Source organism: Erithacus rubecula (genome assembly GCF_903797595.1).
Source record: "Erithacus rubecula genome assembly, chromosome: 6".
Taxonomy (NCBI): Eukaryota; Metazoa; Chordata; class Aves; order Passeriformes; family Muscicapidae; genus Erithacus; species Erithacus rubecula.
The window spans coordinates 24,792,803-24,914,698 of NC_136688.1; the positions used below are offsets into that span (position 1 = coordinate 24,792,803).

At 44.0% G+C, this 121,896-nt stretch overlaps 2 protein-coding genes across 16 annotated transcripts; both read left to right on the top strand.

Moving 5' to 3' along the window:
* The first annotated feature begins 2,879 nt into the window (after nucleotides 1–2,879).
* TYRO3 (TYRO3 protein tyrosine kinase) lies at nucleotides 2,880–43,625 on the top strand. The gene is given in 20 exon segments (XM_079309165.1): nucleotides 2,880–3,443; nucleotides 3,446–3,499; nucleotides 6,727–6,910; nucleotides 8,937–9,037; nucleotides 13,011–13,181; nucleotides 15,829–15,915; nucleotides 19,788–19,903; nucleotides 22,685–22,862; nucleotides 23,072–23,214; nucleotides 24,481–24,625; nucleotides 28,634–28,763; nucleotides 29,585–29,685; nucleotides 30,639–30,734; nucleotides 32,405–32,485; nucleotides 34,127–34,219; nucleotides 34,847–34,968; nucleotides 35,280–35,389; nucleotides 36,772–36,931; nucleotides 38,273–38,409; nucleotides 41,191–43,625. Coding segments are annotated over 20 exon segments (2,616 nt in total). The 5' UTR covers nucleotides 2,880–3,412; the 3' UTR covers nucleotides 41,567–43,625.
* An 11,736-nt stretch (nucleotides 43,626–55,361) lies between these two features.
* MGA (MAX dimerization protein MGA) lies at nucleotides 55,362–113,122 on the top strand. Of its 15 annotated transcripts, none has more exons than XM_079309254.1 (26): nucleotides 55,362–55,723; nucleotides 56,701–56,816; nucleotides 66,237–67,387; nucleotides 72,546–73,476; nucleotides 73,811–73,898; nucleotides 74,047–74,142; nucleotides 77,600–77,728; nucleotides 79,074–79,172; nucleotides 80,480–81,111; nucleotides 81,759–82,116; nucleotides 83,009–83,232; nucleotides 84,045–84,185; nucleotides 84,618–84,693; nucleotides 86,032–86,552; nucleotides 87,997–88,294; nucleotides 89,561–90,190; nucleotides 90,748–91,047; nucleotides 92,413–94,109; nucleotides 100,403–100,527; nucleotides 101,853–101,904; nucleotides 103,558–103,740; nucleotides 104,420–104,531; nucleotides 106,019–106,252; nucleotides 106,895–107,068; nucleotides 107,489–107,641; nucleotides 108,631–113,122. In XM_079309254.1, the coding sequence occupies exons 3-26, from the start codon at nucleotides 66,324–66,326 to the stop codon at nucleotides 109,914–109,916; spliced, it is 9,603 nt and encodes a 3,200-aa protein (XP_079165380.1). In that variant the 5' UTR covers nucleotides 55,362–55,723; nucleotides 56,701–56,816; nucleotides 66,237–66,323; the 3' UTR covers nucleotides 109,917–113,122. The 15 variants fall into 15 exon arrangements, with proteins under 15 accessions (XP_079165380.1, XP_079165383.1, XP_079165379.1 ...); XM_079309257.1 differs by having other exon boundaries at nucleotides 56,701–56,812; XM_079309256.1 differs by lacking the exon at nucleotides 55,362–55,723 and adding an exon at nucleotides 56,307–56,434.
* The last annotated feature ends 8,774 nt before the right edge of the window (nucleotides 113,123–121,896 follow it).

The following is a 121,896-nucleotide window of genomic DNA, read 5'->3' on the forward strand; positions in this document are numbered from 1 at the left end:
AAACCAGCACATATGAAAGATATAAGAGTTGGAGGAGGCTGAAACAGAGAGACTGGAATATTTCAACACAGTTGCTTACTGAAGAAGGTGGTTGAGAGGAAGACAAGAAAGGAGAAGGGAAAAGATGGTAGAATAATATAAATTAAAAGAGAACAGAGTTCAGCTGTAGCTAAAAGAGTTCCCAAATGAGCAGCATAACTCATTATGGTAAGCTTAGCCCAGACACAGCCAGGGATGGGGTTTCAGCCTTCTTGTGAGCTGCTGTTGCTGCTGCAGCCACACGTGGCTTTAAATGCCATACCCAAGGTCTTGGGATGGCCAGTTTGGTCCCACTAGATGGCCAAGATGGAGAGTTATATTTGGGTCCTCAGAAGTGGCCACGTTAAACACTATTATTATCTGACATGAACAATCCATTATGATGGGTTGGGCAGAGAATGGAGACAGTTTATTCTCAGTTTAGTCCTTTTCAGTGACCTGAAAAGCCACAGTATTATCCAGTGGCTCTCAAGCTGTGTCCTGGGCTAGTTTTGGAAAGTCCTCAGGGTTTGTGCTTCCAAATGCAGGATGAAGGGTCTACCCTCTAGCACTGGAAGGGTTAATGCTGCTTTTCAAATCCCAGCTCGGAGGATGGAGCAGACAAGTTCTTGAATCCCAATGCAAAATGGGTAGCTCTACAGAAAACACCTTGTACAAAACACAGGGAACTTCTATCAGTTGCAGACTGACTACTCTGACAGTGAAGCAGTGGCATGTGCCAGCAGCTTTTGTTGAACTTTTAGGGCTGTGGCTTCTCATGTGGAAACTGGGGTTTGGGGTGCTTTCTCACTGGGATAACCTCTTCAGATGTCCTGTTGAGTCTCAGTAATTAGAAGAGGCTGAACAGTAGAGGAGAGTGAGGAAGTCCAGCAAATACTTCTCTTCCTTCTACCTTTTCTCTTTCCTCTCCCTCTCTTTTGTCCTTTCTTATCTTTTTCTGTCATCTTCAGAAGTCTCCAAGCACTGGGAGACTCACCTCTGGATTATTGTATAGCTCTTCAGGAATTTTCTGGAATACACCTACACTTCCCAGCACGCCTGGTGAGATGTGGCAACACACTATTGCAGCAGAAGTAAGGAAAAAATGTGATCCAGAAAGCCAACAGCTGTATCCTGTGTGTGTGAACAGTGAGCACTGCCACTGATGTTGCAGCCTGAAGAATAAAGCCATGGTGCTTGATTAAGTGCCACAAGAGGCCAATAGAGTTTATTTGTCTCCATTTCCCAAAAACATTTAAGATTCACCAGTTCCTTTGCTTTCTGCATGGTGATACTGCACTCCTCTGTAAGTTTTCCCAGTGCAGTTTGCACTTCAGCTGGCAGTGTGTGCAAAATTTCAGTCCAATTTTCATATGTCTCTTCCTGCCTATCACTGTTAACTCTTCTCAGAACAGCTGAAATCCGATCCCTTGATGGGGAAAATCCCTTAGTCTATGGCTTCCAGCAAAGCTTTGCTCTCTGACACCAACCCAGAATCTGGCCTGTACTATGCTACAACAACTGGAGCACTTCCTGAGCCCATGGGACCAGTGTAGTGTAAGCCTCTGTAATTGTAGGGCTAGGAAAAACCCTTAGATGGAAACACCCATAGAAACATGTCATTCTGATGGCCATTGATTTTTTTCTCACAAGACAGCTAAATCTGCAAAAGTAGCTACCTTCTGGAGGGTGCTATTGCTTTAAGTGTATAAACACACCATGTAGCTGGATGGATACATGGGGGACAAGCAGCAACAACAGCAAGTGTGCATGAAGCTTTTAGCAAGCACCAGCACAGAACCCTCAGCCCAAGAACTGTAGTGATCCTGCAAATTCCTGTCGCCAAGTGCAACTAGATTTCCCTAGGAAGCACTCAAATGGAATGGCTTTGTCAGTGTCCCCTCCCAGCTACCTCCTTGCAGCAGGAGGCACTGGGGAGCGAGTGACATTTCCATTCCAGTACGAATCTTCTTGACATTGCTCCGTCCTCTAGGAATTCCTGTCAGAAATGCAAATGACTTCGGGGGGGTGGGGGGGAAGTGAAGATTAGAGTTTGGAATGGAATTGTATGAGCTTGTTGTGCCTCAGTTTCTCCTTCCCCCTGCTGGGGATAGTGCAGTTTCCCTGCACCCCTCCGTTTAGCCGGTTCCATAGTGGTGCGATGCTGGTGGCAAGTGCTAGCACGCTGATGGCTGTGGCAGAGCTAAGAGCTGCAATCGTGTTGGAAGGGTATTGCTCCTATAGGCTTCTTTCAACTTAGATTCTCACGTAACTCCTACGAAAAGGCAGCGCGAGATTTTTCAAAAAACTGCTTGTGACTTTTCCCACGCCTTCTACTAACCCTGTGCCAGCAGAGAACTCCCTCCTAAGCTCTTCCCTACTTTCCCACTAGCGGAAAAATGGTCGAGGCCGACCGAGCCGATCTTCCTCGAAGGGCACGGGTGGATCTCCTCACCTTGCCGGCGCCTCCACAGAAGCCAGGGGAACGGTGCGGAGTGTGTGGAAGAAGCAGGGAGCTGGAGAGGGCCGGCCGAGGGATGGGGAGCTGTGTGCAGAGCCGGGGCTGCTCATCCCGGTAGTGCCTCGGCTTGGGGGGGCCGAGTCCCGGTGGTGGCCCAAGTCCTCTCCCGCGGGGGGTGGATGGTGCGGCGGGGCTCCAGAGGGGCACATGTAGGTAGGGGGGGATAAGCGGTGCGGGCAGCTCCCGCGGATGTGGGTCACCGCTGCCGGCGCTCTGGAAACCAGGCCGCCCGGCGGAGCAGCCCTCGAGGGGCGCCGCCTCCACACACCCCGACCTCTGCCGCTGCCGCCCGCCCCGCCCCCGCTCCGCCCCCGTCCCGGCTCGTCCCGTCCCGCCCTCCCTCCCGGGGGCTCGGAGCCCCGGTCCCGTCCCGCGGCGGTGGAGAGGGGGCGGCGGGCGCGGTGATTCGCCGCTTCGGGGGCGTGGGCGCCCGGCCATGCATATTCATGACGTGATGTCAGAGGGGGAGCACAGCGCGCGGTGACCGCCCGAGAGCGCCATTTCCTGAAGGAGGCGGCGGCGGCGGCTGGGCAGGGACGGACGGACGGACGTACGGACCGACCGACCGACCGACCGACCTGCAGAGTGGCGTCGCGGCTGCCAAGCCGGCAGGGGGAGATCGCCCGGCGGCGGCGAGCGGACCGGAGCGGACCCGACCCGACCCGACCCCACCGACCCGCAGCAGGTTCTCCCGAGGCTCGCCCCGGCCGGAGCCAGAAGTTGAGCGTCCCCGTAGCCTCCCGAGCGAGCCCTGGGGGCGGGCGAGGCGGAGCTGCCCCAGCCCCAGCCGCCGTCGCTGTCGCCGCCGCCCGCCCGGCGTGGGAGCCCCCCGCGGCGCCGGGAGCACAGCGGGAGGATGGTGATGCGGGAGCGATGGAGCTGAAGCGGAGCATGGCGATCCGCGGCTCCTCGTGCTGGGACTCTGGGCTGCGGCACTCCGGGACGTCGCTGCCGTGGCAGGTGAGTGGGGCTGACAGCCCGGTGGCGGCGGGGCACTGCCCCCCGAGACCCCGGGCGCGGCGGGAGGGGCTGCGGGGCACGGCACTGTCTCCCCCGGGCAGCTCCCGCCCCGCCACCTCCGCCAGTGCCCGCAGCCCGCCGAGGGTCGCCGGGCAGGAGCGGCCGGGCGCGGCGCGGGTCCTCCCGGTTCGGCGGCCGCGGGGCCTCGGGCAGGCCACAGGTGGGGTCGGGCCGGCGCATTTTGCCCCTTTCCCGGCCGCGTTTGTGGGGCCAGCGACGTGGCGCTCGGCAGCCGGCGGGGAGCCCGGCTGTGCGAGCCTCGCCCGCCGGGGTAAGCAACGAGTAATCCTCCCGGTGTTTGCGAAGGCATTGCACTGGTATGTGCCTAGCGCGGGCCGTCGCCGAGGAAAGCCGGGCGCTAACGCATTCCTGAGTGGCTTTTGCTGTTTTTTTTCCCTCGTGAACTAATTTTCCGGAGTTTCAGCCCCTAGTCGGCAGGGAAAGGCAGCGTGCTGGAGCGTCTCGGCGCCCCGGCCGCCCTCCTCCCGACTTCTGCGGGAGTTTGGGCTCCGCGCTGTGCCTGGAGCGAGGTGCGTGTAGTGACACGGAGCTGGGCAGGCTGTGACACAGGCTGGATCGCTAGATCAGTGTCCTGAGGAGCAAAAAGCCTTTACCCTGGCATGCATGAGCAGACGTCTTCCTCTCTCTCTGCTCCCATCTCAAAAAACATATTCTGTTCTAGGAATTAAAATATTCAGAGGAAACAAGTTTAAAAAACAAACAAACGGATGTGTCATGTATTTTGGCAACTAGTGTGTTCACTTGTCCATTCAGACAACTGCTTGATAAGAAATTTAACACAGTTCTATTTCCTATCTATACATTTCACAATCTGCAGCTCTTACAGGTAGGCTTGGCAGGACCTACTTGGATGAAATTACTTCTTGCACAGTCAAGAATGTTGTCAGATGAGAAATAGTGAGGTGGGAGAGTAAAATGAGCAATAGGTGGAAATTAAAATCCCTATTTGTCTCCTATGGAATTCTTCCTGATACCTGCAGGAAGAGATGTTGCAGCCAAAACTGCATTTTTGACTTATGAAGTTATTAAAAATACCTGATCTGTAATTCTTCATTTCGGTTGAAATTGATGAAGGGATTATACTTGGACAATATGTACAACTCTGAACACTTGTACTCTATGTTAATTTCCTGCATAATTGATTTCTCTGCTAACTGAAAACCATAAACGACCTCTAACAATATTTCCTGGTTTAATATGTGGCTAACTCTTTCAGCAGGGCAGTCTGAAGGATGTTGAATAGTTTGATTTTTCCATGAAGGCACCTGTAATGAAGATGTCTGTCAGTTTGTGTGCGTGTAGCAGCCTGACTGTATCAGTTTCCTGAAATACAGAGAGAGCTGCTATGAAGCTTTCATGTTGTATTCCAGTGCTGTGAGTGGTGAAAGGGAGGATGCTTTCTGGCATGCACTGGATATGTCGTTGGTGTTACATTTGAGTTAAATAATGCGAGCTTAGATCATCCTCACCCAAGGTGATCAAGTCCTTAGCCCAGCAAATAAGCTGTAGCAGCTAAACTCAAATGATCAACTTGCCCATTTTGCAGTGCTCTCTGTGAATTTGCTAAATGAGTAACAGCAGACAAAAAGGCAAAAGACTGAGTGTCGGGAAACCAGCTGGGGAATCTCGTTAAGGAAAGGAGTAAAGACCTTCTGCCTGTGTTCTAGGTTTTCTCCTAGAGCCCTGGTACTCATCTGGGTACAGGCTGCTGGTGGCAGAGTGCTGGCTGGTCCCACAGTGCTGGTTCCCCTTCTCCCAGCTGTTACAACCACGCTGTGAGATCCTCTGCTGCTCCTCTGCCCTGTGGTGCTGCCCCCATGGTTGTGGGAGGGCAGCACTTTAGCCAGAAGGGAAGTGGCACATCCAAAATCTGTGTTGGATCACTGGAAAGGCTGTAAGAGAGTTTGAGAGCAACAGGGCTGCTCACTAAGCAGCGCTTTCTGGCTGGCTCTGTGGGCTAGCAAGGCATCCTGTGAGAAGCTGACCAAGCAGTGAACTGGGTGAAGTTGTAATGTGTTGTCATACATGGCCAGGCAAGAGTGATGGAGTAATTTGTTTCTGAAGGATGTGGAGTCCACTGCCAGAGCATAATAATGGACTAGGCTAGATCTGTTCTGGTCTGTCAGTCCTGTGCCACTGCATAGGAAATAGCCACTCTCCCTAACAAAACTAACTTTACATTTATTTGCTACCTTCCTGCTTTCCCACGGTCTCCTTTGATCTTCTGGTTCCTCCTTTATATGCCCGTCTTTCTTAAATGCACTTAGATAGTTGGCTTCTGTGTCTTCTCATGGTAACAAATTCCATACATTCGCTCCTGCTTGAGGGAAACACTCCCCGTCCACCCACACACGTAACAGTGCTCCGGGCCAAATTCTGATCGCTTCTGTGTCAACATAAACCTGAGCAGCTTCACCAGCTCTGCCCTGCTGCTCTGGGGTGGCGATGGTGTGGCTCTGGGTACAGTGTGGTCCCTTGGCTGGGCTGAAGGGTGCTCCAGGCGGCTCGTTCAGCACACACCCACATCACGCGACAGAAATATCTGTTCTCTAAACAGCTCTGCTCCTCAGTGAGGTACGCTGTGGAATAGGCTTTGCTTTCATGGGTTTTGCAAATTGTAGAGAGGCTTTCTGTAACGCAGGAGAACAGTGTATGCTGAATAGCATGGCATAATTGATTCTTTCTCATATCCAAGCTCTTTACAAATGCATACAATGTAGCAAGCGTGATGATTTCTTAGCACGAGAACATTGTAGCTTAAATCCAGGCCTGGGGAAAAGAGGGAGGTGCGGTAGCGTGTGGAATGGATGCAGTTAGCGCTGCTGGATCACTGGCACGGCGAAGCTCCCGGCGTTTCTGTGTGTCTCTGCTTGGGCACTGCTCTGCAGAACATCACCCTGCTGTTACACGGGTTGAAAAAATCCCCATGTACACACCAAACCACCACTTTTCTCCAGCAATTGTGCTTTCAGTGCTTGCATTTGCCTATTGCTTAGCAGACATAGTAGGGCAGTGCTGAGACTAACACACTCCTCTGCAGTGTGTTCTGGTAGGATATGTAATCCCAGACCACCAACCTAGAGTAATTTGCTGTACTCCAACCCCCCTTCTTCTGGGGGTGGGGCGGAGTAGTATTTTTTTTTTAGGTATGAAATTTACAGGACCTCCAATCAAATTAAAGGTGTCCCAGGGTCAACCCGTGAAACTAAATTGCAGCCTGGAGGGAATGGAAGATCCTGAGATGTTGTGGATCAAGGACGGAGCAGTGGTGCAAAGCGTAGACCAGGTGTACATTCCAGTAGATGAAGAACACTGGATCGGCTTCCTCAGGTACAACAGATGCAGGGAAGGAAGAATATAATGGAAACTATTGCACAGTTTTCTGCTGTCAGCTATATCTCTGCAACTGCAGTGCCCTCAGTGGGGCAGAGTCCTTATGTCTGCATTTCCCTGTGTGGCAAGGACATAACTGAGAGCAGAACTGAAGCCACTGAGCGCAGAGATTTTATCCACTAGAACCGTATTGGCTTTCTGACTACTGTGGGGACAGGTGCTTTGCTAATGCTTGTGATGCTTGAGGCGTGACTTCAAGGTGAAAGGATGGTCTTGCTTTGTTTGTTCATCTTGTTCTGCCATGCAGCAGTATAAATAGGTTTTCTCTCTCGTACTCATCCTGTTCTCTTACTCTTTCTCTTGAGCTGTCAGTCTGCCTAAAGTGTGAGGATTGTTGATTGAAATGAGACTGCCAGGACTATATCCCCTTCCTTTCTTTGGGGGGAGTGTTTGTCCTCTGAACCATCCCTGATTCATTTTGCAATGAATCCTGATTTATTCCTAATACATTTACACTATGTGATATCAGTCCTGCTCCATTCAGATGCATAAAACTCTTGTACAAAGCAGATCTCTACACCTTTATTTCAGCAGAAGAGGGATGTCAGCTAGTTCTGGAAGTACTGAGATAAACAAGACCCAAGGTTCTGCTCTGTCTTTTTACACATTAAATGAGCTTGTACAGGCAAGCATACCAACAACATGAGAGCTCAAAATTGTTGACTGACTGAGAATCACTCTTCCCTGAGCTTTGGCTTCATCTCCTGTCACGTTTCTTGGATTGACATTGCACAGAGTCTCCAATTCCACTAACTAAAAGCCTTTGCGTTAAAGCTTTTCTGTAAGAAACATTTTGGTAGGAAAAAACATCTGTGCACAGTGAAACTATTGCATAACATTATGTTGTGGAAACAATTTATCTTGAAACTATACTGTTTACTTCCCCCCAGTTCAACTAGTTAACTCTGTCCTTCACAATCTCATTCTGATCTTTCTTGCCTCTTGCTTTACTCCACTGGGAACTCTCTACAGCACCAGAGATAAGTTAGGGTGCTAAATCCAGATGTATCTGAATCTTTCTCTCCTTTCTACTCTCTTCTCCTAAAGAGATCATTTCTACCACCCACATGTGACTCTCTGCTGTGATCACTGTGTTTCAGAACACGGGCAGGACAGCTGATGCCATTTGAAGGTCCAGCTCTGAAAATCGGGCTCTAGTGGGTCCATTGTGTGCATTTTGGCAAACACTCTCCCCTTTCTGTCTTCCTTCTCAAGACGTCCTTCCCTTCTCCAGGAGGATGTAGCGTTAGAAAGGTGGGCATCAGCTGCTCAGGATGCCAGCATGGCAGCAGACGCATGGCCGCGCGTCCCACGGGGAGCAGTCTGCCCTGGTGCACGGAGGGCTCTCAGCCACACTGCTGCCTTGGGTAGCTGACACCTGCTTCGAGACCAAACTCTGCCCTTGCCCACCATGCACCCTGAAATCTCAAACAGGGAGGCCCAAGGAGTTCTGCAGAGTGAGCCACTCTTGGGATCAGAGTAGCGCCGAGCACAGTGGAGGCGAGGGGGGCCCTGTTCTGACCCTCTGCGCCTGTGTGAGGCTTCAGTTCGGTCACCTGAGGCAAAGCAGTCGCTGGAGGTTTGCAGTGTGGAGTTTCCTGCTAGCTCAGATGTTGCAGGCCAAGCTGTCTCACTTGAAGGCTAGCTAGAGTCATGATTCAGGATGGAGATGACCCCTTCCTATCCTCAGAGGACACAGATGACTGTTTTTCTGCGAGCATGTTTTGGAGGAAGACTGTCTGCTCTGCAAGGACTCTCTCCACCCACTTTAGAGAGGAGCCTCCCATCTCTGCTGTTTTGCCATGTGCTTTGTGCTGGCTGGCTATTGATCTCCTCCCCAGAGCTGGCTGTGTCTCAGTGGGTGTTTTCCATGCATCTGGTTTGCCAAACACTAGAGGGTCCTTTGGGGCAAAAACATGCTTTATCCACATAAAATATCGATATGGCTTTTGACTTTTTTCAGCTTGAAATCCGTCGAGCGGACAGATTCTGGGAAGTACTGGTGCCAGGTTGAGAACGGGGGGAAGAAGGAAGAATCACAACAAGTGTGGCTCATAGTGGAAGGTAAGGAGGAGTAGTAGTGCTGGTTTCCTTTCAGAGCTGACCCACCAATATGCTCTAGGTCGAAGTGGTGAGAGCAGATTGCTCCAGTGACAGGCTTCTTGGCTCTGAACCATTGCTGCTGACTGCAAGGAAATCGCTACAGAGCAGGAGTGAGAACTAGGAGAACTGCTTCAAAGAGCAGAGCTGTCAGTTCATTGCCTTCTGGTTTTATTTTGGCATGTTAGGAAACAAGATCTTTTCATGCAAGCACATTTCTTCCCAGCTTTTAAATGCATTGTTGTGGTCATCTCTAAATAAATCGTAGAATGTTGAATAGTTCAGGTTGAGAGGGATCCATCTGGTTCAACCCACTTCTCTAAGCAGGGTCAGAGTCTATTTCTGTGTGTCAGCCAAACAGGTCTTTGTGGGCAAGGTGCAGTTTTAACCCAGTGGTGAGAGGTGCTGTACATCAGCACTTCATAGCTGTGACTGCTCCATGTGGCACTTTTCTGTCAGGAGTTATCTGATAAGAAAGGCTTCCCAGAAGTCACCCAAGGCAGTGCAGATCGGTGGCTTCTTACTTTCTCTAATTTCACTTCCCTTGAGCCATGATTCTGTTAGATCTTCAGAAGCTAGTAGTTAATATTTGGTGAAGAAGTTGATAGGAACAGTGCATTTGCAGCAAGAAGTAGTTTTTTGGATGTATTTGGTAATACTTCGGGCTGGAGCTGAATTAACAGCCCTAAACATTGGGGAGCAGGGAGGGTGTTGTAGGAAATGATGTGGTCTGGGTGTTTTATAGCAAAGGTCTTACTCAGAGCATGGAAATATTCATAGCAGCTCTCACAAGAAGAGTAACACATTCTGCCTTCCATAAATACCAGACTTTTGTCCACCTAAATTTCCAGATGTAGTTTCTGCTGGAAAATGTTGCTTACAGCTTAAAACACTCTTTCGTGCAGAGTTTCTATTTCTATCCAATTACCATGGCCTGCTCCAGAGGTGGCTGCATTTGCATGGTGGGTGCATTAGGAGTGATTGGGTAGCTCAGCATGCTAAGCTGCCTGAAAAAAAACATGCTGCCCTTCTAGACTGCACAGGCAAAAGAAATCAAAGTCACAAAAAACCAGCTGCAGTTATCTAAGGCGGAGTGTGTTGAGAACGAGGGCCAATACTCACAGCAGGAGTGAAAAAAATGCAACCAGTTGCCTTTATGAGAAAAACAAGTATGGCAGAAGGTAGTTGAACTGAGCATGTAGTCATGTGTAAAGGGAGTTTGTGGATAAAATTAAAAATTAACAAGTAGTAATAAGGGGTGGAGTTTAAAAAATGTGTCAGCTCCTTAGCATAAGGATCACCTGGGAATGCAAAAGCCTATCAGACCCACCTTTGCTTTATCTCTGTGTATTTCTTCCCTGGACATGCCAGCTTTGGGTAGCAGCAGTTGCTCTATCCATAACAGCTGTCCTGTGACTGAGAGAGGATCTTGACTCTGGTGATCTGCAGCCTTCAGTAGGTGTTGACATGCCTCAGTATGGCACACAAACCAATGTGGACTATTGGTGATCTAACTTGAAATGAGCTTGACTGGATTTCTATGCTGTACATCTGCTTAGGTTGTCTGTACCTGCCAGATTTTCTAGCAATGGTATTTGAACTGTCTTGGTAATAAAAATGTTTGATCTTATGAAACACTTAGAATTTACAAAACCAAAACTGTTTTGCACCTGCTTCCTGGTTTAGAAACTAGTCTCTGGTCTTACTGAGAGCATGATAGTGTTTGATGCCTGGAGAGGTGATCTCAGAGGCACACTGTGGAGTGTTAAAAAAGGGGATTGTGTTTCTTACAGAACTTTCCATCTGAAATTACACCTCTGACTGTGTGGCTGTTCCTGGGGCTGCTAGCCCCCATTGTGGCCACAGTCAGAGACCAACCCAAGCCTGCATGGGGACATTCCACTGAATCAACACTGTCTCAAAACTGAGCTCTGTACATAAAAGTCAGCCTTAAAGGTTGGATGCTGGCTTGGAAGGGGGAATAGGTGGGATAATTTCCTTGTTTTGCTGCTGAATTCCTGACTGCTGGCTGCTCAGTGCCTCCATGGGACATCTGTGACAGGGGTGTGCTGACACTCATCTCTTGTACCCAACCTGGGAGGCTGAATGTGTCACAGCGCAGCAGCGAGCTGTGCAGGTAACATACGGACGGGGGCAGTGCGAGTTCCTCAGCTGGATGAGTCAGCTGCACTCCCTCAACTATGAAAGTTTTTAATTGTGGTCTTGTCTGCTCTGTTTAGCTGCTCCCAAAGTGAGAAAACCTGCCGAGCTGGGCAGGATCTTCCTGAAAGTTTACCTTGGGTGTCATGACAAATGGACAGGAGGCAGGGATCCTGCTCACAGGTAGAGAAACGGTGATTATTTTCCCTTTTAATCTTCCTTGGAGAAGGAAGGCAAAGCAGGCAGAGGTGCCACAGCTGCTGTCTCAAAAGCTTAATCATTTTTACTGTTTATGCATGAATCCAATAAAAAAAATGAACTAAAATATGTCACCAAAAACAAGCAGTATGCCATGACTATGGATATACAGGTCCTGCACAAATAGGCGCTGTCATTCCTCAAGAGACTTGGGTTTAGTTTGTTCATTTACTTACTGCTCTAAGGGAAGGAGACAAGGAAGGCACAAAGGAACTGCTGCCTGAAAGACACAAGTGACTGGGCAGTCAGTAAAAGAGGAAAGCACTTTTGGCTGTAGCTTGGAGGAAATGTCAAGTGTTAGGCTTCTAAATCTCTATTTAGGCACCTGTATTAATTGCCTGCTGGTGGAGGTGGCCAGGTGTCCCTGGCCTGTCATCTTTGGCCAGGGACAGACAGTGTAATTTCAGCATGTGAATGCACAATGTTGTCAGTTCCTTTGTTTCTGTGAGGCAACAGATCAGCAGCTTCCAGAAAATGCTTTTTCCAGCTGAGAGTACCTGATTTTGGTTGGGGTAAGTGCTGTTGGTAGCAGGAGTGTTTGACACACAAAGATTTCTGCATAAAAGGGAGCTGAACATTTCTCTGGACCATCAGCTCTTCCACTAACCACCAGAAGTACATACTGGCTGTCCTGCATGGCCAGCACTGCTGCTGATGGCTGGTGAAATCCGTGCCAGTGGTTTGGAGAACTGAAACCACGAGAGTTTTGGCATTGCCCATGGGAGAAACCACATCTCTTGATGTGTCGAATTACACTCAGCTATTGCCACTTAGAGATGACCTAAGGTAGGTAGCATTGCAGCTGCATTTTGCTCCCCATGGGCCTAATCTGATACCTATTGTGCCAACCAGGAGTCTTTCCATGGTGGGGAGCAGATAATTACCGAGAGCTGTGTCCGTGGATGGCCTTCAGCTCTGAAACAAATTACCCCTGACTCCAAGGCAGCCTGGTTGTCGTGGTGTCAGAGTGTGCTGGAAGGCATCTCCATTCAATTAAGCTCCAGAGAGAGCATTGTAAATGCTCCCAGCCTCTCACCGCGGGGATTCTTTCCTCATTCATGGGTTTGTTAAAGCCGGTAGTTCAACACTTTCTCAAGCTTCAGTTTTTAATGCATGGCAAGAAGTATCTGCAGCTGGATTAGCTGCCTTTTAAAGTGGTGTCTGCCACCACTAAAGTTATTGACTATTGCCTCTTTGAACTCCAATCTCTGCAGCTGAAAATTTGAGAAAATACTACCACTAAAAGCTGTTTCATAGGGGAGTCTTGAATTGAAAGTGGTTTTTCAAAGGCACTGTGCAAAGCAAGCACTCTTTCTCTCTGACTTCCAGTAGTATTTAGGCATTCGTGCCCTGAGGAGATCCAGCATATCTGACCCTTGGTTTTTGTGAAGGGCTCAGAGGGCGTCGGATTCAGCCTAGCAGCAGGACAGATGGATGTCCAGTGTTGGGCACTGGTATTAGTGGAAATAAACAAGAGGCAGTTGCTCCAGTTATTGTCACTCCTCTGTTGCTTTTCCAGGTGTGCCCTATTTCACTGTGGAACCTGAGGATGTGTCTGTGTCCCCTAATGCCCCTTTTCATATGGCCTGTGCTGCTGTCGGTCCCCCTGAACCAGTGACAATTGTCTGGTGGATGGGAGACTCTAGAGTGGGGCTTCCAGACGTCTCCCCCTCCATCTTAAACGTGTCAGGTAAGGCTGCTGCCACTGCAGGGGATCACTTGGAGCATCAGAAGAGGACAAGAGCTCTTCTGATCATGCCCTGTACACTGGGTAGCCACATGGTGTGGGAATGATGTTTAACTCTGCATTAAGGGTTGGGTGGTCATGATCACATACAAAGATTATCTCGAGGGGTGATGTTTGCTCGGTGTGTTTTCTGCTGGCTTTGGGCACACAGGCTCTTACAGAGTTTGGCTGTGACTGGCACTCTTGTTAAAGGTGCTGTTGAACAGATGATGCATTGGGTGCCTCTTGTTCCACCTCATGGAGGGTGTTCATGGTTATATGAAGTGACTGTTGGTGCAGTTTCTCTTGGAACTCCCCAAGCATTCACATGCAGCGGGTGCCATCCCCTCCTTCTGTGCACAGCCCTGTCACACACTGCTTTCCCCTGTCTTACCCACCCCCATCTCTGTTCTTGCAGGCTTGCTGGATACTCTTATCATTAAAATATGATTGCCTCATGTAATTATTTAACACTTCAAGAGTGGTTGTATCAGAGCTCAAATGGACTGGTTGATACCCTTCAAGACCAAGATTTGCCTTAGAGCAGAGATTTCCCCAGCAGGGTCAGCAGAAAAACTCAGGAGCCAGTAGGTGTTAGGGCCTCTCCTCAGACCACTTTCAGAAAAGGGTGATGCATTTCCTCCTGGAACTAACTGCAGCTATTCTTGTAGTTACCTCTTAAAAGCAACTTTACTGTAGTTAGCTGTCCAACAGCCTTGTGTTATGTTTTCTCTCTGCTGCTGTTCTATTATTCCCAGCAACCTGACTAGTTGTTTAGAAAGAACAGGTTTTACAACTAAGAGTCATCTCCAGGTGCTCTTTATCAGTGTTAATACAGTTACACCCAGGGTGAGTTTTTGTATGTCTTTGGCCATCCTTTGAGCTATCCAATCCTATCCAGGCTTTCCTTAGAACCTTATTTATTCACAAGTCAAAACATGATTTGTGATTTGAAATTATTTTAATCATCTGCTCCCTCTCTTATGTAGCCACCAATGCTGTTCTAAGTTGGAAATGAAAACTGCTCCCTTATGATATAATCTGCCTGTTGAAATGGAAACTGAAATGATGGATAGTCAAGAGGGGAAAGACAATAAAATAATAAGTCACTCTTTCTCCACTAAGCTCATCCCACAGTGCCTCACAAAATATCTGTTGTTGGGGGACACTGGCTTGGAAGCCTGAAAAAACATCTACTCCTAGTGATTCTCCAAATGAATTTTTATTTTATATATTAAGTGACATCAGCACCTTTATTTCCTTCCAGTATGCTATGGGATGCCCCTTGGGAACACCCTCTTTTGCTGCACTTTGGGGTGTCCCTTGGGCAGATCATGACTTTGGAACTTAAAATATAAAATAACCTGCATGGTTGGATTACCAAAGCATGTAAAAAATGGCAGTTGATAAGAAAACAAGCATTGCTAGCTGAGGAAAGTATCATGCTCTGAAGAAAATAGTAACAAAGTACTTGGCTAGAAAGGGAGCATTTAGAAGGTTCAGCAATGTTGTATTTGGAAAGCAGCGCTGGCATGGTGCTAGGGAACACGCAGTTCCTGGTTTGTGCTGTTTTGTATTTTCCTCAGGGCAGGGCAGTGTTAGGCTCTGTCTTGGGACAGGCCTACCACAGCAGGTGCTGCTCTGCTGTGCTGCCTGGCCTTCAGCCTCTGGCAGCATCTTCTCTGGTTCACAGGGACGGGAGCAGCACTCCCTCCTCCCTTCCATTCCACTTTCTTTGCAGTGCTGTTAGACTTGGCAGATGAGTCAAAGATCAGAGACACTGTGCAAGCTGCTCTGTGCAGCTCTGAAATGTTTTTGCTTCTTAAATTGTATCCCCACAGTGAGCCAGTCTTTAACTTTTTCTCAGTTAGAGCCTTTTAAGGCAACTGAGGGCCAAGTTGCGTGACTATAGTAGCTGGACACAGTTCTCCAGGCAGCCTTGCACATCTATCTCAGTTCTGATTCATGTGCAGTATCTGTATGTGTCCTGGAACAGCCAGACGTCAGTATGGTGCCATGGGATGGATGGATGCTCACAGAATACATTCTTACTTGTGTCACCCCTGGAAAGTGTTTCACTGCTGGTGCAGTAGCATTTAACTTCCACTTCTTTTGTGTTTCTTCAAAAGTCTGATGCAAGGTGAGGGATTGACTAGAAATAGGCAGCACCTGATTAAAAGCTTGCCTGGGCTTACAGCCCAGTTAAGGATGAATGTTGCTGAGGTGTAGGCTGAGGCCCAAAGTGTTGGGCTTTGTGTGAGCTCACAGTTCAGCACAATCCTTGCTCCAAAGATGCTCACCAGAATGGGAGAAGCAGACTTCTACTACCTGAGCACTATGAGCTGCTGTCCTGACAGATTCTTCCTTCCTTTTCAGTGCTTTCTGACACTTCCATGAAAGCTCTTCTACATTGCCACACTTCCTCCATTAAAAGTGTGTTTAGCACATTAATTACATTGAAATCTGCATTCCTTTCATTGGCACCCAGCTCACCCCTTCAACTGCCTGTACAGCTTGTGCTGGATGTCACAAATAATTGAAACTCTGCTGAAAGTTGAAGCTGGATTATATATCTGGTTTTGTTTGTTTCCTTGTTTTGGCTGATCTCCAGGTATTAATCAAAGCACAGTTTTCTCCTGCGAAGCTCACAACATAAAGGGATTGTCTTCATCTCGGACTGCCACTGTTCAAATTAAAGGTGAGAGACTGGGTGCAAGAGGCTGGGCAAGGGCCTGGGATTTGCTCTCTGGGGAGGGAAAGTAGGGCTCAGTGCAAGGAGCTGCCTCAAAGCTGCCAGCACCAGTTGGAGCTCTCAGCAGTCGAAACAATGCTCTGTGTTCTAGCAGCAGTTCCCACTTCCTATGCAGGGCATATCCCAGGCTGTTGAAAATAATCCACATCAGATTCAGGAGTGGAAATGTGATGTCAAATGACAGCTTTTCCTTGAAAAGGAGAGAGCTGGGGTTATTAAGTTGTTTGTGAGAGATGAAGCTGATATAAATTTGTAGCAGGGAAATTTTTCCCTTTTGGGAATATATGGTTCTTGTTAAAGCTAAACAGGCCATTACTTCTGCTTGCTATTATTAGCATCAGATTAGGTGCTGAAAAAAGTAAAGGAAGGTGATCACCAGTGGCCAGTAAGGTCTGCTCATCCACACTGGGTTTATGGATTTTATTTTTTAATTATTTGCTCTTTAAAAGCTCATTGAAAACAAATAATTCCTAGCCTGTGCATGCACAGTTGCGATTTGGAAGTCTCTAGGCTGATGTGACATTTCATCTGTTCCTCCAGGTAACTGAAACAGGGATAATCAGGGCAATCAGCTCATCCCCTCTTGTTCATGTTGAGATGCTTCTGCATTTGAATTTTTAGTCATGCTTTAATGCACTTTTAATTACATGAGCACAGTTCCAGGAGAGGCACGGCACTAAAATAATTTGTTCCAAGTGGTATCTTATTGCTCAGCACAAATACAAGCAATCCTTTATCTCTGTATCAGTATCAGAACTCACAGTTGTAGTAACTAGTGTTCATTAAAGGACAGATCAAAATCCAGCTGTATTCTACTGCTCTTGGAGTGTGTTTTTGTTCAGGACATTGTGGTTACTGCTATGCCAAGAATGCAGGATATTAGACTACTAAGATTTATAACTTAATTTAAAACCATTGGGAGCTGTTGCCTTAAAAGCTTGTCTACCCAGAGGAGTTAGTTATTGTAGAACATATCTTCTATGGATATTTTATCCTGGGATAGAATTTAGTTCACAAAGCTATTACACTTTATAAAATCTTGCCAAACCATAATTTGCAAAAACATTTAGCATAAACAAGCTTTTAAAGTTTTTAATGTTAATATAGATTATTATTTTTTAACCATTAATAAGATGAAGAGGTAGGCACCTCTGAATTCTCTCATTTCCCAGCAACTATGTTTAGCTGATCATCAGCTAATGAATCCACACAGCTTATTTAGGAGGGGCATATTGCCATCACACACACATGTTCTAGAGCTGAGAAAGAGCAAGCTTCAGTCACTCAACTAACATTGCACCAGCTTGTGGTATGTCCAAGAGACAAAAATTGAGGTTTTGAACAGCATGTCCAGTGCTGTAGTCATAAAAGTTATGTCTGTAATACCTCAAAGGTATGTCTAAAAAAGTAGTTATAAATTTACCAAAGTGATGAGTCTTTTCTAAATAGAAAAGCTTTTGAAGATGTAGTATAGCCCTGCTAAAATTAAAGCAAAGCTCCTACACAGCAGAAATAGGGCAGGCCCAAGTAATGTTTATTTAGTTCTTGATCCTCTGAACATGCAGAATTCAATGAAGTTACTCCTGGGAGTAGTTGTCTGCACATGCATGTTCAGGGCCTTCCTCTCTTACACAAACCCAGCTGCTAATGAGGACTCTTAAATCTTTCTAAATGTATTAAACAATTAGTTTCTTCTGTGTTTCCAGAGGCAAATATTTTTGCTAGGACATTGACAAACTGTTAACATTTCTTCTTATTTGCTCCCGTTGTTGTTCATTATCTATTCTCTGTAGTGCCCACAATGTGCTGGGTGTAGTCCAAGCAGAAAATTACTGTTATTGCAGCCCACAGTCCCCAGCCATTACAAAGCCCCATTGTTCAGCCACTCTAAGCACAGAGGAAGTTAACTCTCATTGTGTTAAAACCCAAGGTCCTGTTTTCTGACAGGCTTTTCTCTCCTTTATGTGTGCAGCTCACACTTTTAGGGCTGTATCCCATTCCAGAGCACAACAGGAAACAGCCGCCCACGGCTTCTTCCCAAGAGACGATGGGAAAATGCATCTGGCCCTTGCCTGCAGAGTCAGGGGAAGGTGCTAGCAAGGCTGCCCTCCTCAGCCACATCTCCTTAACACACAGGGTGTGTTAGCAGTTGATTATTGCTTCTCACTGGTGGCACAGCACGTGCCTCCTTCGGGCCTGCCATCCTGTGTTGAAAAGTACACATTGCTTAAACCCTAAATTTACAAATGTGCCTGCAGAAACTTGAGTTATGGACAATGTTTTAGCTATACCCAAAAGCAGGATTTTTCCCGTTAAAGATCTTACAGACCTGAAAACAAAACATCAAAAGAGAATGGAACAAAGATGCAGGAATGTCTTGAATTAACTAACAAAGAACTCATTGCCCAGTTTCCATCTCAGACCTTGGTCTGCTGCCCCACCAATACTCCCTGTTCTTATCCAGGTAGCAGGCCCTGCCCTGGGTCCTGGTAACTGGTTAACTAGACAACAATGGCTTTATAGGGTTAATCTGTGTCACCATCTATTCCTCTCCTCCAGGCCCTCTGCAGAGACCTGGGTGTTTGAGCTCTGCATTTCTCTTGCAAGATGTGCTGAAGGCAGCAGTATTGAGGTTGTCCTTGGTGCAGTGAAATGCAAAGGTGCTCTGGCAGGGTAGAAGATGCAGCTGGATAAATCCTTGCTTGCAATTACTTTTCTATTGCTGCTTTCTGATGGATACAATTCAGGAGACATGGAAAATTCAATCTGCAGGCAGAGCCTTGTCCTTAGGACTGGTTTCTGAAAGAGGACTCCTGAGGGTACAATTTGTTGATGTGCTGCAGGAAAACTATTACAAGCATCAGTGTACAATTTGTTGAAATGAGGAAAAGGTCAGGAGAGAGCTTAGTACTCATGAAGCTGCTAATTTTGTCAGGAGTGAAGTGCCTGAATGAAAACTCAGAGGTAAAAAAGAGATGGTGACTGGAAGGATAGGAATTAACTATGTGGAATTATAGTGAGAGGAAAGGAGAAGTCAAAGGGAAGCATCAAGGATCCTAAAAGGAAGCCAAGCAGTTTGGTGCTGTGCTATGGTGGTAGGAAGCACGAGCATCTGATTGATTAACTGTCCAGTCTTAGAATCCTGATTTTGTTCCTGGCCCTGCCCTTAATTTATGGAGTGGTATCAGCCATGTGTGGCAGTGTGGCAGGCACTCCCTTTCCCTTTAATTTCTCCTCTGTAAAATGGAGTTTATTCATCCCAAACCCAAGGAGGCAGTTTTCAGTCCAGGCTCTGTCCCAGGCTGTTTCAGTGGGAGTTTGCAATGGACACCTGGAGGCAGCACAAAGTCTACTGCAAATCCAGCTCAAGAGTATTCAGGTCACTACAGCAAGCCACCCTCCACCTAGTGCTGGCAGAGCTGGTGTCAAAGGCTGTTTTAAAGTCCTGATTTAGTTCACAATGTGTGTCCACAGGCAACTGTGTGCAACGGCAGTCATGCACTGCAATGGAGGGGGCAGGGAAGAGAGCTGAGTAGCAAAGGTGCACACACCACACACAGGCATTGCTATCAAAGAGATCAACCTCTGCCTGTGTGCATCAATGGGCAACGTGAGAATGGCTGACAATAGCTTGTGAAATGTTAAAATAATAGTTTCATTCACAACAAGTCAGGGATGGTCCTCTAAAGATGTGGTGTTTTACCACATTTCTGTTAGTGATTTCATTGCATAATTTTTAGCCTCAAGCCTCTTCCATTTCCACGTGAATACCTGCTGAGTTCTGTGTGCACTGAAAGGTCTCTTTGTTTCCTTCCCAGCCATGCCTCTCCCGCCTCTCAATGTAACTGTAAGCCAAGTCACCAGCAGCAATGCCAGCGTGGTCTGGGTGCCAGGATTTGATGGCCGTGCACCTCTGCATTCTTGCACTCTTCAGGTATGGTCTCTCTGGGTTCTGCCCTGCCTTGCATGAGTAACAGGGCTCTTCTGAGCCACAACATTTCCTGGGTCATCACTTGCTGTTCCAACTTATTAGCTGTGCTTCAATTCTTACCTCACAGCCTAAAAACATAAAAACTTGAAGGAGGTGACTCATAGGTGCCAAAGAGCAAGTCATGAACTTCATGCTCAGAAGTTGTGTTAAAGGCTGGCCCCATTCTCCTGGCCAGCAGGTTATCACACCAGTTGCTTTTTGGCAGCTGCTCCATACAGGTTATTACACTGCAGCACACATGAAGCACACAGCACTCTGTGGGAAGTGCCTGGAGCAGCTGTGGCTGCAGGCTGCTCACCCTTCCCATGGTAGCTTGTTCCAGTGCAGGTGCCATTCCAAATCAGGCCTGTATGATGCCAGAAGAAGTGCAGGAATTTGGACATACCAATGAGTCCAAAGGATGAGGAGCTTGCAAAGTATAGGATGTGGTACATGAAAGGTAGGAATGATGAAGGCAGGAGGCAGATTGGGCTTTTGGTTACAAGATCAGACCTATTTGCATGTTTCAGAGCAATTTAAAGCCCTGTCTCTAAACCTTGATTGGTTTTCCATTGCCAAAGACCAGTTCTTCTTAGAAAATCAAGCTTGATACTGTTCCTTAGCTTTGCTCAGTGCAGAGTACTCAATATCTCTGAAAAACTGGTCTGCTTTTTGAAGTTCCTGAGAACAATGCTATGTGTCCAATCTCAGGCGGAGTCAGTTTCTATCACTGCATGCTTAGAATCAGATCAAAGAACAGGTAACCCAGTGAGAAAATAAATGGTGATACCCAAAGCAGGCTGTGTGCACACAGCTAGGCACATTCCCCATGGATTTATTTGCCAGGCCCCCATGCTTTCCCTACCTCATTACAGCAGCCTTATGAGCTGGAGTGGAATTTCTGTGCCGTGTTGCCAACTATGCAGAGGAGGGTTATAAACTTAAGGTATGCTGGAAGCAGTCTAGCTAATTTACTTGCAGTTCTCTTTTTATTTGGGGGGGGAAACCAAATATTTTGTGCTCTGATGTTTATTATATTTTAGAAGTAAAGGGAACCATCATCTAGTTTTAACTCACTGTCAGAAAAAACTCCAGGGCAGCTGGCCCTGGTCTGTGGGTTTAGTTGCTGCTTCTGTTCTTGTTCACAGTCAAAAATGGTTTTCTTCCTCTGTTTTACAATGCCAGTTATCTCAAGCTGGAACAGCCTATTCTCTCTGGCTTGCACGCTGCAATGCTAATCATTCTGGGGTTTAAGTTCTCCCTCTCACTTTTGGCAGGGGCAGGGGTGGGGGATGGGACACGTGGAAAAGAGGCTGAATCAGAGCAGCCCAGTTTCTGTCAACTCAGCAGTCTCTCACCCCTTTTCTAAGCCTTTTCTGTTCTATTTGGGGAGGACAGAGTTCCTGCATGTGAGTCCAGGAGCAGGATAACTTGGCAATGACCCTGCACTGTCACAAAACCATGCTTCCTCTGACTCCCACATTGAGGGGTTCTGTGTGAGGCATTGACCTACATTTCCATGTGAAAGTGCACATGTTCCTGGCTCCTCATGGCTGCACTTCTGCTGGGAGTCTCCCACAAAGAGGAGGGGGATTGGAAGTTTGCTGTGTTTTTGTGGCATTGCAGCGGGTGCCCAGGAGCACTTTGTCCAGACAAGCAGATTGCTTCTGGGGGCAGGGCAGGGAATGGCAGCTTTTCTGGCTGCTAACACAGGCCAGGGTGTGAAAGGGGCAGATGCATGAGCACCAGCCCTTGGGAGTGTTGAACAGAAACACATCATCCAGCACACGAGGTTTTACAAAAAAGTTGTCTTGTTTTTTCCGTGCTGCAGACTACTGTGATAATGACAACAATACACTTTTCTATTCAGGAAACTTGAGCTTCTACCTCTCTACCAGATAAATAAATTAGTGTGCCAAAAATGTATGTGAGAGTGAGCAGAAGGGCAGTGAGAAGGGAAGAAAGGCTGCCATATAAAATACATAAAATCAGTATGACTTTTTCACTTTTGTCAGTACATCTTGCTTTTACTCTCTGCTTTGCTATTTTTTATGCACTTGAGGAGAAAATCCTAGCCTGAGAGCTGTGCAGTGATTTCTGCTATTAGTACAAATGTAGGAACATTGACTCTGTCCATTAAAAGCACACAGTGATATCAGATGTAAATTAACATTCATACTGCTTTAAAGCTCAGATTTGGAAGCAGGAAAATAAAGGGATTTGGGAGTGGTAAGAAGTTTATTTTCTGTTTAATTTGAAGCAGGTTAGTTGAACCAAGTCACCTATGTCTACCATGTTTCTTATCCACTACAAAATTGAAAACAGAAAATCTTCTGGAAAAAGGAGTTTGGCAAAAGGTGACAGTAGGCAACAGGCAAGTTGCTCTACTGGTTTTCATTGCCCAGATTTAAACAAGCCTCAGAAGCTGGCTGCTACCAAAGTGACAAGCACATTTTGTTTTCTATAAAGGAATAATAATCCACTGTAGAAATTGTAACATAGGGAAGGAAATGTTTTAAAATATGGAACCAGATTTTCATCTGGTGGAAAATTTTTCTACTGCCCAAGTGATGTCACTTCATGATTCTTAGTTTGACAACTCCCTTTTCAGTATTTTAAGCACCACTGGTGCTATATCTATTCTTACACTTTCCTAAACTGACAATTAAATGAATTCTTATCCATGTGGACATGTTAGCCATGTTGTTTATGGTAAGAGTCATCTCTGTTTCACTCTTGGCACAGGTAGCTGAGTCACCAGATGGCCAGGAGGTGTCCACTGAGGTCACCCCAGTGCCACCCTTTTCCTACACTGTGCAAGGCCTGAAGCATTCCAGCAACTACAGCGTGCGTGTGCAGTGCAGCAATGAGATGGGCAGCTCCCCTTTCACCGACAGGGTTTACTTCCAGACCCTGGAGCTTGGTAAGAAACAGCAGACAAGCACAGGACAGCAGTTCTCAATATGAGAAAGAGACCATTATAACTGTCATTAACTCCTTGCTGATTCTGCAGTACAGGAAATGTTACACTGTTAGATTGCTCATCCACTCTGAGGGTGAAACTGCTGTTTTCAATGTGGATAGTTCCTTATTTTCCTGCATAAGTGATTGTGTTCTGTTCTCTGCTTTCAGCTCCAAACAGCACCCCTCAAAATATCCATGTCATTCAAAGAGATCCTGGTTTAATATTGGAGTGGGAAGGTGTGGCTCCAGATGTGCTGAAAGAAAATGTCCTGGGATACAGACTGGAATGGATTCAGGATAATGTAACTCAGGTAACAGATTGAGAAGGTTTTGAGCCATTAAACACAGAATTGCAGAAAGTTCATACTAAATTTTCTAGGCTTTAAGGTCCCTCATTCATACCAGGGGATTAGATTACTGACATTGCTTTTGTGTAAATGGATCTATTCTGGCTTTAGGGAATGCCTCAGTATTTGACTTCAAGATATAGGACCATTTCCTCCTTCCTGGCATGTTCAGAATTCCTTCCCTTGAACGTTCATCTGCAGTCAAGCCAGGTCTCTGCCATTCCTTGTACAAGAAAAGCAACATAGAGAGAATCCATTTAGTCTGTCTCTGCCTCTTTCTAGGGCTGAGACAGTGCAGGATGTGGGCTTTCTGTCCCCTATGACTGGGCCTGGACTTTCCAAATCCTAGCAGCAAAGGTGTATTTAACAAGTGAATGAGTTGTGCTGTAAATCACAGAAAGAAGGTTGTGGATTCTTTAGCTTAATTTAAAATACTTAGGGAGTTGAAAGGACCCTGACAGGGTGGAAGGCCTTTCATTTGTTTTTGGCATTGACCTTTCCCAGGTGTCTATCAGCCTTTGAAGTTCACAGCATTTCTTATGGTTTCTAGCTTTCTAATAGGTGTTTACCCAGTGCTTATTAATGAAGAGCAAGCCTGTAATAATAGACAGCTAGAGGGAAAAGAGACTTATTTCCTATTTTGTATGACCCATTTCACACTGGGTCAGCGTCATTGACTTTGAGTGATGGTATTTTGAGTTCTCATTGAATTTACTCTGTGTCAGTGGTGGCAGACAAATATTCATGGGTTTGCTGTGTGGAGAAGATCCATAAAACTACTGAAAATATGTTGGCCTTGCTAAGTGAAAACTGGTGCTGAAATTCAGAAACCATTTAGGATTTGGTCAACAAGTTAAAACAGACAGACTCCTCCCTTGGATTAAAACCACCAGATGCTTTACAGTGAGCCACAAGAAGGAGGTATATCTTTTAATAGCAGAAAAAAGCCTATTTCTATAGCAACGTGCATGGGAGGACCTCAAAGGAAGAAACTATTAAAACTCCTATCTCCCTTATGCCTTGAGAAACCACTAGCAATTTTTGGGAAGAGAAACCCAAGACAACAACCCAAATCTCAGGCAAAGCTGAGCAAGGACCCAGAAGTCACAATTCCCAGCCCTTGTTAGAGCTCCAGTGAAGTGCATGTTTGGTGCTGTTCTGGTTTGAAGGTGAGGTTTTGCATTAGATGCCTTGTAAGACAGCTCACAGCTCGTTGTCATTTGCACTCAGGGGGAGATGATCGTGCAGGACACAAAAGCCAATCTCACCATGTGGAATCCTCTCAAAGACCTGATTATCAGGGTGTGTGTGCTGAACTCTGCAGGGTGTGGGCCCTGGAGTGACCTCTTCCTGCTCGAAGCCCAGGAGGTCATGGGTGAGTGTCCACTGTTTTCTTCCTTCACTTTGGGAAAGAAAAGTCAGAAATACTGGGTCTGCTGTTTTTTCTGAGTCTTTTTTCTTTCAGTGCTTACTACTTACTGAGACATGTGGGCTTATACAACAGCACACTTCATCAAGGAGACTAGAATTCAATAATCTTTAAAGAGCTGGTATAAACAAAACAGCTTCTGGCCTCTGCTCTGTCTTCTTAGAACAGGGTTTTACTGTGCTTAGTGCAGAGCAGAAGGGCAGACACAATAGAAAATATGCAAATGAAGATTTACACAGATTTATATAAGTTAGTGTGACAGAAAACTCCTCTAATACAGGTTGTCTTCTTTGATTAATTTTATGCCATTCCTGACTAGTTTTAATGAAGCCTGATTTAAACCATGGCCACATGGGGGTTCATAATGGTTTTACTGAATGTATTTATATTAAACCAGTTTACTGTCTCCATGGAAAAGCCGAGCTACTGGTAGAAGAGGAAGATGGTGGTACAGATGCTGTACCATGCAATCTGGGCCATGTGGAAGGGTGTGTTGGGAGCAAAGAACATGCACATGTGGAGTGCAGTCCTGGTGCTGAGGGGCAGCTGGGCTCACCTGGGGTGATTTGCCTCCTGCTTGTATTTCACAGTGACAAAAGTGAAATGTGAGGCAGGCTATGAATCAGGGCAGGATGTTATATGGGGAGATGGGTAGAAAGGAGAGAAAGCTCTTGCTTGTGAAGGAAACTGTAACAGAACTAGGAGGAAGATGTTCCAGATAAAGATAAGGATTGCTGATAAGAAGTCAGTGAGGTGTCACCATGCAAAAATTCCACAGTCTCCTGAGGTTTTGTTTCCAAATGCCCGTGGCAGGACAAGGTATCAGTCTCCAACCTGCTGCTGCCATCTTCCCACCCCACATGTCTCTGAGGAATCACACAGATATTGCACCCTCCTGATCCCTCCACACTGAGGGATGGCAGGGGGACTCTAGAGGAGATTTCCCAAGCAAGCAGGAGATGGGGGATATGGGCAGAGCAACCAGTAGAGAGCTGTATCCTTACTTGCAGTAGGGCATTTAATGCTGGTTTTAGCATGCACATTACTCAGATCCTTTGGCAGCCCAGTTCCTGTGACAAAGTCAGCACTGAAGGTCAAGTGTGAGCACACAGTCACTGTGGGATCAAAGCCCTGAAATTATTTAAAAGAGATTGAAGGGGTGTGAAGTTTCAGAGCTGAACCTACTCTGGCTGGTCACTGGCTCCATCAATTTTTTCCTCCTACTTTTTGATCAGATACTTTCTGTGGCACCCAAATAAAGACAAAATTATCTGAAAGAGCTAGGAGTTCCCTTTGGAAAATAGCCATCACTGGCAATAAGCCCCAGGGAACGTTTAGGGTTTGCATTTTACATGGAGCTGGAATGGGATAATCCTAAAAGCACGATATGTTGTTGCTTGATTGTTTTTATTTACAAACCACCTCAGAAAAAGTAGCATCAGGAGTGGTGCTTGTTTTGGCCAAATGCTGTCTGGAAGCACATGTATTTCTTCACAAGCATAACAGGCTGGAAGTAAAAGTTCACTGTGGAAACACTGACAGGCCTTAAGCAGCAGAGCTGCAGAAAGACTGCAGTTTTGTTTCAGGCCTGGTAGAAAACATAAGTAGCTTCCTTTCCTAAAATAGCAAACTGGCACTGGTTTATGTGAGAAATGCCAGGGGTGGTTTCTGACCAGCTCCCAGTGCGGCAATGAGGATGACTAAGCTCCTATAAACTTTAAGTCGAATTTGTCATCACAGCAAAGCTAGTGGGAGCTCCACCCTACTTATGCAGAGATCTTGTGTGCTATTAAAAAAGATTGTTTTCATATTTTCAGAAACTTTCTCAGTAGAAACCTTTCTTTTTCATTGCAGAGCAAGGAGCAGGATGGTTTAATAGCCTTTGCCTATCTGTATTCTTCTCTGTTGTAGGCAGAAGAAAACTCTTGGATTATGCTCTTTGCACACCTTGGAGATACAAACTTTCTGTGAAATAAAAGGGCTCACCATCAAAGGGTTCCTAAATACTCTTTTAAACTGTTCTAATAATAGTCTTCTCTCTGCCTTGTGCAGTCTTAAGGCATATGCTGGTTGCAAAAGGGCTTGCAGGTGATGAGGGAGAGACAGAGTTGAGAGAGGAGAGGCAACTTGTGTGCTGCAGCCTCCTCTCAAGCTCAGTGACACGAGTGGGAAGCAACAATGTGTGGGGCAGAGGAGGAGAAGCAGTGAATTTTGATATTCATATTTATTTCTGACACATTTGCTATAAACTGTGGGATGGGCTCCTGATTCCCAGCAGTTTAGAAACAGGCAGAATAATTTAGTTTAGTTTTGTTCTCATCTGCACTCCTTTTGGAGAGGCTCCCCAGAAGTCCCTGCTCTCTCACCAGAGCATTCAACAGACAGAGACTGGAAAAATAAGCCAGGAGAAGTTTGTCTCACCACAGGGGGAAGGAAACCTAATTGTTAACAATCAGATAGGACCTTTTACATCAGTGTTGTTAGCTGTTTCTACCCTGATTGTTAGGCAGAAACAGCCCAAGTGGTTGGCTTGGGGATTGTGGAGATGGTTGGAGTTACATACAGCTTCTGTTTCTGATCTCTCCCTCCTCATAAACAGCCTTGAAGGCTGGGTTGAAAATTGCAGCAAGAGGGAGTATCATAAGGCCCAGAGCCTGTAAAAAGCCTTCTGGGTGGTAAAAGAATATGTGAGTCACTGAAGGAGATAAGATGCTGGAAAATAAGTACTAAGGATCTGATAATTTGCTTCAAGTGGAGAAGTGCTAGTCTGCTTCCTCCTTTGTCCACAATTCTGTGTCCTTAAGCTCTACCTGTTTATTAGACTAATATCACTTCTTTAAAATCCTGGATGATAAGGCTCCTCAATGTAGCTGTTAATCAAGCCTCAGAAGCCTCTTGCCAGCCAGGACTCTAAGGATTAATCCTTACAATCAGTAAGGATTGTCTGACTCTTTTTCACATGCATCTGTGCAGAGGCCCGTCCAAATTCCAGCCCATGAACCTAAAATCTCTTTTAAGAACAGGTTTATTTGTACTGTCATGACTTAAAACAGGATTACTTACATCATCAAAGATGATTCTTCCTCACCTTCTGGTAAAGGGCAGTCAGCTGCTGAGGGTGAGCAAGTGAGCACCAAGATGGAGTTGCTCAGGGACCTTTTTCATTCTCTCTTGAAAAATTTGGAGATATGAGGGCTATCCTAGATTTTAATAAACCCATTCAAATTCACATTTATTCTTTAGTAATGAGAAGAAATCTCTCAGGGAATTGGATTAATTTATCATTTTTTTGCCAGGCATAGATAATATTCTTTTTTATTCAGAACTGTACTGCTTATCTTCTTTGCCTGGCAACTTGCTCAGATTGGCAGCATCTCCATTTCTTCTGTAGACATTTTGTAGTCAAAAGTATATGTATTCGGGGAGCAAATATTATTTCAGCCTTGGAACCTGTAGGCTGACTAACTTATTTCTTGACTCACAGGGGACTTTTTAAAATTCACCTTTTCTTTGGGGAGAGACATTGAGGAGCTGCAACTAACCAAACAACATTGTAAAATTACAGCTAATACCAAGTCCCTCAGGGTGCTTCTCTTTGTGGGAAGGGTTAGAGGAAAAATGTAAATATTTCAAACCAGATTGCCATAAGGCAATTGTCTTTCTCTGTTTCTTTCAAAATGTTGCCTGGCTGACACTCAGGTAGTTCTGTATTACCTGGTCAAGGTTCTGATGTCTGCCTCAAAAAGGACAGGGTGAAACCTGCACATTTCTGGTAACTAGATGCTTCTTCTCTGCCTTTGCTGTGAGAAAGAGCTAGTTTTTCTCATGATTACAAAGATCCACCAGGTTCAGCAGCTTTCCCATGGCTTTCCCATTTAAAAGCAAAAGGAGAAATTGCTCTGTTTAACATTGGCAGTCTTCTATTTCCTGACTGGTGTTTTCTCCATCATCTAGGTGGCCAGAGACAACCTCCTTATGGGACATCCTGGGTTCCTGTGGCATTGGGCATTCTCACAGCTCTGGTCACTGCTGTTGCCCTGGCTCTTATTCTCCTTCGAAAAAGAAGAAAGGAAACTCGGTTTGGGTAAGGGAGTTTCTCCTTGTGCTGGTTAGAGGGATCTCTGCTTTCTCTTCTGATGTGGTTTCTGTCTCAATTATTTTTCAAAAAAAACCATTGTGGATGGAGTACTTTTGGCAGTTTCTTTGGGTAATTGTATTGGTTGGGTTTTTTGTTGGGATTTTTTTTTGAGGGGAGTTAGTTGCTCAGTTTTTTCCATAGTTTTGGGGTGCCTGCCTTTTCTTCAAAATAACACCAAAAATACAGTAGAAAAAAAAAAAGTTATGCTAATAGTTAGGCCTTATTAGACTGTAGAAATATAAACTTTATCAAGGTAGTTTTTTGCACTGCTGCTTAAGACATGCAAAGAGAAAACATCCAGAGATGAAATATCTGCATTCTAATGGACTGAGCCCTTTATCCCATGCTGGTTTTCAGTCTATCACCTGATAGAACCCTTTGGATCCCCAGCAAAGTTTCCTTTGCATCACCTCTGACACTTGGCTGGGGTTTGCTCCCTCCTGCAAACAAGGTTCCTGTTCTTTGCAGTCTCCCAGGCCTCCCTGCCACAGCAGCATCTCTGTTCCTAGGACCCTGCAACCTGCCCCAACCTGCAGCTTCTCCTGGGCACGTGGGAGGTGTGATTGCCCTGTTTTGGAAGGCTGCAGGTGCATCAGCAAAGCAGCATAAATTCATTGTTCCTCCTCTCCAGATATATCCTCTTTAACAAAGCAGTCTGCAGAACTTATATGGCAAGGGGTGAGAAATCATCCATACTGTTCAACACACCCTCTTAGAAGTGAATGGCCCATGTAATCATGGCCCTGTGTGTCTTTTCTGCCTTCTAGCCATGCCTTTGGCAGTGTGGTTGGCAGGGGGGATCCAGCAGTCCATTTCAGAGCTGCCAGGTCTTTCAACAGGGAGGGCCCAGAGCTGATTGAAGCAACATGTAAGTAAAATGACCTGAGTGATTCTGCCTGGGAGGCTGTGTTCATGTATTTACAATGCTCTCTCTGTTTTCACTGAAACTGGTGTTTCTTGATCAAAAACATGGGATTAGTTTACAATGAGGCTTAGACACTGGGAATTGCAGAGGTGAAAGGCCAAAATGGCTGTTGCCATCCCAATTACACAGCCCTTGCTAATTACAGCTACAGTAATTATGTATATTAATGCAAGACATAAATCCACCACTCCCTTGCCCCAGTTTCACTCTACAAGGATTCCTTTGACTGGAATATAATCCAGTGGTGAGATAAATATGGCTTAACAATACTAGCAGGACTTTTTTAAACTCAGTATTAAACTGAGTATTTAAACTGAGCTGTGCTACAAGCATGAACCAACTAATCATTCTTGGAAAGCCAGGAATTAGTAACTTATCAAAGAGGACATTGAGTCCCAGGAATGGGCAGATGATCCATTTCTGTTTCCTAGTTCAGGAAGGGCATGGCTCTCTGTGGCAGCACTGCATAGCTGGGTTAGGGTGATCCTCCAGACAGTCATTAAAATGGTGCAGCTCTATCAAATTAAGCTGTATGAACCAGTGTCTGTGAGTGGTCCTTCAGATTGGATTTTGTCTTCCCAGCATTCTTGATATTATTTCTGTTTTCCTGTTATTCTTGGAGTGTTTAAAGGTGGTATTATCATACCCTCTACCTTTAAGTACTATAAGTACATTTTCTGATGGTTGAAAGGTACTGGCTGCTTGTCTGTGGTGAGGCTCAAGGACATGGAAGGCAATTCTGCCTTTTTCAGGTTTTCCTACTTACAATGTGGGAATCAGATTAGAAATGGAGATTAGAACAGGTCTTGATGTTGTGACAGAATATTTAAATATCCTTTATTTGATGCTTTATCTGTTTTGTTGTCTCTGTTTTGTTTTGGTTTTTCTTTTTCCAGTGGAGAGTGTAGGGATCAGTGATGAGTTGAAGACAAAACTAAAAGATGTCTTAATCCAGGAACAGCAGTTCACCTTGGGAAGAATGTTGGGCAAGGGTAAGAACCAAAACTGAACAAGGCTTTACATTGAAAATCCCACTTGTGTTATTTTTAACTGTTGAGTAGGGAGAAGCAATTACAAGCAGCCTGTTTTTTCTCCAGCTTGTAGATGGAAATTTAAATGGAACTATCCATTCTGCTGGGATAAAACATTTCAGAGGTTTAGCATAACTAAGAGGATATTGGCTAAGCCATTCCTATAATATGGTGCTACACAGTCATGAACTGCAGTCTATGCTCAGCTTTCCAAAGTAGTATTAATTCACTGGTCTGTGAATTTCTTGCAGAGATTTAAGTGAAGGAATATTCAAATAAACTTTACCTTTTTCTTTATAAGACTAGTTTTATTGCAGGTTTTTTTTTACCCTTTCCCACAGGGAGCATTCTTCCACTCCATTCCTCCTAGAACAAATGTGTTTCTTTTGGAGCAGGAAGATGACCTCCCTGCAGAAGTGGTCTCAGAAGGCTTAACAATGCTAAGTCATTAAACAGCTGTGTCATCTGTTTGTGAGTGTTAGCTCTTGGCCAGTGTCTGGGATAGTACTTCAACCCTTTTGGGCTGTTCCCATGACAGGTGAACTGAAATTGGTTGCACAGGAGCCCTAGGGCACAGCCTTGGTGTGGGGATGCCAGCTGGCAGGACCTGTGGTCAGCCCCACTGCCATAACCCCAGGCTACATGATATAAAATGATATTACTGCATTATCTTGGGCTCTGATGACTCTACAGCTGAGCAACAGCTCCATAGTATGGAAGCAGCACAAAATGCCTTTGCTCTTTCCCATTTTCCTGGTTGGTTGTCAGATCCACTGCTCATGTTTTTTGTGCCATAGAGTAGTGAAGGACACTGGTGAAAAGCTAGTGGGATGATAATGCTTCTGGGGTAGGTGTCCTGAGTGCCATATTTTGCTTCCTTCTTTTCAGTGTTAGAGTTCCTCACATGCATTTTGGGTGGGATAACCAGTTACAAAATTAGGGAGATCAAATCTAGAGCCAGATCTAATGCAAAGAGGCTGTTAGGTTGTGGTATAAAGCCTCTTTAGGCTAAATATTTTGAAGAGGTTTTGGCCTGTTGCATTCCCTTAGAGCACACACCAGAGCAAAGCACTGCCTTCTGTGAATCACCATATCACACACACAGGTAGATATTCTGTGTTTCCTCTGGTCAGCTGTGATTCATAGGAGTCATTCTCTGAGTTTTGAGAGATAAGGCTGTGTCTCAAATGATTGACTCCTGGCACTCCTGCACTATCACTCAGCTCTGATGGCTGTCAATAGTAAGAGCTTCCTCAGCCAACCCATCCACTTGCTGTTCCAGCAAAGAGCCTCCTCTCTGAACAGAACCTCATGATCTGACTTCCCCAGAAATGTCTGCCCAGCTTAAACTCTGTCTCTGCATCATCTGTCTGGTCAGGGATTGCATTTTTCCTTTCTTGTTTTCCTTTGCCTTTTGGACTGTGAGCACAGTGAGTTTTGTGAGTTTTTGTAGTGATATCTCTTCTAGACACACGTGCTGAAAGCTGCTGTCTGGAGCTGCAGAATGAAAAATGAAGCATTTCTTATGGGTACTCAGCTTCTTTGCCAGTGACCCCTGAAGTGAACTGTTGTGAATCATACTTTCTTCACAAGAAGCTGTTCCCTCACTGCCTACTCTGGTAATTTTACAGGGGAGTTTGGGTCTGTTCGAGAGGCACTGCTGAAGCTAGATGATGGCTCTTTCCAGAAAGTGGCAGTGAAGATGCTGAAAGGTATGTGGGAACAGGGATACCTGAATTACTTAAGAAAAGAGAGCTTGGAAGGATTAAATGTTGTCTGTCCTACTCTCAGCAGATATTCCCTGGTGCTCTTTATTTCTCTCTGAGCTTCCCACTCAGCCACTCTACCCATGTTGTCTCCCATCCCTGTCATGTCAGTCTTTTTGTAGTTGAAGCCCTTCAGGAAAGGACCTGTGGCCCCCAGTTGCTTCTAGAGCAAGTAGCACGTGGTGAATGCAACCAAAACCACTGCATCATGTAGCACAGACAGCTCAGACAGGTCTGCCCTGCCCTAATAATTCAGAAGTGAAAGAAGAGTGTTCCTGCAAGCAGATAGCCTGGAATAAACAGGAGAGTGTTTGGGCTGAGTGCAGTGACAAGCTAACTCATCTCAGCACATTTGACTGAGCAGTCCAGCCCCTTTCTGATTTGTCATTTGGTGAATGTACATAACAGGGGCAACTAACAGGCAGAAGTATGCAACAAGAAAAGCAATTAACAGATAGGTAGAAATCAAAGGAAATGTGTGTATAGGTGTGTTTATACATGTAAACCTATGCTATTTGATCTCTTTTGCCTGTAAGGCAAAAATTAACTGTGATTGACTGAAAGCAGTCACACTCACTTATCTCTGGAACTCAGTTTGCTGTCACAGAGTAACAGCTTGTACTAGATACACTTAGTACCATTCCAGTGTAAGTTGTATCGTTTTTATCCAGTTTCAACGATAATTCTAATCAGTTTGAACGCTTTTGTGTAGTCAGAATGTCTCCCTTCAGGCATCTAACTTACTTAGGAACAATCTGTCAGCCTCCAGAGGCACCTTCCTTTCTTCATTGACTGTTAAAAGGGAGTCTCCTTTTGTCTTCTGAATCATATTGAAATTAATTGCCTAAAGCAGATAATGTGAATGCTCCCCTACAGGTCTGAGTCTGATCTTGCAGCAGGACTGGAGGACTCCTGCTAAATTCAGCAGCAGCAGTGATGAAAGTAGTCAACTGAGATACTTCTTGATTATACTGATGTGTTTCCATAAATCTGGAGTCATAGCAATGAGAAATAATTTACTCCAAAATTTTGCTGATATATGTCACTGCTGAATTTGGTCCAAGCTGTCCAGCAGAGTGGTTATTTAAGAAATCTTAGCTCTAGCACCTTATAAGACTTACTCATGCTAAGAGATATAAAAGCATTGATCTTTCATGGCTTCCTTGTGAGAGATGAACTGAGCTCTGCTGTGCCAGTCATGGGCTCTAGGCATCTCCTCAGTTTTAACATTTTCTTTCATTTGTATGGCATCTCCTCTCCCTGACATTTGTAGTTTATGTTCTTTTACCTAACTTATTCTTGCATCTTTACCCCCCCCCCCCACAGTTTGCACAGCTTCCAAGGAAAGTTCTTACTCAGAAAAGAGCTGCTAACCAGCGGTTCTTTACTGTGCCAAGAACTAACTTACCAGATGTCCCTGGTGTGTGCTTACTGCTGCCTCCCAGGAGAGAGCACAGCCAGGCTCTGCTTTGTTTAAAATGGCTTATCTAGCTATAGAGGATGTGCTGTGCCACAAAGAACAAGCTTTTGGCAGTCATTATTTGTAAAGTCCCTGCAAAGAAAGAAAACTTACGGTCATTTTTCCAGCGGACATCTTCACCTCGACTGACATTGAGGAGTTCCTGCGGGAGGCTGCCTGTATGAAGGAGTTTGACCACCCTCATGTCACCAAACTGATTGGTAAGACAGAGCTCTGCTCATGCCACAGAGCTCCTCTGTGCTCCTGCAGTCCTGCACAGTCCAGCACCACTCCTTCCCAGGCCCCGGGCAGCTGGAGTGTGTGTGATGCTCCCCACACATCAGGAACAACCAGCTCCCATTAAACTGTTTCTTTAGTTCTTGCAAATGCATCAGGGAGATTTTGGTTGTTTGAGACGTGTCTAAACTGTGTGTGAAATGTGAACAGGTGGGCAGGTAGACTATAAATAGGAGAAAACTGTGCCTTTCCAAAATACTGAGTAAGAAGCAAGACATTAGTGGGTAGACTTTGGAATGCAGGTATTTTCCAGAATATGAGGGTTGCTCTGCAGAGCCCGGGGTTGGGGCTGTCTGGTCTGGAGTGAACTAGGAACATTTATAGTTGGTCCTGCAAGAAGAGTGGAGAGGCTCTTAGTGCAGCCTCTTAAGTAAACAGGGTTAGAGGCATCTTAACACCCCTGGTATAAAGTCATAGAAGCTTGGAGCATGGAATCTACCCACCAAAACTGCCCATTTTCCTCCAGATGTGTAAGAGGAAGGCAAGCAGCCTGTAAGATCCCTGCTGGGAATGATGTGTTTGTAACACCCTTTGCTGTGTGTGCTCACCAGGGGTCAGCCTGCGAAGCCGCCCCAAGGGCCGTCTCCCAATTCCCATGGTGATCCTGCCCTTCATGAAGCACGGAGACCTCCACGCCTTTCTGCTGATGTCAAGGATTGGGGAAAACCCCTTTGTAAGGCTCTCTTACTGTAGGATTCCTTCTGGGAGGGTTGGGGTTTTCAGAGGATGTCTTTGGATCAGCTCAGGTTTTGTTTCCCCAAGGCACTGGCAGATTACTCGATTTTAATACCAAAGGAAATTGTGAGATGTCATTTTAAAGTATTTCATTGCATGCATGTTGAGGACCAGTTCTCCCATTCTTTCCCATCCCATCCCCTCCCTGTATTCCCCATCTCTACTTTGTAAATGGCAGCAAACCTTGCAGTTTTGTCATATGTGTTTGAAAGCCTCCAGGAACAGAGCCTAAATCATTATTTCTTACAGAACTTGCCTGTTCAGACACTCCTCAAGTTCATGATTGACATTGCCAGTGGGATGGAGTACTTGAGCTCAAAAAATTTCATACACAGGGACCTTGCAGCTCGGAACTGCATGTAAGTGCTTAATGAGTCTTTAGAGAAAAGAAAGACCAGAGTGTGAGAGAGAGGGATGGAAAACTTCTTGCATGACATGTGGGGAGTCCTGTCTAAGAGTGCTGATATTTGCATTTAAGTGACAATAGACATAAGGAGTCATGGTCATTGTGGTGGAGTGTGTGGTGGTGCTGCTGGGAACAGGGAACAACTCCTAAAGTCCCACTTATCTTTCAAACAGACCCTTTTTATAAGGAACTTTTCCATCATTGGTCTGCACATAGAGTTTCATAGAGTTGATTACAATATGTGTTTGTAATTGCCACTCCAGTGGCTGTGTGTCAGCACAGGCTATTTATTCCACCATATAAAGTAACCAACAGGAGGGAATGGGTTTGGCTGTGTTAGGAAAAGAACTTCCATTGTATCATGAAGTCTGTATTTCTGGTATTTTGAGGACTTGATCATCACAATATAAGAATTGTAGTTTCCTTGAAAGCTTGTGGAGAATGCCTCTAAAAATAATTGCATGGTGAACACCCTGTATGATCCCACTTCACTGTTCTTGACACCAAACTACCTTGACTGCTTTGAAGGAAAGAAAAGTAGTTTTTTTATCCTTTCCACTCTGCTTCTTCCCTGAGAATGGAGTAAGGAACAACTAATTGTGATAGCAGAACTCTGCCTCTGAACAAAACCACAACAACTAATAAAACCCACAATAAGACACAGATTTCCAAAGGGATTTCAATGTCAAGATGTACAGACAAAGAGCTTGATAGTTATGATGAAAAATGATGGCTTAGCCTGCTTTGGCATTTATGAGAAACCCATACTGATTTTCTATTTTTGCAGACATCCTTCAGAGGAAGCTGAATGCCTATTTCAGCCTATTTTCTGGGGAAAGCAGTGCATTCTTTAGGAGGCCCAGGAACATGAAGTGTTTGTGGCCTTTACTTGGACTCTCTGCCAACATGTATAGGTTTAAGAGGGTGACAGAGCAATTCAGACCATTAACCAGGTCTGAAGAGGAGGTGTTGCAGATCTAGCAGTTTTAACAGGTAGTCTAGGCAATCTGTGATTTTTTTGGTTGCCAATATGGGGTGCGGTGAGCATTGCAGATTCCTCTGATAATCTTGGAAACAGCAGAAAGTATCTGAGTTTTCTTTGTGTAAGAGACTAGACCATCTGAGCCTAGCCACTGCCTTACTTCCTTAGTCATAATTAGTTCCCTGTTAGTCTGAAGGAACTAGTTCAAGACCATTAAACTGTTTCACATTGGTTACCAAGTAGATGAAATCATTCTCCTTTTGTGTAATACTTGGTGAGCCATATATCCCAGTTCTCTGATTTTTTTTTTTTTCTTTTTTTGCCTTTCCTCATCTGTAAAAACTTTCCCATAGGTTGGATGAAAACATGAATGTGAGTGTTGCAGACTTTGGACTTTCTAAGAAAATCTACAGTGGGGACTACTATCGCCAGGGCTGTGCCTCCAAGCTGCCAGTGAAGTGGCTTGCCCTGGAAAGCCTGGCAGACAATCTGTACACAACACACAGTGATGTGGTGAGCCTTGCTCTGCTGCTCTGGGGACCACCTGTATTCCTGCTGCAGTGGAGGAATCCCATGAGGGTGGGAAATGCCCTGGTGGTAGGAGAAGGAGTTTACTTGTGTTTGAGGGAGGGTGCTACCTCTGCTTTGGGTGCTGTTGGAACTCAAGGCTAAAAATATATATGAGAGAGGTTAATGGCAAAAACATCAGCCCTTTTCTTCTTATTATCCTTTTGTCCTTTATTTGTTAGTGTTTATCCCTATCCTCTTTTTAATCTTTCCCCTCCTCCTCTTCCTTTTCTTCTCTTTATGCAGTTTCTCCTCTTACTCTTTTTCCTTTTTCTTCTGCCTGACAGTTTGGAGGTGACATTTGAAATGCATGTAACCCACACACTTATGTACAAGTGCAGCAAAGGTACTCTGCTGCAGAAGGCATTAGTGAAGCTCCATATCTCTGAATACATCAGTGCTTAGACACTTACCATAACTTTGCCCCTTGGGAGCAAGGCTAAACCCATTCATCTGTAATTGTTACTTATTTTCCTTTTGGGATTTTTTTTTTCTGATACTGCCTTCCCTCTTCCTTGCTGCCTTTTGATCTATTTTCACACTAAGTTTTATCCTTCAGTCCTGTGGACTTGCCTTTCCAGTTATCCCTGTCATGATGTCCTTGAAGAGACAACCAAGAGTGCCTTGGTAATGTGGCTGCTGTGTTGCCCAGCCATTGCAGCATCCACTGTAGACAGTGTTCAGTGATTGGTGGTCACTGGTTCAGCCAGTTTACAACAGACAGTGGACAGGGGGTTGCTTATGAAAATAATATTTTTTACACCTCACAAACCTTGCAGTTCAGTTGAAAAGTACAAGTACAGCTGTGCAGTGTACAGTAGAATGTGAGCCACAAGTGGTTTGTTCCTTGCCCTGGTTAATGGCTAAGCTCTACTTCCACTGGTGCCTGTACATTACTAAAAATGCAGAATCTGGTTAAATGAATTAAGAAATTGATTTGTGAGCCCCAAAACTTACTTCTGGCTGTGAACCAAAAAAAACTGACATAAAACCACATACCATAAACAGCATAAGTAGGAAGGATCTGCAGGTGGAAGACAGGAATGGCTCCCATATCTGCTCCTCCACTGCAGGATGGGGCTGGGCAGAGCCTCGAGTTGTCTCCTAAGATGATGTGTCACCATCAGCAGCATCTGGTGGGTCACTTCTGTTTTGTAGCTAGAGTTTGGATAGCCCTTGCATCACTGCTGCTGAGATGACATTACCCAGCACAGTCTGAGCCTGCTGAAAGCAAGCCCAGCAAGCAGGAACGGTCTGTTCACTCACTCTTGTGCTGTTCTCTTTCAGTGGGCGTTCGGGGTGACCATGTGGGAGATTGTGACCCGAGGGCAAACCCCTTATGCTGGCATTGAGAATGCAGAAATCTACAACTACCTCATCAGTGGGAACAGGCTGAAGCAGCCCCCGGAGTGCCTGGAAGATGTGTGAGTACTTCCTCACCCTGCTGACATGATTATTTGAGAAATTTGGCTCACTGGAAGGAAACAGAGGCAGCTGGCTGGGATGCTGATCTGAATCTCTCCACTTTCCAGTACACAGAGCCATTCACTAGAAAGCCCCTGGGTTAGCTACTAGATATTCTTTGCTGGCAGAGCTCCCAGGAACCTGTAGTAACTACACAAGCAGCTAACTTGGCTCAATGGTTTCAACAGTGTCAACATTAGCAATCCTTGGCTTTGTGGAAACTGTAATTGTGTTTCCAGAATCACTGAACCCTGCCTTCTCAGGCCAGCATCTGAGCATAAGGATGAGTTCCATGGCACACCCTGAAGGCTGAATAGAGAGGCAATCTAACAAGACTACGAGGAAATTGGATTGCTGAGGCAGTGGCCTGCATGTCTCTTTCAAAGCTTGGCCCAGTTTTCAAAATTTGATCTACTACTCTCAGAAATAGCAGGCTGAAAGAGAAGAGAGCAGATGGGACAAACTGAAGTTGTGTAGATCAGTGTTCCATGTTCCACCTTAAATTACATCTAGGAACAAATCCAGGACAATCTTTAAGATTCTGGTTGCAGAATTTTCAGACTTACAGGAAGGACCTAGGTATTCCACAGGGCAGCACATGCTGCAGCCTGTGCTCCTGCCTTATCCTGCTGCCAAGGGATCACTCTTGGCCAGCATTTCACAGCAGATGTTTGCTCAGGAATCCCTTTTCTATGGGTGGACATTGGAGATTCCTGGTCCCCTCACATGGGGCTGGGATCCCCCAGTGACTGTCACCATAACTTATCACAGGGAAAAAACTTACCTTGCCTGGACAAAGTGAAATCATTTCACTGAGAGCCCAAGCAAGGCTCTGTTTTCTGTGTGTTGTTCCCAAAGCAAGATAAAACTATGAGCACTGGTTTTAGTGGTGTAAGACCTCTTTCCTCCTGCTCTGGTGTTGAATTATTTCAATATTTTCCTTTTTTTCTATATAGGGAATAATCTGTACTCGTGTTACTAAAGCTGAACACTTTCATCTTCTCAGCAGTTTATTTTAACTTTTACTGAGTATAAATGAAAACCTTGCTATATCACTGCTTAAATTAAATACACGTCTGCATCTTGACTGCTCTGAGTAGCTTTGGTTCCAAGTTGTGGAGCTTATGGCTGTAGGATGTTAGGGATGCAGAAAAGTGGAGGAGAGACTCAAAAACTTTCTAGATTGGCACTGGAGAAAAATCCATCAAAAACTACTGAAAAGGTACAACCATTGTTTTGTGAGGTCCTTGAGCTATAGGTTATTGAGGCCTGAAAGAATATACTAGAAAGATCTCACTACATGCTCACCCTCAGCTTACATGCTTTCCCCAAGTGTTGCTACTGGACTCTGTCAGGCATAGGGTACTGGGGCAAATGGACTTTTGGGCTGCTTCAGTATAGCCAGTATTTCTCTACCTTTACTTCAAATGGATTATGCTGATTGAAAGCAGAGGTAAAAGAAAGTATTTAATTTGGTTGCACATAATTGAAGTTTCTGTTTTATCTGCATTTCTACTGTTTGTGTGGGATGTAAATCAGGATTAAGACAACTGAACCATAGAAGTTTTTTGTAAAAGTAATGTGAGATCAAAAACAGTCTTGTAATTCTGATCACAAGGAATACAAAAAGTAAAATAAAACCCATCATGAAATGCTTTATTTCCCAGTAAAGGCCATATCAGATTTTTTTCCATTTACAAGTTCAACTGAGGTTCATTTGTATGCAGTGTTTTTCAGTGCCAGCACTGTGCTTTGTTCCTGTTCCCTGCAAAACTGGCAACAATGAGACCATAGGAATGCAGCTGCCAGCCTTGTGGGTGATGCACAAAGAGGAGCAGGACAATGGCTCTGGCTGAGCTCCAGCGCTCCGGAGGGAGGGCAGCCAGCACAGACACTGAGCAGAGGAGCAGGAGAGCTCCCCTTCCTTGCCCAGGCACAGACCAGCAGAGCCAGTGGTGCTCTCCTCATGCTGGCCCTGGGGCAGCCAGAGCTGAGGTGTTTGGCCACAGGAGGAAGGCTGCAGGATGGGACCTGGACCTGGTGATGGCCCTGAACGTGTCTTCTGCACCAGGGTGTTACCTTTGTAGTTGAAAGGCCATTTCAGCACCCCTCTTCAGCACTGAAGCTGTTGTCCATTCTTTAGCAGCCCTCTAAACAAACCCAGTGTGCCTTTTTCCAGTCCTGTTGACAACTTGTCAGGCAGCAACAGCAGCACACTTCCATTACTCTGGGAATGCTGAGTTAACATGGCATGAAAGAAAAAATACTCTGGAAAGAACATGCACCTCCCACAGTTTGATCTTTGTTTTCTTCCTGTGATTTATCTGCTCTTGAACTAGAATTTGGAGGGATGGCTTCAGCTGTGGCAGAGGTTGTGAGGGTGTTTTTTATGAATAAATTCAAAGGCTACTACTAGGTAATGTCACTTTCACAGTTCTATTCTAGCTCCCTGGAGACAGCAGAGCAAGAGCTTTACCAAGAAATTCAGCAGGGCTTTTGGGGTTTTGATACTGTCTAAATAAATGTTTTGACTATAGGGAGAATGCTGTTGAAAACGGGAAGAAACAAGAAATTAGACCTATGATAGGCATCCATGGTGTATCTCCTGTGCAAGGCCAAAACTGACAGGTTTTGGGGGAAGTGTCTGTATTTTTTAAGCTTCACTGCCCAGAACTTCTGCTCAGAGATGTGGGGCATGGCTGCTCCCCTTCTCAGTGCTCTTGTGTCCCTCTGTCTTGCAGCTATGATCTCATGTGCAGATGTTGGCATCCTGAGCCCAAGCTACGCCCCAGCTTCGGAGTACTGCGGTCCCAGCTGGAAATGATTCGTGGGAGGATGTCCACGCTCTCTTCCAGCCAAGATCCTCTCTACGTCAACATTGGGAAGGACAAAGAGGTGTCTGCAAGTGACCCTGCCCTGCACTCCTCCTTTGGAAATATTGATGCTGAAGAAACTGTTGCTGGGGCAGCTGCTGCTGTCACAAGTGACTATCGCTACATCATGAGCCCCTTGTGCCTTGGAGATGATGCTGAGGGTGAAAGGCATCCAGATGGACAAGAAGGGGAGGACAAAAGCCTTCTGTATGAGCTAGAGACAGAAGGAGAGAAAAGTTGCTAGCCTGTACATAGCAGTGACACTCTGCTTCCCTGGGACTGGATGTGTGCAGCATGGTGCTGTGTCTCCTGGGGCTCTGATGCCACACCTGGAATGGCTTTGAACAGCACTGGCCAGGGCTCTTGGGCAGCTTTTGTAGCTTTCACCACCTGTGTGGGCTGCAGTGGCAAATAACTTGGAAGAACTGCAACCCCAACAACCCCTTGGATTTGGGGAGGGAGGCAGTAGAGTTGCAGGTTGACCACATCCTGCTGACAGGAGTTCAGAGCTAAGGTGGCAGTCAGAATCTGTGCTCTGCTTCTTCTCACTGAGTGCTGGAGCAGAGCTGAATCCACCTTCTGTTCAGTCAGTGCTTGCTCTTGTGTAGATGTTGTCTTCAATCCTGGCTGCGTGACTTTGGGACCGGTACCTCTGAAAACTCTAGTGGGTATTTATACTGTCATTCAGGAGAAGAGGGCAAAATGCCCCTCGTGTTCACTCAGCAGTACTGCCTAGACTTGTTGCCTACCTCAGTGGTTCTCAAACTGATCAGTGGATCTGCTCCTACCCAGCACTGAATTTGAACATCTGGCTCATTTCATGCAGTGGCATTTGCCGCTTCCTCAGTCCAGGGCTCTTTTAAGAGTTTCAGACATTTTGGTGAGCAAGGAAATTAGAAAAAAAAAAATGAAATCCAGCATTCCTCTTCTCCCCATGCCTTTTTTTATGTCTTTCTTTTTCTTCTGTTTGATGCCAGTTCAGGCCTGACTAGACTTGCAGCTGACATTAAAATGCAAAGGGAGGGAGAGCAGCTGGCTTGTGTGAGGGCAGAATCCAACTTCAAAGGAATGGAAAGGAAGCAGTGTAGAGAGGACTTAACAGCAGTATGGGGAAACAGTGCTAATTAATGCTAAGTGCTGCCCTCCAGGAGAGGAAGAAGACTGAGAGACACAATGACAGACTTGCTCGGTTTCAGCAGGAGCGGGATTCAGCATTTGCTTCAAAGTTGGATTCTTTCAGTCATTCCCTTTATTAGTCCTATGTCTTCTTCAAATAACTAAGAACTGTAGCTGCTATAGTGACATGTGAAATCAGTTTCAAGAAGAAGTATGTGTTGGGGGGAAGGGATCAACTGGAAGATCTCTTTCTGAAGAGAGAGGCCTTGTGATTAAAAAGCTTGAGAACCACTGGCCTTCTTATTTAGGAGGTTTTCTGGCATGCTGTAAAAGTCACATAAAACATGGAGTAGTATCACTGCAGCCTTCCAGACAGGGCAAAATTAATGGTTTTGCTCTTTGGGTTTTGTTTTGTTTTCCAATCAGCATGTCTGACTCACTATAACTGCAAGTGCTTTTGTGGTTTTTAATAATTTAATATTTTATTGTAAATCAGCATTTGTTTTGTACAGTGGTTCCCAGCAAGGAAGTGCAGTTACATCTTGCTCTACTTATCCTAAATATTTGCTAGATCTTAATTTCTTTTATTTTCACTGCGCTGAAAACTTGGCAGTATTACTTAGGATTCCACATTGCACTTCCTCAAATTAATACCACAAATGTCAGCATTTACTGAGTTGGCAAATATGGGACCAAAAAGTCGAATGAGATTGCAGACTTGGTATCAGAACACTCCACCCTTCATTATCTAGTATTTGCCTGTTGTAAGGTTGGGGTTTAAATATAAAATTCAGGTCAAGTTTCAGTCCTTAGTGAGAACTCTTCCTAAGGAAGAGGAATTTCAGCCTGGACTTGAGCATGGGTCCTTTCTGTCAAGTTTCCTACTCAGCAGAGATGTCCTACAGGTATCTCCAGAAATTCAGTATGGTTTCTCAGTCACAGACACAAATTCTACCATCTTACACCCCAGGCGGTACAGGGTTTTCTCTCAGCTGGAATGCTGTAAATGCAGGTGAGAAGATGACACCTAACAAAGGGTAACAAAAACCTGTGCAGTGCACTTTTGCAGAAGGCTATGCTCCCTGCAGCTGCCTAGGAAGCGCAGATGTACATATGGACTCTAACTCTGGGAAGCATGTCTTTAGTTTTTATGCATTTTTTAATAATAAAACCTGTACTGTGTTTGAGTCCCAGCCTCTTAACTGTGGCAGAACGTGTGATGATGCTCACTAACTGTGTGGGGTCATTGTCAGCCTCAGCTGAAAGTTGTCCTTCTTCCTTCAGCAAGCATGATTGAGCTGCTTCTTGGGGGCAGAGAATGTTTGACCTGCCCAGGTGCCAGTTACTCTGCATTGCTCCAGCCTTGAGATTGTGAAGGCCAAAATCTGATGGGCAGGGGCTAGTGGTTCCATAAAGAGAAGCTCTGTGACCATCACTTGCAGGAACCTGGGGAAAAGCCCTTCCTGGGACATGGTGTTTCCTACCCAGGAATGCAAGACCTTTCCATCAGTTCTGTGAAAATTGTGCATACCCCCATCCAACTACTGGCAATGCTCTCAGTGGAAAAGAGGTTTGGAGGAGGTGGGTAAAATTCAGCTCCTGACTCAAATGTTCCAAGCACAACATAAAAGAGCCCCTGGATTTCCAACTTGCAGAGAAGAAAAGGTGTACCTCACGCTTTTATTCTTCACAAGCAAACAGCACGCTGCACGCCCTCTGCCTGCAGCTCACACAGAGAGGAAGAGTGATGGGAAACGGCACAAGCACTCACCCCCCATCTGCAATGCAGGAAAAACGACTTCCAAAACATGAAGCAGCTGATTTGGTTGATAATTTAAGGTTTCAGTGCCCAGTGCTGTCCAGTGATCTGGCTCAAATGATGATTTAATCCTCTTGCATAAAAGCTTGGACAGACCAGGTACAAATGAAGCTATGTTGTGGGTGGGAGAGGCAACACCAGAAGAAGAACTAGTGAAAAAGAGGGAGGGAAGGAGAATTTTAAATCAGGACAGATGGGATGAGCTGTCAAGAGGGAGTCAGAAAGCACAAATGTGAAATTTTATATATGATATACCAGAACAGAGATGGCATTGCCTCAGCCAGGTGTCTGAGGTGGGGGCTGGCTGTGTGTTTTGGTAAAGGATGAGTCTCTCTGGTCCAGCCCAGGTGCTCTGCAGTGTTTTGCTCTCAAATCATGAAGAGGCTGTACAGAGCTGCTTGGCCCTGTGTGTGCTTGGAAACAGCACTGTGATCCTGACCCCAGGGAAGCTCCAGTCTAACAGCTCTGATTTAGGCACCAGCCTGACACACTAATTAAACGAAGTGTTTCTCCCACAACCACCTTTTTTTCCACCACCCCAGTACAACAGTGCAGCCCCTCCCATCTTCCCCAGCAGCAGCCCTTGCCCAGTCTGCTGGGGCAGTGGCATGTCCAACATCTGCACATTTATGCTGAAGCAAATTCTGTCCCATACAGGTAAGCCTGACCACACTCCTTCATCCACATCTCCCTGAGGATGAGACATGGTCTCCTTCTTTTTAACAGAGGCTCCAGCCCTGCAGGGCAGTTACCAGCTAGGTTGTGAGGCAGCATGACCCCAGAGCACCTAGCAAGAGCACAGCAGAAGCTCAGAGCACTGCCTGTGATGTATGGGAGTAGTTAGTGCAGGAGGAAACATGCCCCTGTCACCTCCAGTGCCAGGGCTGACTGATGAGCCTCAGACTGGGCTGTGCTGGCAGCTCAGCCTGCAGATTCCAGCCTGATCCAGTACCTGGTCAGTGTTGGGAATGATGTGCTCAGGGCTGACAGCTCAGACATGCTTGCAGTGAGTGCACAGATACACCTTGGAGATACTCCACAGCTACCCCAGAAACTGCCACCTTCCTTCTTCACCTGTGTTTGGAGGGAAGTGTTTAAGTCTTGACTCTTTAAAAACACTCCTGGAAGTGAAATGCAATTAATTTCACTTGCTGACCAGTGAAAAATATTTGCACTTAGATATTTTCCTGATTTACATTCCATACATTGATGGCAGTATTCATCCTCCCCTGATGCTCAACAATCACCAACTTTTGCAAATCCTCTTTCTTTTTTTCACCAGGAATTTCTGTGAGGAACCCTCATAGACAGTCCTAATTTTATACTGATTTGTTATTTCACACCTGCAGTGCTCTCTTGAAGTAGCAAGTTGTTCTACAAACACTGGATTCCTGTGGATTTGGATCCCATGGGTGATTGCAGCCTCTGGGTGAAGCTTACCCCTAGTTCAGGTTCTTACAAGAGCTTTTCCCTTGGTGGATTCTCTAGTATACTCATTGAGTTCCCATCTGCAGTGAAGGTACTGATGTGGAAGTAATACTATCTGCCACATGCAGACTTTTTTCAGAAAACTTGTGGGAACTTAATTATCCTTCAGACCTCAATCCTGCCATCTTATTTGGCTGAAATAAAGCAGTGGATTCAAAAGCTATTAGGGCCAACACGTGCAGCTGGTGATCAGAGAGCCTTGTTACCATGGGAAACAGAGCTAGAAATCAATTACTTAGTCCAAGAACAGAAAAGACCGATGGACATGGGTTTGATTGCATTTTCTGTCATATAAAGGGAATTCAGTGTCAGTATGAATCAGACCTCAGTCACTGCACTGAGGTCTAGCAACAACAAAGATGATTGACTCCTCACTTCCTAATTACTCCATGGATGCTCCAGCTTGAGGCATGCCAAACCAAGTCACTCCCAACTGCAGTTAGGTGAAATGGAACATCTTTTGGTTATATTTGACAGTAGGACTGACATTAAGGAACAGGTATTTCAGCAGCACAGGAAGTACCTAAACAGCTTGTGTTTCCTCCAGTTTCTTTTCACTGGCTTGAAATAGAACTGAAAGAAATGTGAGACCCCAGGAAATAGATGGCACTTGTTGATTTAAGCCTTGCTCAGTTCAGTATAGATTTTACAGGACTGTACTAGATTCCAGAAGAGTCTTTATAGGAGCTGGCTCTTTCCAGCATGTGGTAAGGAAGCACAAATTCATGACAAGGAAAGAGGGCTTGCATGCAAAATTGATCCAGCTGGAGTACAGGATAAACATACAGTGCCAGTAAAGGTGGCAGAAAGGGAGAGCTGACAGAAAGGGTCACTGCAGACAAGCAGACTGTACACTGCACCATGGCAGTGACTGCAGCAAATTCAGAATGTCTCTGCTTCCTTAGTTAGTATCTAAGACAATGATCCTGGCTGCTACCCTGTCATTACCTGAGCTGCGTGGGAGACTGCTGCTGCCTCTGTACTTCTGTTCTGCCAATGAATGCCTCTGCTGCAGCAACTTCTGCTTGTGTGACACGGTGCTAGCCAGAGCAGAGAGCCCTTTGGTCACTCGCTGCTGCCTCTCACTGCTCCTTCTTATTAAATTACCTTTAAAGAAGCTAAAAGCCCCCAAGGTTCACACTGCTAGATGATGTAAAGCAGCCTGCCTCCCCAATATCAGGCAAGGTTCAGAGATAATTAATACCTTTCCTGGTATTATTTATCTACAGAATCCCTCCCCTTACATGAAGATACACAAAGAGAAAGGGGAGCAGAAATACTGTGCAGGGCATGTGACAGGGCATATGAGGAGGGACTGAGCTTTAACAGCCTTTTGGTGGCCATGAACCTTGTACCTGAGCTGCAGGGTGTAAGGGCAAAGGAAGATGCAGACCCGGGGCTTATGCAAGGCACTCAAACTGCATTCCAGAAAGAGGCAGACACTTAGCTGTTTTCAGAACCCCTGCAAAGTAAAAAATACAGTGTCAAATCTGAACTTCAAGGCTTAGCATCTCATCAGACTGCTGGGGTAGTTTAAGACCCTCTCTCCAATATTTGTTTGCTCCCTCTCTGCTCTAACTGGGGACCCCATCAGCCAGTGCTGGTGCTGCTGAGGGTAGTGAAGATTAGCTGGTGATGCACAGAAAAGGATGAAGCACAGGCACATGCCTCTACCAGCATTGCTGAGGGGGTGGAAATCTCTGGCAGAGCAAACAGCCGGTGACTTCTCACACTCCCTCCCCCCTGTCTGATTCACTCCAGCCTGTCTGCCAACACTCCCAATTGCGCCAATGCACTTCCATTGAAGCTGATCTGCTGGGCTGTACCTGACCAGGCTCACTACATGAAATCTTTCCCTTATTTTCCACCTATTGATGAAGCCTCCCTGGGTCACCACTGAAATTGATCAGGGCTGCTGCCCTACCTGCCAGTGGGTTTTTCTGCTGCCATCACCAGGCAAGGATCCAAATGAAAGGGGCTGAATGTATTCATTTATGGCAGAAATTAACACAGCTCAGTATTTCTCTGGTTTTTTTTCTTAATATACTCCATTAAATATTGCCAGTCTGCTGAGCTCTGTCAAGCTGTAGGGTAGGGAGCTGCAGTGCTGGAACTAAAGATACAGTTGGCCCACAGGGACTTTTTTGGGGGATTCATGCTCACACACTCGACCACTGCAGTCTCAGTGGAACAGACCTCATTCCAGAGATGAGATGACCTGCACTGCAGGTCTGAGCCACCCATTGCTGATAGTGGTGTAAACCTGTGAGAAAGGCACTGAGGTCACAATTTCTGGCATGAAAATAGCACAACCGAGGGAAGGATGTGGTACGTAGCCTGGAAATGCACCCAGTCTGCTTCTATACCATGCCCTGACCTCTCCTGGGTGAAGATGATCTGCTGGGATGACGTTGATTTTCCTCCTTGAGCCCATTCAGCAGCTGAAGCATTATGTAGCACTGCTGAGCCCTGGTGCTGATCCCACAGCAGGGGCACTGCGCAGCAGCTCACGGAAGTCCAGGGGATGATGCCGTCACAAGGCTGGCAGGAATTCAACGTCGTGCTTTACAGCTTGCCTGTTTATCAGAAATCTGTGAATGTAGAAAATGTGCACTTTCCTTTGTTCCAGGAAGGCTCCAAAATTTAATGAGGAAAAATTAGTGGACTTATTTTCTCAGTAAACATCTCACAGAGCATCACTGACACTGAATTTGGCAAATAAAGAAAAAGCTGTTCTTAGCACAACATTAGTGCAGATGGGGATTAAATCTTAAAGGAGACAAGGCTTTCTGTGGTCTTGCCACACAGTACCAGGATGAGGTGTATCTGTGTCTCTCCCACAGCTCTTTTCCTGGTCCTGCTAGCACAGAAGGAAGCAAGGCACTGCCTTGTTTTCACCAGGTGTGGTTAAAGGGCACGACATGCTTTTCTCTCAGTGCAGATGAACACACAGACAGTGGCTTCTGTTACTGCAGTTTCTTCCCATTTGAGCTTCTGCTTGCAGGGAGGATTCTGGAAACAGGAGCAGGCCTTGGTGGTGGGATGCCTCATGCACAGAAAAGCCCAGGGCAGCCTGAAGTGGGCAATTCTGAGGAAATTTGGGGATCGGTTCAGTTTTGCATCCCCAGGGCCAGCTGGTGAGGACTGGCCAGTGAGCCAGTGTTGTCTGCTCCAGAGAGAGCTGGGACAGCTCAGGGAGGGCAGAGGTGGGATAACGTGCCAGTTTGGGCTATTTTGTAGTCTCTAGCATGACATTTGTGTCTCTGAAATGTCAGTCTCCTCTCCTGCAGAACAAATTGGAGCTGCTCTTGGGACTCATGTAACAGCAGATTTTGCCTGATTTTTAAATCCCTCATATGCATTGTTTACAATCCTAAGAAATATGCCCATAAAGGCCCTTCAGAAAGATGAAGTTATTTAATGATCTGCAGTTCTATAGGGGAAACCTTTCCCAGCAGGTTCTGTTTCCCCTGCAGCTCTCCCTGCTGCCTGCTCAGCCATGAAATCCTATTTTGCATCCCACAAATGCAATTTCAACACCTCCCTTTGGCCACACTCTCCTTTCTTTCCCTGCCCCAACTCAGATTGAGAAAGCCATCCTGCCTGGCTTGGGGCAGCCCCAGCACCAGCAGCAGCCCCTGATCCCTGCTAGCACTCACACCCACAGGGATGCTCTGCATGACCAGCCAGGTGCTTCCCCTTGCTGACTCAGGATCTTTGCCACCATGCCACTGAACCTTTCTAAGGGTCCTTGGCAGCAGGCACATTTCTTGAGATGGCCTCAGTGCTTTAGCCTGCTTAGTGACCTTGCTGGTGAATAGTGAAGAGTAAATCTGCTTGTGTTTCTGAATGTTTTTTATCATGATTCAGCTATCAAGAAGGAGTAGCAGATTGCTGAGGGAGAGAAAATTCCATGCTCTGGCTCAAGACAGTCTGAGAGTTGGGAGATTTTCCTGGCCAGACTTTGCCTCTGCTCAGTTATACTTATTGACACCTGCAAAACCACAGGAAGCAACTGAAATGAGAATTTGGCCCCTAACAAGTAATTTTTGCTTGCATTGACATTCAGTGTGCAAAATCTGATGAGGTTTCTGGATGCAGATTTGGTGAGGTGCCCTATGAAGTAGGTTTGGGAGGGATGTGGAAACATATTCAAGTGCCAACTCTCAGACCATACAGAGTTCGTTGCTTGTTTGTGCCCTAGGCTGCTTGTGCAGTTTTGTGATGTGGTTATGTTGTTTATCAGCAGCATCTATGAAGAAACTGCATATCTGATGATTGCCTTGTCTGTCCCATTTTAGTAGTTTCTCTGGAAGCATTTCAGCAAAATACTTAACATGAAAATGCTGGCTTGAAATGGACACCTTAGCATGCTTTAGATAAGGATGCTGTGTTTATAGTGAAGGTCCTGACAGTCCCTCCTCACACTGCAGGGTGAGTTTTTGCCTCAGTGGCCACGCTGGGAGATGGGCTGTGAGAATGCATCCACTGCTCACAGGCTGCCCAAGGGCTGCCAGTGCCCAGACCTGGTGAGGAGCTGGGCTGGGGAAACCATCCCTGCCCAAATGGATACAGCACAAGCAGCAGGCTGCTAATGCCAACTGATTTGTCTGTGAGCATGCTCGGGCTGCACTGCTCACTGATGCAGCTGTAGCTTTTTGAGCAAGTTTCCTTGCCTCAGGCCAGACTCTGAGAGCTGGTGCTCTGCTGCCAGGTGCCTGAGCTGGTCTCTGCATTGCATGCCTGCTTCAGGAACTTTATTTTTCCTTTGCATCAGCCTCAGAGGTGGGTTGTGAGCAGCAGACAAGTGCTCAGGGCAGCAGGTTACTTTGGATGGCAAAATTGCCCACCCTGCTCTTAGTCCTGCCAGGGCAGTGCTGCTGGGGTTGGAGACAGGGGAGGGGAGATGTTGTTCTCATGCTCAAGTGGGACAGCAGATACCTTGGGCTCCCCTCACCTGCTGTTGACCACTCAGACACCCTTGAGGAGGACAAAAATTTCCCCAATGTGAGGGAGCCTCTAGATGGTCCGCAACAGTTTGAGAATGGTTTCCAACCCACCCAGAAAACCTGCGACCCCACTGCGCCCCCTGAGCAGTACCCCAGCACCTAGTGCCTGCCTCCTCCCTTTCCTCTACTCCACTCTCTCCCTTTTCCTTCCTCCCTGTTACCCACCGGGTAGGCCTCCTGCCTTGGGGAAGGTCCAATGCCTTGGCTGGGCTGCAGGGGCAGAGCTGTGCCCCTTGCAGGAGGGACAAGCTGTGCCTGCTTCATGTCTCCTTTCACCGGGGAGGCTGCAGGGCACGGGTAGAGTCTGTCTTTTAGATCTGTAATAACTGCTCTCAAAACTCCTTTAAATGAGGATATTACGTGAGAACTACCGGCTTCACATATCTGAGAAATCACCACCACTTTCAGTTTGAAAGGAAATAATTCCAGGAGGCAGGGAGAGGCTTGGTGCTGCCGGGAAGTTCAGTCAGGAGCGTTGGCAGCGGGCGCCTCCGCGCCGCAGCTGTTCCGCACTGCTGCCGGCAGATGTGTGAGGGGGTTTGCAGCTGGAGCTCCCTGCCAGGGCTCCAGGGCAGATCCGAGAGACCAGCCTTTGGGTTCCCGGGCCCGGAGGAGCCGCGGGGCTGGAGGCACCGCGTCCGCCGGGGGTCCCTGGGGCGCAGGGCAGCTCCTGCTCCCCGCACTTCGGGGCAGGTTTGTGCCCCCATTTACCAGGGACGGGCGGTGGCGCTGCGATAGCGATCGGAGCCCGGAGCTGCGCCCGCAGCCTCCTCGCTCGGGGCTTGCCCGGGGGAAGGTTTAACCCCTCGCTTGCGGTAGCGAGAGGAAGGGGCAGCTCAAGGCACAGGGACCGTGGGTTTGAACCACTCGAGCAGGAAAGGGTTTGTTAGGCTGCGATCCCTTCAGAACGGGAAAAGGAGGGAAGAAACACTGGGCTCGGCAAGGCTGGTGGCAGCAGAAGAGCCAAAGCTGCGGCACACAGGGAGGCCGGGAGAGCGCCGGGATGGTCGGGGCTGTTCCCTCCGGCGACCCTTTGGCCAGATCCCAGAGGCACCTAGAGCCCGTTAGGAGCTCGCCTACAGCAAGAGAGCCAAATACCAGCGTCTCATCAGTGGTGCGCTGCCGGGGGAGTTCTGCGCTCAGTAAACACCGCCCCGGGAGCGAGCTGCAGCGACGCGCCGGCGCCAGCAGCTGCCCTGCTGCGGGTGCTGCCGCAGGTCCCGCAGCCCTCTGCAGAGCGACTGAGCAGCTCGGCGCAGCCCCGTTTCAGCCCTGCCTTCTTCGGGCTGGGAACGGCAACCGCTTGGGAATTCGGTGGTCGCAATTGTCCATGGCCCTCGTGGAGAGATGGGACGATCCCTGTGAAGAAGAGGACTTGGCCACCTTGCAGTCTTCTGTAAAAGAGAGAGCAGACCTGGCCTCAGAAGCGCAGGCTCCTGCAAGTGTCCAGAGACAGATGCCAGTAGAGGGAAGGCTGCAAAGGGGAGCAGTCTGGAGACCTCGATGAGCTCTTGGGGGGCTTTATTACATCTGTGAAACAAAACCAGCAGTAAAGCTAGGGGCAGGTCTTCTGCTTTGCCTGTCATTTTTCCTTGTCGAATTATTTAAGAAAGCCTGGACAGGCTTTCCTCCCAGCCTTACCTCTCCAGTCCCAGTGCCCGATTCCTGGCCTCTGCCTTTGGAAAGAAGAACCTTTCTTGCTGTACAATTACACTGCTGCCCTTGCAGTGACCGGTACAAAGGGAAGGTTCAGGTTTAAATAGTGACGAGGATGCACAATAGCAGCAGCTCCAATGTAACCAAGGGAAACTCTTAGAAAGCAGCCATCATCAATGAACCCTTTCCGTGTATTCAGATAAGAAGGTCATTATTTGGAATGCAAAGTCCATGCTGCAAAGCTAGTAAATGTCAGATTCACTATTATCTCAGCAATCTTTATCTGGTTCCCATGTGTGTAATGCTGATTTCATGAAAAATTCACACATTATTTTCTTCATGTGATCCTGACTCGCTCAGTGCCCAGGAAGTTGCATCCTTAATTTGACATTTTGCAGGCTTTGGGTGATTGATTAAAGCATTTAAATAACATGGTTCAAACATAAGGGGGGTGGTGGTTGCTAAATGCAATTATTGTTGTTTAAATGTAATTATTTTTACATTTTGATTAATTATAAATGGATATTATTAATGGGACAACAAAATTTGTTTATAGGGGTTTGATTTCTACAGTCATCAGGATTAAACAGAGCAGGTAATGAGTTTGGCAATAAAATGCCAGCCTTAGGCATAGATCAGATTTAGCACCACCCTTTCTCTTTGTATCACACTTCCTTCCTCCCACGACCTCAGCCCACTCAAAACCTGCATAATTTTTTCTTATAAAAGGATGTGCCTGTTTCTGCTCAGTTTTTTAAAGCCTTTATTTCCTAAATATGCTCCTCAGTGAGAACACTCCTATTGGATTTCCAGGCCCATTTTATCACTCTTAATGGGATGGGTGGGGATGGAAGAACTGAAAAACTCGGGTGTTGATTTCAGGTGAAGGGAAGAGGCCCACAGTGAACAGAGGGTGGATAGAACTGGGATAGTGATTGGGAGCCTCTGGCTAAACAGATGATGTTGAAGAGCAATGTGGTCCCTGAGCAAACCTGCCCCTGGAAGAACAGGTATTGACTGCTCCTTCTCCACTTGCCACTTTTAAAGGTTTTATTCAGAAGGGAAAGGAGGGGGAGAGGAGGATAATTCTTTTTCTTGCTTATTTAAGGTTCCTCGATCCATAAGGAACTTTAGCTTCCCAATACTCAGCTTTAAAAAAAAAAAAAAAAAAAAAAATTAAAAAATCATCCAACAAACAAAAGGATTTTTCTGCAAAACCTCACTTGCAATTTGGGCATCTCTGCTTCAAATGACATGTACATTTTTAAAGTTAAGATTTTCCAATCTAACTTGCACAGGAACTTCTTCAACACAGCAGTCATAAGATCTACCTCTTTCCAATAAATGATATTTTTGGCACTTAGAAACTAAAACAACACCTTTTTTTAAAAATTTTATTTCTTTATTTTTAGCTGTAACATGCAGTTGGCTCATTTCTTTGATTCATAGACACCATCAGGTTTCCTTCAAAACTAGCCTGTTTTCTAAAATACTTTTCCCCCAGATATTATCAAAGACTTACTTCCCCTCTATGTGTTGGCTTTTATTTTTCCATAACTCCAATATCTTTGATTGCCTTGGCATTACTTCTTTATCCTTTTACATGTTTGCAACATCATTACAGTTAATGTCAAACAGTAAATTTTATTTGGGTGACGTTTCTTCTGTTTGGCCTATTAACTAAAACAGATCCTGCAGCTGGGACTTGGGCACTTCATCCCTTATAGAAGCAGGAATTTCAAAGAAGCTATCCCTCAATCAGCCCAGAAATTCCAAAAAGCCAGGTCCTAAACCCACCAGTGCTTTCTCCATTGACACGCAAACCCTTCTGAACTTTGGCTTTAAGATTGCAAAAGCCCAACAAAGCTCAGCTTATGTACCAGCCAATATATCTGTGACCTTTGTATACAGATTCCTCAAACATACTTATCTAAGAAGTGAGGGAAGGTATCTTTGAGCTTCTCAGTGATCTGAGAGCCAGCCACTCAATTCGGTATCAATTCAACACAAAGTTCCATTTTGCAGAAGTATAAATCTGTGTCTAATTAGGCACTCCTCTTTCTGCATCCCTCATGGACTCCCAGCCGTATTGTCACACATTCTCAGCAATGTCACAATGCCTGGGAAATGCAGATTGCTAAGATGACTGAGCACCTTTCGAGGCCAAGACCTCCAACACAGAAATTTCAGCCCAGGGCTACATTGTGGTGCTGTTTAACACCAGCTTTTGTTTAAATTTTAAATTAGTTCCCATTACATGTGATCTGCCTTTACCCAGACCTGGAATTACTTTTCAAGACTGCAGGGGAGGCCTGGCCTTCCTCATTGATGCAGTTACAGCCCTCGGTTACAATTGCCACACCATTCAGCCAACCTGCACAGCCCAGGCTGTCCAGCACTCAGGAGGGTTTATTTACACTTTTTTTAATCTTCAACGTGTGTTCCATCACTTCACTTTATACCAAATATAGACTTTTCGGATGAGAATCTCCAGAGTCGCCTTTTGCCTAAACCAGGTAGGGCTGTTCTATTCAGACGTGTTAGTGAATGCATCCCCATGCTGGCGGGCCTTTGTTTCACTCTTTCGGCTCACAGGCAGCCCGGCAGCTTCCAGGTAACTCGGGGACCGGCGTGAGTGCAGTTCCGCGGGCGCTCCACCAACACCCCGGTCCCCGGGAACGCCGCCGGGCCCGAGAGCCTTGTGCGAGCACCCGCAGCGTGAGGAATCCTCCAGAGCCCCAGCATCGCACCGTCGGCGATGCTCGTAGCTCCAGCTGCCGCCAGCACATCGCGCCCCGCCGCACACGAAGGCCCGTGCCGTGATCTGCAAACGCGGCCGGGCGGAAGGCGGAGGAAGGACGAGGGCTCGCGGGGACGCGCCGCGGGCGGCCGGAGGCAGCGCGGCGCCGCGGGAAGGGCGCGCGCCCGGCACGGCCGCGGGGGGCGCTGCCGCGCGGCCCCACGCGCGAGCGGCGTGTTATCCCTCGCGCACGGCCGGGGGAGGGGCGGGAAGGGCGTGGCCGGCGGCGCCCGGCGAGCGGAACTGCGTCGGCGGGCGGCTCCGGCCAATCGGCGGCGCGCCGCTGGCGGGGCGTCGCGAGGCAGCTGCACCGCACGGCCGCCGCCGGCCCCCGGCGCCCCCCGCGCTCCGGTACCGGCCTCGCGCGGGCGGGAGGGCAGCCGGGGGAAGGGGCGGCGGAACGTGCGCCGCCCACGTGATGGGCCGCGGCGGCCAATGAGGGCGGAGGGAGGCCGCGCGTGGCGAGCGAGGGCCGCGTGGGCCGGGGCGGTGCCGGGCGGCGCGCGGAGTCAGGTAGGAGCCGCGCGCGCGCCCCCCTCCCCGCTTGGAAGTTTTTCACTCGAGGTGGCGCGAGGCGTGCGTGAGTCACGTGAGCGCGGCGGCCGCCCAATCACGCGCGCGCGCGCCGCCTGTCCGCGCGCTGCCGCCACGCCCGCGTTTGAGGCGAGGGGGTCGCGCGCGGGACGGGGACGGGACCGGCGGCCGCGCGCTCCCCTCGTGCGCCCCCGCGCCGCCTCGTCCCGCGGCCCGAGCGGGCGGGACCCGGGGGCGCGGGCGATGGGCAGCGACCGGCGGTCACCTGACCGGGGGGATTGTTAAAGGGACCGAGCGGCATCCGGGCCCTCCAGCCGGGAAGGGTCGGCTGAGGCCCGGCCCCGGGCAGCTGCCGCTGCTCCCTGAGCCGTCGCGCTCCCGGGGACCGGCCCCCGGTGCGGGTGTGGCCGGCGCCAGCTATGAGACGGGGCCGGGCTGCCGGCAGAGCCGTTCCCGGGAAGCGGCCCGGTGCCCCCTGGGTGCCCGAGGCCGGCGGGGAGGAGCGGGGCCCCTCGGAGGGGGCGGGGCGGCCCGCGGGCGGCGCGCGTGCGCCCCGGCACGTCCGGGGGGCGGCCGCGGGGGCGCGCGGGCAGCGGGCGCTGGTGCCTCTGGTCCGTCCGAAACTCCTCGCACTGAGCTGATGCGTGTAAAAGGGAGTCGAAGCGCGAAGGCGAGCTCAGTGAGGAGTAGGTAGGCACGAGGGCCAGCGGCTGTTTCAGCAGCCCGGGGAGATAGATGAGTGGTTTCCCATTCTTGTCTAACTTACTCAGATGTCAAATCTTGCACAACAGTCTCGCTGCCTTGCTCCCAATATGAACTGTGTGAAGGCTTCGGCCGTCTGTAGTCGCGCATGATGGGATGGGCTAGAGCCCCGAAGATGTGATGTTGCTGCAGACTCTGAAAACCGAGGGTGCTGTAAAGGATGCAGGCTGATGCTTTGGTGGTGTCACTTGCAGGTGTTCTGCCTAATGCAGCTGCAGCACCCTTTCAGTGCCCTCGGGCACAGTGCCTTGTGAATCTCTACTGAGGACTGGAAAGGGAAATTGATTCTGCTTGAAAAGTATTCCCGTAGGTGAGCATTTTTTGCGCATCTTTATGTGGGGATAACGCCCATATTTCTTAGGTCTGGTGGAGATGGGCAGCATTTGTTCACTTCTGTATTTCCTCTGACAGCAGCTGGCTGTTCACCTCCCCCATTGCTGGCTCGGTATTGGTGCAGACACTGTTGTGCCTGCCGTGGGGGGGAAATGTGCAACTGAAGGAAACCACTTGTGAATAAACTTGTTTGGTCATCTTCCAGGGGAAAAAAACCCAACGAAATTATTTCTCTTTGACTATAGGCCACTTCTTCATTTATACACAAATCCAATAGATTGTTTCTGAAGTTTGTGGTTGTTTTTGAAACCTAGTTTCCTAAGGAATGGGAAGTCCAAGACATTTTCTTCACAAATGCAATGAAATAGGTCTCTGCCTAGTGGAGTGTGAAAGAGTTCTCCTCTCTTCTGAGGAGGCTGTTGTCTGCTGTTTCATGGACAGCAGAGGTTATACAGAAAAACCTCAGCCATATGCATATGGAGCAGTGCCATTAGCTGTGGCACCAGCAGGGCTTTCCTCTTGTCTTACTCTTCCATAACTAAGGATGTGTTGTGCTGTATTGGTTTGCTTTTTTTATTTTTTTTTATTTTAAATCTTTCTTAAGACTCGGTAACCTTAGAACAAAGAATCAAATTATGATGGTAGAGTTGCTCTTCTCTCTCCACACAAAGATGGAATGTGCTTTCACTGTTGGATTTTGGCTAGTTTTAGTACCTGGGATAAATACTTTGCTGAACTGGATAAGGAAGAATGCAGTGAGAATGATATGCGTGAGAAGGATGATGAAGGCGTGTTATAAGAAGAAAGCAACCAGAAGAAAGCTCTTCTGTTTTAATTTTTATAGAAGTCAAGCCCAAAACAGAAAGGCATTAAAAGAATGTGAACAACATACAGGAGAGAAAATGAATGGGAACCAGATAAAACCTATCTATAATAAAAATGCATTCTGTTTCAATCACTATCTTCAGGAAAAGCCAATTTGGAGAATGACAAGATTGTGACCCAGTTACTGTTAAGCAAATACTTGTGATGTTAGAATTGTGCCATTTTTCTAGCTCTTCTACAGTGCTTTCTGTTAATGTGGGGTCGTCTGCCTGGCCACAGGATAAGTCAATAAACGATATTGAAGATGGATATAAACCTGAAAGATATCACCAACAGTCTAGACCTTAATTAGTGTCATTTTCACCATAACTTAAAAGGAGAATACAGGTTCCTTGGCAGTTCTGACTTGCTGAGCCATTGATGACTCTGTAGCAGAGAGTATTACTGTAAAATAGCTGGATGAGCAGGATAGTCCTGAGCTCACGTGAACGTTTTTTATTTGCCTCTTTTTTCTCCTCCTATGATGCGGACAAGATCCCCAGCTAAAGATTCATGGATGTGAAAAATGTTCCTCATGATGGCCATAAACGGATTGAAATTCATCAAAATGGTGATATTCCTGCTGATTATGGCTAGTTTCTGCCAGTGTTGCATGGCAAAAAGCATAAAGCGTAGCTTTGTTGTTTTATTTTGTGATTTTTGGTAGCTGGAGTAATAGTATATTAAAAATACAACATTCATTGAATGTATGTGTAATGGGCATATCACTGACTGATGAAATATGGGAAGTAATGTAAAATACATTAACCTAAATGTAACATGTTGCACACAGATAAAAAAGAGCATTTTTTTTCTAGTTAATTTTGGCTTTTTCCCCTGCCCTCTTACTAGTGGTTTATTCTTCACAGAAATCACAGAATGATTTAGGCTGGAAAAGATCTCCAAAGTCATGGAATCCAACCTTTGACCCATCACCACCTGTCAGCTAGACCATAGCACTCAGTCCAGATCTAGTTTGGTGCCTTTCCATTTTGCAATCTTCAGTGTTTGGGAGGTGTTTCCCAAAAGTTTAGGTAGCTCTTGAGAGATGCAAGAATCTGTGCATGGTACATTGCAGGATTAATGTTATTTGACAAACTACTGGTTTTATGGGCAGCTGGAAGTTTGGACTCCATGGCATGGTATGGGTATTGGAGAGGTGAAGCTGGAATTTCTCTCTTTCCTCCACCCTCCCCAGCTATGTACCCTGTTCCTCCAAAAGCAGCTGCTGCTCTTGCAGGCATATAGCTCTCAGTTGGTGAAACACTTTCTGAACTACCACTTACTCAATCCTGCAATAGTTGGGAGACTTGAGTGTGACAAGAATTTGGTTTTAGTATAAAGCAATGCTCTGGGCTGAAGTCTGGCGGTGCACAAGCTGTGTCAGACTTTTTGTGGGCACAAGTGCTTTCTGACTGCAGCTGGAGCATGTGTTTCTGCATGTTTGCATCAGCAAGAAAACTAAAAAAGGTTTTAAAAATGTCTAAAGAACTTTTTTTTTCCCTGCAACAATCTGTTTCTGTCAATAATTTTTTTTCATAATCTCACTTTTTGTCTAGATTCTGCCACCACTTTCATGTTTGATCTTCTTAGCACTGAACAATACTTCTTCATTAAAGCTAAAAAAAGAGTTTAAGCTAGTTTCCTATCAAAAATAATATTATGTAAACTTCTCTTAAAGTACATTTGGGCTGGGGTTCTGTTGCTTAAGGACAGAGGTCTGGAGCTGACATAGATGCTGCTAATTATTAGAGACATCAGTGTACAGCAAATATTCAGCTCTGGGACACTACTGCTTGTCTGGAGAAGCAGTTGGAGGCCAGTGGGACTGCTTATGGCATAGAAAATGGGACTAGACACCTTTCTATATGCAGTTTAATCCAGAGTTTTGGTTGGATCAACAGAATTTCCTGTGGGTTGCTACTGTTAATCATTCTCCGAGGTGGAAAAACATTGTCTAAAGAAAGAATGTTTTTCGTGTTTTAACTGTTCTAATGTGCACATTGCATGACACTTCTGGCTCTAGCATCACTAGGTTTTCAGCTCTTTAAACGCTTTGGGTTTTGGTTTTTTGGTCGGTGGTTGTTTTTTTTGGGTTTTTTTTTTTTTTTTTTAATGTCCAAAACGTGGGATTTTTGAGCCCAGTTGGGCCTGTCTGGTTGTAGTTAGTGATAAGTCTGTAATACAGTCAGCTGTAATACACTGCTGACTGCTGCTGTGGGTGTGTTACAGTGGCACAGCTGGTTTTGATAGCTGTTGTTTCCAGGTAGTGAGTGTAGCGTCAGCCAGTGCTTGTTTTTAGCAAGTGAATTGAAGAGCTGAAGGCCTCCTTCATGCTGCTGTAGTAGTGCCTTTCACACTATGCTGTGTGACAGAAGTGTCCTGTCGTGTATCTACTTGTGTAGTAGCAATCTTTGTGTTCAGGGGATTTCTAACAAGAAATGTAATTGACATATCTTGTGTATTTTTCACAAGTTGGCAGCTGTTCTGTTTTCCATAACTATATATAGTTACATGTATATTTATTTTATTAGGTATGTTGTTCACCCACAGCTACATCTGTAGCAAAGTCTGGGACTTGTGACCCTCCAATTCCTGATTTGTTACTGAATCTTTGCCGCAGGTTAGCCATTAGAATGGCTGAAGAGCAGTTTGTTGCTGCAGCTCTAACAATTACAGTCTCTTGTTACTTGTAGCACATTGGTTTGAATGGGCGCTTTATAGCTCTGTGTAGGTGTTACTGAAAACAAGAGTGTGATTTACTGGGTGCTGAAATGCAGCTTGTCAAGACTGTAGTTCATACCTTCAAGGGAATATGTCTGAAAGAAGCATTTGGGGGAAGAGTGTATGTCTTGGTAGTGAACTTAAGCATTTCAAATAGCTTATACTGGCCAGTAAGGGGATGGTTGTAACTCCCTCTGATCAGGAATTCAGTAGGTGTAAGCCAGTTCATTTCTGTGCTGCCAATTCATGTTTAGCACAAACAAGTCCTTAACACTGGTGTTTGTACTGATCTAAACAAGATGTTGTTCTTTACTGCAGCATTGTTGTTTCTTGTCAGCTTTAAGCTGCTTAGAACTGGGTTGCTTAAGCTGGTGGGAGTCTGTACTGCTGCTGTGACTTCTACTAATGAGTCTGCTCTGATAAACTGGGGGTTCAGTTTTGGTGCAGGCAAGCATTTCTACCTGCCTTAGTTAAATTGTCGCAAAATCTCTGGCAATGTCAACTGTTTTTGGTTTGAGTCTTTTATCATTTATCATGACTGGAGCATGTGGCCTGTGGGCTGTGAACGTGGACCACTGTCTGGTCTTCAGTTCTGTGTCTGTTCCCAGTTGTACAAATTACTCTCTTGCTGAAAAAAACTCACTTATTGCCAACCAACTATTGTCAAACCAACTATTGTCATTGTTGAGAAGCAAATTGGTTAATACAAAATAGCGTCTCTATCCTGTGGCCCTAAAACTTGATGACTGCTCTACAGAATATGTGGTGACTGTAGGTATAAAATGACTATTCTTGAAATTGTTGTAATTTTTTCTGACTGGATTTGTTATGGGAAAAATACTCTGCTGGATCCAACACCTTGAGGCTGTTACAGCTCCACCCCCCAAAATATGACCAGGCTGAAATTATATGATAAGGCTGAAAATATATTGCTGGTAGGTACAAGTCCATAGAGCTTGTGCACACATAACATTTACATGTAAACATGTGCAGATACAGATATATGAGCACAATAGCCAGCCATGTCCTGCTCCCTTCCCTATCTGAGCAGGAGGTCACACACATACATGTATATATATATGTGTGTGTGTGTATCTATACGTATAACAGGTACCCCCCAGCAGCAGAGTTTAGACACTGTTGGTTCCTGACCCCCAGTCTCCCTGGTTGCTGGCATGTGGACACAGCAGCTGCAGAGGCCACAGTGCTGTGCTGTGTCTCAGGTGGCTGAGCTGATGTCCAGCACCCCTGCACCCACGTGGCCACTCCAGACAGAGGTGTGCACACACACACACAGCTGGTGGCGTTCCTCTGGGCCTCCATGCAGTCCCATCTGGGTTAGTTTTGATGCACGTTTGTCAAGTTTATTAAAAATGTGTTTTCTTTGGTTCTGTGCTTCTGAGGTGTTTTTCTGTAGCATAAACTTATGTTGCTCTTCTTCTACCCATTTTCAAAAAAGACAAAAAGTCCCCAACAGATTGAGAAGCAGTCCTGACAAAGTTGTAGTTCATGGTAGGCAATGGTCAGTGCAAAATTTTGGTCTGTGGGGGAGCCTGGACTTTGGTGTCACCCTACAAACTGATGTCTTTACCTTCTGGCACCATGTGTAAATAAGTCCATGTCATTTCATAATGGATGCAGTGTTGTAAAATAAATAAGCTTAATGGAGAAAGGGATAGGATGGGGGGACTTTATGGGGGTGTTTTTGCCTGCAGCTGTAATGCATTTTGGCGTGAATTCGGTTAAGGTTCAGAATTCTCTTTCAGTGGGCTTACTGTCAGAAGTGTCAGGTTTATAACATGTAATTAATTCCCTCGTGTCTGTTGAAGGCCTGTCAGGCTGGGCATGGGGCGGCACCTGCTCGGTGCCGTTCTGCGGGCGGGGGGGGCTCTGTCGAGGCCGTGCCAGGGCTGCGCGGAGCCCGGGCTCTCCGTTCGTCAGCGCGGCGGTGGCACCGTGCAGGGCCCGGCTCAGGGAGTGCCCTCCCACAGGCACGGGCCCTTCTTCAGCTGCGGCGGCAGAGTCTGAGCCGCGCTTTGGCCGCTCAGCGAGAGCTTGCTCAGACGATGGAAGTAGCGCTGACTTGGTTGCGTCCTCAGCTGAGGGTTTCCCCTGGAGGCGGCCGGTTCCTGCCGGCGGTGCCCCGTTCCCGGCGGAGGCGGCCGCTGCCGTGGGCAGGGGGATGAGGAGCGGCGCCGCCCCGCTCGGCCCGCCGGGGGGCGCCGTGCGCCGCGGGCCTCGCGCGCACTGCGGGCGCGGGCGCGGAGAGAGGCGGAGGCGCGCGACTGGGGCCTTCGACGGCCGCCGGCGCGCGAGCGCAGCGCCGCGCGCGCGCACCCGTTCGAGAAGCTTCCCCGCGCTCGCGGCGCTGCGCGGGCCGGGCCGGGCCGAGCGCCGGGCCCTGAGCGCGGCGCGGGCACGTGACGGGCAGGCGGGAGGGAGGGGGCTGCCTGTCTGCTGTGCGCCTGCGCGCGCTGCGGCGCCATGACGTCAGCACGGTGCGCACGCACGTTGTCCCCAGCTGGCGGACACACGGTCCGCGTGAGAAAGGAAGCGGGAGGCCGCGCGCTTCGCGCACGGTAACGACCGGGGAGCGGGACTGCGCCGGGGACAGCGGCCGCGTCGCGCGCGAACCCTGCGCGCCTCTCCGCGCGCCCTCCGCCCGCCGCCCGAACTGCGAAAATTGACACCAGGCGCGGGCACGAGGCGGCCGGCTCCGGGCTCGCCGGCCGCGCCCCGGCGGCCACGCGAGGCGCCGTTGCGCACGGGCCGCCTGGGGAGCGCCGGCAGCGCGCGCCCCGCCGGGCAGGGCCGCGCCGGGTCCCGGCGAAGAGCGGCGCGGTTGCGCCACGTGCGCTCGCCCCGCTGCCCTCCGCCAACCGGCGCGGGCGGTGGTTCCGGCTCCCGCTGCTCCTGGGCGGCCGCCGCTGCCCGTCCCGAGGCTTCTGGCTGGGGTCCGTCCGGCGCGGCCGGGGAGGGGAGCGGGGGGCGGGTGGGGGGGGAGGGCGCTCAAAGCGACAGGTGCTGCGCTCGGCCCGCAGCCGTGACGCCACCTGCCCGGGGCGGGGCCCTCGTCTCTCGCCGCCGTGCCCGGCGCGGCCGCTCTCGGTGTCCGCTCGGTCGGTGGGTCGGTGTTGACCGGCGGCGCGGCGCCCGCTGCCGTTGGGCGCGCGCCATGGGGCTCCCGGCGGTGCCGGGCGGGGCGGCCCGGGGCTCGCGCGCCGCCGCCGCTCCCCTTCCCACGGCGCCTCCCGGTGCCCGCCCGCCCCGGAGCGCCCGCGCCGAGCCGTCCCGGTCACCGCGCGGGGAGCTGGGTTTGTTTGTTTGTTTAGTTGTCCGGTTGTGAAGGACGCTTTCGCATCCGATTGTCTTCCTGCTTTTGGCGGGTCTCAGTGCGACTTGTGATTGTTTTTGGCCGCTGCGCCCTGCTTGGACGCTGCTTCTCAAATGAAAGGTCTGCGTGTAGGGAAGGGAAATCTCTGACGCTGTTCAGAAGCTTCCACAAATACACGTGTTTCCCCTTAAATACCGGATTAGAGTCTGTGTGCTATAATAAAACAGACTCCTGTGTGTCACCAAATGCAATAAAATATATGAAATATTTTTCTGGTAACAGACTCTGCTAGTGCTGAAATAGCGTAAATTTGGATTACTGTGATTGCATATAATCATATTTAAACCGCACGCATCTTAGTCTGACTTGATATTTTGTGTGGTGCTTGTGGTAGAAATAGCTACAGCAGTGCAACAAAGTTCTTAAACTTTGAGTGCTGGAAAACAGAAACTTAATCCGGTTACTCTTGTAGGTCGTTATATGCACGGAACTTTTGCTGAGTGCATGGTTGTTGAGCTTTTTTTGTAACATTTTTTCTGGTGTGTCTTAAGTAAGATAACCTAGTCAAATAAATTTAAAGTATTCAAGTAAATTTAAAGCTACAGGCATTCTGCATATCTTAAACCAGATCTGAAACCGCTTTGATAGTATGTTTCCTTTATGAGCCAACACGCTTGTGGTGCTAACTGCACAGCATTAATGTGAAATCACTTTCTGACTGTATGTTTACTATACATATAAGTGTATTGTAGGTGTATATAGAGAGCAAGTTGGTGAAAAATCACATAAAACTTAGACTCTATATATCTGAGATTTATATTTCTGTTCTGTTCTTATAGGTGAACATAGAAATATTTCTTGGGGATAACTTTTTGCATTGCTGGGACTTGAGGTGTAATGTACTGAAAAAGCAGAGCAATATATCTGAAGTAATTTTTTATCCTAGACGCTGGATGACAGAATGGTCACCTGACTGCCATGACATGTTGAATTAAGGAAAGTGTTTTGGCACATCAGCCAGTTCCCTCAGGACTCTAGTATGCATCTCAGCTTCTAGTAATGGTGACTTTGATCTCTGACTCCCACCAACTAGATACTTGATAGAAGAATCAATCACTTTTTATCAGTCTTGTATTCCATATACAATAAGAATCAAAATTAAAAAAAAAAAAAATCCACATCTGGATGTTGAAATGGGATTTTGGTGACTTACCAGAAAGGCATATTTTAAATTTTCACATAGAGAAATATACAGGCTATTTGAAAAATGAAGTAGTTTATGATCTTTTGCTACAGTGTTGATATAATTCTTAATGTGGGAGGTAGACACACGAAAGTGGTGTTGTGTATATGCAGATAAAAGTAACTTCTTTAGTTCCCTAAACAGTGATTATGCTAATGGTAACAGTAGAGATGTTTACTTATTCTATTTAAATTATTTCCATAATTCTGAAGATAAAGGAAGCTAAGACTGCCCAATGCTTCACATTCATCCATTTAATCTTGGCTGAATGGTCTTTTGGGGGTTTGTGTCTTTTTCCAGAGCTTATCCATTTAAAGTATTTTATCCCTTCTTTTTCTCTCTGCCCTTGGCAGACAATTAGAAGTTCTTGGTGTTGATGGGCATTGTAAGCAAAGAAATTCCAAACACACAAACTTCGATGATTTCAATAAAGAAAATCAGAGAAAATGCTTTGAACTTTTTTTTTTTTTCTTTCCTCCTTTAAATTTTTGACAAGTTGTAGACTTAAGGGAACTCTTTCTTTCTGTCTTTCTGTCAAGGCTTTTGTCTTTCTGTCAGAAATGTGTTATTTGCTCTCCTGAAAACTTCTGCATGTTTTGCCTAATGTTATTAAGTGAATGGTCTTCAGAGTAGAGGGAAGTCGGAGCAAAGTGTTTAGAAATACCAAGCAAAGCAAGGAGTTCTGCTGGTGCAAAGCCTGTATGAAAAAGCAATTTTAAATGTCGTCGGCCTTATGTCTGTAAGGTCAAAATTGTATTCACACATGCAACCCTGGTTTGTTAACACCCTGATTGTGCTCTGTTTGCTCTTGCCAAGGCATCTTGGTTATCAAACTGCATATGCCAATTAAATCTACAGTGCTCTTTGTCTCAGTTTCCACAACTTTCCTAATGTTACTCTACTCAGGTAAAAATTTTGGTTGATAATGTGGTTTATGTTCACCTGTTTATATCCATCCAGAAAGAGAAAGACTGCTTAAAAACACTGATTAGAGAACAGCAGCTGAGAATAGGGGTAGAGATCAAGAGTATTTGTACAAAAATTTCTAAGAATGGAGGAAACTGGGATGAAAATTTTATTAGGATTTTTATAGTTATGGCGTATAAGTTTTATTGTACTGCTTATCTTTTAAGTTCATTGTGTGGAGAGCTATTGCAAAATGTCTTATGTGATTTAATTGCTTTCTTAGACTGTATTGGAATAATTTTAACTGTGTTTTCTTTTTCTTTCAGAATGGTGAACACACATAGAAGATTATCAGAACTCTGTAGAGTTTGCTTTTGGTTTGAGAGCTTGTGAGACACAAGTACTTTGAGATCATGGAGAAGCAGCAGATTGTGTTGGCTAGCCGTGATGGTGGGACTGCGTCTGGTGCAGCACCTGCATTCTTTGTCATCTTGAAACAGCAGCAGGGAAATGGAAAAGCTGACCAGGGAATCCTGGTAGCAAACCGTGATGCCTGTGCTCTCGCCAGCAGTGTATCAACTCCAGTCAAACCCAGAGTCAAGACCTGCCTCCCAGCTGACTGTGTCTCAGGGGGCATCACCGTCACCCTGGATAACAACAGCATGTGGAATGAGTTCTACCATCGCAACACTGAGATGATCCTGACCAAGCAGGGGAGGCGAATGTTCCCCTACTGCCGGTACTGGATTACAGGGCTGAATTCCAGTCAGAAGTACATCCTGGTCATGGACATATCCCCTGTGGACAATCACCGCTACAAATGGAATGGCCGTTGGTGGGAGCCCAGTGGGAAGGCAGAACCACATGTTCTAGGGAGAGTGTTTATTCATCCAGAATCCCCTTCCACTGGCCAGTTCTGGATGCACCAGCCAGTATCCTTCTATAAACTTAAACTTACCAACAATACCCTGGACCAGGAGGGTCACATAATCCTGCATTCTATGCACCGGTATCTGCCACGGCTTCACTTGGTGCCTGCAAACAAAGCCACAGAAGTCATTCAGCTTAATGGCCCCGATGTCCATACATTTACCTTTCCACAGACTGAATTCTTTGCAGTTACAGCCTACCAGAACATCCAGATTACCCAGCTCAAAATAGATTACAATCCTTTTGCTAAAGGGTTCAGGGATGATGGGCTGAATAGTCGACCTCAGCGTGATGTGAAACAGAACAGCAACTTAGAATTGGTAGGAAGTGATGTTTTTAGCACTCCTGGCATTTGTGGTCGCCCTGCTGAAGTTGATGCATTAGGTGTGCATCAGAGAAGTTTAGATTCTTCATTCAGTGGTCAAAACCCAACAGACACTGAGATGGATAAAGAATCCTTTAATGCAGAAGGAGACTTCTTGGGTCTCCTGGACAGTGACTTGCCTTCAGGTGTTATGCCAAAGCTAAAACAAGAAGTCTCTGAAAGGTGGGTTAACACTGCATTTTCAGTACAACTGCTGGTTAAGTGGGATGTTTTGTAAATAAATAACAGGATGCTCAGTGTAGAGGTTTACTGCTAAGGGTTGCATGACCTGAAATGGCAGAACAGTTAATATTACTAAAAGCTTTTCTTTGCTCAGTCATGTATCAGTCTTGACTTTCTAAGGTGTCTGGGGAATGGAAGAGTTCAGTATTATTTTCTGTGTTGCTTAAGCTCCCATGTTTGAGAAGCATTGAGGGATTTCTCTTAACCCTCTCAGCATTTTAGAAGTCTAAATTAATGTTTTTCATTAGGCAGAGCACATTGCAGTCATCAAAACACCGCCTTTGCTTTTAGGGCTGCTCACCACATTGACATGCTGTCTATCTATAGCTCCAGTTTTCATTAGTGAAAGTGAATGGTGTGTGGGTATTTAGGTTGTGTATATGTAGGGATTGCTGCAAGGCAGTTGTAATTGGCAGCAAGCCACCGTTTTGTCAATAGCTGCTTGGTGTGAATTCTTGTATTCCACAAAGAAGTGTGAGGTAGCCTGCCTGTTGCTAGTGAGTTGCCTCTTATTTGCTGTAAGGGAAGTACTTGAGAACTACTTGATTTTTCTAAAGCAAGCCTGGAAAAACCTATTATTTTGCTGGACTTCTACTTAGTTTTGAAAATCCAAGCAACAGAATGGAGCTTAGTGAATAGTTAGTGAATAGTTAACGTACATGTAGAGATACTTTGAGAAGAAATTACTTAAAAAATACATAGAGGTTTCTTTTCTGCCATGTTGCTTCATGTCAGTTTGTTATACCAGGCTTAATCTGCCAAAGATTTAGTGATAAAAGCAGCCTTTGTGGATCAGTACACAAGAAAATTCTTTAACTGCAGGATATCAGGGTGGTGTTAATGATTAATGGTGAAATTAGAAGTCAGTTCTTATTGGAGAAAAGTTATATTTATGATGTAGTTATACAAAAGCTGTATTACTGTACAATTGCAGTGTGTTTCAGAGAGGAGAGATTTTCTCACTTGTTCTTTTTGTCTTGCAAGAAGGCTCTCCTTGCCTTTTGACTAACTGAAAAACTTCAAATTACAAAATTATTCAAACTTTGAGTTTATTTGTAATAATTCTTAAGAGTATTAGAATTTTTTTGAGATCTAGAGTGCACAAACCTTTCTTTTGCAGTATTTTCATATGTCAGTCTATTACAAAGAAGGCCTTCTAGACTTACTTTATTCTCAAAAAATTCTAACCCATCTTAAATCCTGAAAATACATTGATTGCAGAAAGGATGGGGTTTTTTTTTTAGTTCCTGAGAGCATGGAGAAGAGTTTAGATAATTTTGCATATTGGAAATAAAACTCAGGAAATAGTTATTGACAGCTCTATTTTGCTTTCATAGTGATATTTCATTTACCTGGAGAGGGTCATTGAAGCAAATTTTTTTGAAAACTCTTTATTCCCAAGGAATAAAAAACATTTTAAGGGCTCAGGGACCTTCCTTAAAAATAGCTGATACAAATTGGCAGATTTAATTTCTTTTGATCCAGAGCATGTTAGATTCCTTCTCTGGTTTTGCCTCCAAGGCAGCTGATCTCTGAAATGTGCTAAAAGCTGCACAGACAGGAGAAAACTGCAAAGGGTGTTTTTGTTGTCTGGGCTGGAAGCACCTGTCACTTGATGAATAGATGTTACCACTGTCCTGGAACTACTTTCAAGTGTTGGCTGGCTTTTTATTATGTTTTTGTGATGTTTGTGAAAAAGTAGAGTTTTTTACTCAGAAAGAGAAAATTGATCTTGTCCAAGAAATGGCAAAACTATCTTTTAAGTGCTGGAGTTTTTGGAACGTTAGTTCTCCTCCTTTCTTCTGGTCTGTCCAGAAGATGCCATACAATTGAGTTTTAGAAGTATGTCAGTCTTTCAAGGACAGCACTGAGAGTGTGACACTCTTCTTTATCAAACCAAACATCAATATAATGAAGACTGGGCAACTTTTTTTTTTGTTGTTGTTGTGGTGGGCAAGCCCTTAGTAGGTAGTACTTGATAGGCACTATCTTGCTTTTAGGCAGGGTAGTGATTTCTGCTGAGCTTAGATTTGAGTGAGTAGCAAGTTGGGAACTGCTACCCTCCAGGTAATCCTCTGCAAAAGAAGTGGAGTTCCTAGTGCAGTTGAGGATGTGAGGATGATACTCCCCACCAATACCCAATTCTTCTGACATTTTTGATAATAGAACCATGCCAGAAGTTGCATATACCTAAGAGTAATTTTAATCCTGAGTTATTAGAGGACTTCAGAAATAAGGGACTGATCTTTATTCAAGGTACCATGTGGGTTTTTTCCTTCTGCTTCTTTGGTCTGATAGTATGTTTAGTTTAATTAGGTGTGTTATAAAGAGAAAAAAAACGTTTAAGTTGTGGATACTTTGGTAGAAATGCTTATCCTTGGACATGCTCAGATGTTTAGGCCATGGAGGGTACCATAAACAAACTTTACTGGTTCTTAAGTCTTACAGGCTAATGTACTCTTTCTCTTTTCCAAGATCTTTTGAATTTCCTCCTTCAAAAATAAAATCAATGGGATTTTTAATGCTCCATTAGTCTCGTTATTCTAATTTAGTTGTCTTGTGTTTAGTCTTGACAGGTTGAAATTTTTTCGTTTCTTGCCCTCCTTTCCAGGGAGAAGGGCGAGTGATAATCTTTCAAACCTCTGCCATAGATTGCTAGATTAATTGCACAAGAAATCAGATTCCCCCTCCAACTCCTTCCCCAGTATATTTTAAAATGATGTAACAAAAAAAAAAAATCTTGGCACTTTAAAAAAATGAGCAGCTTAATGGTTTTTAATTTGAAAAAAATCCAAAAAGACAGTGTCTCTGCTTTTGGTGTTGTATTGCAAAAGTTCCAAATACATTACTTTGGCTATAAGAAAGTTGGTTTAAATATGAGCACTGTTCCATATCAGGTAAAGAAAGAGCTGGTTAAGACACTGTTGCACCATTTTTACCTGAGCTTGGACTGAGGATTTTGAGACGACCAACTTCCTTGATTCATCTCCCCATAATTAGGAAGTTTCTGCGACTACTTATGTTACATGTATATTCAGAAACTAAGGGCCAGATGAAATTACTTCAGTGCTAAAAAGCAAAATTTTTATTCTTTGAGAAGTTGGTTATTACATCAAAATGTAAAACCAGCGTTTTATGGAAATCCTTAATTGTCTCTTGCATATACATGCATGGGTCATACCTCACTTTTGTGACCACCTGGTTTATGGTTGTATTATAGAGAATAGAACAATATTTGTGTCTAGAAGTTTCAGTATTACAGTAGGGCTTTTCAGTTTAGATACTGTCCAGATCCCAAATAGAAAGGTAATCCTTAACTTGCATGGATACACCTTGCAATAGGTAAAGGAAGTCCAGTGAAGTTCAGGCTTTACTGGCCTTCCAACTGGAAATGGTAAAACTCAGATGAGAAATTTATTCCTGGCCTGCAAGTTTGTTATGGTTTTTTGCCTCTTGATTTTCAAGAATTTTAAAGTAGCTGAGCAGGTGAGTGTTAATAATACTCACTTTAATTGTGGATGATCTGTTCTGAATCAGCCTCTTAGTTTAGTATTTTGGCAGGATTTTCAGCTGCTAGTAGCTTACAAGTAGTCTGTCTTTGCATTTCTTTCACAGTAAACTTACTGACCAAGAAAGGCTTTTTAATCTTACATTTCACATTATTAATTAAATGAAAGTAAGAAAGTTTCTAATAGAAAACTCATTGTCCAGAGAAAACAGCATGCAAAACTAGAATTCCAGTCTCCTGCTGCCTGCTATTCTCTCAGGAGTCATGTTTTCGCATTAAGCTTAATGCCAGTTACTTAGTGTCCTTTTGAGTTGCAACAATTTTTCTAGATAGTTTCTCTTATTCTTCTGAATTTTATATGTAAGTATATAAATTTGTATCTTGACTGTTAGCCCCTGTTTGAATACTGCAGTGTTTCTTCATGAGGGGAATACTCCCAGCTCTGTGTGTGGTTCTTGTGTGTCCCGGCTCTTCTCCCTTAAGTATTTCCTCAGTCTACACAAGAACGAAACAGCTTTTTCTTCCATTTATTTTTTCCTTTCTCAGCCCCAGCTGTGGGTTGAACTGGGCTTAACACTTCTTTAAAGGGGTAGGGATGGATAATATTAATGATAAAATAGACACATATACATCCAGTGTATGTAAAGCAATATTCATTGTATTATATATTACTACTACAATTATGTTAAATTTTACTTGAAATTGTTGTCATTAACAAATAATTTTATTTTTTGAATAACACAAAGTTGACAATAATAATCTAATATAATTATATGCAGTGTATGATATAAGAAGTATAAAGGCTATATTGGAATACTATGTGATACATTGAGTAAATAAGTTCTGACCTTTTTTCGAGTTTTATTCTGGATATGAGTTTCTGGCTTCATACCTTAACAGTTTTCTCTTGTGACACACTAAAGAAAACTGATGACTGTAGTTCTTTGACTGATGTATCTGGCTCTCAAAAGCCCATTATGAGCTGCATGTACTGTTAAATCTTCAGTATCTAATGCATGATATTTTGAATTCTGGTTAGGTTAGGACTCAGACCTGGCAGAAAATGAAGCAGGATTCAGTAGGATATTAGTATTCTGTAAGTGTTCAAACAACAGTTGAATTTAGGAATTGTCTGTATGTGGCTTCAGAGTGCATTAACTAAAATTTTGGTGCTTTAAGGGCTCACTTGACTTTTTGCAAGCACAATGACTAGTGTCTTAATGAGATACACAGCAAACTAAGGCCACTTCTGGGCACTTAAAATATGACAGCTTAGCATGGGTTCATGCTAAGTAAAAGAGGAAAAAGTGCAAATGTCACCCTGATATTAGTAGGGAAGGAAGTTGTGCTGCTGCCTTCAGATAAGAAGTTGGATTGTTCTTAATTATGGCAATTTCTGGAGTTTCTTGAATGCTTCTAAAAATGTAAGCTTGTAAAAGACAACTTATTTAGCAGACTTATGTCTGGGAGCATTTTAGAAGCTTTTTATCATATAACCAAGAATTATGGGAGGTGGTGGAATTTTGGTAAAGGAGATATGATAAAGATCTTACATTGTATTTTGGTTTTGTCCCCTCTCTCCTACCCCAGTACCATTGCTAGCAGTTATGAAAGCAATTCCCGTGTGGCATCTCCATCGGACCCAAATGGACACTTTAATGTTGTCATTAAAGAGGAGCCAGTAGATGACTATGAGTATGAGTCAAATATTTGCACACAAGGAGTGACTGTGAAAGAGGAAGACACAGATGAAGAAACTGATGAATATTCCAACACTGACGATGATGATCCCATTGTACAAAAACACCTGATGAGACGCCGTGAAACAGATGGAATTGATGGAGAATTCAAGCCTAGGAAGCGTATGCTGACCAGTCCTTCAGGTGTTGCCAAAGCAAAAATGTTAAAACTGGATAGTGGTAAGATGCCTGTGGTCTATTTGGAGCCTTGTGCAGTCACAAAGAGCACAGTGAAGATATCTGAGCTGCCACAGACCATGCTTTCCTCTTGCAAGAAGGATAAATCCCCTTTGAGTGCAATCCTGGATTCCTTGCCCGTGTGTTTTGAAAATCACAAAGACTCTTCCTCAGGTACCGTGACTGTGCCTGAGGAGTTAATTGTGAAGAAAGAATCTCTTGGGAGTAAAATGTCACAGAAATACTGTTCAATCGGAGAGGCCCAGTGGGCTCTATCCAAATCACCTAATTTTAATCTCAGGGGCTCAGTAAGTTGTGACTTTCCAGATAAAGAGATCTGTGGCAGAAAAAGGTCTGGCATACTGAAGAGCCCTATGTCCCTCAAAGGCTCTGGTAACAATCAAAGCACCCTATCATCAGTTACAAATAAAAGAGGAAGGCCCCGGAAACTGAAAATTTCCAAGGCTGGTCGACCACCTAAAGGTATAGGGAAAAATGTAGTAGCAAGCAAGAGCACTTCTCTGGGGCCTGGGAGCATCCTTCCAGATGTTAAACCGGACCTTGAAGATGTTGACGGTGTTCTTTTTGTGTCCTTTGCATCAAAGGTAAAACCTCACTGTCATGGAGTAAAATTTAAAATTCAAAAATCTTTTAAAGCCTTTGTGCTTACAAGCTAAAGTTTGTGTTTTCATTTAAACTGAGTTTGGAGTTTCATGGCCTCTTTCCAAATTCATTCTTGTTTTGACCCTGTGTTATTCATAACATGGTCTTAGTTCTTGCAGCTTAGGATAAGGTAGCTGTATCTGAAGTTCTGTATAAAAAATGCATGCTTGTTTATGGAACATTCTCATGTTTTGAATAATTTGGTGATATTTGATGTGGCCTACTTTGCATCTAAGTGTTTTAAGGTAACTTACTTGAGGCTCTTCATGTATGTAGGAAGCTCTTGACATTAACACTGTTGATAGAGCTGGTGGAGAAGAGTCACAGAATCTTCAGACTCCACTGTTGACTACAAGTGATCCAGGTACAGTTTTCTTTTTCTTTTTTTGTCTTTGTGAGTGGCTCTTCCCTGCAATAAGGGAATTTGTAAAGACACACTGAAAAATTAATAATTAAGTCAGTTTTTTTGCGTGGCAAATATTTTTTTATGTGATCTCTTATTTTTTGAGTAGATTGTCAAGCAAGAATACAAGTACTGGAAAAGGAGTTGATGGAAGAGCTGAAGACCTTGAGGCATAAACAAGTAATTCATCCTAGCCTTCAGGAAGGTAAGTGGTCATGTACATACTGATGCATCTGGTTGATCATTAGTCATACTCAGTTGATAATTTCCTTCTGGTGCCAATACTGTATATGCCTAATACAGGTGGGACCTGGCTTTTCATCTGCACTCATTTTTGTTAAAACTAGGAAATGTGGAGGTGGCAAAAGGTGACTCCTGAATCTCCAATAGGAGAGCAGGAGTCTGCACATTATGTGCCTCTTGCAGGAGTTGCTGAGCCTTATACAGTGCCTGTTTTGTAATGACCTAAACCAGGTTGAAAGCTCATAGTTAGTTTTACTCCTTCATAAAAGCAGGCATTTATTTCCTGGTGAGTGGAAGAGCTAGAGATCCAGCAACACTTAACCAAGGCTACGTTTACTGTGATTTGAGTCCTTATTTCTTTGAGTCCCTATTCATCCAGTTCACTAGCCATGTAAAAGGACCAAGGAAGATTCTTTCAGTTTGTGATTTTCTATACAATGTTTCCCTGAAGTAGATGAAGAAAAGTCAAGAATCCTGGAGTGGAACTTAATGTTCTCTCTTCTGATGATGTTGAAAGACATCAACAATAGTAGTCCTGAGACCAATGACATTAAGGTAGGCATCAGAGCAGGTGATAAAATTATTGATACACATGGAAACATTGCACTTCATACTCCTGAGGTTCTTGCCTTGAATGTTTCAAACACACAATGCTGTAGGGACAGAGTCTCCAAATACTGATCTTGGTTGTGATATGAGCTGTTCTGGGCCCTCACTGAGCTTCTGTGGTGAAGGACATTAGATTAGCTTGGATGGTTTATGCATGGTGTATGGTGAGAACTAGCAATGTTAAGCCATTTTAGGATTTTATTGTGGACATCTTAGGTGTTACCTTCACCCAAAAAAAGTGGCCTAAAATTACAGTGTGTGTGTGATACATTGACAACTGCAGCACTTATGAGGGCTGTTTTACTCATGAGATGATCCTGCAGCTGAGAACATGTACAGCCCACATGCTTTTTCTCCAGCTGAAGTGTGAGGTGCCTTCTGAAGGGCTTTGAGCAGTTCAGACACTACAAAATGGGCAAGAAATGTCAAGAATTAGGTTAAGAAAAAGCCATCCAAAGAATTTTTTTTCTTGAGTTGTAATGTTTCCAGTGTTGGATGGTGAGCCTGTTAATTCTGCTGAACCTGTTAAATAGTGAAATTGCAATTCAGCATGGTGGGGATGAACCATAGCTTCTAATTTTTAGAGGGAAAAAGAGATACAAAGAAACTATTTTCAGCAAGAGCATCACTACAATAGATGCAGTCTGATTGGGCTATGAAGTGAATTACAGTATGACTACTATTGTTGTTAGAATTCAGCTGCTGCATGTGAACAAGGAACCAGACTTTCTCCAGATTACCTTCATCTTCCAAATAATTACAGGTTTCTTGCTTTGCAGAATTTCTGGAAGGAACAGACATAGCAGTTGTGATGTTAACTCTGATTTTGATTCTCAACAGTATAGTTGAGAAGTTTAAGATTCTTTTTGAGATTCACTGATGAAATGTTGGAGCTGTACCTGAGCCCTGCAATTGCTCTTGATCTGTGAAGTTAATAACAGGGTGATAGAGGCTGTCTAGATTTTAGAGGCACCAGAATTGCAGGAAAATGCTTCAGAAAGAAGGGAATCCAACTTAACGTGTTAAAAGGAGAGCTCCTGCTGCAGCACTACAATGCTATGGGATGCTTATTTTATCTGAGCTAATTTGAATTCCTGACTATATTCTTGAAAATTGAAGGCAATGTTGTCATGTTTCATATTTCAGATTAGTCAGCTGCAGCTGATGGAGAGGAGAAAGTTCTTATAGTTCTTCATTGCTACTGTTTGCTTACAGCAGCTGAAATTTAGCAATGCTCCGGAAATGACAGAAATTTGAAAAAGTAATAGTTCACCTGTTGTAAATGGGGATGTCTTTATTGACATAATACTTAACTGTTACCATTTGTTCTCCTCTGGCTACCTGCAGTCATTCCATGTTGCACTTTTTGGGCTCATCCTCTTGGATTTTGACCTGGGTGTTTTTTACTTCATGATCCTAAACTGAAAAAATAAATTTTGTGCATGTATGATGTTCTTATTTTTGTTTGAGTGTGAAAAAAAAATAGACTTGTTTTTGCAGGTGGCAGAAAGGAGTGTAAAGAAAAATAAACTCTACTCTTTTCATTTTATTTGAATAGAAAAAAGAAATAGATGGCACCTTGACATTTGCCAGTTGAAATATTTTTATACAAAATGCCATATTGACTTACTTCTTCTTTTCCCTTGGTAGATACGACAATTATATCACTAGAGTGTCTGTGATAACAGCATCTGTTTAAATAACCATGCCTGAGATCTGTTTCATGTCACTTGTTTCCAGACTGGTAGTTATCTGGTCACTGTGTTTCCACTTGTGAACTTAAATGTATATGGCCAGCACAATGTTTCCACTGTATGTGCAAATAAGAGATTTTGTTTCTTGAGCCTTGTCAAGTAGTACATTCTCAGTTTCAAGATGCATACATTTAATGTATTCATTTCGAACTTGTGGGCAACAGGAGCAACATTTGTAAGTTTCTACAGCTAAAAATCAGAATAGAAGTTCTCAGCCCCCAGCTGTGAGCTGAATTTGGTTGACAGTGATTTCTAAAAAGGTGCAATATCGATTTTCCTAGCTTTTACTTTTCTCAGCACTTCTGTATCTATATTTGTTCTGCTGTTGACAAAAATAGCTTTTGTTACCAAGTAAATCTTTCAATTTGAATATTGGGGGTTGTTAGTGAAGGAACACGTTGATGCCACCACAAATGCTTCAGTGCCTTTAACAGCACAGATTGTTGTTAGAATCACTGTCTAAACTCATATCATGACAGTCAAACAAACACACCCATTCTTCAGGGCTGAAGTGTGATTTGTAGTCTCTTATGCTGGTTGAAACTGATGTATGTGTGATACATGTTCTTGCACAAGTTTAGCTCAGAACAAAAGGGAGATGTGTAAGTACTGCTGGCAGGCTTGATAATTTAGAGATATGAAATGTCAGTCAGCTGAGTTGGGTTCAGAGAGCAAATCTAGCTTCAGAAATGTAAATGGTGCTGACTTATTCAGAAAAACAGACAAAAGGTTTTGTTATGACATTTATTGCACCCCTGGCACAGTGGTTAATAAATTTCTGTGAAAACTTAAGTAGCAGTCAAAAAACTATGAAAAGCAATTCAGTTTTTTTCTCAAATTCCCATTGTGTAAAATGCTCTTTAATTTATGTCTGCTATAAATCCTGTGTAAGTAACTGTTATGGCACTAATGCTTTTTTTCAAGTCTCTTGAAATGGTTGGGGAATGCCAGAAAAGCCCATGGTAACTGAATGGTTTATCTTTCACTGAATATTTGATTTTCTTTTTCCTAACATCTTGCTGCATTGAGACATTTACTGTTACTTGTTTCTTGTAGTGGGACTGAAGTTGAATTCTGTGGACCCAACAATGAGCATTGACTTGAAATATTTGGGTGTGCAACTTCCTCTTTCCTACTCAAATTACTCTCTGTGGAACTATCCAGGTACCAACCCCAATTCTCCAGGTGGGTAGAACACGAATTTGCTGCATTGTCAAGTGTTGCCTTTTTATTATCGATGAGAAGGAGAGAATGGCTAGTTAGTTCAACTTAGTATCTAAAGAGGTAAAAATTAAACTAAAATGACACAAAAAGGAGAACCTCAGGTCATTTTGTGGTTACTGGACAAGGAGTCCTAATGGTGGCTGGATTATTCAGAGGGTTCCTGTTTTGTGATGGTTGTGATCCAGTAATAGTATCTGTCTATTTTATATTCACCTCTCAATTTGCTCAGGAAAAGCTTAGGCAATCTGAATTTGTCTGATGTTGTTTTCACATACCAAAAAATAAGGAAAGTTGTCTTTCACAAAACTGAGTATCAGAATTTTCCAGAAGACCTTGAGATACCTCACAGTGGCTATCCTATAACTTCACAATAATTATTTATTACTAAAGTTGTGACTGATGGTTCTTTTTTAAACTTGCTTGGTATCCAAACAAATGCATTTCTCATACTGTGACTATGATTCTCATACTGTTGATAGGTACTGTATTAATAGTGAACTGGATGGACAAAGTATAATTTATCTTATATGCTTATCTGTCTTCTGCTTAACTGTTTTTCTCACTGTAATATTCTGATTACTTATGTCTTTCTCAATCTATTGCTTTTGGGAGCTGGTAGAGGCAGGTGTTGAATATCAGATTTACACTGCAGGATAGGAAGATTCAATTCAAAAGACCTCACTCAGCTTAGTGTCCAATGCAGTTATTTCTAGCCTAAGAATATGTTAAATGGCCACACAGATCCCTCTTAGTATTTTTACATTCCATATTAACTCCCACAGCTGATGCATAACTTGACAGAGATGTAACTGTTTGCCTTTTGTGGATGTTCACTGGCCATGCTCCTAATAGATACCCACCTGAATTTTAAAGAACAGTGAAAGAAATTTCTGCAGGTATTGCAAAAATCATTGGCCCAACTGAGGGGAGAAAATCAAATTACTCTTGCTGAGTGAGGCTGTAGTAGGAGCTTAAAACCTCATTCAGCCTCTTTAATTTTAGTTTACTAATTAGTTGATTGGCCCATTACACTTTTGGAGCAAACTGCTTTTGCTCATTGCTAAGGAGAATAAAACTTCTTGTGTGGGATAGCAGATGCTTGGCCGTAGAGCAGAGTTCTACAGGAAGCTTGGCCTTCTTTTTAAGTATTCTGTTAATAAAAAATAGAGGAAAAATCAAGTTGCTTCAAACCTTCTGATTTTGTTACTGTTTCACCTATCCCTGATAAGGAATAAGCAGAATTTGCTAAGACACTGATATAGTGAAACTTGCTTCATAAACTGAGGCTGGCTTTCTTCTTTTCCAGATACTGGATTTCCTTTTGTTTCCAGGACAGGAAAGACAAATGATTTCACAAAAATCAAAGGCTGGCGAGGGAAGCTTCATGGTGCTTCTAGAAATGAAGGTAAAAAAAAGTAAAAAGAGATCAGTGTACATATTTCCAACATGTGGCCATTTTCTGACCTTCCATAGACTTTGCAATTTTTCTGTGTCTTAATGAGAGATGTATTTTTTTATGTTGAGAATGTTATGATTAAAGAGTTTTTTAGTACTGGTTCCATAGTCAGAATGGAAATCAATGACAGAAAAGAGAAACTGAGTAAAATAAAAATACATATTCTGTTCTACACAGAAGGTTTGAGTGAAGATCAAAGCTGTAATAGTTTTGGTTTTGGTTTTGAGTTTTGAGTTCATATGGAAGTATAGTAATTCCAGAATTCTGTTGCCTCAGGCACCCTAATGAACCTGAGTAATTTTCATTTATATTGCTGTATTTTTAACTCCAGTTAGAACAAGTATTCCTCACATATTTGATTACTTTGCCATACTTTAAATGGATTGTTGAAAATTTGTCCATATTTTACATTAGATTAAATATTTATGTTGTACCTTCTGCACTTCTATACAGTGTTGTGTTAGAATATTTCAGGTACATTGATAGGCCAGGTGTTTGGGACAAATAAAGTAAGAATAGAATCACAGAAGGCCCGTGGTGTTTCTGTGAATGAATGCTGTGTGGGGTCTGGCTGAGCTGGAATTCATTTTCTCCACAGCAGCTCTCACAGTGCTGTGCTGTGCACTGGCAGCTGGAAAGGTGTTAGTAACACACCATTGTTTGGGCTACTGCTGAGCAGCACTCACAAGGCACCAAGAATGCCTCTCAGCATTCCGCCCTCCAGTGGGTGGACATGATCTTGGGAGGGGACATAGAACAGGTGATCCAAACTGACCAAAGGGGTATTGTTACTTACAATGTTTGTCTTCTGGAGTAACTACTACTTGTTCTGAAGCTGTGCTTCCTGAGAAGTGCCTGTACATCACCTGCTGATGGGATGCAGAGAATAAATCTTTCATTTCCTTTTGCTTCCACACACGGCCTTTACTTTTACTTTATTAAACTTCCTGTGTATTGACCCATGAGGTTTTTTGCAGTTTACTTTCAACCCCCCATTCTGCTGAGAAGGTGAGTGGTTTGTTGGGCAGTTGGAATCCAGCCAAGGCCAGCCCATCACAAATACACATGTAAGATCTCCACAAAAACAGATGTGCAGGCTGCTGGTTGTATTTCAGAATGAACTATATATGGTGTGTCTGTACTATATACAGTTCTTGTACAAGAGCGTGTTTTTTTAGAGATGTATTTACCTATCCTGCCATATTGGTTATTGTAAGATTTAACTCCAGGAATTAAAGTACTGTTCATTTGTTTAGGTGGCAGTTCTGAAGGTTCATTGAAGAATCGCTCAGCATTTTGTAGTGACAAGCTGGATGAGTACCTGGAAAATGAAGGGAAATTGATGGAAACAAGTATGGGATTCTCTTCTAACACTCCCACTTCCCCTGTGGTATATCAACTTCCCACTAAGAGCACTAGCTATGTTCGAACACTGGACAGTGTTTTAAAGAAACAGTCCACTGTAATTCCATCAACATCTTACACATTGAAGCCTGCTCCTCCATCATCTACCTCTAGGAAAACAAAGAGCCAAGCCAGACAGAGTAGAGGAAAATCATCTTACAAACCCATTTTACCTTCACCTTTTCCTGCACAGCAGAAACAGAACTCATCAGTGTCAGGGGAAAAGGCTGCTAAATCTGCTAGCAGCTTGAGTAACCAAGCAGATGGGTTTGTGCTGCCAACTGTGGATGAAAACACGTTTCCAAAACACATCAGTTTGCGTCAAGCACCACAGCATCACCAAGCACCTCGTCCACCAGGTTTGTCTAAATCCCAAGTGAAGTTAATGGACTTGGAAGACTGTGCTCTCTGGGATGGGAAACCACGGACCTATATTACAGAAGAGCGAGCAGACATCTCTTTGGCAACCTTGCTCACAGCTCAGGTACATCTGTAATAGTTTCTTTCTTTTCTGTACGGTTGTTCTTTTTAATCTGCCCACTTACGGATGTTGCATAGAGATGCAGAAAATAGGACTGAAGCTGTTAAGGGTCATGATAAAGCCTGAGATTCTTTTGTGATGTAGTCTTTGCAATGAAACTTTAATAGTGCTAACTTAGCAGTATGAGAAAAAGCCAATTGTGATAATAGCATATTGATACAAATTATTAATAATCTAAATTTCAAATTCTCACCATTAATATTTGGGTTAATACAATTGTTATTCAGCAACTGCATTTCCTTGCCATTTTCATTTTTATATCTTCAGTTGAGCTAAGTGCAAGAAAATCCTGGTTATGTTACCTGGTTGTCACATGATAACTTTTGCTTTTTCACTTTCTGCTTATTACCAGGATGGTTTTGCTGTCTCCAGTTGCCTCTCAAAGGACTTCGAATCCAAACTCTGTTTCACTTGGGTTTTTGGGGTTTTTGTGGTATAGAGGACAAATTTTTATATGTAAACAATGTATCTCGTGGGGTTTTCTAAATGAACTTTGAGTAGCAATTTTGCATATGCTTGATTTAATTTTGCTATAATATTTCTCTTACTAAAATCTGAAGTTTATTATTCTTTAAACCTTTTTTTTTTAGGCATCTCTTAAAAGCAAACCTATCCACAAGATAATAAGACGACGAGCACCTCCTTGCAACAATGATTTCTGCCGACTGGGTTGCATATGTGCCAGTCTGGCACAGGAGAAACGTCAGCCTACCCACTGCCGCAGGCCAGACTGCATGTTTGGGTGTACCTGCCTCAAGAGAAGGGTCTTGCTGGTGAAAGGAGGATCAAAACATAAGAAAATGATGAAAAAGGCTGTGCGTGGGAATCTTGTGCTGTTCGGAACACAAGGACAGCAGCAAGAGGATGAGGATGTGGAAGAAGAGGGTGATGGGGACACTGAGGAGATGAAGCAGAAAGATAGGAAGAAGAGAAAAAGGGTGGAATACAGTGAGTATTGGTGGAGATTACTTACAGCAAATTACCAAACTTGGTGGGCAGTTTTTGTTAGGATGTACTAGTGATGCCATTTCCAAATCCTGCATCCTGCTTACTTGCAGGAAATGACACTCTTTCTTTTCTTTTTTATTTTCTTTCTTACATGATCAGCATTTTGGGCACTATGTAGTTATTTATTGCACCAAATTATCATAGTTTCTTCTTGGTAGTTTAAACTCTTGTTCAACTCTCCTAATGTCTTTATGGATATGGGATAATTACTGCTGTCATTGTTGGTAATGTTACAGTGCTGTTATCTTTCCCTGTAAACAAGCCAGGATCTGGAGCTGCAGTTTCAGTTGCTGTATATAGCTGTAGAGTTCATGGTCTTCCTTGAAAATATAGTTATTTATGGTAATTTCAGATCTGGCCTAAGGTTTGCTCAGAAAACTAAATTGGTAGAAACTGCTCATGAATTTTCAGTTTCTTCCTAACAATACTTTTAGCAATAGCTAAAAAAAAGTATTCTGTGGTATTCTACTGGAATAAATTCATTCTTCCATATACAGGTCTAGGATTTCTTTTGTGTTTTGCCATTTGTTGGTATGCAGCATCAGTGGAGGTCACTAATTTTCTGTGGTTTTGCAGATTTTCTATCACAGTAAAAGTGAGAAATGAAGATTAGTGTGGAAACCTTTTTATTTTCATTTCTTCTTCCTTTTAGACAAATCCCAGTCACTTTTGACTAGAATTTGAGGCAAGAAAAAGAACCAGTAGTATTTTCTGGCAATTTGGACTAGTGATTGCTGCATGGCTAGACCACAAACTCAAACAAAAAAATCTGTTACTGCTGTTAGGTGGCATTTTATTTGTAAGTATTTTTTGTTTTTTCTCTTTTTTTCAGCTATCTGTGACTCAGAGCCAGAACAACCTGTTAGGAATTGTCCATTGTGGGTGAAAGTGGAAGGTGAAGTAGATCCAGAGCCAATTTATGTCCCAACACCATCTGTTATTGAACCAGTTAGATCTGTGGTACTGCCCAACCCAGAGGTCTTGGTTCCTAGTAAGAACAAATCTTCCAGTGGAACAAAACCAGGCAGAGTGTACACTCCTAAACCAAATCCAGTGGTAAGAGAAAAAAAGAGATGCATGTTTTTCCTTGTACTGAAAATTAAAACAAATGCTGCCAAAAGCTTCTGTACTAAGCAATTTTAGAGAAGTTTGAGGTGAAAGCTTAGGACTGACTGCCTGTAGGTGTGTTGATAAGCTAGGATGGATTGATTGTGTAGAGATGTTTACTATGCCATCTTCTGTTGGGAATTTACTGTAACAGTGCAGAGATGGTGGAAGGTGATTATGATTCACTGATAGCCTCATTTAAAAATACAGTAATATGTGCTATTTTTGTAAAAATTATTTTTAGTCCTAAAATGTTTATAAAAATTATTAGCTACATAATGCTACATACTTACATGTCTAAGTATGAATTACTTGCAAAAGATGTTGGGGTACAAACACAGAGTGTTCAGTGTAGTTCTGGGGGGGGGTTTTGTTCTTTCTTGAGGTTTCACTGCCAGTGTTCTAAGAATTTGGCTTTGTGTCTCTCCTCCCCTTAGTATCAGACAAAAGTAACTGCAGCAGTAGAGGATAAAACAGCCATAGAGTGTAGTTCTGTATATCAGATAATGTTAAACAGTGCATGACACTTAAGATTTGTTTCTTCACTTAGAAAAATATCTGAATGTGTTTGAATTTCAGGGAGCTGGTGGTGGCTTTGTGATGGTACTGGAAAAGCAGATCTAGCTTTAAATGCTAGACTTTTCTTTTGACCCTTACTATTGAAGTATTTATGTTGAAGTGCTTTTAGAAAGCAAAGCTGTTTTGTGATATGCATCCAGAACAGAAAAAAGAGGGGTTTGTCTCTTTTCTTTTTTTTATAGATTCGAGAGGAGGACAAGGGTCCTGTCTACTTGTACTTTGAAAGTTTAATGACTTGTGCAAGGGTGCGAGCCTATCAACACAGGAGAGAGGAGAAAAAGCAGCAAAAAGACAAATGTGATTTACAGAGTTGCAGTATAAAGGTAAGAAGTCACACTGTAACTAGTGTGTAGTATAGAACTGTATAGGCAGAAATATGGAAAATGTTGAAGCAATTTTTTCTCTAGAAACTCCTTTATGACATGAGGGCTTGACTTGCATTTTGTGGGTGATAGGGCTGTGGAAGGTGAAGCCTGAATCACTGCAGTGCTGGTAAACTTACCCTCTTACTATGATATACATTGTCTTGTCTGGGGAAATTCCTGGCTGTCACAAGTGCATTATTATGTAAGACTTAAATGTTCATCATTAATAGAGCCCTTCTAAGATGAAGCCTGTAACACTGTCAAACACAGCATATTTCTGTGATTTGGGATAAAGTAGTTATTTTGTGCTGTAATTTTTAGTGTGGAAGTGTAGGGTCAGAGATGTAGAGATGTGTAGGGTCAATATTTTCTTGCCTTTCTTTCCTCCAGCAGGAGCATGAACCAGAGCTTCCGTCTGCTGAGAAGGCAAGCTGTGAGGTAGACAAAGACACTAATAAATCAAGAGGTAAGGTTTGAGTCTGGAGTATAATTTCACTTCTTGGTAGTTACATGTATTTGTGGTATTTCTTAAAAAAAAAAACGTAGCTACTGATAAAACACAAGTGTGTTTGCTGGGGGAGTTGTTATAGTTGTTAATAAAAATCTTACAACATGCATAGTTTCCTGTTTCCTTAGCAGCTGGGGGAGGCACATGGAGGTACAGCAGACTAAATATCCAGTGCTTGCTGCTGCTCTAAGTGTAAAATGATGCCAGTAGCTTGTTTGGCAATAAAATATAAAACTGCACAGCAGACTTGTCTTGAAGACATATGGTAGATGCTTGGAAAGAATGGAGATGAATGGTTTTGCTTTGTCTGGGTATTTTTTTTTCTCACTTTTTTCCTTTACTATCACTTTGTAGTTACTGAAGAATTAAATATCCAAATAGTACTGGGAGGGATGGGATCCTCATGTTCTTCATGAACTGGATGTGACAAGGAGTGCTTTGTTTGGAATTGTTTGATGTTGAATTTGTTTAGTTCAAATTGAAAGATTGAAGTTCTGCCATGTTAGCGGTACTGGGTTTGAGTTTCTAGCTCATGAAGAAATAGGCTAGACATTCATATTCTCTTTCAGTCTGAAGCACCCAAATCACGTTACAAGCCTTGAATTAGACATATACTAGAGGCATTGTGTCGTCCACTAATCAACCATATCTGCCTTTTTGAGCTGATTTTTTTACTGTTTAACATATACAAAACTGCATGCTACATTTAAGGATGGGAATGGAAAAATAATACAATCAGTTGAAAATGCTGGTGCATTGGTAGGTGAAATTAAAATTGCCAGGACACAGGGCTCAACATCCTTACAGTTTTGCAAAAAGGGACAGTTTAATAACAACAAAAGGTCACGCTTCTGTTTACACATCTTCTGCAAAAGACAGTTCTGCTAGTGGCGTGTCCCCTCATGCCATTGTAGGACACAGATGCTTTTTCTGACTCAAGGAGAAAAGTGCCATCTCTTGAGTAACCAGTGTTGCTTTCTATTGTGTTGATGTGTTTGGAGAACTTTCACCCATGTATTGAAACAACCCAGCTTTGTTTAGCTTGTGATGCAATGGGATACAACCTGACGTGGTATGGCTGCAGGGATTGAACCATGAGAAATAATTACATTAGTTTGCAGTGAGTTTTTGTTTGTGGAGCTCTGCAAGGGCAATTGATGCTTTGAACAGTTCTTTTACTTGCTGTTGGCCTGCAGCTGAGCTGAGGGTGGAGGTGTGGGCAGAATGGAATTGTTTGACTATCCAGGTGCTTAAAATGCCATAGTATTGCAGAAACCTATTTCAATTCTTTCTCAGAGAAAAGCTGGTGTTCTTCCCGTAGTGAGGGGGACTCTTTCTCCACCTCCTATGTTCATCACACCACTCAAGGTGAACCAACCAAACTTATCGAGATTATCTCTGACTGCAACTTGGAGGAAGATCACGATAGGATTTTGACCATCTTATCACAGCATATCAACAGTAATGCACCACAGTGCCTTGAAGTGGGTAGCTTCATTATTGAATTGGCTTCGGAATACAAGGCCCAGGATGAGAACCATCCTTCTGTCTGCTCCTCCAGAGTGAAAATTTCAGTGCCGTCCTACCAGGACAAGGACGAGAAGCCTGAGATCCCTGTCTTGGAGCCTCCTGATAGCGCAGTGGCATCATGCAATAACTCAGAAAATGTAAAGGTCATGCGGGCAGACCCAGTGGACAAACTGCGGGAGAAGCTGCATGGGGGCAAAGGCTTGCCTTTTTATGCAGGGGTTTCTCCTGCAGGAAAGCTGGTTGTCTACAAATGCAAAGCTAATATGAGCCCCTCGGGCTTGATTCAGGTGGGTCCCTCTGCCTTTACCGTGGAGATTAGATGCAGTTTCATCCAGTACTATACCAGAACTCCTTGAATGGGAGAACACTCTTTAATGTCTTTCATTGTCCAGACAAGAGTTCTTGCTGTCTAGTGGCATCCATCTCTGTAAGCGTGTCCCTTTCAAGATTTACAGGAAATCTGATTGGAATCCTGAAATCTGATGGTTTAACTTGTCTTTTTGACAATTTGGGTCTTGTTGACCCAAGTGCAGAATCTCTTTCAAGATCTTTTTAATTTTTTGTAAGACCCCCTGAAGGTGCATTTGACACATAATACTTCTAAATGAGTGATTCTGCGAGTCCACAGAAATACTATTTTTTGGGGAAGTATACACTGGGACAAAACTTAAAAATGAAAATGTAAACATTAAAATGCTTTTTGCTACAGCTTACTGTTAATCTTCACAAACAGCCTGAATCCTCCTTATAGAATATGTTTTTCATCAAGAGATTTCATAATTCTATATTCAAAGGGTCTTTTCCCTGTAGTTTTATGTTGCTGACATGGTTAAGAATTAGTAGTAGGAGCTACTGGGTAGGATGACGATCTTTTTCCATCATAGCTATTTGCAGTTAAAACCACTTTGAGGAAAATCATATGAATTAGAAAATGAGAGTAAAATATGTTTTCGTGATACTTTGCAGATATGACACCCTCAGAAAGTGAAGCTAGTGGAGAGAAAAAGATTAGGAGATTTCTTACCTTCAGTAAAACTTGATCAGTAAAAACTACTATTTAGTAGTGTCTTAAATACGTTTGGCTTTTAGAAGCAGATGAAACACTATCAAAGCAAAATGCTACATACCAAAACTTCCTGTTGTCCACTAGGCATAAAGCAAGATCTTCTGTTTTTTTCCTATGCAGTCCATTACCACTAAAACTTGGAATTTGAAGTTAGTGAACTCAGCATGCCTTAATTACGGTATCAAACAAAGGTGTGGATAAGGAAAAAGTTGATGCAGATTTTACAAGCTCTTTAGAGTTTTGTCTCAATGTATATGTCATCAGTATTCTTTCTTTTGTGATGCAAGGTCTTGATAAGGTTTGAGAACTTTGTCCAAAATTGTCCCTCAGTTAGGGACCTTACTTTTATTCAGGACTACGACATAAGCATGGGACAGGAAAAACAGGTGCTAGCTTCACTCTTATCTAGTTTCAGTGATTTCATATGTTCCTTGGACCTCTCTGGTTTTATGTGAGAGTCTGATCAGTATTTAAAATCAGCATGACAAAGATAAAATAAGAGTTGTTCAAAGTTGTCCTGGGCAATAAGGAAATTAGGAATTCCCATTTGGAATTGCAATGTTTCTTTGAAAAGGATATTTAGAAGTCCCATGGAATGAAACACTTCTCCAGAAGTGGTGAATTAGCGTTCTTTTCACAAAGTTTCCCTTTTCCCCTTTTTTCAGGTTAATGATAAAAGGTATCCTCAGGCCAAACTGCTTTTGGGACAGATGGGGGCATTACATCCTGCCAATCGGCTAGCAGCTTATATCACAGGCAGGCTGCAGTCCACAGTACTTGATATCGCAGCCCTCAGTACTGTGATCTCCAAGGTAGCACCCAGTGCTAAAGCTCCTGCTTCTGGGATACCATCAGTCCAGGGGCCCACCACATCAGCTCCTAAAACTACATCTTCCACCAGCACTACTTCAACCCCCACTGTGACGACTCTGAAAACCCATGTCCCAGCACAGAGAGAGATAGGTAGGTTGGAACTTATTACTGTGTTTTAAATTGCGTGAAGCTGAAGTACAGAGTGAGTGTATACAGCATTAATGTTGATTTCTGTGCAACAGTGCATGCTGCCTTTGGCTGCATTGCCTACCTAAGATGCCTCTGCAATAAATAACCACTTCAACGCAGAAAGTTTTATTTTGACTTCAGAGTAAGATTACAGATGTTGACTAGTAGTTATTTTGGTAATGCTACTAGAGAGTATTTTCAAGAGACGTGAGTAGATGGAGACTCTCCAAATATTAAATGGGATTTTTGTTTGGAGTTTCATTACTATTGTTTTTGATTGCTTTTCATCAAACACAGATTAACTTAAAATGATTAAAGTATCACTAATATGTGGTCCTTCACTGCTAGATTTTTCTGCTGATAATGCATTCATAATTCTTGTGACCACCGAAGATGTGTGAAGCACATGTGTGAAAGACAAGATGGTTCAAATCTGGATTAGTGAAACAACAGGTGTGCAGCCAATAACCACGCCAGCCTCTAATCTCATTGGATCTCACAAGCTAAACAGGGTTGGATTTAGTCAGCACTTTGGGTTTAAAATTTAAAAAATGATTGGAAGATTCATGAGTTATTTGTGTATCTGAGCTGGTACCAAAATGGTTACCCCAGTGTGGCAAGAGAGGAAGTTGCCCTTAACTATTACATTTTGCATGAGTTTAAAAAGAGAAATCTAGTACTCGTCCACATAATTGCACACTTTAAATAAAGACCTGAAGAAGCTTTGCAAGGGAAAAGGATGTTACCTGTGTCCTGGAAAAACTTTAGTTTCTGATTGATGATTTTGTTTCTTTCTGCCTAAATTTTCATTGCCATGCAAATGGGTTTGTTGTTTTTCTTGTCCTGTAATAAAACTTGTTGTTTTGTGTGTTTATGCAGTGTGAAAGAGCTGATTGTGTTTCATTGATGGGCGAAGTCATTGCTGCATATGTGATTTAGGTAAAAGATACCAGTTCTGGCAAAGTCTGGCTTAAAAATGCTGTTTGCATAGATAACTGCAGTGTTGGTCTTGCTCCATGATCTCTGTGCTGTTGCATTCACCTGTAGGTATACAGAGGTCTTTCTAACATGTAAGGCATATCCAGGACTGCCGTAAAGGTTTTTATTTAATTACAAGGTACATAGGAAAAGGTGGCTCAAATTCATGCTGAAATTACAGTGGTAGCACCTCATGAAAGGCAAAGAGGAAATCTGTTAAAATTTTGACCAGCAAGTTTTTGTTTGCAGCTGCCCGACCCTCACCTGGTGGTGTGTTTGCCCAGTTTGTGATAAACAAAGCGGGAACTCTGCAGCAGAAGATTCCTGGAGCAGGCACACGCCAGGCTGCCTCAGGGCGACAGTTTCTCAGTATCAAGCCCGCACCCATCACAGTTATTGCTCCCGTGGTTCCTTCAGTGCCATCTCCAGCTTTGTGCACAGCCTGTCCTGGGGTCACTGCAGCCACCACCACTTCTCCAGTTACTGTGGAAAGTACCAGTGTAGCAGCATCTACTGTGACCACTCCTAGCCAGACAAAAGCTGGTGAACCTCCCTGCTCTCCTCCTGCAATTGCAGTCACAGCTGCTCCTGCAACACCTGGAATCAGCACCTGTACTACTCCATCCACCTCTTCTAGTGCTACTGTGAGCACAACAAAAACAACAGGGATTGTCGAAGCAGTAGCAACTACATTGCCAAAAACTGTAGTAACACCACCAACTGTTACTTGTGCTGTTGCCACAACATCCACTTCCACGGTTGTACTGACAACAGCTGCAGCAGCTACACCTGTGGTGACCACACTGACTTCCTCTGCTGTCTCTGTTCCAGTGATACTATCAGGAGTTAATTCAAGTCCTCCACAGAATCCGAAAAGAGGTAACACTTAGGTGCTTTGGGTTCTTACTGCAAACACTTGTTTTTTAAGTTCTGCTTCTTTCCATAGCTATAATACAGTTTAATTTCAATTTAAATATGGACTCACTTGCCTTGCCCCATTTCCTAAACAGGATAAGAAATGTTGTCTCTTAAGTTACTTCTTGTATTTCAGCCTGAGCTGGTAGCAAAAGGAAAAAATGTAACTATCTGGTCAGTGACTGCTATGAAGTGAGCTGGAATCCTCACACCATCCCTTGACCAATAGAAATGTATAGCACAGCTGTAACTAGAATTTCATGTTGGCACAGAGCTCAGGACTTAGGTACGGAATTACAGTCCTGTGTCACGGTTGAAAAATGTTAGTGGAACTACACAGAAAAAGCCAAAACTGTTCTGACTTGGTTGTTTCCATGCATTCTGTGAATAAAAAGAGAAGAAAACTTGCCTTCAAATAAATTTAAGAGATGCAGTTATTTCCAAAATATTTGCACTTGTGTTTATTAAGAATAATGCCTGATTTGTAGGCAGTCTCTTAAAGTGTCTTTTTTTAATTTCAGAAGATGCTGTTCCACAAGCTGCAAGTAAGACTCCCCCAAAGATAGCTCCTGGAACAGACAAACGTGTTGGGCCTCGGTTGCTGCTGATTCCAGTGCACCAGACACCTTCTGCTCTGCGGCCGCTGAACAACACGCAGGTGGCTCAGAGGCAGAGGATGGTCCTTCAGCCTCTCAGGAGCCCTGGGGCTGTGAACCTGTTCCGACATCCCAATGGGCAGATCATTCAGCTTGTTCCCCTGCAGCAGGTTCGAGCTGCCGGCGCCCAGCCCAGCGTGCAGCCAGTGATGCTCCGCAATCCAGGTACCAAGGCCAGTGCTGCTTTTGGGACTGACCAGTGTGTTACTCAGAAAGGAGCAGTGAGATCAATGTCCCTGTGATGCTTTCACCTGCTGAAAGTGATTGTACAGAGTAATTTGGTTCTGAGTGAGTAGCTGAAGAACTTAGTGTCATTATTCAGATGCAATGCAACTTAAATATCACATGTATAATACTCTGAAAGTGCAGTTAATATCTAAGTCAACAAAATTTGGAAGCTCTGTGCAGCAAGTAAAGGAGCCTATGTGTATGTGTGGTAGTAGAGCCATGTCTATTGTACTGTCACAACTTAAAAGACTCGATCTGGTGATTCAGAAACAATTCTTCTTGAAGATTCTCTTAAAAAGAATGAGCTGTTACCCGTGTTTCATTGGATGTGCTGCTCTGTTTTTGTTAGGTTTTCAGGTTGGTTGGGGTGTTTACATATGATATTCAGATGAAATGTTACATTGCAGTACAAAATTGCCAGGTTTTTTTCTCCTTAAGTGTGTAAGAAGAAAAATAAGTGTGACTTTCAGCTATTACTCTAGTATACAGTTGAAGACAGGGTTGGAAAAGTTAGAAATTGCATGTTGGGTATGTAGTAGGACCTTTGCTTCTGTTCTCCCTGTATCAAAACACATCTCAAAGAGAGGGAGATAGAGTGGGGTGGAAGGGAAAGTGGAAGCAAGCACAGTAGATAAAATTGGGGAGGAGAGTAAACAATGCTGAGCTTTAGTTGAGGTTTCAGCATGAGGTGTAGTAAAGAATCAGTCAACAAGTTTATTTAATTTCTTTCTGTTTTGAGACTCTTGCTGACCAAGACAAGCTAGTTGCCAGTGGTAATATTTTTCTTCCTTGTGCATGGAGTGTTGAAATGCTGCAGAATGCTGAAATGCTTCATAAAAGGTGAAAAAGATGGTGGTATAATTATGTAATTTTGACATAGTTTCTTCTCTTTGGAAATCTTTTTCTGAGAGAAAAAAAAATTAAAATAAGGTGCTTTTTTTAACTTTTGTGTTTTTAAAAACCCCAATTTTCTTGTTTTCCAGTAAATGTAAAATGGGAAAGTAAATGTAAAATGCAGGACTTTCAATGCTATGTCCTTTTTGATCAAAAAGTTTAATGCTAGAACTTAACATTAAGTCTGTTAGTTTTAGAGTGGCCAATTCATTTATTGGGGTGTTAGTTTAAAAAAATTCAAGTTTATGTGTCTTTATGCAGGATCAGCTTTTCCACTGAAAAATTGTGGTCAAACACCTGATTCCATTATGATCCTTGAGAGTGCTTCTGGTACAGCATTAAATACTAAAACTAGAAGACAGCAGTTGCTTTGAGGAAGTCTCAGTTGATGTTTTGTTTTCCTCACAGGATCTGTTGTAGGGATCCGGTTGCCTGCACCTTCCAAGCCTCCAGAGTCGCCTGTTTCTCCTACTTCCTCTGTGTCTTCCACTTCTCCTGTCTCAAATTCAGCTGTACAAACTGCAGTACCCAAGTTATCTCCCCCATCCAACCCAGCCACTCAAGCATCTTCTCTTCTTCCTTCAGTAACAAGTTTTGTGTCACAGGCAGGCACTCTGACTCTGAGGATCTCTTCCTCTGCTGCCGGCAGTGTCACAAACCAAACAGCTTCCGAGTCTAAAATAACCTGCAGCTCGGGTGCTCTGCCAGCCACCACCGCCAATCTCATACCTTTGCAGTCTGGAAGTTTCGCTTTACTTCAGCTCCCAGGACAGAAGACTGTGCCAAACTCTATTCTTCATCATTTTGCATCTCTTCAGATGAAGAAGGATTACAGGAAAATATGCAAGAAAGAGGACTCAGGTGCTGCTCAGCAGAAGGAGAATGAGAAGGCTCCATGCTCAGGTGACACGGAAGTTACAGAGTCTGATGTCACAGTGCCAGATGCAAAGCAAGAAGAAAATGAGTTGTCAATTAACCAGGCAAATGCTGCTGAAGAGTCAGCATCTGACCCAGTCACACTTAGCAATGATAAAAATTCCACTACATTAGAGGTAGTAGAGAAGAACTTAAAGGTGCTAGAGAGTTCTTGTGACGACAGCTTTTCTTCCCAGCATGATGTTTCTGTAGATGTCGTATCGTCTGACCATTCGTACATCAGTGAGAAGCCAAATGATGAGGAAGAAAGAGGAGCTTCTGAAGAAACAGAGGATTCTGTCAGTTTTGAAACTGCTGTGGAGGCAGTTTCAGCTAACTCTGAAACCCTTTGTGGGTCATCAGATGAGTCTTCAGTTGCTCTTGTGGATAATGCACATTCACAGAGTCTTGAGAATCAGGAGACTGCCCAGTTGAAGAACCATGGGACAGAGCAAACACATGCTGAAGAGAAGAAACCAATAAAAGAGGAGGAAGAAGATGCTCAGACACAGAAGGAGGAGGACAACAGAGCAAGTTCTGGGCAGTTGCATAGTCAACAAGAGCAAGATATACAGCTGAAGATCAAGGAGGAACAAAGAGATACTGAACTGTTTGAGAACAAACAGGAATTCCAGGGCGATGCTGCACAGCCAGATGTGGAAGGGAGGGAGTACAAGGGCTCTAAAGAAGTGGAAAACATAGAAGAGAAAACAAGAAGTAGATCTGAAATTGGTTGTGCTAAAGAACAGGATAATACTTCAGGAGATGAGCATAGAGTCGATTCAGAGGAAGGCAAAGGAAGCATAGCTAGGCAGGAAGGCAGTAACAGCAAAGAACAAGGTGCTTGTGAGTCTCTTGAAGAAATGAAAGAGGGCCATGATATTCTAACACATGTTAACAGTTCTTGGAGCAAAATATCTAGCATTGTGCCCCCTTTAGAAAATAGAGGTGAAGTGGATAATAAAGCTGATACATCAGAGAAAAGTGAGTTCCTGACAGCGCCAGAACAGACAGCACACAAAAAGGGTTACATGCCCACTATTGATATAACTGCTGATGATATGGAAGATGATGAAGAGGAGGATGAGGAGGAGGAAGAGGAGGATGAAAAAACTGATGATTCTGCTGACGAGATGCTGGATGGTGCTTCTGACTTCCCAAGTGAAGAGGAAGTAGATGTTGAAAAAGTGGTAAGCATTTAACTATTTATGAAAGTATTGTTTTTATTTATTTTTTTATTTTTTTTTAGTTGGCCAACTAACATGTCATAACCTATGGATTTCAAAGAGAAGAGTATGATGTTTGTGTTCTGGACTGTGATTTCTTTAGGAAGTGTAAATCAGGGTTCAAGTGGAAATGTCTTTTATCCCTTAGATGAATGCTTTTTTTTAGGTAGCAGTGTAGTGGCCTTGTAGAAATTGCCTGTTTTTCAGATAACAGGAGTTATATTGAGCAGTCTGTAATAGAACTGTTGCAGGTTGTCTTCCTCCAGTATTTACTCAGATGATTTGCTTACTTGTAATGTGACTGAATGATCCAAAAATGTGGTGGCCAATATAGTATTTCTGTTATTTTAAGATGTTTTCTTCCATTTAGTTTTTGTAGCCTTAGTTAACATTTATTTCTGGTAGGAATATTTGAATCCGTCCATAAATTCTGTTTTTAAGTTAAATTATTAACTTAAAATAATATTTGAGATTTAAATAGTATGTGAGAGCTGTCGTTCCTTTTTTGATAGAAAGCAAATGGCTTCAAAAGTCACAGAATAAGTAAAACTTTGTGGTTAGTGTAGCTGAGATACACTTTGATTTTAATGCTCATAAAATTCCATTCAAATTTAACCCAAAAATTAAAATAATCCATTGTATAATTCCTTTTGCTTCTTACATACCACTATATGACTTAAGAAACTTCTTACTTAAAATTATGAAGCTGTTGTTTCATAAATCAGTCAAATGGACACATGAACTAAGCCTTTTCTTGGGATAAGCTACAAGTGGAAATAGGTTAAACTGGAGAAGAGTTGAAGAACAAACAAATTAAAAATAGGAGAGATAATGTTCGTGTCTTCAGGACAGAATTCTTTTAGCCTTTTGTGTTCATGTAGTCCTCTCACAGTTGAAAATCAAACTAGAGTTCTTTGATACAAACAGGTCTAGAGGATTCCTGAAACACCGGGCAGTAACTTCTTGGTGCTGGTGCTACAGGAGGCAGCTAGGAAAGGTTCCCTCCTTGAGCTGCTGCTTGGTAACAGAGAGGGCCCTGTGAGTGAAATGGCAATTGGCTGCTGTCCTGGCCACAGCAGCCATAAAAGAATCTAGCTCAACTCTCTGGTGACAGGAGGAAGAGTGCCAGCAAGATTTCAGCCCTGGATATGAGGAGAGCAGACTTCAGACTGCTTGGGGAACGAGTTTGGAATGTCCCCAAGGTTACCCAGCTAGCTGATCAGTGGAAGCCAGTTGATTGAATCTTTTTGGATTTCAGTAAAGCTTTTGATACTGTCTCTCACAGGATCCTTCTGGACAAAATGTCCAGCACTCAGCAGGATAAACACATCAAGTGATGGGTGAGCAACTGGCTCACGGGTCAGGTGTGAAGGGTTATAGCAAATGAGGTGACTTCAGACTGGTGACTGGTCATTAGTGGGGTTCTGCAGGGCTCCATCCTCAGCCCTGTGCTCTTCAGCAGCTTCATAAATGACTTGGAGGCAGGACTGGAAGGGATACTATGTAAGTTTGCCTGAGATGCAAACTCAGAGGAGCTATTGACTCTCAAAGGTAGAGAGGCCCTGCAGAGAGACCAACCCTGTGAAGTTTAACAAGGGCAGGTGCCAAATTCTGCACCTGGGACAGGGCAGCCCTGGGTGTACAAACAGCCTGGAGAATGAGGGGCTGGAGAGCAGTGCCATGGAAAGGGACCTGGGGAGTGCTGATCTGTGACAAGCTGGATGTGAGTCAGGAGTGCCCTGGCAGCCAGGAGGGTCAGCCCTGTCCTGGGGGCATCAGGCACAGCATCACAGCCAGGCAGGGGAGGGATTGTCCTGCTCTGCTGTGCACTGAGCCAGAGTGGCCTTACCTCAAGTGCTGGGGACAGTTTTGGATGCTACAATATAAAATGGACACTAAGGTATTGGAAAGCATCCAAAGGAGAGCTGTGAGGGTAGTGAAAGGCCTTATGGGAGTGAGGAGGTGAGGGGAAAGGAGGGGCAGGCCCTGATCTCTTCTCTGTGATAACCAGTGACAGAACCCTAGGGAATGGCATGAAGTAGTGACAGGGGAGATTCAGGCTGCATATTAAAAAAGGGTTTTCACCCAGAGGATGAGTGGGCACTGGAAAGTGGTCACAGCACCAACCTGACAGAGTTCAAGAAGAGTTTGGACAATGCTCTCAGGCACATGGAGTCATTCTTGGGAATGGTGCTGTGCAGGGCCAAGAGATGGACTTCAGTGAGCCTTACGGGTTCTCTTCTAAGTCAGGATATTCTATTATTCCATAATAGCCAAGTGAACAGCTCTGGCTTGTAGAGAATCTCTTCAACGTCCAGAAAAACTGACTAATCAGTTCATATTCCAGCTTGCTGTTCTCAGGCAAGATGGTAGCATCTCAGCTGCATGAAGGTGAGAAAACTAAATACAGATGTTATTTTTGTAAGTTCTTTTAGGTTGAAAACTGAATTGTTGCTGTCTTGTCTTCAGCTGGGTGATGGCAGTTTCATACATCTTGTATCCTGTAATAACTTGAGCAGAGTTATCATCAAGTTTTGAGAACCACTGTTAATTCACTCCTGATGCCAGATAAACTTTGCAGACATGGTAGTCTTAGTAATTTGTTGGTAAACTAACAATAGTGTCTAGGTCACAGAGTAGTCTTTTATCAAGGTTGATGTTTGAAAACTGTTTTCTTTCATCCTGCAAATGGTTAATAAAGCAAAAGGGTAATATTAGAGATTATAAGAAATGTTTGTTTTGGAGGAAGCATATTGTTTTGATCAATAAGCCTTAGAAAGCCATCTAAGGGCGTGTCTTCACTGCAAACTCACACGAATACAGTAAGCTACCCTTGATTCTAGACCAGTAAAGCTGAGCAATGAGATCTCAGAGGACCATAGAACCTGTCTGGATTTTGGATTTGTTAATCTTTGTTGCTGGCAAGTTGAGTTAGCGTGTCAGTGCCTAATGGAGCAATCAGTTTTGGTTTTAAATGTGGTGTTTTTCACTGGGATGTACTCTTCTCTTCATTGTAGTGCTTACAAGACAGGCTGCACTGGTATTTTTTGTCAGACTGGATGAAGTCAGATCATGTAAGCAGGCTAGTAGAGGATGTTTATCTACTTTATTAAACTAGTGGAAACAAAGAAGCAAAGAGTACATGCATGTCCACTAATAGTTTTGTTTAGTGGAAATACTTAAGACACCTCTTGTACTGGTTTGGAATGTGGACAGGTTTTGGTTGCTCAGCAAATGTCCATTTAAAACCTTAGAGAACTTCCAGAGTCAGGAAGATTGCTGCCTACATGCAGTAGCTATTACTGTTTATTTTTTAACACATTTTTTCATACTGGTTAATTGTTCTTAGTTGTGGACATCAATGCCCTTCTGATTACCTTCTTACCTTGTGCTGACTTTGTGTCCTTGACAGATATTTTTCTAGTCTCCTGTGCTCAACAGGAGGTTCCTGAGATGATATCTTAGCCCTTTTGCATTTCCTGTCCTGAGTAACATCAGAAGAGACTGAGGATGGTTAATCATTGTGGGTTTGGTGATATGAATAAAGCCTTCTGGGAATATCTGTAGAAGCAGACTAATGAGTATCAGGAGTTGCTGTCTGTACAAATTCAAGTGCAGTGTTTTGGGAGGTGATGTTAAGCTCTTGTTCTCCAAGGCATGATGATTGCACACAGAGTTCCTGCTGAGAAGGACTGCTTGGCCTGGGCTAAGTCACTGACTCTGGCTCCCAATTGTTCACAGTACTTGTTGGTGTAAGCCAAGACTATGCCAGGGGTTGTTTGGTATTGTAATGCTACAGATAAGAGTCCCTTACTACTCTAAACACAGCTTCTGTGTCTGGCAGGATACTGCATTGTGAGTGTTGTTTAAAAGTGTTTTTCTATCATTCTTTTCCTGAGACAAACATTGAAATGATAAGGACTGTTATCAATTATTATAAAATGGTAAGTTTAATGCAAAGTTCAAGTGATACATTTTGTGGACAATATAAATTCTAACAATCTCTTGCATATTGTCAGCTTTTAGTTCAGACCATGTGTGAAACCTGCAGTCATTGTAGCATAGAAGGCAGCTCAAGAAATTGCACATTTACTTGGGTAATGTATAATGACATTCACTGTCATCTAACCTCCTCCCTGTCCCTTGAGGATCCTCTACTATGAGGCAATTTGTGCTTTAGGTAACAGCAGTAAGCGTTTAGGCTGCCAGGAACAGACAAAAATCAGAGGAGAGGACTTAGAAACAAGCAAGAAACAGGCAGAAACTGAAATGCAGAGAGGGAAAAGTGCTGTCATTTCCATAACAACTTCAGAACTCTGTTGTAAGTGGCATTGCTCCTCTAGTGTCTTTATTCCATAAGATACTCTACTCAACAGCATGTAGAATTTATGTAACTACAGGAAGTAGTTTGGAAAGACTGAAAGAAGTATGGATGCTGATGCTAGAAAAGTAGGGCTTCCACAAGCATCTTCAAGAATCATGCTGGGCTATGGATAAGGTTCAGCCTATGGCAGGTTGGCAGTACTTCTGTAGGAGTAGCTGTTCTTAATGTCAGATCTACTTACTTCTGCTGATCTTCATGATTGTGATATTTTTCCTATTGCTAAGAATTCAGGGTAGAGAGGGGAGATTAACCAACCAAAAGCATTTTTTTTCTTTGTTGCTAGATGTAAGAATGAAAAAAATTAATTACTTCTGTTTTTCATATGTCCCCATTCAGAATGTGTAAACTTAAAGATGTTCATTTCTTGGTGGGCAGTGGAGTTTTTTACATGAGTGGTTTTTTTGTCCATCTTTCATTAAAAGGATGCCACATACTGGGTTTTGAACACCATTTTTCTAATATGTTAGCATGCAGAATGTTTCAGGTCTAGAGCAGCTCTAGTCTGGATAATTGCTCTCAACCCTTTGATTAGTGCAGTATAACTTACCAGCACTTGAAAACTTTATGACAGCAATGTTTCTATGGTAAGCTAATTTCCTGGGATGCTTTTCCTCTTACTCTCTGGATTGTAGCATCTTTTTTCAAGTACCTGCCTGACCATGTATCCTGCAATGTAATGTCCAAATGTAGTTAAGACAGGGTAGTCCTGCCTGCTGAACAAAACCAGTATGCATCTCTTGCACGTAAGGGTCAAAGAAATGGTGCTGTATGGAGTGGAAAAGCTTAGAAAAGGTATCAGGAGGCCTTCAGCATAATGGTGGATTTATGAATGACCCAGGAGAGCATGCAAGAATGTGAAGTGCTCTTTGTATAAAGAGAGAGATCGTGTTGCCACTACCTCTTGTACATGCTTATTTTCAATGTAATGGCAGTATCTGTTCAGTAGTTCTGTGATTTAAATAGTGTCTTTGTTTGAATAGGTATTGTTTAGTCAGGGTAGTTCAGAGAATTGGGTGAAATAGGGTAGAGAATGGAAGTGTAATTACGTTTTCTTGCTTAAGGAGAAAGAGTTCTTTATTCTATAATCAGACCAAAGATTATAATGTAAAAAAACTTCACTAAAAACTGTAATACCAAAAAATTGGTTGAGTAGGCATATTTTCTTGGGAGTGGGGTATCACTTGGACTTACAGATGGCCACAAGATTGATGTTTAACTCTTGTCATTGCTTCAGGACTGCAGTTGTTCCTTATCTCTCTCTTTCACAAAGTAGCAAGTTTTCTTGGTCAGACAAGCATGGAGAAAACATACTCTTCAGAATATAATAAATATTTTAAATGATTAGGCAACATTTTGGCAAGAGCCAAAATCTTACTCTTCATCATGTAAGCAGTTTACTATGTGATCCAAAGAAATCTGACTGTATGATATTCTGACTTTTGCTGTCTTAGGTATGAGAGACCATTACTAAGGTGGTAACTACTTTAAATTCTGTTTAAAAAAACATTAACAAGAATATGGTAGTAGGTTGTAAAGGCAGTTTAATCTTACTTGAAAACACAGGCAGGAAAACTCTGCCCTGTGAAAGCTTTTCTCTCACCCATAATAAGAACATAAACTATAGAGATGGGCTGTGTCCTTACCAAAATGCATTTTACAGAGTTGCCAGTGGGAGGAATTCCTGGAGGTGACAGTTAAAGTAACCCCCTGCTTAGCCCTGTTCATTGGCCAGTGTAGCTGGAGATGTTGATTCCCTGATGGTTCGAAATGTTATAATGTAATCTCATTTGAGACTGAAGTGAAACTGTTTTGGCCTGAGCGCTAATGCTGAGTAGATACTCATTTTAAAAAAACAAAACAAAACCTGTTCCAGGATGCGTGTGAATACAGAGAGGATGACGAGCAGGTGGACATTGAGACCGTGGAGGAGCTTTCAGAGAAGATTAACATTGCCCGTCTGAAGGCCACAGCTGCTCATATCGAACCCTCCGACCAGAAGTAAGCACCCCTGGGGAGCACTGCACGCAGTGTGGATCCTGCTGCTGGGCTGGCACCGGGTCATCCCACTCAACAACAGGTGTAATGTGGTGACAAGAGAAAGCAGGGCTTCTGTTGTACCTTCCTCAGCACTGGCACATCCCAGTGTCTGTGAGAATGGTGCTGGCAGCGCTAAGAGTAGTTTCAAAGTGTCTTAGCCACCTCTAACTAGTCTATGGGGATGTATCTTGTAATGTAAAATGAATGAGTGAATAGCCTCCCCTCCTGCAAAGTGAAAATTAGCAGGGTTGTCTTTGTTTTAAATGTGATTTTGCAAGCTTGCTTTGTTCTTGCTGGTGGGCTTCTGGGCATGAACAGTCATTAGGTTAATCCCTGACCCTATAAATGAAATATTTGTCTTTCGGACCATTGGCACAGCAAAGAAAGTATTTTCTTTTTGACATACAGTCTGCCATGGTTGGATAGCTTGGCTTAATTTTTTTGTTTGGTTTACTGTTGGTTACTGTTGCTGCCCTTGCATTTATGATGACAAAGGCAAAATAAAAACATGGCTTACTTGAGGAATGTAATGATAGTTGTAGCTGTTTCTCAGTTGCATCAAACAAAACAATGGGGAACATTGCATCTATAGTTCTTTTTGTTTGAAGAATATTTTTTAGAAACTGAAAAAACTGTTTGGTGCTATTGTATGTCTACCAGATAGTTACCTCTTTTTACTTCCCCTTTAAGGATAACAGCTCAGCTTTTATCTTTAGATTGTGACTTTGCTTTAAATTTTGAAGATCTTCCAGTGAGAGAGAAAAACAGATGTCATGTTTTGTAAAACTTGTTTTCAAATATGTGTTTTCTTTGTTTTGTTGCAGCTCCTGAGATATGAGGAAGCTGCTGTTATTATATATTAGGATACTAATAAATATGAGGACTTTGGTGGTTCTTGGGGGGAGGAATTGCTCTGCCATCTATATTTAATCTGTGTTTATTAAAAACAACCAAAATATAATTTTAAAAGATGCTTTATGCAGATAACAGTCACAAGCTGATTTTATTCTCTTTGCATATAGTTTGAAATATAGAAATAGTTTGTCTCTTGTGCTCTGAGATAATTTCACAACGTTCAGAATAGCTCGGTTATTTCCAGGATGATGGTGTTGGAGACTCTCACTTTCTTGAGAAACCTCAACAGTATCCTACTTTTATGCAGTTACACGAGAAGAGTTAATTTCAAGGCATAAAAATGAGCAATTCTAGACTGTTGGAATGTAGTTAATGAGGATAGAGTGTATGAGATAAGTAGCATTGGGAAAAACTTTTTACCTTTCTTCCAGATACCATCCTCCTAATTCTTCGGATGAAACATTATCAGAAAAACATTCAAAGGTATATGTTTGCTCTCCTCTTTCCTTTTAGTATCACACCTCCATTTTAAAGATAAACTTTCATCTCACATGCAGCTCTTAATGTGATTTATCTGCCTTGCAGATACTTGTGATTAAATGCAAGAAAGCAAATATGCTGGGGGGATTTGCTTAGTCCAAATCTCGTTAAGGTGAAAGGGCTGGTGCTGGCATCAGTGGGTTTCAGATTCAGCTTTTGCTATGGGAGGAAAATGTGCCTTTTATTTATGACTGCATCTGCTTAGGTTTTGTATTCTTGGCATGAATAATTTTTACAGCACACTTAAAATAAAAAATGAGCAAAATTTTCATGTATTGAAGAAGAAGGAAGACAGTATGTAGAATTACATAGGCACAGCATTGGATGAAGCATTTCTGAAAACAGAAGTTTAACTGTGTGTTTAGGCAAGTTAAAGATACCACAGAAACCTTTCAAACCAAGACTCACTGCAGTCCTTCAGAATCTTGTGCTGTATTTTTGGGAGGCTCTGAAGCCAGTTTCTCTGTGCATAACTGTCTGTGATATACTTGATGTCATCTCTAGAGCTTCCTGCTGTGGTGGGGTGGGGCTTTGAGTGCTGTGGGAACCTGGTGTATATCTTGGCTATTGGAGCAGAATGGGATGTGTGCCTTTGCCTGAGACAGAGAGGGGCTCCAGGATGCTCTGTCTGCCTCACCTTTTCCGTGTGTCCTCCTCTCTGCCCCTGAATTTACGTTGTAAAGCCTTCCCTTGACAGGAACCCACAGCCGGCACAGGAGCAGTTGCAGCTGTACTGTCCTCAAATCTGCCTGTGAAGGCAAAATGCCTCTCAAGAGCCAGGTTTCAGGAGACAAGTCTTCAGATTTCTCCTAGGCCAGCAGGCTCAGAAATACTATGACTAAATCTGAGGAGTCTTTCCACTGATGCTCCAGGGTTTGAAGCAGACCTAAAATTATCTAAAAACCTGCGTTAATTATTTCCCCATTAAATAAATAGCATAGTTGTACAAAACTTGAAAGAGTAATGATTGCATAACAAACTTTTAAATCTGTGGAGATCAGTAATTTTGCTTATTGTCTGGCAGTCTTTTTAGAAACTTAAATTCAAAACCAGAGGCTCTTGGCCGCATTCTTTGTGTTGGTGTATGTCTGGAATGCCGTCTTTCACATTCTGACTTACAATGTCTCTTTGGCACCAACCCATATGAACCTTTGAAAGAAAATGGAAATCAAACTACTTTACCTTCAGGGAATTCAAGTCTCTTGTATTTGATGTAATTATTTAATTAATTTGTAGACTTTCTTGACAAGCAAACAAAAAATACTTGGCTCAAACATAACGTGATTTTGTTGTAATGCTGTGATTTTATCTAAGTAGCCTTGTGTTGCAAAAAGTAAAAGCTTATGAACTGAAGGGACTCATGCTCTTTTCTGTTAGGGTTGATGTGATTATGTTCGTCACTTCTTCAGTCAACATCTCATTTCTTACTGTGTGTGCTTCTGATTCTGAACTTTCAGGGAGGCATAGTAGCAGGATAGCATGACATGGAATCTTCAGGTGTCTGTAGAAAGGCTGTAAATCTCTCATGCATTTCAACATTGTCTGCCATTACCTGGCCTTCTTTACTTAAACTAGTCAATCTGGTTGCTCCCCCAGAAGCATCAGACCTGGAAAAGAAAGCTGAAGTCCCAGGCAGAAGCCTTTGCTCATTACCGCCAGACACACACGGCAAATGAACGTCGGCGACGGAATGAAATGAGAGGCCTCTTTGACAAGTTGAAGAAAGCTTTGGGGCTGCTGAACCTTCCCAAGGTCTCCAAATGCTACATTCTCAAGCAAGTAGGTATTTTGGAGCTTAAGTGAAGAGGAAAATTGTTTAATCTGGACAGAGTTATTACGCTAGTATGAACTCTGCAGTTGAGTCCCAGTATAGAGACTTCTGTCATCTCTGCAGGACTCTCTAGAACAAAACAATACCTGAAAGAATCTGTATTTCAAGAATCTTAGTCTTGATGGCATGTACATATATTTTTGGATTGGCCCTCCCCTTGTGTTCTTTGTGAATCATGGAATGTTATGTCTTAATTCTTTAGTGGTTTACTGTGTACATAAGGAAAATTTTAAATCCATTGAAGGCTTACTTTTTTAATGCTTGAGAAGATAGCATTCCACTAGGCATTATACAGACATTAAAAGCCTAATTGTAAAGATGTAAGTGACAGTAAACTAAACATGAGTGATAGATATGTAATTATGTTTATCAGCTGTACCTAGAAACTGGAGGATAAAAGTCTTTTTTTTTTGCTGATCTTTGGAGGAAGGGCAAACAAGGTGATTATCACTCTTCAACCGGCATTTAGGGAAAGCTGATGTTCATGGTACTTCACATGCTTTCTCTCAATCCTGTTTTCTCAGGATTACAGAAATTTAAAAATAGATTTTGTAAAGGTTTTTGTGAAGAAAAATTATTATTATTTTGTGTGTCACTTTAAAAATCAGTTCCCTGATACCATTTTAGGCCTTTGAAGAAATCCAAGGACTGACAGATCAGGCAGATAAGTTTATTGGCCAGAAGACGTTACTGACACGCAAACGAGATGGTTTGATTCGAAAAGTATCCACGCTTTCAGGTGAGACTGGTTTTGGATGCACACTAGCTGTAATAATGAAAGAAAAGGCTTTTAGGAGTGAGAATGTGTGGAGTAGTTGGTGAATCCAGGTATGTCATTGGTTCCCATAAAATTCAGACTCATTATGCCAAAAAAGTCATGCTAACCTGTGGCTCAGTGATAGGCTCATCCTGCTGATAAAAATGGCGTTTGTTTTCCTTCGTGCCTAAGGGAAGTGTAGAACTCCCTCTGTGCTGGGAGCCACAGACTTGGGTTCCTTTGGAAGGGTGGGGTGATGGTGTCACTTCATTTTGTCACTGGTCACTTCCTGAAATGCCTTTTCTGCTCAGCCCTTCACAGTCACACATGACAGTACTGAAACCTCTGACCCTTTGCAGAGCTTTGCAAATGACTCCTTGTGCTGCTTTCCCAAGAGCCAGTGCTCCTGGGGGCTAGAAGGTGTCAGCTCTGTACACAGAACAAAACTGCAGTAGATTTTAAGCTGCTGCTCATCCAGACATTCCATCTTGTACTTACTGTGTCTTTCTGTCTCATTTGGAAGTATTGGAAAGCTGTGACACATTTTCAGCCAGTGTCAAAACGTGAACAAACAAAATATTCTTTTAATCTTGCAGTCTAGGAATGTAAACAGCAGGATACCTGTAAAGTAGAAATGAAGGATAGTTAAATCTTTTGTATTTACATGAATCCATTCATGCATATATAAGGGACTTGATTTATAAAAAGTAAAAAATGTTGTAGTGAAGACTATTGTATGAGAGGCTTTTTGAGCTGAGAAAGCAAATAACTTCACAAAATAGTTATCTGATCTTTTGCATTCCTAGTGAAGATCTCAAATTTGATGAGGAAAAAGTCCTCTCTCAGGACAGTTAGTTAAATATAGACTTACTTAAAGATATACCATGATGTTAGAACATGAACCCTAAGCAAAAAACAAGCTACTATAGTTACTTGAACTGGATTATATTAAACTCTGTGTATATGTAGAAAACAAATAATTTATAAAATCTATGTGTTTGTCCAAGGTTAGAATTTTCATGTCAATGGTGAACTCTATGTGAGTTTACATTCAAATGTCATTTGAGTAACAAGGTCCATTAGTCCGAGAAATTTCATTCCAGGTAAAGGTAATATTTTGTCCAGTAGTCACATGTTTATCACTAGGAGATGTGGGAGGATTTTTTCATAGCCGTGGGTGTTTTCAACTAGTACTTGTTCAGCAGGAGTCTGTGCTTGTCCAGGCTGATTTTTGCTTATCAAAGTGGCAGATAAATTCTAAAATGTGTGGATGTTTCTGAAGAGAAAAAAAAATGTTGGAATAGATACAGAATTGTTTCCCTCTAATATTAAGTATACTAATGGGGATGGTGGTTATCTGTTTTATAGTAATTGGATACTATCAGCTTAACACATTATTAGTTCTACTTTCAGCATTTTAATTTTGGGAAGAGTTTGAAGGTTGGCTGACTCTGATAATTTTTCTGTAGGAAAGACAGAAGAGGTTGTCCTGAAGAAGCTGGAATATATTTATGCTAAACAAAAAGCAATAGAAGCACAAAAGAAGAAGAAAGAACCTGAGCCCCAGAAATCAGCTGCACCCTCCCCTGCCAGCAGCCAGCAGGAAGGATCCTGTGCTGTCCCCAGAGAGCCAGCCCCGATAGCAATGACAAGCAGAAGGGGCAAGCCACTGATACTTGCCAGGAGAGGAGTCCGGGCCACAGGTGGGCTACAGTGCTGCATCAGGGGGAGACAGCCACTGGAGCTGCACCCTGGGTGGGGACAAAATGCCAGCTGGCTTGTGCAGGCAGCCTCCCTCCTGAAACAGAATTGCTCATAGGACTGGGAAATGTCCATATGATAGGGGTGGAAACCACTTGCTTTCAGTAAGGATGAGACCAGTACAGCTGAGGTCTGGAGTGAATGTGATGACTTCAGTTTCACAATGATGGGAAGTAAATTTTTACTCAGTTGTTCTTTGATCTCAGGGAGTTCCACTGCAATCCAGCAGTAATTTCTAAGAGTTGCAGGTGGTTCTTTTTCTGCTGACTCAAAACCTGCAGTTCAATCCCCCAGAATGCTGGGTTTGCTAGAACAGGCTCTTTAAAACCTCCCTCTTCAAAATGCTAGCTCTCAACATGGTGAAAGTTTGCTCTTAAATTTAATGGCAGAGTTGTCAGACACTGGAGAGTTTTTTTTTTTGTAGCTGAGAACTTGCAGAGAAGCATTCAAGATTTGTGGAGAAGATCACATCATAAATGTAGGAAGGAACAAAAGAATGAGTCCTTCCCAAGCTGTACCTAGTGCTGGCTTGCAGGGTGCTGTGCCAGAATAAATGAGTGGTTTACATACTTCTTTTCCTGCAGACGATTCCTCAGCCTCTCTCACACTCAGGGCTGCAAGTGTAGTGATGACTCCACAGGGACAGGTGCTTACCCTGAAGAGCCCCCTGGTCCCAGGGCAGGTGGCAGCTGTTCCTTCCACGCTGTTGCAGGCTGAATTAAAGCCTCGAGGAGTTGGTACCATGACAACACAGCCAGGTAGGATCACGTGGGATGATGTTAATAAGTATAATGCTCTTCATAGATGTGCAGAGCAGTTATGAAGTTAATAAATTTTGCTTTAGTATTTCGGATATTTTTTACAACTTGACCAATGTAGAACTTGACTCTGGTATAAGAGATTAGATGTCATTAACTCAAATTGTCAGTTTATCAACAAGTTAAGTAAAAAATGTTAAATTTTTGCTATTCAGAAATTAGGGAAACATTAGGAATTCTTCCCTATCACATAACCAGTCTGCATTTCTGTTTTTAATATTTTTAGATATTAATATAATGTAAAATCTTGCCTTGAAATGCAGAGCTCTTGTTTTCCAGGAGTATCTCAAAGTACTGTATCTGAGTATCTGAAAGGCTTTTGTTTCCACTTCATCCCCTGTTTTGCTTTTCTTGGATAAGGTATTACTTCTGTGATGATTCAGCTGCCAGGATCAACAGTTCCTGTCCAAGTAAAAGGAATCCTTACTAACTCTACTATTCCTATTACACTGTCAGCTGTTGCTGGAAATCCAGTGCCCTCAACAGCAGTATCAGCTACAGCACCCCATTCAGGTAAGCCCTTTGTTTTTCATGGATCTTTGTGCTTGCATGCAGGGAAAATTACTCTTGCAAAACTGAAGGTAAATTGTTTTCTCACTAGGAAGTAATGATAGATGTTATTGTCTGGATATTCAAATAAAATCACTATTAGATGTTTTGAACAGTTTAGAGGGGCCTCTAGGAGATTATGGATTACAGCTTTTTAACTTTCCTTCTTCTCACTGAGCGTGCTTGCCCTCAGGAAAGTCAGGATAAGTGGATGCTGAGATGTGTCTGTGGTGTAATGCATCCTCCTGGGGAAGCTTCAGTTCAGAGTGGTGGTGAGGCTACTGAAAAATCTTTGCCTGTAACAAAAACTTTGCCTGGCTCTTACTGTGGCACAGCCCCTTCCCATACCCTGCCAGCTCTGCTGCCCATGGGAGGGCTGTTTTTCAGGACTTTGTGCTGTACATTGGATCTAGGTGTGGGGTGGTTCCTGCCAGCAGGGTTCTGCTTGCCATCTGTTGTGCTAAAAGCAAGCCACTCATTTTCTGCTTCCTTGTAGTTGTTTGGTCATAATGCAAAAGGAAAGTTCACTTCAGATTTAGGGCTGGGGAAAATCTGAGTGCTATTAACAGGGAATGGCTAGGAGGCAGAAAATAAGTAATCATTTAGTCTCTGGAATGTCTCTCTAGTGCATAATACTGGTACTACAAGATGTGACCATAAAAAAAAACAACAAAAAAAAAACCAGTAAGAGAGAAAATTCTCATTTTGTTTGCCTTGTGCATCACCATCTGAAGTGTAAGCATTGCAATTGGTTGCACTGGAGCTTGCTCTTGTTCTACAAGTTGAAAATTAATCTATTAGTGTGTTCAAGCTTCAGTTGACCAGAGCTGTGTAAGCAGTTTAAATTGCAGTTTACTTGAGGAAGACTTGAAAGTGAGCAAATTATACTTAGTTAGGAATTACCTCACAGTTAACACATATCCTGATGGATGCTGCTTTGTGTGGTTTTGCAGAAAGTGAAGATTCATTCATGATGCCAAAGATTGTTAATGTAACATCACTGGCTGCTGAAGCAGGCATGAATCTAAACCTGAACCAAAACAAAAATTCTAATGCAACTGCAGCTGCAGGTACTCCAGCTTCTGAGCAATCCTTGTCTGTAGCACCCATTGAAACTACAAGTAATGACAGCGTCCTTTCAGAAGAAAAAGCCAAACCATGTCTGGGAGACAGTGGTGGGGCTGGAAGAAATACCACAGGTCCAACAAAAGTTTACTTTGAAAATAAAGATGCCCTTCCACAGCTCTGGAACGTATCATGTACAAAGGAATCTCCAGAGTCCTTCAGCAAAAAGCTGTGCATTGGTGAGTTTGTAGGAAGCCAAAGCAGGAGGAAAGATAGTGATTCTGGAGGGGAAAGATTAAAATCCAAAGAATTGTCATTCCGGAAGCTGCAGATCAAAGATTCCAGGATAGAAATGGAATTGAGGAAAGTAGCATCAGCAATGGAGGAAGCAGACCTGGATACAAGTGAGATCCTGAGCAGCATTGAGGAGAGTGATGACACAGATGAAACGCTCACCTCGCTGCTCAATGAAATCGCCTTCCTCAACCAGCAGCTGAACGATGATGCCTCAGCCATGCCAGAGCTGCCTGCTGCCCTCAGCTCAGATTTCTCTCATAAAGATGCAACAGCTCGTCGGGGAGCCAGTGATCTCTCTGCTGCAGATGGGTCTTCCTTCCAGTTTGGCCATTTGGGAACCAGTTTCAAGGACCTTTCTGACGTTCCAGAGGGTGGTGGCTCTTTAAGCCCCCTGCTGCTGCACCTGGAAGATGATGACCTTAGTGATGGGGACAAGAACCCTGGGGAGCCTTCATCTGAGGCAGATGTCTTAAAGATCGTGATAGGTGCTGAAATGAAGAATTCACTTTCCAATCTGTCTGTAACCAGCGGTGGGAATGGCAAAACAGTAACAACCTTGTCAGATGCCACTAATGTGACTCCACCGGTTTTGCAGATGAAGACTAACCCAGAAGCCAGTAACGCTGACACGTCGTGGAGGCCCATGCCCAAGCTGGCACCACTTGGTTTAAAAGTGGCAAGTCTGCCAGTGGACTCAGAAGGGCAAAGTAATAAAGTGATGCCCTTACTGGCACCTGTAGTTGCAAAACTGGCACCTAGTGGGGTAAAAAATTCAAGTCTTCAAGAAGGACAAGATAAAGTAATGCCCACATTAGCACCTGTGGTTGCAAAGTTGAATACTGCTGGGACCTTGCCTTCTAATTCAACAGGCAAATAAGTGCAGATGTTTTTTATCAGTCTGGAACAGAGATCTAGAGCAGTGTGAGCCAGTGTCATTGTTCAGCAGCCTCCATTGTCTGCAACACTTGTTTTCTGTACAGCATCAGCACTGTGTTCGTCTGAGGGGCAGGCCCCAAATTGTCAAATAAGTAAGTGTTAGGAAACTTTAAGCATGTTGGTGTATTTTTACCTCACTATTGTATTCTGGTTGTTCTCCTTCCCCTTATCAAGACAACAAAGATGATCTGTAACCATTGCTGGGCACATGGTACCTTCCAAAATTGGGTTCTTCACAGAAATAGTTTGTTAAGGGACTGAGAAATTGAGGCTGTTGAAAGAGATGTTTTTTCTCTCTCCTCAACAAGAGTTAGCTATCTTGTTGAAAAAAGTATGGATTATCTGTTTTTGTACCAGGCAAACTATCTATGCAGAAATGGCGTTGTTCACATTTGCTTGTTTTAATATTTGCAGAATATGATAAATACGCAGAAATCAGGTTGTAGTTACTCTCAAAATTGATACCTAGAGCAGCAGAAGGGAAATCTGAGACTGCAGAGGGCTGAAGTGGAAAGGCTTTTTCTTTGGTGCTAGATAGTTCTCTGGCAGAGGCTTTTTAAGAGCTTATGCACAGAAAATTTTAATAAACACTTATAACTCTCACTGCTTGGGGAAGAAAAATATATTTCCCAATGTAATTAGAAGGAGGACAGTATGTTAACTTTAATAATACTGTCCTCACTCTCACCTCCTGCCCCCCCACAAATACTTCCCCTTTGATGCTTAGGACATTTGTAAGGAAAAATTGCAGAAAGTTGAAAGAAAATGTGGGCATCCTATTGCTGCATCTTTAAATATATTGCTGAAGTAGCTTGAGTGTTTTCCCAGGTCCTGTTTTCTTTCCTTCTGTCATTCTTCAAGATGTATGTGGTGGCTGGAAATGTTAATACCAAGTATTGTTTTGTGAAAAACACAGGATACTTTCAGGAGTCTTGTAGCCTGGCATAAGTGAGCGAGGTGTATATGTAAATATGAAAATGTAAATATGAAAATGTGTGTATAGCTTTCCAAACCTTTCATTTCTTTATAAATTCAGGAAAGGTACTCAGAGGTTTCTCACTGCATTTGCACAAGCTGTGTATAGCAAAAAAGTCAACAAAAATGCTCATTACCAGGGAAATAGGGCAGTATTGAATCACAAGATGTATTTTTTATTCTTCTCTGCCACTGCTTATTCAATAACCTGTAGATGCTCTTCACTGTTCAACTGTTGAACTGTGAGGGGCCTGCAGACTGTAAAGATATTTATATTTTTGTACACAATTTCTGTTTTCATAGTTTTCTTGACAAATGAAGTTTTCAGCCTCGGAGAGATGATTTGTTAATGAGTATACACAATCTTTTCCTATCAGGTTTGTAAATATACGGTGCGCTTGGGGGGCTTCTTAACTGCTCCGAAAAGGTAAAAATGTTGCCATGAAAATTGAACATTTTGATGAGATTAGGAATAAATTTCGTTGGTTTAGGAATGTAATTCCATGCCCTAACTGTTCCAGCAACAGCAGCTGGGATTACCCCCTGCCTTCCAAACCCCCCATCTTTGGTGATGCAGTAATGCAGGAATTTCACCCTTCCAGCACTGAGGTTGTGCAGGTGTTGCGAGTGATGTTCTTCCACAGGGAGGGAGCAGTGTTTGTACAACCACACGCCCTGTTCAGTACACTGCATCTTCTGGATCCTTGTCTAGGTTAGATCCATCAGGGAATATACATGCCTTGGGTGTTTCCTCATCTTTTTATTATTTATATTATGCCACAGAGGAGAGAAGCCCTTCAAGCTCAGTGTGTGTAAAGTTACTCCAGAGACTGCGTAAAAAAGATTTTTCACTTGGCCATTCTAAACAGTGTGTATTAAAGTAGTTACATGCAACCCTCTATTGCCTTTTGCATATTTACTATTCTAATACTTAGTACAAGTCTCATATTAGTGATTTGGAAAAGAGAGTTTAAGTCATTATGAGAGTTCTGCAGGGTCTTACAGTTGTCACTAAATGCCTTAGGAAAGGGGATTTACAATCCCAGTAAGTACTTAGACAAATGTTACTTATTATTAAGGATTTTAACCTTATTTTAAACTTGTAGAAATCTGGAGTAACTGAATTATTTTACTAGCCCAACATCAGATTTAAATTTATTTACCTGGGAATCTGATTCTGAGTATTTCCAATACGCTGAAGTTGCTTATTTTTTTAACTTGTGGCCGTTTGTTTTACCAATAGATTTAATTCCTCCTGCGAGAGAAACTGCAACAAGACTTGTGCTGTGGTAATTTTAAAATTCCTAATCACTAACCCTGCACCTCACTTTTTTATGGTCCAAAGCAGCCAGTTTTAATTAGCACACAGAATTGTGTGCTCTCTGTGGAACAGAGAAGGCTATAATGTGATAACCAATCACACATGATCTAAAAGAAATGCTGTACTTTTAAGGATGTTCTGTTCATTATCTGGTAGTATAGAATTATCTGGTAGTATAAAATGATGTGAATCTACTGTTTGGCACTGGGCAGTAAAAAAATTTTACTACTGTAAAGTTGTCAAGATGACAGCAAAACCTTTTGGTCCCTAAATGTTACTAGTAAATTAACTAAGAACAGCCCCCAGCCTGGCTGTAAAAGGTGGCATTTGGTGCAGCTCCGAGAAAGATCTTTGATGGGTTCTAGCAGCCAACAAAGCATGTTTGGAATGCTCTTGGGTTTTGCTCGTTTCACTGTCTTGTGTCTGCAGCACAATATTTTGCTATGAAGTTAAATGCTGATTCTTTGCTCTTCCTTTAAGCTCCCAAACATTTAAAAAATTATTTATGCTGTCATTTGAGGCAATAATCATAGAATATGACACTTAATTAGAAGATTCTGGAAACAGGAGAACCAAGGAAACCCCTACAAGGTGCACGCTCTCGCTTGACCAAGAGACCTGGAGATTTTCTTTGTTTTTTTACACATCTGTAAATAGACTGGAATGTTTTTAAGAATATAATGAAATGTCAGATTTAGCTTTTTTCCTTTTATATATTAAAATATATCTTTCCCTCTTTTTTGCTTTTGAGAAATTGATATTTTTGTAGAAATCTAACAGTACAAGACTCTTAACTGTATGTGAGGGACAAAGTGTAAAACTAAAATAAATCAATCAAGGTCAACTAGAAACTGGCTTTGAAAGTTTGTTACAGGGAGAGAGTGGGAACAGACATGACGTGGTGTTGGGTGTTAGTGGCATGTGGCATTGGACCTGCAAACATCTGGGTTTTGGTTCAAGTGATCAGACAACTCAGATTTCTCCCTTCAGCCTTAGCAGTGTGCAGGAAATGTCATCTCTTGTAAGAGGGGATTTTGACTTGCTGAATGCAGAAAAGGCACTAAAGGGACTTTATTTTCTATGAGATGTATCCTGAGCAGGAAACCAAGGGAGTTAACATTTGGTCTTGACATCAGAAAAAAACCTGAAAGTTGAGAGATTAAGCCCACAGAAAAGCATTCTCCAGATTCCTTACCCCAACCCCAAGCTTGGTCTTATCCTTTGTACTTGTTTCCTTTGGAGAAGTTGAACACAGGGACTGTCCTAACAGGAACGTGTTGGCAGATCTGCCTTCAAGTGAAGTGTCAGAGGAGAGAGGCTTTTTAAAAACAAATAGATAAAATGCCCATAATGAGTAGCTGTCTATGGCTGCCACATGCAGTGAATGGATGATAGCACACTTGCAAGTGTGTGTGGGTTGTTTAGTTTGGGTTTTTTTGCTTGGTGGTAGGTTGGGGGTTTTTGGTGTTGGATTTTGTTTGTGTTTGGTTGGTTGATTTTGGTTTTTTGGGGTATTTGTGGTATTTTTTTTTCTTCATTATGTAGTACATTTCTACAAATGCGAAGTTAGTCTTAGACCTGAGAAAAGAAAATACAAGGAAGAGAACAACTACACAGGAAGGTAAGCAATTGATTGAGAAGATATGTCACAGAATTTATTTTTATTTAAAGAGGAAACATCAGATCTCATAGGAAAGAATTAATAAAAATGGCTGACACAATTTACTTTTTGAAATTTCTCAGTAAATCCTTCAGCAAGGTCTCATCCTGTTATTCCTTATTTTAAGGGTTAAAGTTACTTCTTGCAATAGAAAGAAATGTAAGCATGAAGTATATCCAGTCAGGCTTGCAATGGGAAGAACTTTCCAATAGAGGCCAACAATCTGTGCTGGGGATCTGTGTTTTCCAGCATATTCATCGTGTTCCTGGAGGTGCAGATGGTGGTAGAAATAAACTCTGTTGACAATGCACACTTACAGGGAGCCTGTGCAGTAGCTGATGCTACAGCCAGATTTGAGTCTGGAAATGCAATCCAAAAACCTGCAGGACCAGTTTGTCCATAACTGGCATTGAATAGAATCTAAATTAATAACTGTCATTTGGAGTCATGGTGGTGGAGGAATTGTAATGCCACTTGTTGTCACTTGAGCTCAGTGCCTCATCTATTTGCCCTTTTAACTGCTGCTGCAGACCAAGAAGCATCATTACAACACGGTGTACTTGGCTGTTCCTGTTCACTGGATTCTGTGTACAGCACTGTGGTTCCTCGAGGTTACAGCTGATGGCCCTGGCTCTCTAATGTAAGGTAGATCCTAGAAATCAGAGTGGAGGCACTTGAACCCGAAGGGGACATTTCCCCTGGCTGTCTCAGCTCTCAGCATGGGAGCAGCGGCCGGAGGACTGGGATCCCTGCCTGTGTAATATGTGGATGTGATGGGGGGTGCACCAAGGGGCAGTCACAGCTGCATGGGTGTGAGCAGGCAGGCTGCTGTGCTGCAAGAGCAGGGCTCAGTCTCTGCCAGGCTGCTGGGACCAGCTCGGAGGAGGAGGAGACAGGCCAGGCTTTCCTGCTGCCTTGGATTTCCTTTGCTGTCCCTGGCCTGTAATTCCCCCGCGTGGCGCAGAGCGGTGCCCCTGGCAAGAGCCGCAGCGCGCTGTGCCTCGTGGGCTGGAACCAGGCAATTAAATAGCAGCTAAAAAAAGACAGGCAGACATAAGCTGTGTGCCATTTTTAGCAGCTTTCAGCACCGATTAACTCCTTAGACAGCAGCAGCATGAAGGAGCCTGCTCAGCTCCTGCCACTCTGTCCCGCTGGCCAGACCCTGGACCAGCTGGGGCAGGGCTGTGGCTGCCTCACAGCAGAGCAGCAGAACCTGCGGGTGTGCAGCTCCTCCCTGGCTTCCCCGGGGCACGAAGCTGCTGGGCAAGGTCTGCAGAGCTAACACAAGCAGTGGGCTCCAGTTTGCAGCTGAGGCTACTGAGCACTGTGAGGATATAAAACTCTTATGCCCCTGAGATGCCATGGATCTGGAAAATGGACTTTGGACCCTTGGACTTTGGGATCCAGTGATCTGTGATTATTTTTAGACAAAAAATTATAAATTAACATTAAATGTATTAACATAGTGTTAATACAGTCATCTTAGAAAAAGTGGCAGGAGTTTTTTAAATTGTGCTAGACCCAATCTATATAAGAAACCAAAAGGGAGAATGAATGCATGACACAAGCTCGCTGGTTTATGGAACAGCACAGTGTATTTTCATCTCATGGGGATGATTCCCCCCCTTCCTTCCCCTGGACCTTCTGCAAAGTATGATCAACACTTGTTTGATTGGTAGCAGCTTGACTGTCCTGTTTAACAAGAAGCCCATTAGTGGGACAGTAAGAGCTTTACAGGTGTTTTTAGGACAGCACACCACTGTCCACTGAAGACTGTTGCAGCAGCATGTGCCATTGCAGCCTCCATTTCAGTGCCTGGCCAGGATTTCCTGCAGTGAGAGCAGAAGGGTGGGTCTGCACTGGAGCTGACTGTTTGGCAGAAACAACTGGGGAGGCTGCTGCCAGCCCTTGCACCACCCATCCCTTGCTGCCTTCACAGTGCCCTGTATGCTATAACCTCTTGCAGGAGCTGCACAAGCTGCTCTTGGCCTGAGGGGCAAGTGCTCCTCTTTCTCCCCTTCTTCCACCAGTTCTTCTGCCTGCTCAGGCTTGGACCTCTGAGCCCCATCCTTCCTCACTGTGAGGAAAAGGGGCTTAGACCCTGCTGCTTCCTGCACTGCTCCCTGGCCTGCCATGACACACACACCAGCACCTCAAAGCCCAGGCCTGTGGCTGCACTTGCCTTCTGGCACCAAGTCAGCTGCTAAGCACCTGCTGGGTTTTCTCTTCTGAAGAGCAGCAGTGTCACACCAATCCCTCTGCCCTCTTCTGCTTCCCTCTGGCTCGCCCTGCCCTCTGCATGGCTGAGGGCTTGCCAGCTGCACTCTTTTATTCACAATACATGTTCCAGCCTAAGGTAAACATCAAAAAAAGCAGTAGAATTTTTGAAGGCATCCTGGACTTCCTTGCTGACTTTCTTTTCTCCTGAAGGAAAAACCTCAATGGAGACAAGGTGTCTGGTTTATTTTGGTATCTGATGAAGGAAGGAGCTGTTTGTGCAAACAGCAGCTGAAGGTGCCTGTTCCTGCAGGAGCTGTTGCTTGGCATGGATGAAGCTGTGCTGTCCTTGGCCACAAGCCCTTGGCCCCTGTGGCCCCCCCCCCCCCATTTCTGATCATGTTTTAACTTCTGTTAAGGTGACTGCTCGAAAAGCATGACAGGAAAAGAAGGTGCTGGAAAAACTTTTGCAAGAACAATGATTAATTCTTGCTCCGCAACCAATGTCTGCACTTCTAGATTGCAATGGCTACTTGGTTTTAAAAAAATAGCTCGAGCACACTTGCAGCTCGTGACTGCTTTTGCAAAGCTTTGAATTTGCTTCCTTAGCTTTTGAATGTCCATGGCAAAAAAATCTCACCCCACAAAAGTTTTGTGGCTCTGACGTGTGGGGCAATCAACTTGAACCAGGAGGCTTAGTCTTCAGGAAAAAATTTTAATAAACAGCTCCCATCAGGCAAGCTGAACTGATGGCAGCCACAGTGGGAATTGTTACTACTGTGCTCCAGTGTAGACAAGGCCTCATTGTCTGGCTTTGATGGGGAAAATGTCCAGTTTCACAAAGTTTGCTGAGCAAGGGAGAAAATAATTATATTGCAGATCAGCTTACAAGGGGCACATTCATGTTTGAAAGAAAACTTGATTTTCATAGGGTGAGGAAGAAAAGCATAACTGCCAAAGGAAGAAGTCAGCAGCATTAGTGACCCACTAAAATTTCCTCAAGTCAGAAGTTATTCCTGGCTGAAGGTGAGTCCCAGGGGGCTGGATCCTTGACTCTGGCTGAGGCAGACAGTGCAAGTGGGAAGTGTGCAGGAAACCAAGCAGCCCTGTGCCTCTGGAGGTGCTCTGTGCTGCCAGCGGACGTGGCAGAGAGCAGAGCCCTGGTGTGGCTGCACACAGAGCTGCTGCTGCAGCTGTGTCACCTCAGGCCCCAGTGCTCCCATGTCCCCAAGCTCCCCGTGGGCACTGCCAGGGCAGAAGCTGTGTTGGCACAGTCCCACACCCCCATCCTCTGCCTGCACAGGGCCTTTGGGCAGCCAGCACCCACCTCCCAGATCACACAGCCCTGCTGCCACCCCTGCGTGTGTGAGCAACCACAGCAGCACCAGTGCCTCCAATCTGACCAGCTCTCAACTCCTGGTTACTGCAGCTGACATTTTGTTTGCAGTATTTGAACAAAACATTCAAAGTGTTTTGCTTCATGGGCTTCTGTTTAGGAACACCACAGGGCAAATGGTGAAGGAATATGCTTTGCAGCACTGGGCTGGCTGTGCTGAGCCACGTGCAGCTGGCCCTGGCTGCTGACTGGCTGCCTCCCACTGCCACTGGGAGCATTTGCTGGAGCCATTTTGGTTGTCTCCCCAAGGGGGAGGATGTAATTATCTTCTTTTTGCAAGATTGTATGTAATTTTCTCTTCACTATCTTAGGAAAAAAAAAAAAAAGCAAGAAAATTGAAACAGAAGCAGAAATGAACTGTGCAACAAGCTGATAACCTATTAATTCTTTCATTAGATTGAAAGAAAAGCTCCAATGAATCTAGTGCTACAAATCTTGGGGGGTTTGTGAGCATTTCTCTCATGGAAGCATTCACTATTCTCTTTGCAGGAAGCTGCAACACCAGCAGAAACCCAGTTTGTTGTCATGGCAATGTCAGTAGTTGCCTTCTCTGTATGCCAAATCATAGGCACTCATAGGATCATAGAAAAATTCACATAGGAAAGGCCATGTGGAGATCTGTAGTCCAGTCTCCTGTCCAGGGCAGGGGCAATCATGAGATCAGGCTGGTCAGGTCTTTCTCCAACTAGGACTTAAAAATCTCAAGGGATGGAGATAGAGCCTCTTCCTGGGCAAACATTTCTAGGCTGTTGCTACCAGCCTTCTAGCCTTCCTAATTCTAGTCATTCTGAGAATGATATTTGGGTATTTAGTCATTGTGTTTTCTTTTTTCACCACTGTGAGAGTGTAACCCGGCCATACTTTTATATTTCCCTCTCAGTCAGTCATCCTGCCAGATGACTAATGGGCTGTGTGCAGTTTTCTTGTATCTGACATTTGTTTTCTGCCCACATTGGCACTGCTTGAGGAAAGCATCCCTGGTCAGACCTGTATTTGCACATTAGCAATGGGAACAAATGCATCCATCCATACAAGTGAAATGTGTGCTTGAGTGCTCTTCAGATAGACTTGCAAGCACTCAAAAGTTGCCATTAATCTCAGTCCTTCCTATTTGTTGTCATCTATGTAAAGTGTGCTGGACTAAAGAAAGGAGAGAGCATGTGTGTTTGTGTGTGTCCTTGTCCTGAAGGGCACCCACTTGCCAACTCTGTTTTAACAGGATTGTTTCACACGTTTTGTGTTTCACTCTCCTCCTGCTGGGATCATGTTCAGTATACCATGTCCTGTCCAAGGACCAACTGCTGTCCAAGGTTTGTCTTGTTTAATTGAATTATGGTTGCCATGGGGAGTGGAAAGTTCAGATTTCGTTCTGCATGGTGAATTTTACAAGTCAAGATATATTACAGAGAAAGGGGGAAAACTGGATCTCAAAGTCTGTGTCAAGGAGCAAGAGGTAAAATAGAGAGGATCTAAAAAGGGGTTTATGGTAATATGTTGCTCGAGTTCCCAAGGAAATTAAGTTAGAGTTGGGTACAAAATTTAGGCTTATTGGAAAACCCCAGTATCACAACCAAGTGCCACAGCTCTTGTTGTGTCTATGTCCATGTAGTCTCCTTGCTTGCTGGACAGAGTCTACCCTGGGACCAAGTTGTGCTTTGCCTCTGACACCTGCTAAAGTCCTCTCAGAGCATTACTAGAGAACCAAGCATAAGCAAAGGGACTGACAGTGACTGCGTACTGCTAGGTAGGATTCTGGCAACAAGTCAGGAAAACACAAATAGATGCGGTGCCAGCATTTCTGGTATCTGGTTTCCAAACAGCACCACATGTAGTTGGGATTTCATTCCCTTCCTCCATTCATTGCCCTCCTCCAGCATCTCTGAGGTGAGAGGGTGGAGCTTGGTGTTCAGGGATGCCACAGTGCTAATCCCCCTACAGGCTCTGCAATGACCTCCTGTGTGCCTCATACTGACCCTTGTGCCAACCTGACATATGGACCCCAACACTGCCCTGCCTGCAGGAGGGGCACACAGAGATGGGCACCCCAGTGGGAAGCAGCAGAACATCTCTGCAGGAGGGTCTGGAATGCAACAGGAAGTTCTGGGAAAAGCTCTCTTGCAAGGTTTTGTTTTGATGTTTACTTTTGTCTTTTAAGGATGTGAAGGGCAAAAAGTAGTGCAAATAAAGGAATCATTCATGAGATGCTCCCCTCCAAGCTGGAGTTCATGAGAACAGATGGGAAAACTGAGGCAAAAAGCAGTGCCTGAAACCAGTCCAGCTGAGTATTGCACAACAGCATGAGAGATCGAGTGGGGTAACTTCCATTCTCTGTTGCATTTGATTTTCCAGCATGCACACTTCAGAACTCATGGGGAGGGCAGGGTTGTGACATGAGAGGAAATTTAGATCATCATCACTGTGCTAAGTGTGATTGTGGGAGGCAAAGTGAGCAGCTATGGAAACTGATACAAATGGGTGGGTTTCGTGGCTTGCAATATAACACTTTGACATCACTTGCTATCAAAAGGACTTCTGTATTTGCTTGCTCACTTACAGTTCTGCTCTAGTTCTTTACTTTTGCTAACAACAAATTATATAAGGCATCTGTGGAGGCCATACAGCACAGTGTAGCTGTAAGATCTGTCATCCTGTCGTCTTCTCAGGGCAAAACCCAAAGCTGCCTGAGTTCTGGTTTGCATTGTCAGCTTGCTGCAGAGCACCAAGAGCAGGACTAACTCCATCCAGGGCACTGCCTGCTTTGGGCTTGCAGAAGATACTCATGCTGCAGTGTTCTTATTAATTACAGCTCTCTGGAAACATGGCATGGGATGGAGGAAAATGAAACAAACAGGCTTATTTAGGTCAATTACAGAAGTACAGGCTAATTGCAAACAAAGTGGCAAAAGAGGAGCAGTCAAGGCTCAGAGGAAAACAATGTGAACAGTGACCTACATACTCTTGGGGAGTGGGGGGAGGTTGGAGAGCAGGCCATTGGGAGCACCAGCTCAGCAGAGAGGGGTTTGCAAGCAGCTCTCCTTTCAGGTCCCTGGGCCAGGGCCAGCCTCTGTGCTGAGTGCCATCCGTGCAGTCTGTGCAGAGCTGGCTAAACACATAAGGACATTCATGGAGACATCAGCCAAGTGATGCAGTGGCATTGTTCCTGTCTGATGTTTAGCCCCATAGAAAGCTGCAAGGGCTGTGAGGGCAGAATGTGGAAAATAACAGCTCCCTGTTGAAGAACAGTCTGGGAGTGAAGATGGTTGGTTTGTCTTCTCTAGCTTATGCTGCCAGAGGGAGGACAAGTGGAGGACAATCAGTTGTTTAGACACATGCTGGAAAATGTATCTTGTGATCCCTTTCTGTGCCTGTAACAGTAAGGAGCTCTCTCTAGCATAACCTGACCCAGCCCAACCTTTCTACAGTGAACAGGCTTCTGTGTGATCTTAGAGCAGTCAAGCAGCAGCTTTCAGCCTCTGCCCAGTGAGCCATTGCAAACACTTTTAATACATTCGTGGAAAGTAGCTCTTCTTGACTACCTTTCACAAACACCTTAAGCCCACTGCCAACAAGATGAACTGTGTAGATGTCTGCAGCCCCACTCAACTGCAAAAGGTTTATGAACCAGAACTGGGACAGGTATAAAGTGATTGCTCTAAGGGAGGCCTTTATCACTCCTCACAGAGTTCAATGGTAATTTCATCCTGTGGCACATATTTCCAGACAGCAGTAATTAGGGAGAACAATGGAACACAAACAACCCCTACTGAAGGGAACAAGGATTTGACATCCCTGATTTAAGTACCAGCCTAGTCAAATGCTTTCCTATCATGTGGTTTTCAGCCCTGGTTTTCCCCTTGCAAGTGGGAGTATCCAACATCCAATCTCTGTGTGCCTGCCAGCCCTGGCACCTGGCCAGTCAATGGGAGACAGCCTTTTCCTATCTGCATGGTGCTGCTCTTGTCTCTATTCACATCCAAGGTCCCAGATAACTGTGGTCTAAAAGTGACAGAGTTCATGCAACAATGCAGTCCCACGGAGGGCTTTTGAGACTGTCACACCATTTGGTCCTGTGTGTAAATGGGGCCAGACTATGCTAGATCTAAGCTTGAAAGGACCTCTTTGGGTTAGTCTGGGTACCATGTCATGGTTTGTCTGACCAGCCAAAGCTATGATGGTGACAGGTTCACTGGCAGGGCCTGGGCTGAGTTTTGCCTCAGTTCTTGATGTTTATCCTCCCTCATAACCTCCATGCAGCCAGCAGAAAGCACAACACATTTACATTCAGAAGCTACCACACAATATACTCATCCCCTGCCACTGAAAAATGGACAACAAAAAGGTCTTGCTTCTGG

What these genes read in the sequence shown, in the direction of transcription:
- MGA (XM_079309254.1), top strand. Translation starts at nt 66,324, where the DNA reads ATGGAGAAGCAGCAGATTGTGTTGGCTAGCCGTGATGGTGGGACTGCG. An exon ending in TTGTGTCCTTTGCATCAAAG is followed by an intron (nt 73,477 to 73,810) that starts GTAAAACCTCAC and finishes TCATGTATGTAG; the next exon opens with GAAGCTCTTGACATTAACAC. An exon ending in TACCATGACAACACAGCCAG is followed by an intron (nt 107,069 to 107,488) that starts GTAGGATCACGT and finishes TTCTTGGATAAG; the next exon opens with GTATTACTTCTGTGATGATT.